The sequence below is a fragment of the Xenopus laevis genome, chromosome 9_10L (assembly GCF_017654675.1).
Source record: "Xenopus laevis strain J_2021 chromosome 9_10L, Xenopus_laevis_v10.1, whole genome shotgun sequence".
Taxonomy (NCBI): Eukaryota; Metazoa; Chordata; class Amphibia; order Anura; family Pipidae; genus Xenopus; species Xenopus laevis.
In genome coordinates this window covers 115,311,728-115,455,106 of record NC_054387.1, presented here as the reverse complement: position 1 = coordinate 115,455,106, position 143,379 = coordinate 115,311,728, and the positions used below count along the sequence as shown (strand labels likewise).

General features: G+C 40.9%; 7 protein-coding genes across 15 annotated transcripts; 3 read left to right on the top strand and 4 right to left on the bottom strand.

Annotated features, from left to right (window-relative positions):
- The first annotated feature begins 10,813 nt into the window (after nt 1-10,813).
- Nucleotides 10,814-18,176, top strand: mettl26.L (methyltransferase like 26 L homeolog). Its single transcript, NM_001096028.1, is given in 6 exon segments — nt 10,814-11,112; nt 13,064-13,223; nt 14,245-14,304; nt 16,467-16,534; nt 16,623-16,701; nt 17,931-18,176. Coding segments are annotated over 6 exon segments (612 nt in total). The 5' UTR covers nt 10,814-10,915; the 3' UTR covers nt 17,979-18,176.
- Nucleotides 18,177-20,394: 2,218 nt separating this feature from the next.
- On the bottom strand, nt 20,395-26,628 carry wfikkn1.L (WAP, follistatin/kazal, immunoglobulin, kunitz and netrin domain containing 1 L homeolog). The gene is made up of 2 exons (XM_018236494.2): nt 25,313-26,628; nt 20,395-22,986 (listed from the first exon to the last, which is right to left on the bottom strand). Exons 1-2 carry the CDS (start codon nt 25,469-25,471, stop codon nt 21,508-21,510), a joined length of 1,638 nt encoding a protein of 545 aa, XP_018091983.1. The 5' UTR covers nt 25,472-26,628; the 3' UTR covers nt 20,395-21,507.
- Nucleotides 26,629-35,196: 8,568 nt separating this feature from the next.
- LOC108701619 lies at nt 35,197-44,107 on the bottom strand. Of its 4 annotated transcripts, none has more exons than XM_018236491.2 (5): nt 44,043-44,107; nt 40,184-41,090; nt 38,654-38,799; nt 36,634-36,747; nt 35,197-35,658 (listed from the first exon to the last, which is right to left on the bottom strand). In XM_018236491.2, exons 2-5 carry the CDS (start codon nt 40,614-40,616, stop codon nt 35,338-35,340), a joined length of 1,014 nt encoding a protein of 337 aa, XP_018091980.1. In that variant the 5' UTR covers nt 40,617-41,090; nt 44,043-44,107; the 3' UTR covers nt 35,197-35,337. The 4 variants fall into 4 exon arrangements, with proteins under 4 accessions (XP_018091980.1, XP_018091981.1, XP_018091978.1 ...); XM_018236492.2 differs by having other exon boundaries at nt 40,184-41,086; nt 44,043-44,098; XM_018236489.2 differs by lacking the exon at nt 44,043-44,107 and adding an exon at nt 43,986-44,038.
- A 225-nt stretch (nt 44,108-44,332) lies between these two features.
- Nucleotides 44,333-51,787, top strand: rnps1.L (RNA binding protein S1, serine-rich domain L homeolog). 2 transcript variants are annotated; one of them, NM_001096645.1, is given in 7 exon segments: nt 44,333-44,405; nt 47,949-48,104; nt 48,423-48,614; nt 49,079-49,181; nt 49,583-49,736; nt 50,774-50,918; nt 51,054-51,221. In NM_001096645.1, coding segments are annotated over 7 exon segments (852 nt in total). In that variant the 5' UTR covers nt 44,333-44,403; the 3' UTR covers nt 51,154-51,221.
- A 5,926-nt stretch (nt 51,788-57,713) lies between these two features.
- MGC145260.L (hypothetical protein MGC145260 L homeolog) lies at nt 57,714-81,817 on the bottom strand. Its single transcript, XM_018236488.2, has 15 exons — nt 81,398-81,817; nt 74,167-74,292; nt 71,219-72,119; nt 69,878-70,091; nt 69,498-69,643; nt 68,845-68,952; nt 68,119-68,322; nt 66,048-66,592; nt 65,133-65,457; nt 64,131-64,338; nt 63,690-63,841; nt 62,469-62,582; nt 61,300-61,482; nt 60,387-60,480; nt 57,714-60,128 (listed from the first exon to the last, which is right to left on the bottom strand). Exons 3-15 carry the CDS (start codon nt 72,099-72,101, stop codon nt 60,065-60,067), a joined length of 3,240 nt encoding a protein of 1,079 aa, XP_018091977.1. The 5' UTR covers nt 72,102-72,119; nt 74,167-74,292; nt 81,398-81,817; the 3' UTR covers nt 57,714-60,064.
- Nucleotides 81,818-103,946: 22,129 nt separating this feature from the next.
- On the bottom strand, nt 103,947-118,983 carry c8orf33.L (chromosome 8 open reading frame 33 L homeolog). Of its 4 annotated transcripts, XM_018236483.2 has the most exons (8): nt 118,776-118,911; nt 117,117-117,184; nt 114,695-114,785; nt 110,397-110,534; nt 107,849-108,480; nt 107,307-107,415; nt 106,444-106,590; nt 103,947-104,488 (listed from the first exon to the last, which is right to left on the bottom strand). In XM_018236483.2, exons 2-8 carry the CDS (start codon nt 117,123-117,125, stop codon nt 104,253-104,255), a joined length of 1,362 nt encoding a protein of 453 aa, XP_018091972.1. In that variant the 5' UTR covers nt 117,126-117,184; nt 118,776-118,911; the 3' UTR covers nt 103,947-104,252. The 4 variants fall into 4 exon arrangements, with proteins under 4 accessions (XP_018091972.1, XP_018091971.1, XP_018091973.1 ...); XM_018236482.1 differs by lacking the exon at nt 117,117-117,184 and having other exon boundaries at nt 118,776-118,983; XM_018236484.2 differs by lacking the exon at nt 117,117-117,184 and having other exon boundaries at nt 107,307-107,397; nt 118,776-118,983.
- Nucleotides 118,984-119,062: 79 nt separating this feature from the next.
- On the top strand, nt 119,063-136,442 carry amdhd2.L (amidohydrolase domain containing 2 L homeolog). Of its 2 annotated transcripts, none has more exons than XM_018236487.2 (11): nt 119,063-119,314; nt 121,740-121,876; nt 121,988-122,127; nt 122,698-122,752; nt 124,213-124,425; nt 124,570-124,658; nt 125,799-125,943; nt 127,551-127,658; nt 131,446-131,514; nt 135,523-135,660; nt 135,744-136,442. In XM_018236487.2, the coding sequence occupies exons 1-10, from the start codon at nt 119,232-119,234 to the stop codon at nt 135,642-135,644; spliced, it is 1,161 nt and encodes a 386-aa protein (XP_018091976.1). In that variant the 5' UTR covers nt 119,063-119,231; the 3' UTR covers nt 135,645-135,660; nt 135,744-136,442. The 2 variants fall into 2 exon arrangements, with proteins under 2 accessions (XP_018091976.1, XP_018091975.1); XM_018236486.2 differs by having other exon boundaries at nt 119,070-119,314; nt 135,523-135,624.
- The last annotated feature ends 6,937 nt before the right edge of the window (nt 136,443-143,379 follow it).

Sequence of the window (143,379 nt, the reverse complement as noted above, 5' to 3'; positions counted from 1 at the left end):
GGCATTGGTGGACACCAGGTCTGGACTGGGAGACAAAGCAGACCCAGGCATTCCAAGTACACCGAGACCCAAGTAGCCCCCACCAGCCCAATAAATAGTGAGTGTCTATGACATCTTACAGCAGCCCCTCTGGCATTTACCAGAACCCACAGATTGCCAGTCCGGGCCTGGTGGACACAATGGCCCAATTCATGTTTGGCAAAGATGGTAGGGTTTGTGGATGCACAGGTTTTGGGTGCATAATGGGGATGGGTTTGGGTGTAATGGGCATGGCTGGTGTGGATTAGAGTTGCGGCCAGGGGTATTCTATTGGGGTGAATATTTTTTACATTGGAATCCTCTTCTACTTAATTGGAAGAGCCTATAACACAGGGAGCACATGAGGCCCACAGAGATGCCAACTTCCTAATTTAGTTCCAGAGTAATCATAGGCTGGGAAATGTGGGTGTGGCCACATTTTGGGGCTGTGGCCTACACGGAGGGCCCTTTTGACGTCACTGAATGCTCACTGACGGGCGATCCCGTACATTTTGGCGCCTGAGGCGGCCTTCATTATTCCGCCCCCACCCCTCCCCACGACACTCACCTTTCAGCACCAAGGGGGTCCACGTCGTGCCGAGGGGGTCGTGGTGGTCCGCTTGCTAGTGTAGAGCGCAATTGTGCTCTCTGCACTAGAAGAGTCGAATTTCCGAGTTGAAAAACAGAAATTCTTGCTTTTAGTTACCAGGAGCAGTATTTTAGCCACCCCTGACAACCAGGGCGCTCTGCAGCCTGAGGCGAGTGTTTCAATTCTTCTCATTGGTGGAGCGTCACTGCTCACTGCGCATGTATCCGTCATAAGCCTATGATTAAAGGAGAATTCAACCCGTAATAACCCCCCCCCGGGGAAATGCCCCTAAATTTTTACTCACCCCTTGCAGCAGATTCAGGCCTCGGAGGTCACGGCAGTCATCTTCTTCTTCTCCGGTAATCTTTGCGTATTGATGGCATTTTCAGCACATGCGCAGTTGGAAATTTCTGGTCCCAAACAAATGCACATGCGCCGAAAGTCACGAAAATTTTTGTGACTTTCGGTGTGCCGAAACTTCCGAAAAAAGAAGATGGCGCCCGTAAACTCCCGTGGCCAGAATCTGCACAGAGGGGTAAGTAAAAAATTAGGGGCATGTGCCTGGAGGGGCAGGTAGGCGGGGGGGAGGAGGGTCTACCTAGGGGTTTTTTTTTTATTACGGTTGAATTCTTTTTTTAAGTGTCTTAGGGACATGAAACGCGTAAGGCTCGAGATGATTGTTTAAAGATTTTGTCTACTTTTTAAACCAACGTCTTTTGGTCTGATCTATATGTGGCTTCCTAGAGTGCCCTAAAGCTGCTGATCCCCTGCGCAAGAGAGTGATGGATGGGGTTTGATAGTTAGAGAGTCTAGAAGGCCAGATTCCCTAATTATCACTGTGAAAACATCATTTGCTCCTCCTGGACCATGAACAAGGGGTAGGCAGACAGAAGAGGTACATGCCATACCCTTATTTCCGACTCTGGGATAAAGCAACATATGAGTATGATACATACTGTAGAACCAGATAGATACTGCTTCACTTGTATTGCTGCATTGGATAAACAGCATGACTTCATAGAATCACACCAAAGAAACCAGTGTTAGGGGCAGGGGTGTACATATCTGTATATGTTCCATAGAACTAGACAGGGCTACCATCAGCAATTACGGGGTCCCATAAAACTATGTCAACAGGGGGCTCCAATTATTATCTCGCTAATAACATGGGCTCCCTAGCTGCCTACAAGTAAAATGGGGCCCCAATTAAATAAAGAGCCCCTTGTATGCATGGCCACACTCCTGATCCACCCTGGCCACTTACCAATTTTACTAAACTGCCCACTTGCTACAAACCCTGGCCCACTTAACCTATGAATCATGCTTTCTCATCTTGGGGGGCCCCTGGCCAAAATGCAGTACCCCCTGTCTGATGGTGGCCCTTGGAGATAAATATACCAAAAAGCATATCAGTACAGACAGCTGATAAGAGAAACTGCAGCAGTGTTGCAGTGCAACTGTAAGTGTTGCATCAGATAGTCACACATTCCAGGTCAGGGATCAGCCACGGGTTCCCCTATTGGGCTCTCCTACAACCAAACGTTTTTTTAAAAAAAACTCTTAGGGGCAGATTTATTATCAAAGGTCGAGGTGAATTTTCTAATTCTAATTTCTAATTCAAGCTACAGAAGCAACAGAAGCTGTTGAGGGAGAAAGAAGAACAGACAAAAGAATCTAGGATTCCATTTATACATACTTATCATCCAAATATAAAGCAAATTTACATTTCTTTAATAAACATTGGAGGGTTTTATCACGCGCCTCTTCTCAAGTGGAAGAATTTCAACAGCCTCCTATAGCATCAAATAGGAGACCCAGAAATGTGAGGGATATGTTAGTGAACACCGATGTTGTATTTAATAAAAAGGACAGATAGATTACATTGGCACAGAGGAAGGATGGAATGTATCCATGTTTGGGATCTGACAGTGTAATAAAAGAATCCACATTTAGTCACCCACAGTCAGGTAAAATATATAGAGGATATTATACATGTTCCGCAAATTATGCAGTTGACTTTATTAAATGTGGACTAATGTACGTAGGAGGGACAATAAAAACAATTGGGGATCGTATTTCCCAGCATCGCTCCACAGTTAGGAATGAAGTCTTTAAATTGCCAGTCCCACATTATTTTAAACAAGCAGGACACAGTGGGGCTCATTTATCAATACTGGGCAAATTTGCCCACGGGCAATAACCCATGGCAACCAATCAGATTGCTGCATTCATTGTTCTACTTGCAGCTGGTTTCAAAAATCTAATCATTGATTGGTTGCTATAGGTAATTGGCCATGGGCTAATTTGCCCATTATTGATAAATGAGCCCACTGGGCTCATTTATCAATATATTTATATATATTATATATATTTGTGTCCCTGCATTGTACACAGCATGCTGCTCTATATCCTGCACATTTATGTGCCCTTTCCAACAATATGTCCAGACAAGGGTTAAATATAGTGTTAAATGTGCTGCAGCACTGGAAAGGGGACGATTGATCCCGAATATGTTGAGTCAAGGCCAAAACAGACATCAGAGCGGCAATCTGAGTTTTAAGAGATTTAAGAACTCAGCCTTGGCTCTTCAGCTCCCTCTGCTGGATGCTACAGTGTGCATTTCACTTAAAGGAACAGTAACACCAAACAATGAAAGTGTTTTAAAGTAATGAAAATATAATGCAGTGCTGCCTTGCACTGGTAAAACTGATGTGTTTGCTTCAGAAACACAATTAAAGTTTATATTAGGGATGCACCGAATCCACTTTTTTGGATTCGGCCGAACCCCCGAACCCTTTACGAAAGATTTGGCTGAATACCGAACCAAGCGCTAATTTGCATATGCAAATTAGGGTTGGGAAGGGGAAAACATTTTTTACTTCCTTGTTTTGTGACAAAAAGTCAAGTGATTTCCCTTCCCACCCCTAATTTACATATGCAAATTAGGATTCGGATTTGGTTCGGCCAGACAGAAGGATTCGGCCGAATCCGAATCCTGCTGAAAAAGGCCGAATCCTGGATTCGTTGCATCCCTAGTTTATATAAACAAGCTGCTGTTTAGCAATGGCGGAAATAGAAAAAAGTCTATATGGCACAGGTTAAATAGTGGATAACAGATAATACCATTATGTTCTACAGAGCTTATCTGCTGTGTAACCTGAGCCTTTTCTCCTTTGAATGGCTGCCCCCATTGCTACACAGCAGATTATTTATATAAACTATAGTAGTGTTTCACTGAAACAAACACACCAGTTAGACCAGTGCAGGGCAACAATGCATTATATTCGTATTACATTAAAACGCTTTAATCTTTTGATGTTACTGTTCCTTTAAAAACCCGGCCCTAAACCACGGCTCTTCAGCTCCCTCTGCTGGATGCTACAAGTGTGCATTTCACACTCACAATACACAGTCCCAGTAGAAACCTCCCAAAAAATATATATATTTTGTTATCCACAAGATGGCACTATACCTAAGGTTTCCCTTTCGAAAAAGAGGTTATTAAAGGGGAACTATCCCGAAAATCAAAATTGAATATAAGCTTCATCACACTAAAATAAGAAATGTAATAAATTTAATCGATTGAAAATAATCAAGTTAATTCTCACTCTCCCTGTTTTAAGTATCTGTCTCTCTTCATTTTCTCTCCATGCAGGAGTTGGGAGTCTGATTTTGAATGACAGTTGGGTCCAATGCAGCCTTTGGGGGGAGCTCCTTTTTCCTAGAAGATGTACTAGAGCTCACTCGGTCTAGAAATACTCCCTCTCTATGTGCAGCATTTGTGCCATAGTTATTTTATTTTATTTGTGCTGGAGTCAGTAATTTGAGTTAACTCTAACGCGTCTGCTAGAAAAGGGAGACCTCCCCCCCAAAAAAAGATATTTTGGATCTAACTGTCAATCAAAATCTGCATGAAGACAGAACAAAGAGAAACAGAAGCCGGGAGCGACAACGTGAAGATAAACTTTTATTATAAACATTACAGAATTTTTAATTGATTATATTTAGAACGTTTCATATTTCACAATCGTTCCCCTTAAATACTGATTATTAAGACAGCGACCCAATCTGACACCCCTGCAACATGTCTCCCAATCTGCAGCCAGTCGCTGATCCATGAATATCCACTTGACAAGGGGGTGTGAGGTTTCCCACAGGACAGGACAGCGAGGAGCTCAATAGGTTTATGATTTCCTCTTGTAGCAACCCCTGCCCCTCCGACACCTCCATAGTTCGAAGATCGATTACATAGTAAGTAAGGTTGAAAAAAGACACATGTCCATCGAGTTCAACCTTTTTTTTTTTTTGTTTATTAACTACCTATCTGCCAGTTGATCCAGAGGAAGGCAAAAAACCCATCTGAAGCCTCTCCAATTTGCCTTAGAGGGGGAAAAATTCCTTCCTGACTCCAAAATGGCAATCGGATTAGTCCCTGGATCAACTTGGACTATGAGCTATTTCCCATAACCCTGTATTCCCTTACTTGCTAAAAAGCCATCCAACCCCTTCTTAAAGCTATCTAATGTATCAGCCTGTACAACTGATTCAGGGAGAGAATTCCACATCTTCACAGCTCTCACTGTAAAAAACCCCTTCCGAATATTTAGGCGGAACCTCTTTTCTTCTAATCGGAATGGGTGACCTCGTGTCAGCTGGAAAGACCTACTGGTAAATAAAGCATTAGAGAGATTGTTATATGATCCCTTTATATATTTATACATAGTCATCATATCACCCCTTAAGCGCCTCTTCTCCAGCGTGAACATCCCCAATTTGGCCAGTCTTTCCTCATAGCTAAGATTTTCACTACCTTTTACCAGCTTAGTTGCTCTTCTCTGTACCCTCTCTAATACAATAATGTCCTGTTTGAGTGATGGAGACCAAAACTGTACAGCATATTCTAGATGGGGCCTTACAAGTGCTCTATACAGTGGAAGAATGACCCCCTCCTCCCGTGACTCTATGCCCCTTTTAATACAGCTCAAGACCTTATTTGCCCTTGATGCTGCTGACTGGCATTGCTTGCTACAGCCAAGTTTATCATCTACAAGGACTCCAAGGTCCTTTTCCATAATGGATTTGCCTAGTGCAGTCCCATTTAGGGTATAAGTGGCTTGGATATTTTTACATCCCAGGTGCATGACTTTACATTTATCAACATTGAATCTCATTTGCCACTTAGCTGCCCAGATTGCCAGTTTGTCAAGATCCTGTTGCAAGGATGCCACATCCTGGATGGAATTAATTGGGCTGGATAATTTTGTGTCATCTGCAAACACTGATACATTACTTACAACACCCTCCCCTAAGTCATTAATGAACAAGTTAAATAAAAGTGGACCCAATACTGAGCCCTGGGGGACCCCACTAAGAACCTTACTCCAAGTAGAGAATGTCCCATTAACAACCACCCTCTGTACCCGATCCTGTAGCCAGTTTCCTATCCATGTGCAAACGACTTCATTAAGCCCAACAGACCTTAGTTTAGAAAGCAGTCGTTTGTGGGGCACAGTATCAAACGCTTTGGCAAAATCCAAATAGATCACATCTACTGCCCCCCCACTATCCAGAATCTTACTTACCACATCATAAAATGCAATCAAATTCGTCTGACATGACCTATCCTTCATAAAGCCATGCTGATTGTTGCTCATAATGCCATTCATTAGGACAAAATTTTGTATGTGATCCCTTAACAAGCCTTCAAATAATAAACAAAGTATAATAAGGTCACAACATCAACAGCATTTCCTTTAGTCCCTCTATGGCAAATCCTGTACTGGAGATGAATATAGGAGATCCCTCACTTACAATGAAGCGTAAACTCTCCTGAAATCCTTCATCCATAACCAATTGTTCAAAATAGTTGTTCACCTTTATATTACCTTTAAGTATAATGTTGAAAGCGATAGTTTGCAATTGGTTTTCACTTTTTATTTTTTGTGGTTTTTGGGTTATTTCGTTTTTTTATTCAGCAGCACTCCAGTTTGCCGTTTCAGCAATCTGGTTGCTAGGGTCCAAATTACCCTAGCAACCATGCATTGCTTTGAATATCAGACTGGAATAAGAATAGGAGAGGCCTGAAAGATGAGTGATAAAGAGTACAAATAGCAGCACATTTGGTAGCCTTACAGAGCATTTGTTTTTTTTAGATGGGACCCCATTTGAAAACTGGAAAGCGTTAGAAATAGAAGACAAATAATTAAGAAACTATTAAAAATAAATAATGAATACCAAGTGAAAAGTTGCGTAGAATTGGCCATTCTTAACATAAAGGTGAACCACCCCTTTAAGGGAAACCGAGGTCTTGCCAACCAGCATTCCATAGTGATTGGCAGCAACTTTTCTTTACAGAATGCCAGAGCTTGTGCCTCCCTCAGCCCAGAACTCATGAGGAACCTAGGGCAGCAATATTTCACCATATCAGTTCACCACCTTAATATTTTGGAGGAGGACAATGTTAAAGGAGAAGGAAATGCTAAAACTAAGTAAGCTTTATCAGAAAGGTCTATATAAACACACCAGTAAACCCTCAAACTAATACTGCTCTGAGTCCTCTGTCAAAAGAAACACAGCATTTCTTTCCTTCTATTGTGTACACTTGGACTTCTGTATCAGACTTCCTGTTTTCAGCTTAAACCTCCAGGGCTAGGGCTTGAGCATGCTCAGTTTGCTCCTCTCTCCCTCCATTTCCCCCTCTCTGCTGTAATCTGAGCCCAGAGCTATGAGTGAGCAGGGAGAGACTCAGGCAGGAAGTGACATCACACCAAGCCAATATGGCAGCTGCTATCCTAAACAAACAGAGAGAGCTTATAGAGATGTTTACTCAGGTATGGTAAAGCATTCTGCAGACTAAATATAGTCTTATAGCTTGCACTATTGTGGCTAATCTATTGGCAATAAACTGCTTCAGTAGTTTTCATTCTCCTTTAAAATCCCATACAAGTGAATAGAGAGTTGTGTGAATACAGGGTCAGACTGGGCTGACGGGGGGCACCAGGGAAAAAAAAGTGGTCTGGTCACTGACCCAGGCCTGCTCCCTCAACTGGGAACTGCAGCTTGTCGCCCGCAATATCAGCCACAAGAGTGACGCAAGGTAAGCTGTATGCAGGGGTGGCATTTGTGGGCCCTGGACACCCCAGTGGGACACAATATGGATATGTGATAAATATGCCCCAGTTAGTGACAGGGAACACTGAGACATACCAGTGAGTACATTTGTGGGCAGGTTTTTTTCCCTTTATACATTACCTTGACTTTATCACTATGAAATCTCATCTGCCATTTAGCTTCATGGTCTTGTACTTTATCTAAATCACCCCAATCAGTGAAAACATGAATCACACTGCCCCGCACAAAGAAACTGCCCAAGGTCTGAAGCAGTGGTGTGGCTACAAGTTACCGGGCTCTTCTGCAAACTCATTTTAGGGGAATAAAACAATTTTCAGATGCCTATAAAATAGGGATGCACCGAATCCACTCATTTGGATTCAGCCGAACCCCCCGAATCCTTAGAGAAAGATTCAGCCTAATACCGAACTGAATCCTAATTTGCATATGTAGATTAGGGGTGGGAAGGGGAAAGCATTTTTTACTTCCTTGTTTTTTGACAAAAAGTCACACTATTTCCCTCCCTGCACCTAATTTGCATATTCTGCTGAAAAAAAATCCCGAAGTGCATCCCTAATATAAAACAACTCATTGATCTCTTTGAAATGATCCTGTGTAGCAACAAGTGGAATGCAAAACCCACATCAGGAGTATGAAATCTACCTTGGCTTCTGGACATATAATCATATATTAAAGTGGTAACAACCAAATTGCCTATTCTTAGAAACTTTTTAACTGGTCATCATTCTCTTTATGGTTTCTAAATTATTTGCCTTCTTCCTTTTTTCAACTTTTAAATGGGAGTAACTGACCCCCCCCCCAAAAAACTATTTCTCTTTGAGGCTACAGATGTTATAATTACTCTTTCTATTCAACGCCTCTACTGTTTATATTCCACTCTGTCATTTAATCATCTGCTTGGTAACTAGAATAAATTGCACCTAGAAACCAGATAACTGCTGAACCACAAGCTAATTAGTTAACAAGTTAATTACAAAAAAATTAAAGGAGACATATAGGATAAATGAAAAAACTCTAATTTTGTAGGCAATTATAAGTAATATGTGGTGTTGCTTTTACATGGTGCTAAAAATTTATATTATCTTAAAAAATAGTCCCTTTATTAGAGCTCCCTATAGATGTTTTCTGGTCCCTGTCTGTGTTTCAAATGAGGGGTGGGCGTGTCCTAACGGTCCCTGCACAGTAGGAGGGGGACAGCCAATCACAGCCCTGCAGTCACACAAGCACAGACAGGCTTCTGTTCCATAACAGGTCCTGCTATCTGCTAATTGTCTCAGAATGTCACTGGCTACATCATTAGTTAAATTAAAGTAGAACCACTCATTTAAAGAATTGTTAATAAGAGCATGATGAACTGTGGTAATAGGAAATTCCTGGATAAGATACATTCAGTTCTGCTTAGCAGCCAATCACAATAAAAGGATGTCACGGGTAAGTGGTTTTTAGGCTGAGGAAAGAGAATTTACAAATGTGCCCAGCAGTGCATGTTTGTGGCTGCAGATGCTTATCTGGGCTGTGGCATGATGTGGGCACCTAACTCCAAGTCGCATTTGCACTTATTTAAATGTGAATTAAAGGGTTGGTTCACCTTTACATTAACTTTTAGTATGTTATAGAATGACCAGTTCTAAGCAGCTTTTAAATTGGTCTTCATTATTTATTTTTTATAGTTTTTTTGAATTATATGCCTACTCTTTCTGAAGTTTTTCAGTTTTTAAAGGAGACATATTGTGTAAAAAATAAGAATGTACCAGTGCGTTATACTCATTTAGATATAGAAGAATTGTGCTTACAAAAGTAGTGTTTCAGGCTGTTTATTGAATATTTCTGCAAAAACCCCTAATAATCCCTCCCTTCTCTTCCACTTCCTGCTCCCTGAATTCCCAGGCTGTGCAGGGGAGCCGACGGCTCTCATCTCACTGCACTGTAGGACAGGAACCAATCAGCAGCTTGCAGGACCTGATAGGGAACTGAAGCCTGTCTGTGCTTGTGTGACTGCAGGGCTGTGATTGGCTGTCCCCTCCTACTGTGCTTCTGGCAGGACCGTTAGAACACACCCACCCCTCATTTGAAACACAGGGACCAGAGAATAACAAATTCTCTGTAAAGCTGGCCATAGATGTTGAGATTTTTAAAAGATCCGATCCTCATCGTGAGACCACGATTTTCTTGGAACTATCGTACAATCATACGAATTGACCATCAACTAAAAAGACCAAATTGCCAGGAAAACAAAGGGGAGCTGCCTGCTTGGCCCTGCAAACATAGATAGATTGCACTGGGACCGACAAAGATTTTTTGACCTGGCCAATCAATTTCCTGACAGATGTCGGCCGAAAAATCGTAAGATGTTCGATCGTTCGAATCCCACTAAGCGCACGATAATTTCGAAGGATTGGTCGGACTTCGCTAAAATCGGTCGTTCGGCAAGAAGAATCGTCGCGTCTATGGGGAGCAAGTTTATTGTTATTGCTACTTTGTATTACTATTCTTTCTTCTCAGGCCTCCCTATTCATATTTCACAATCTTATTCAAATCAGTGCATGGTTGCTCGGGTTATTTGGACCCTAGAAACCAGACTGCTTAAATTACAAACTGGAGAGCTACTGAATAAAAGATAAACAACTCAAAAACCACACATAATAAAAAATGAAAACCAATTGCAAATTGTCTCAGAATATCACTCTCTACATCATACTAAAAGTTATCTCAAAAGTGAACAACCCCTTTAAGATGAACACAAGACTAAGAAGGCACAAGAAACATTATTGCAATAAAAAGGTCATATTTAGGCTAGAATAATTCCATAAAACAAATATCCATAAAGAAGGAGGCCCTCAGAAAATAAAAGACGATTTGGTGACATATAATGACCCACGTTTCATTGGATATTCATAGTAATAGAATAATGAACGTCCCCTTTAAGTGGCACTGCTCTGGCGCTAAGTATCCTTGGGAAATGTAGTTCTGCTATAGAAGCACAGAGGGATTCTGGGAAGTGTAGTTTCTCCAGGCTACCCTGAGCGTCAGACGCCAATGCTTGGGTGTGCCTTTTCCGCGCCCCGCGGAAATCTAAGCCTCGTTATCCGTTTGCTGCAGCCTTTCCGCAGACCCGCCCTTCTCCTGCCGCCTCACCTGGCCCTCCTGTCTAGCGGCTATAGAGCAGCGAGGAACAAGATGCTGGTGGCGACTGCAGCAGATAGGAACAAGGATCCGATCCTGGAAGTGCTGCGACAGTACGTAGACCCTGCAGCCCCCAAGGTGCGGGCTTTGGAGGTGGCATCGGGTACTGGACAACACTGCGCACACTTTGCTCGGGCATTGCCGAACCTGTATCTGGTCCCCTCAGAGCTGGACCCACGCAGTCTGCAGAGGTGAAGCACGTGATAAGGCTTGCTTGGGGGAGGGGATGTCATGTGACTAGCGAAGTCATCCTTTGGATTCTGGAAAAGGGTTGGTGGTGGTCATGTGACTGATGAGGATTCTTTGATTGGCTTATCCTGACAAAAGCCCAGAAATGCAGAACTTTTCTAGCAAAGGTTTTGTGTGCTTTATTTATGGTGTCAGACCTCCCATAGTCTACTGGAAGACTTTTTTTGCATTAGGAAAATGGACTTTAAAGGTCAGGGCACACTGGCAGATTCAGGGAGAGTTGCCCGGTGACAAATCTCCTCTTCTTCGATGAACTAATCCCCCCGAACTGCCTTCCCACTGGCTAAAATGAAAGTCGCCAGCAGGATGGCACTCGGAGCGATTCGTTTACTGAAGTCGCCCGTAGTTGCCTCACGGGGAAAATGAATCGCGCCACGTGCCATCCCACTGGCCATTTACATTTTAGTCTGCGGGGAGGCAGTTCGGGAAGATTAGTCGCCCCAAAGAAGAGGAGATGTGTTGCTGAGCGACTAATCTCCCTGAATCTGCCTGTGTGCCCTGACCGTAATAAGCAGTATCATTATTTATGTAAAGGATTATCAGGTCTGTGGTCTTTCTGTCGTTGATCTACAGCTCTCATGACTCTATTCATTTGACAGCCTTTTTTGCCATTGACACTGCAATGGTTGCCCCATCTTAGTACCTTTTAACAACTCGGCAGTTAGGTCAGAGACACACGGGCAGAATCGGGGAGATTAGTCGCCCATCGACAAATCTTCACTTCATCGGGGCGACTAATCTCCCCAAACTGCCTTCCCATCGGCTAGAATGAAATCGGATCGCATCGTTTTCCAAAGTTCCCTCATGAAGCAACATCGGAAAACGAAGCGCTCCGAGTGCCATCCCGCTGGCGATTTTCATTCTACCAGGCGGGAGGCAGTTTGGGGAGATTAGTCGCCCTGAAGAAGAGGAGATTTGTCGCTGGGTGACTAATCTCCCCAATCTGACTGTGTGTCTCTGCCCTTAAGGGGCTGAGGCATAAACAGGCCACACTGGGCTCCAGTAAAAAGTATTTTGGGGGGCCCTTTGCACCAAAAGTGTGATTTATCCTTTAATCATACAGCCAAGGGAGGGTTGTGGGAATTTATAGGGCCCCTTTTCCCTCAAACCCCCAAAATTGCTTTGTCTGTAAACCATGCAGTTATGGCACCAGTCATTTACTAAATCCAGCCATTATCTATATCACATTCTCCCTGGTGCACAAATTTGGCCTCATGATAATAAGTATTATTCCATTGCAAGTCAGGAACATCATCTCTCATCACATGGCTCCCAGTCAGAAAGGGGGGTTGTATCTCTTTTTGTATAAGTCATAAAAACACAATCATACCCATTATAGGAGCATGTCAATTTCCCTATTTACAGTTGAAGGTTGGACCTGATTGTAGATTTGTACTTGACTGCCTTGCACACCAGTTGTTCACCTTTGAGTTAACTGTTCGCATGATGTAGAGAGTGATATTCTAAGACAATTTGCACTTGCCTTTCATTTTTTGAGTTATTTAGCTTTTTATTCAGCAGCTCTCCTGTTTGAAATTTCAGCAATCTGGTTGCTAGGGTCCAAATGACCCTTGCAACCATGCACTGATTTTTATAAAAGACCGGAATATAATTAGGGGAGGGTCTGAATAGCAATATGAGTAATAAAAAGTCACAATAACCAGACATTTGCAGCATTACAGGGCATTTGCTCTTTAGATGGGGTCAGTGACCCCATTTAAAAGTTGGAAAGAGTCTGAAGAAGAAGGCAAATGATTAAAAAAATCTATAAAGAAATAATGAAGACCAATTGAAAACATCCCTTTAATACAGGGTTGAATGCAAATGTAGTTATAGATTTTTGGGTATAAGATGCTGATGGTTAATCATGTGTGTTTTCCCCCCTCTGTACAGTATCTCCGCATATATCTCCCACTGGTCACTCAGTAACGTGGAGCAGCCCCGGACTCTCGATGTCTCCAAAAGCTGGGAGACTTGGGGCTTTAAACCCAATTCACTGCAACTCATTATCTGCATCAACATGATCCATATCTCTGAGCCTAGCTGCACACAGGTCTTTGTACATGGTCCCCTATTTTCCTTCTCTGCCTATATTGTGTCTCTTCTTGTGTCTTTATATGCTTCTAGTACAAGTATGGGATCCTTTATCCGGAAACCTGTTGGGCCATCTCGTATAAACCCAATTTTAAGCAAATAATCCTAATTTATAAAAACAATCTCCCTTTTTTCTGTAATAATAAACCACGACCTTGTACTTGAGGGAAATTTAGCAGCATGAATTCTTATGTGTGGCAAAACAATCCTATTGCCTTTATTTCATGGTTAAATGATCTTTAGCAGACTTAAGGTATGGTAATCAAATTTACGGAAAGATCCACTGGAATACCGTAGGTCCCAAGAATTCTGGATAATAGATCCTATACCTGTACCTTCCTGCATACAGTTGCTATCTTGTGTGTCTTCTTTATGTCCTATGCTCCTTCCCTATATGCTCATAGTACCATCTCTGCCTACAGTTGTCATATTGTTTGTCATCTTTGTTCATATTAACGTATTCTGCCTATGACTAAGTGCTGGGTAAGCATGAAACGCGTTAGGCGTTAGAGGGAATACTATACATGTTTTTTAACTACTGATGTGAATAAAATATATTTTTTTATTGAATAGCATGTTTTGGAGAAATTATTGAGATTGTGTTGTTACCTCTGTTTGGTCACTAGAGGTCTCTGACATGCTCACTAATAGCATTTACTGATTATGCTCCCAATTTGATTTAAATAGCATATTAACGTATCTGCCTACAGCTGCCATCTTGTGTGGCTTCATGTCCTATGCCCCTTTCCTATATGCTCAGATACTCTGCTAATGGCTGCCATCTTGTGTGTCTTTTTTATGTGCTTTTCTCTTATCCTATATAAACTTACAGTACCTTTTCTGCCTATGACTGTCCTCCTGTATTTTTCTGCTGTGTTTTTCTAGCCCCTGACACCTGCAGCCTTATGTATGTATATATATTTTTCTCTTTCGTTCCACAATTTTTCCTTTTTGAAACACTTTTTTTTCCCTCCCAATAGGGTCTTTTTAAAGGAGCAGGCCACCTATTGCAGCCTGGAGGTGTGCTGTTTACTTATGGGGTAAGACAGACATATTGAGTGCCATCAATTACCACCATAACAACTAATTATGTGTCAGTTTAGGAAGTGATGGTGGCATGGTTTGTACAGTAGTTCTATAGCTTTCCTTCTGCAGAACACTTCTCATTTTCTTACAGGATAAGCAAGCGCTTTATTTTAAAACCACCTAAAAAAAAACTCTAAACAGCCCCCAGAATAACATACCTTTATTATCTATTCAGTTGTATTTCGCTTTATTTAGTTTCTCTATGATAGCCTGCTTAACTGCAGCTCTATTACTTACTTCTTTTAGGGGCACATTTACTATTGGTCGAATATCGAGGGTTAATTAACCCTCGATATTCGACCCTCGAAGTTAAATCCTTCAACTTCGAATATAGAAGTCGAAGGATTTAGCGCAATTCGTTCGATCAAACGATCGAAGGAATAATCATTCGATTAAATCCTTCGAAACGAACGATTAAATCCTTTGAATGGAACGATTAAATCCTTTGAATGGAACGATTAAATCCTTTGAATGGAACGATTAAATCCTTTGAATGGAACGATTAAATCCTTTGAATGGAACGATTAAATCCTTTGAATCGAACGATTAAATCCTTTGAATCGGACGATTAAATCCTTTGAATCGGACGATTAAATCCTTTGAATCGGACGATTAAATCCTTTGAATCGGACGATTAAATCCTTTGAATCGGACGATTAAATCCTTTGAATCGAACAATTAAATCTTTTGAATCGAACGATTCGAAGGATTTTAATCCATCGATTGAACGATTTTCCTTCGATCAGAAATTGGTTAGAAAGCCTATGGGGACCTTCCCCATAGGCTAACATTGGTGCTCGGTAGGTTTTAGTTGGCGAAGTAGGGAGTCAAAGTTTTTTTTAAAGAGACAGTAATTCGACTATCGAATGGTTGAATAGTCGAGCGATTTTTAGTTTGAATCGTTCAATTCAAATTGGAAGGTCGAAGTAGCCAATTCGATGGTCGAAGTAGCCAAACAAATACTTCAAATTCTCTGCCCCTTTTCCTCTCTGGGACTGGGAAGACCTCAGAGGTGTCTACTGGGCATGCTCACTGCCTCTACTCAAATGCAGAAAATATAAAGTTTAGTGATACCTTTATTGGCTAACTGGATGCTCCAATGGAAATCAATCAGGCATGCACAATAGGCACCAATTTGAGGTCTTCACAGGAGAGAGGGAGCGCTAAGAAAGGAAAAGGGGAGGAGCTTCACACTAGAGAAGGAAGTAACTAAAAGAGCTGCAGTTGAGCTGACTGTAATATGTAAATAGAGAAACTAAATAAAACTGAATGTATGAATAAAGGTATGTTATTTTGGGGGCTGTTTAGAATAATTTTAAAGATAGAGAATAAAGGTTTAATTATTATTTAAAGGAGAACTAAAGCTTAACTAAAAAAGTAGGTTAGAAATGTTGTAAATTATGTTGCCCAAGGCAACCACAGCCCTTTAGCAGTAAAGATCTGTGTCTCCAAAGATGCCCCAGTAGCTCCCCATTCTGCTGATTCACTGCACATGCTCTGTGCTGCTGTCACTTACTGAGCTTAGGGACCCACTAAAATATACAGTACACGCAGAATACAATTGTCACAATATAAGGCTGATTAGTAATTAATACAAATAATTACTACATGGCTGCATAGAAACCAGTGCAATTAGCATCAGAATTTAATAATCAGCCCTGTAGCATCAACTTATATTACAGGCAACCTCATGTTCTGCTTAATAATTTATGACAACCCCTTTGCTTAGCTTCTCAACAGCTGCTCAGAGCCCACTGAGCATGTGAGTGTTACAGACACTTTCCAAGATGGTGGTCCCCTGTGTCAAGTTTGAAGTCCTGGATCATTGCTGCTATTGACAAGCTGAAACTTTAGGCTGGTGCAATAAGTTCAGTATAAACAATATGGCATTTTTAGCCATATTCATTTTTAGGGTTTAGTTCTCCTTTAAGCTATATAATAATTACATTGTCCAAACAAAGCTCTGAACTTGATCACCTTCCCTCCTCAATAAGAGATCAGGTATTTCTATTTGTATTGTATATAGACAGTAGATGCACGGTTCACAGTCTGTGTTTGCCTTTGTACGTAATTTATTTCCTGCAGACTTGATTCAGAAAATGTATTTGTTTTTCAGCCATACTCCGTGAACGGAATCCTAACCCCACAGAGCAATGTGGATTTTAACCTTAGTCTGAAAAGCAGGTACCTGTCACTTATATCTGTATCTTTATCTTGCTTTAGTGTATCACCTGTTGGAAACGTATCCCCCTGACTTTTCTCTGTCTTGCAGAAATCCTGCCTGGGGAGTGTGGGATACATCTGATCTCCAAAACCTAGCAACAGCCTGCGGGATGTCACTGGAGAGGATGGTAGGGAAACCTGCAACATGCACATAGTGAATCTGAAACTCACCCAAAATGGCCCTCTGCCACCCCCACTGCCTTTAAATAGAAAATAATCATTGCCTGTACTGACACATAGGAGTGTCCGTAATCACTGCCATAGCTTTAGGTTTTTCTAAGAAAATAGCGCAGGACAATTTAGATGATGGGGAAGTCTTTCAGTTCAACATCAGCTTGACAGCCTCAACAACTTGTGTCCATGTGTTTTTCTTTATACAGTGATTACTTTCTACACACGTGTCCCTTAGCACTAATGACACTTTCTCAAGTGTTTGTGGTTTTTGTACAGATTTTAACTGTTTTACCCTGCTACTACCTTGCTTCTGGCAGAACAGGGCAGAACAGCTCAGAGCAGGAAGCATCTCTGGAAGGAATTCTGAACAGTTCTTTCCCTGCTTGGCAGCTTAAATGACAAAAAAATATTGTGTTTTAAAGTAATGAAAATATCATGTACTGTTGCTCTGCACTGGTAAAACTGATGTGTTTGCTTCAGAAACACTACTATTGTTCATATAAAGAAGCTGCTGTGTAGCACTGGCGGAAATTGAAAAAAGACTATATGGCACAGGTTAAATAGTGGATAACAGATAACACCATTATGTTCTACAGAGCTTATCTGCTGTGTAACCTGAGCCTTTTCTCCTTTGAAAGTCTGCCCCCATAGCTACACAGCAGCTTATTTATATAAACAATAGTAGTGTTTCTAAAGCAAACACACCAGTTTTACCAGTGCAGGGAAACACTGCATTATGTTTTTATTACTTTAAAATGCTTTTATTTTTTTGCTGTTACTGTTCCTTTAAGTCACCCTAAACCAAAAGCTCTGTAGAATATAATGGTGCTATCTACTATTTAGCCTGTGCCATATAGCCTTTTTTCAATTTCAGCCATTGCTACACAGCAGCTTGTTTATATGAACTATAGTAGTGTTTCTGAAGCAAACAGATTCGTTTAACCAGTGCAGGGCAACACTTTTGCTTTTCGGTGTTACTGTTCCTTTAAAGTACAACAAATGTACAGTATGATGCCTACTACTAATGGAATAGTCCAGTCAGTTGTATGGTGGTGTGTTCGTCTTCTTCTAGCAAGGTTGTGGCAAAGGCAAAAAAGGCTCCTCCCACAGTCACATGCCCAATTTGACGTTCATATTGTGAAAGCCGTACCTTTGTCCTAACGAGCCTTACCTTGTGTTGCAGGTGGATTTGCCAGCCAACAATAAATGTCTGATCTTCCGAAAGAAGTGACCCCTGGCCTGCTGTGGCTCATTGTGCCTAAGTGAACATTGTTTGTGTTAGTGACTGTAGGGCTTGCGTGTATAAATCATTTATGTATGGAAACTTTGTGTGTGTGTGTGAGAAATATATATGGAGGGGTATACCTGATACTCACTGGAACGGCATGTTTTTTATTGCACGCTATAACATTAAACGTTTGGAGCTTTATTTACACTGTGTTTAGTTGCTATAGCCCCGGGTTGTTCACCTTTAATTTAACTTTTAATATGATATAGAGAAAGATATTCTGAGACAATTTGCAATTGGTTTTCATTTTGTATTATTTGTGGTTTTTGATTTATTTTTATTTTTTTTAGCTTTTTTATTCAGCGGCTCTTTCAATCTTGCCATTTCAGCAATCTGTTGCTAGTGTCCAAATTACCCTAGCAACCATGCAGTGATTTCAGTAAGAGACTGGAATATGAATAGGAGAGGGCATGAATAGATGAGTACTAAAAAGTAGCAATAACAATACATATGTAGCCTTACAGAGCATTTGTTTTTTTAGATGGGGTCAGTGACCCCCATTTGAAAGCTGAAAAGATTCAGAAGAAGAAGGCAAATCATTTAAAAAAACGACAAAAAAATGAAGGCCAATAGAAAAGTTGATTACAATTAGTCATTCTATAAGGGGCGCAGGCGCCAATTCGCTAGCGAAAGAGACTGGAGCTAGAGCTCGTTCGCACTCTATCGCCAGGCGACTTTTCGCTCTGGCCAACAGTTATTACTGCGCAAATTCACTAAAGTGCGGATTTTACTAAATGTTACCTCTTTCGCCAGAGTTGCCTTCTACACCTTAAACCAGGCGAAGTGCATTAAAGCAGCTAGATCTTCCTCAATCTTCTGTCACTTACATTATATTCTGTGAGTCGAAAATGTGTCAAAGTCCAAAAAATGCTGGCGTCTTTTTGTTTTTTCAGCCTGATTGCGTGCAAAAAACCTAACTTTTTTTGGGTAACCAGTTTTCCCCATACATTTGCAAACATATGGGACATTAATTTTACAGTGTAGGGCATTATAACAACTCTATTATCATTATAAAGGTTCCCTGGACATGTGTTTTAAAAAGTGTAATTTGTAAGTACAGTATATGCACCAACATTTAACATAAAGACGTCCATACAACTTTACATTTTCCTCCCTAATGCAAATTGACCTGAGCGATCCCTAGCGAAGTTCCGATAGGCAGAAATGAACGCTAGCGCATCTTCAATATCGAATGCTCACATTGCCGAAGTAACGTTGACGAAAAGCCGACGGCGTTCGGTGCATTTTTCGCCTGGCGAATTTTAGCGATGGGTGCGAATCGGTCACTGGCGACAATTCGCCCTTTAGTAAATCTGCCCCTATATCTCCAGCTTTGGAGAAACAGCGCGAGTGTGACTTCAGATTTTAAATTATAATCCTTTTTCCACCCAAATATTTTATCTCGTAGTTCTCGTTTTTTTTTTTTTAAAGATAAATTTTATTGCTTTAAATTTATACAAACTTGCTCCTCCCTCCACACTGGTCTTTATATCAGCAATATAGCAAACAGAAATGCGCAGAAATCTCATGGTGATATCCTTGTTGAAGTGATGCTTTAAAACAAAGCAGCTAATGTAATATTTATCGTTTATAGCCATGTTTACTGTTGTATGGGGCACTATGGAAAATAAATGATGAGGATTTGTTTTGTGGGGGGGAAGCATGGCACCATGTGGTCAGTGTTAGTAAAGGCAAATTGAATGGAAGTAGCTGTTACAAATCCAAATAAGAACTATGCAGGTAATAACTTATGCTACGGGAAGGCATATTTATCAAGGGTCGAATTTCGAATTCATGTGAGTATTTTTAACTCTAATAAATTAGATTTTCCTCGAAATTCATTTGGGGGGTTGAAATCGAATATCTTAAAGTTGGACGAATTTTGCAGACCCGAAAACTCGAAACGAATTCAAATCAAATTTTACCAAACTCAAATCGTTTTTTTTCTCCAAAAAGTGTCAGGAAGGCTACTAACATCTTCAAATTGGTCACTGGACCTCTCCCATTGACTTATACATGAATTTGGAGGGTTTTAGGTGGTGAATAGGACAGAGTTTTATAAATTTAGAAAATCTAATTCGAATTTTTTTAAAAACATTCGAATCAAGTTTGGATAATTAACTGTCAAATTTGACAGCTTTAGACCATAACAATAATAATTTTTTTTTTTTTTTAATTTTCATTTCGACCCTTAATATATCGGCCCCTTAATGTTAGTGTTAGCTTAAAGGGGTTGTTCACCTTTAAATTAACTTTTAGGGGATTATTTACTAAACTCCAAATTTATCTAATTTTTTTTTATTAAAAAAAAAAACACAACTCCCATGCTGATTCGAACTTATTTATTGATTTAAAAACTCGAATTATTCAGATCGGGAAAAAACTCAAATCATCTGTTGTTTTGGACTTTTTTTTTCCAAAATCATTATTTTTTTCCGGTTTTTGCCCCAAAACCCCAATCTTTTGGGATTTTCTAGCTAAACCCAGGGCAAACCACAATAACGTGGATAAATTGAGATTGGTGCTTCGCCCATTGACTTATGAGATGGCGGATTTTCGAATTTGGGCATTTTGCAGCATCTGGGTATAATAAATCTCGTAAAATTCTAGTTTTTTTTCCACAAGAGATTCGAGCTTTTGCCCCAAAAAATCCAGACCAGATAAATTCGAGGTTTAGTAAATAACCCCCTTAATATGATGTAGAGGTGATATTCTGAGACAATTTGCAATTGGTTTTCATTTTTTTTTATAATTTGTGATTTTTGAGTTATTAAGCTGTTTATTCAGCAGCTCTACCGTTTAGCAACCAGATAGCTGCTGACATTCCAATCTGGAGAGCGGCTGTACAACATAGCTAAATAAAACAAAAAAATAGACAATGAAAACCAATTGCACATTGTTCTACATCATACTAATTTAGAACTAGTCTGTAGCTTTCTGTTACATACAGATATTAAATACATCAACATTTCCTATTATTTTCCAAAACTGACTAACCAAACAAGAAAATGAACAGAGTCTAGAGATAACCAAAAATACATACTATATATAGATAACGGTAAGTACATTGCCAATCATATTTGAAAGCATCCATACAGAAAAAAACTATCTTTTCCTGGCCTAGTCAGCGTGTCTCTGGGGATGCTGGGAGTTGACGTTTACAACAGCTGGAGATATTGGCTTACATCTGTGTCCATTAACAAACAGCATGGTTGGCAAGGCAAGGCGGCTATTAATTCCTTCTCTGCTACTGGACAGAGCAGGTCTGCAGGACAGAAGTGCTTATTTCAAGGAGGACTATGAAGAATAGAACCGCTACTGAATGTGAGGCGTAAAAAAAGCCCCTGTGAATGTCTTTGAGCAGACCAACAGAACATTATTAACCTTCTCAGAAAATATCTGGTTTCCTTGCTGACATCCCAACAAAATGAATAGACCTGTTTCACATAATACTCATCCAGTAGCACCAATATTAATCTTGGAATTTGCTAGAAAGTTGACATGTTCCTTTCTCCAACATGTCCCTGACTTTCCTCAGCCTCTTCTCATTGGCAGGACGAATGTAGCTAGAAGGTCCTAACAAGGCCATGCCGTCCTGCACGTCTCCCATGATCAGAAGCTGCCCATCCCCTGATCCTGCCAGATTAGCACAAGGACATCCTCCTCCTTCACCAAGAGTGACCTCCAAGTATTTGGTGTGATATAAATGCAGACCCATGTAGTCATCTTTGAGCACTTCTCCCAGGACAACCCTGAGTACTCGTTCCTCACCAGAATCTTCCAGTTTGCCTACGATAACAAAGTCGCTGTGGCACAAGCTGGGTACCAGTTTTCCCCTAAGTTGACACCCTTGGCACTGCTTGACCTGAGGCTGAGGGCAACGTTCCTCACAAGCTTGCTTGCTTTCAAAGTTATTTAGGTTGCCCTGGCAGCCTCCATAAACAAAGGAGAAGCACTGGCGCATCATAGTACTGTATGCCCATCGCCACTCTGGTACCTTGCAAGTACCTCTTACGGGAGGCAAAGAGCAAAGGTCTGGGGGCCTAGCATGGCATGATAATCGGCACTCCTCATAGGTGTAGAATATGTTACCACTGCCTGGACAACCCCTGTGTACAAAAGTATGGCAGTCACCACTCTGGGAGTCATAGTACCACTGGAGAGAACGAGGACCATGGCACTCTCTGCGACCAGGAAGCTTTTGGCATTCAGAGGGATGCACTGGGCGAAGTTTAGGAGCTGTGGTAGTACTTTTCCTTAAAACAGAAAGTGGGAAAAGGGCTCGGAGGAATCCAGCAGAGTTCCGAACCAGGCAGACATAGATGCCAGCATCTTCTGGGCGAGCGTTGTATATGACTAACTGGCCTAAATTGGTGACCACCAAATTGCCATACATTTGATCTGGCCTCATGATTGGAGCAGATGGGCCATCACCCAGCTTTTCCCACAGAATTTCAGGACGGGGGCATCCACTAGATTCACACTGAAGCCCCACAGTGCCACCAATGGACACCGATTGGGAGACTGGTGCATGGAACAATGAAGGTGGCACAGGCAATTCCATTGGAGTTGCAGCCTGTGTAGGCAGGGGGGTGGTGATTGAAGGTGCTGGGCTGGTGACAGGCCAAGATGAAACAAACTTACAGGGTATCTCCACCAAACTGATTCCCCTGGCACAAGCCTCTGCATCCATATAACATTTGTTATAATAGGTGAGTCCATCAGAAGCGCAAGTGAAACCAGGCTGCTTCTCACAGCGCTCTCGGCAGCGGCACACAGGGCGTCCTTCCCATAATTCACAGTCAGATCCTTGCTGGGCACAGATAAAGCCAACACAGCTGGCAGGGTGCAAATAGCTTGAAGCAGGGAGTCCTGAATCAGGGTAACGGGCCGCCACACAGCTCTTTTGACCGCAGACATTAGTGCAGCACTTTTCAAAAGCTTCACAGCCCTAAGGAAAAAAAATACTGAGTTTATTTTCTAAGCAAAGGCTGTAAACGTTTATAGAAGCTAATAAATAAAAAATGAAAACAGTTGGGGTGCCAGGTTTCAGCTACAATACCAATATAAATATTTTTTTATATATATATATATATATATATATATATATATATATATATACACATTCACTATGTATACAGTAGTTTTATCATTATTTGTAATTGTACTCTGCTAATCCATCAATGGTTATAACTCTTGAAATATAATGTAGTGAGATCTTCTCTTCTTCTTTACATTGTTTCTTGAGTTAGAACCAGAATTAAAGAGAATATAAACAGCCAGGCAACCTCCTCTTTCAATAGCAAATACATTTAGAAATAACTTAAAAGGGCTATGGCACACAGAGCATTACACTTACAGTAGGTAAGAGACAGAAGAAAGGAAGTAATGTGATATATTGCAAGATGTTAGCACCCAAGGTGTTCAACAATGGTCAGGCAGTTAGACAAAAGCTGCTAAACCCTTTTGCTGCACCAATGAACCTTTGCTGGGAGAGTACACAAAGTCCTGAAACCATATAGGGAAAATAATCTGCATTTTTAAGTGAAAAAACTGTTGCTGTCCATATGTTCTCGAAAAGCAAATTTCATGATTGTACATATTAACCCTTGTGACACAGAGGGGCAGATTTATCAAGGGTCGAATTTGGAGGGTTAAAAAACCCTCGAATTCGACCCTCAAAGTAAAATCCTTCGAATAATGAATCGAGGGATTTTAGCGCAAAAGCTTCGATCAAAAAATCTAACGATTCGGACGATTTTAAGTGATCGATCGAAGGATTTTTATTCGACCCAAAAATAAACTTAGAAAAGTGCTGGGGAAGGTCCCCATAGGCTAACATTGGACTTTGGTAGGTTTAAAGTGGCAAACTATGAAGTCGAAGTTTTTAATAAAGATACAGTATTTCGATTATCGAATGGTCAAACAATTTTTACTTCGAATCGTTCGAATCATTCGTTTCGATCGAATTTGACCAATTCGATGGTCGAATTACCCAAAAAATTACTTCAAAACTCAAATATTTTTTCATTCAAATTATTCACTCGAGCTTAGTAAATCTTCCCCAGAAGATTCAGTGAATCCACAATCTTCACCTCATACAGACTATTTAATATATTGTACCCTCTTTACTGTGACCCCTTCATTTTTACAGCCTGTTAAATTTCTCTCTCTTTATGGCCCACCCCCTCCTTAAAATGCCAATTTTGGGACGCCGTTAGTCAGAACGGTAGGCAGAGAATGCCCAGCAGGTAACCTGAATGATGGGATCTGAGAACGAAAGCAAAAATGCTATAAATTTTGCGATTTCAGGAAATATCAATGACCTGCCAGAGGAGATACAGTGCCAGAAATACTTCAACACCAATTCTCGTAGTACAGGTATGGGATCCATTATCCAGAAACCAGTTATCCAGAAAGCTCTCCCATAGGCTCCATTATAATCAAATAATCCTTTTTTAAATGATTTCTTCTCTGTAATAATAAAACGTTGTACTTGATCCCAACTTAGATATAAATAATCCTTATTAGAGGCAAAACAATCTTATTAGGTGTATTATTTATCAGATTTTTTCAGTAGATTTAAAGCATGGGGATCCAAATTACAGAAAGATCGCTTATCTAGAAAACCCCGGGTCCCGATCATTCTGGAAATCTGCACAGTAAAGGGACTTATCTCTCATACTTTTAAATAAAATCTCCATCATTAAGTGCAGAGACACACGCTCAGGGCAGAGACACACATTGAGATTAGTCGCCCAGCGTCAAATCTCTTCTTCGGGGCGACTAATCCCCCCGAACTGCCTTCCGTCGGCTAGAATGTAAATCGCTGGTGGTATGGCAATCGGTGCGCTTTGTTTTCCGAAGTCGCCCGGAGTTGCCTCACGAGGAAACTTTGTGCGGCTTCGGAAAACGAAGCGCTCTGAGTGCCTCCCGACGGCTAGAATCTAAATCGCCGGCGGGGTGACTTTGGAAAACGAAGCGCTTTGAGTGACATCAGGCCGGGCAATTTACATTCTAGCCAGCAGGAGGCAGTTCGGGGAGATTAGTTGCCCCGAAGTAGAGGCGACTAATCTCTTAGGGCAGAGACACACACTCAGAATTGGGCGGGAGGAAGTTCGGGGAAGTTAGTCGTCCCGAAGAAGAGGAGATTTGTCGCTGGGCGACTAATCTTCCTGAATCTGAGCGTGTGTCTCTTCCCTAAGAGTAACAGTTTGGGAAAGGACACATAGCTGCTATGGAAATGTTTCGTTAGTGAAGGATAAGAGGGTGCTTACCTGGTCGGCCTGGCATTCTCTCTCGCAGGTGCTCTGGGCGTCCACCCACAAGTTGGCATTAAGCTGGTTGGGGCAAATACCAAAATGGTTTCTGATTGGACTGAGGGGGACACCTAATGCCCGCAGAGAAAACAGCACAAACAAGAGTAGGGTTGACATCTCCCTACTCAGGCACCCATATACAAGGTATGTTCTATTGTATAACTAACATATGATGTGTGTGTTATGTGTATGTGCCAAGTGGGTATTAGCACAAATGTTTAGTCCTCTCAAATGTGTGAGCACTCAGGTTGGCCAGGCTTAGATCGATGGGTGAAATAATAATGTGACTGTGTTGTAATGATACACGTGCCTAAATATTTCCTTCGTGAGTGTGAGGGATGCCTGGCCATGTCCTGCCTAGTGTGTGTGCTGCCTGTTTGTGCGCATTGTGTCCCCTCATACCCTTCAGGGGTGCCCAGTATGTCCAGGTGGCCCCATGTCAGGAATTCACTGCCCCTTGGTAGTTTAACCTTTTACACATGAAGGAGAGATAGAGGCTCGGGCATCCTGAGTGGAAAAGCTGTAGACATGTCTGTGTTGGTCAAGGTCTCTCTCTCTCTTGTCTTGTCCCCCCTCTCTCTCTCTCTCCCGCCCCCCTGACAGGATAACTTCCTAAGCAGCAGAGTCCTGTGGGACTGGGTGGGAGGGGGCAGACGTCTCTCTCAGTCTGTGTGGTGAGAGGGGGCTGTGTGAGCCATGAAGGAGAGAACTAAGTCAAGGTGCAGATGTTTATCTGGCCAGGTGAAAAGGTCTAAGTGCTTAGGCCTGAATGTGGCAGCCAGTATGGACTACATTTACCACACAACAGTACATTTCTACAGACCCCTCAGAACCACAGGGGAATCAAGGTGAAAGAAACACAAGTAACTGGTGATGACGGTGTAATGGTGTATTTTGTCTGCACACAATGTGGCAATGAGCAGGTGTGAAACATTATGGCAGTGTGTGTGTAAGAGCTGTAAGTGTGTGCAGTGAGGCTTTCATACAATGTGGGTCTGTGTGGGTGTGTGACACAGAGGTGTGCAGCAGTGTGAGGGACGGGAGGAAGAGGAGGGAGAGAGCAGCACCATGCCTTCCTGCCAAAGGAGTGTGAGTTGGGGTGTAACCTGATTCCACCTCCTGTCTCCTTTCATTCAGTCTAGAGCCCCCTCCCGCCTCTGCCGACACTAAAATGAGGGGATCAAAGGCCACTGCCATTTAACCCCTTCCCATGCATCCCCACAACTGCCATTGGCATCTCCCTGACAATCCAGCCCATCCCTTTCACTCTATTCTCCTATATTCCAGGGAATTAGCAGGGACGCCGTATACTGAGAGCACTAGAGCAGGAAATTAGCTGCAAAAAAAAAAAACATGCATTTTAAATAGACTTTAATTTAGTCCCGGAAACTTTGCCTTTAGATTTTTGTTCTCTGCATTTTTTTGCTTTTTAGATGTAATGTAATAAATTGACCTGACCTTTCCTTTAGGAAGAATCCTCAGAGAAAAATGTTAGTGTGTGCTGTGCACTACACTCCCTTGTTCTGGATTTATTATTTTTATTATCAATGTGTATTTATAAAATGCCAACATATTGTACAGCAATAGGACCTATTATCCAAAATGCTCGGGACTTGAGGTTTTCCTTAATTTGGATCACTATTCTTTAATTCTGCTAAACAATTATTTAAACATTAAATAAATTTAGTAGGATTGTTTTGCCTCCAATAAGGGATGCACCGAATACACTATTTTGTATTCGGCCGAACTCCCGAACCCTGTGCTAACGGCCGAATACCAAACTGAATCCGAACCCTAATTTGCATATGCAAATTAGGGGTGGGAAGATGAAACCATTTTTTACTTCCTTGTTTTCTGACAAAAAGTCACTCAATTTCCCTCCCTGCCCCTAATTTGCAAATGTAAATTAGGATTTGGATTCGGTTCGGCTGGGCACAAGGATTCGGCCAAATCCGAATCCTGCTGAAAAAGGCCAAATCCTGGCCTAATCCCGAACCAAGATTCGGCCTTTTTCAGCATATGCACCGAATCCAGGATTCGGTTCAGGATTTGGCCACGATTCTGCCTTTTTCAGCAGGATTCGGATTCGGCCGAATCCTTCTGCCCAGCCGAATAGACTGAAATCAGTATAATCTGTAAAATTATACTGTATATGGTACATGGACACTTGCTATATGCTATTCCAGGGACAGGACCGCCAACAGAAATCGCAGGGCCCCATACGACAAAATTCCTGGGGCCCCTGGGCTGCGGCCACCGCAAGCCCCACTTCCAGGTCTGCCCTCCCCACACAGTAAAAAAATATTGGTGGCTAGGGTTCCCACATGTTAATAAAAAATAAAAAGATATTGGTGGTCAGGGCCCCCCATAAAAAAGACATTTGTGGCCAGGGCCCCCCCATTAAAAAATATTGGTGGCTAGGACCCCACATGAGAAAAAAAATTGGTGGCCAGGGTCCCCCCTCCACACATTATAAGAAAATTAGTGGCCAGGGCCCCTTAAAGTCCATGCATTCCCAAAGTCAGCAGCTCTCAGAAAGATGGGGGGCCCGGCTAATCAAGTAAGTGTGGCGTGGCCGGGGGCCCCCCTTACCCTCGGGGCCCCCTACAACTCTCCCCCCTGTCCCCCCCTGATGGATGCCCTGTCCAGGGATCCCGGACCTTTTTCACCCGAGAGCAACATTCAGATGTAAAAAAAGAATTGTAGAGCAATACAAGCATGATAAATGTTCCTGGATAGAGCCAAATAAGGGCTGTTATTGGCTTTTTGGTAGCCCCTATGTGGACTGGCAGCCTACAGGAGGCTCTGTTTAGCAGTACATCTGTTTTTAATGACACCAAAACTTGCCTCCAAGCCAGGAATTAAAAAATAAGCTCCTGCTTTGAGGCCACTGGGAGCAACAGCCAAGGGTTTGGGGAGCAACATGTTACTCATGAGCTATTGGTTGAGGATCACTGGATCACTGCTATACAGTATGCTGGTATGGTTCAGAGGCTCAGCAACAAGGTATAGCTGGAAATTATTGTCAAATGTTAGCAGTTATGCAAGTTCACAATTTATATAGTTATACGCATGCTTTATTTAAATATACTTACAAGTACTAGAAGAAGGAAAACAAAGAACGGACCCACGTGCAGTTATTGGAAAAGATAAATGGCACCACCGGCGTGTTGAAGACAGCATTGCAGAAAATACCCAGGATGTTACTGGATTGAGAAGGGTTCCACTCCCCGGTAAATATAATCTGCCATAAACTTTCCTAAAGTGCACAAATAAAAGTATGCAACCTGTTGCGAAAAGAACACAAAAATGCTACATAGGCTAGGCTGTAAATTCTGCTATTCTGAAAAGTTTATAGGAAGATCCACTGACAGAGCAGAGGGGAATTCATGGGCAAATATTCACTTTTAGTAAGTACAAGGCCCTGGCTGGTGACTTACTGGGCAGGTGCAAATTGCAATGCTGGTGGGGTGGCAACTCTGGGTGGGTTGTATATGGGGTTTAAATATCAATATCAATCAAGAAGACTGGAGTGAAGTTTGTACTGTTCTGTGGACATATTCCTTTTTGCTTTTCCTACACAAACCTCTATTTGATCTAATTGTTGGCCCAAGAGCTAATGATCTGCCCCGTCTGGGACTGTAATGTCCACTAGGACAGGGACTGATGCGAATGATTAGACATTGTCTGTAAAAAGTCTATAAAAAGCTGCATTTATTAGAAAATAAACCCCATTCTGTATGGAAAGTTTTTTCATGGGAAAGGGTTTTTTTCTTAATTTTCTGTAATCTGATGTCAGTGGCTGATCTTTGCTTTAAAGCTGCTGTCTCTCAGATAGAAATCAGGGAGAGGGTGGGGATGAGGAGGCAGTATAATTTTTCATTGCAGAATAAAGAAATGATTTATTTCCCTTTTCTTGTATGCGAGCTGAAGAGTCCAGCATCACCCCATCTGTTCATCACACTAAAGGGCAGGCAGCTTGTCCCCTGCAGGGTTACTAAAGGAACAAAATAAAAATGAAATTTATTTCTGCTCCACAGTCTGCATTTGTCAGTCTGCACAATTACTTTATAGGCATTTAAATATCCATTAGCTGAAGTCACCACAGCTGAGCCTTTTTATAGGGGTGTTTGTGGAGGGGGGGGGTCTCTAGAGAGAACAAGATCACGATTTCCCCACTATACCCATGTGCTTGGCATATAAACGGGTCATGCAGTTGGCTTTATCTTGGGGATAAGAAATGGGGGGGTCAAATACAAAGAGCTTATGTATCATAGTATATGAGAAAAGGTACAAATGCAAAGGTGAGGGATTTAATTACATACTTACAAAGGATCTATCATATGCCAATCATGAACAAATATTTTTACCCCATCGATATTCACACGTGATTAAATATATACTAAAAAATAAACTCAATTCTCACTTTAGCACCGTTGTGTTTTTATTGTCTGCAGGTGGACCCCACTTGCTGGATTGTGTGGACGGTGCTAAAGGTAAGAGGCTAAGTAGGAGAAGAAGAAGACAGGACTAACTAGTGTAAGCCTCCGCAAAGCAACAATTTCCCTTAAAGTAACAATAACACCAAAAATAACACCAAAAAGTTAAAGTGTTTTAAAGGAATGACAATATAACGTACTGTTGCCCTGCACTGGTAAAACTGGTGTTTGCTTCAGAAACACAACTATAGTTTATATAAACAAGCTGCTGTGTAGCCAAGGGGATAGCCATTCAAGCTCAGGATACACAGTAGATAACAGATAGGGTCGAAGGATCCATTTGTATACTACAGAGCTGATCTGTTATCTGCTGTGTAACCTGTGCCTTTTCTCCTTTTTCAGCTTTGAATGGCTGCTCCTCACAGCAGCTTGTCAATATAAACTTTCTAGTTTCTGAAGCATCACACCAATTTTACCAGTGTAGTACATTATATTTTCATTACTTTAAAAGTAAAACACTTTGGTGTTACTGTTGCTTTAAACAGGAAGGCGGTATTAAACATGAAGTTCGCTCTGAATGTATCTTGCATGTGTTCTAGTTTACTATACATGAAATTGACACTGTATCTATACTAACATGTGTCTAGAGGCCATCATATATGGAATTGTTATGGCATTTTTCTTTTCATGTTCTGGGGTAGTGATGTGTGAGCCCGATACCCGTGGGTTGGGTGGTTCAGGCTGACCTTGCACTCCTCTTCGCGAGAGGCAGGCAGGTGTTCTTCTGCTGCTCTCCCCGCCTGCCACCTTCAAATGCCGGCTTCCGATTTCCGGCTTTATAGTTACACACCTGCTCGAAATGCCCCTTTAGTGACGTCATCGGCGGGTCGGGTTGGCACGCGTCTATAAAAGGAACCCAGAAGTCGGATGTAGGCAGGGGCTAAGGGAGGGCGGGTTAGGGTCTGGTGCACATCACTTTTCTGGGGTATTTTTAAGGACATGGAAGTAACACTGGGGTTTTATTAAAGGGGTAGTTTACCTTTAAACCCCTAGTTGTTTTCAGATAGTTCACCTGAAATAACAACTTTTTCTAAATACTTACTTTTTTCTATGTGTGACCGTTTTTCTAATATTCAAATGTAAAGTGTCGTGTTTCACCTTCTAAAGCAGAACTGGGAGGGGGTCACCGACCCTGTAAACTGTTCTAAATTGATACATTTAGTTCAAACATTTCTTTTCTTTGTCCCTGCTAAACAGAATCCCTTCATTAAAGGGTACTTGTTGGGTAAAAATGTTATCCCCAACCAAAGGTGCGGGCTTATAGAGACCGTATTCTGGTTGGGGATAACAGTATTTTTTTTTTTTTTAAATGCCCCTGCCAGCGATACGCTACCTGCACAACGGGAGGGAGCTTCTGGTGCGAGCAGCCATGTCCAGTCACTCGCATGCGCATAATGATGTGCTACGAATTGCTCGTTATGCGCATGCGAGTGACACAACATGGCTGTTCGCGCCGGGGGGTATAGTATTTTTCCTAAATAGCGCACATCATGTAACACCACCCACTACATTCTAACCTCAACAGAGGAAAAGACAAAGACAGTCACAACAACAGAAATATGGAAATATTTGGGTGTTTGTAGTTATAACTGGTCCTGAAAGGGCATGTAAAGTCTAAAATAGAATAAGGCTAGAAATGCTGTATTTTGTATACTAAATATAAACAAGAATTTACTGCACCACAAGCCTAATCAAACAAATAATTTATGCTTTCAAAGTTGGCTACAGGGGGTCACCATCTTGTAACTTTGTTAAACATCTTTGCTAGACTAAGACTGTGCACATGCTCAGTGTGGTCTGGGCTGCTTAGGGATCGTCATAAACAAAGCTGCTTGAGTTCTGCATGGCTGGGAAGTAAGGCGGGGGCTCCCCCTGCTGTTCATAAGTCTGATTGTTTCCCTGCAGAGCAGTTAGGGACCGTCTAAAAATTCCTATCCACAGCAATAAATGAAGGGAGAATTTCACTGCATACAGTCAGGTTTCTTATAAAAACGGTACACATTTTTTTTTTTACATTGGAGATAGGTTTCTATTTCATTAAAGAAAGTAAAAATGGGATTTAATTTTTTTGCATTTACATGCCCTTTAATGCACTTGGGCTTTAACATGACAGATTTACGGATCATGTTTTGATGAAATGGGCATTTATCTGCTTCAAAGCCTATACTGGATAAAGGACACATAGTATAAGTTTAATGCTTTCTAGTATGTTTAATGTTTTCTAAATATGAATTGGGCTTCATTAGAATTAGTGTGACAGTAAAAAGGGGAAGTGCAGACCTGCTTTTTATTTATATTTTAAAAGGATTTTATTTATACATTTGTACAGCACAAAACAAAGCGAACAATAGTGTGGCAGATAAATTCTGGCATTAAGTATGCAGAGTTATACAGTTAACATTGTAGTGGATGCACACGTTTGAGGGGCATTATAACAAGTCTAGCCAAGAACATTCCAGGTTCTTGAGAGGGCTACCAAATACAAGTGGGTTTTACCTTATCAGGTCTCTGAGTGAGTCATGACCTTGTCTTATTAGGGTTCATACATTGGGATCAGCCTCTGGGCAGATTTCCAGCCATGGAGCCTAGACTTTTGAGGGCATTGTCTAGCCATATATGTCAATTTTATTGCTGGAAGTCTATTGTTTACTAAGGTGATCCATCATTTCACTGTAGGAGGAGCAGGGTGTATCCATTTAATTGCTATTAGCTTGTTACCATGGAAAAGTAGAGTTCTTAGAAGAGTTCTCGTTTTGATGCGGGGGGCTAGGTGGTCTACCAGACCCAACAAGCAGAACTCAGGACTCTCTGTAGTAGATTTTGAGTAGTTATATATTTAGTCAGATTAGTCCGGTATTTATAGATTATGAAAAAATTTGCATCTGAGGCTTGAAACTCGGAGCAGTTAGCAGTGGGAGTCCTGCCCATGGCTTTAAGTCTTAGTGGGTGATATAAAGTCTGTGGATAATCCTGAACTGCGCCATTTTGTCTCTGGTGGAGATTATAGAATTATAGAGGTCTGATTTGACATCCTCACATAAATCTTCATCCAAGGAGGGGATGTCCATCGCCCATTTGGCCCTAGCTTTTTTTAAGGGGACTGCCCAGGATGGTTACCAGTGTTTTGTAGACCTTAAAGACAAGTTTCTTTGGGTTTTGGTCCCATAGCCTAGACCCGTAGGGTAGGGTTGTTGACCTGCTATTTAACTGCTTGTTATCTCATCATGGCAAGGACTTTGAAGTCATTCAGAAAAACATTGCCCTGAATACAAGAAGAAAGCCAAACCAGACAGGCCTTGGCACAAGAGCTCCAAATATATAGACTTCAACATTGGTGATATACAGCTTCATAAGAAGATTGTAGGGTGTACGTTATTTATTTGCTGTATAGGGGTTTGCCTCATATATTCTTGATCAACCAGTGTACTGAAATGCCACGGTGTGCTGTACCTTGTACTCAATGAATGAATTCACTGGTGCTAGGCTCACTGCTTTCTGTATACTTAGGGGCAGATTTATCAAGGGTCGAATTTGAAAAACATTGAAATTCAAATTCAAAAAGACCAACTGAAATTAAATTGAAGGTTTTTTTTGGCCGATTAGGTCCGTTTTCAATCTAATCATACATTTCGAAGTTTGTCCCAAAAACCCCTTTGATTTGTCACCAATTGACTCCAAATAGCTTCTAGGAGGTCCCCCATAGGCTAAAACAGCAATTCGGCAGGTTCTAGATGGCGAATGGGCAAAGTCGAATTTTTAAAGAGACAGCACATGATAATTTTCTAATTTTTTTCAAATTTGAATCGAAATTCGACTATTCCCTAGTTTTTTTCATTTGAATTTTCACTTTGAACTTTGATAAATCTGCCCCTTAATTTGTCATAGTAAAAAAGACCCTACGTTTTACTGAAATGATAGAAACTGTCCATTATTCTAAGCTATTTATGTAAGCATATAATTAATGTATGTACGTTAGATAATTTAGCACTAGATAAAATATATAAGAGGGATTTAACATTATATAGCCTTTTTTCATTTTCCAGCAGCCCAGTGGCGCTTGATTATTTACCCTGTGAAGTGCTGTATAAATCAGTGCTAGCTCTAACTAAAGTAAAATGCCCAATTATGTGACACTCACCAGGTAGGAGACCCAATGGGCAGTGATATAAAGTAGAGTAGTGGGGTCATTTTACAGAACTTGCCCAGTGAGCAGATAGAAACAAATAATTGATTTCTCTGTAGTGATTTCAGTTTGTATGATGCCTTCCAAGAATTACCACTAGAAGGATGACCTAAAGATTTAGATAAAGTTTGCATGTTGCAGTTCTACAAGTGGTGCCTTCCCTTCCCTTCACCACAATTCCACCAACAGTGTCTCCCATTCAATTCGCCTTCCCTCCACTGTAGTTCCACCAGCTGTGCCTCCCCTTCCCTCCACTGTAGTTCCACCAGCTGTGCCTCCCCTTCCCTCCACTGTAGTTCCACCAGCTGTGCCTCCCCTTCCAGCTTTTCAAATGTCGTGAATCTCAACTCTCAAGGATCCACCAGTTACTCCTTTCCAGACTCTACCTTTTCCAATTTTGGCTTGCAAGCACCACTGCACCAATTTGCCATTACAAATGTAATTAAATAAACATACATTTTTGTTTTGTGTGCACACATGCAGATAAACATACACACAGAAACTGCCCTGGACAATTTCATTGTTCCAATATTTAAACCTAAGCATGCATGGGTGTTATTTGATAGCCCTAAGCCCCCTGATCCCACTCAGTCAAATAAAAGTCTAATCACGGATTGGTGGCAAGTATGTTTCATTCTAAGAGTGGGATTTTCCCCCAATCCTTTGGTCTTGGCTGGAAGAATGTTGCACACTAGTCACGCGCTGTTAGGGCCATCTACAGTGAGTTCTTCCTCACTTTCACAACTGGTATCTGGTTGGCCTAATTACAGATTAGTATGCCTTAGCCCAGGGATCCCCAACCTTTTGAACCCGCGAGCAACATTCAGAAGTAAAAGGAGTTAGGGAGCAACACTAGCATAAAAATGTTCTTGGGCTGCCAAATAAGTGCTGTCATTGGCCATTTGGTAGCCCCTATGTGGATTGTCAACCTATATTGAGGCTCTGTTTGACAGTATACCTGGTTTTTATGCAACCAAAACTTCTCCTCCAGGCCTCCAAGCCTGGAACTCAAAAATAAGCACCTGCTTTGAGGCCACTGAGAGCAACATCCAAGGGGTTGGAGAGCAACATGTTACTCACAAGCTACTGGTTGGGGACCACTGCCTTAGCCTGTGCCACTTACACTTTAAGAAGAATGCAAGTAAGACGTTTCACATATATATTTTTGTAAATTTGTAAAGACAATTTTATTAGAGAAACTGCATATAACGTGTAATCTGTTCTACTCATAGTATAATCCAGTTCAGCAATGTGCTGCCAAAATCAAGGCTTGAAACCTACAGCAGTCCAGTCAGTTCACTTTACAAAAGTTCCATTTTAAACGGTCCAAAATCAGGGAGTGTTGCCTCCATTTGCTCGCCAGTCGCATAAGTGCTGCAGTTTTGCGCAGCCTTGGCTGTTAAGGTGGCTCCCAATTGCTGAATTTGCTGCAGCAGCTCCTGGTGGTTGCTCTGTTGCTGCCGGTGTTGTTCTTGTTCCCAGCGATTCTGGCGCTCCATTAGAGTGTGTACGGCCTGTGTCAGTCTGTGAATGTCGCCTCTTACACTGTCCAGTTGTTCTGCACTCACTGATGGTCTTGGTGGGGGAAAGGACAATGCAGTCTGTATGCTGGCATCTTTCACCTGCATGAGATCAAATCAAAAAGCAATAATATTAATGCAATTCAACACTTGATATCCTTTAAATTGCTACTCTGGATTACTTCTGTAACCTCCAGCCTGCTAATTAAAACATACACACAGCAAATGGAGTATTAGTCACGCTGGATTTCCCTTTTGGCCAGGTTATGGTGCTGCAAATTTGGTGTGCGACTGACCAAAAACATGCATTCATGGGTCTTTTCGTCTATGAACACACAAAAGACTAAAGTTGCATCAAGGGTAGAACGATTTTGAGAATTGGGCGGGACAATAGGTAAAATCCCAACAACTTTTAACATGATGTAGGCAGGTTAATTTGCAATTGGTCTTCATTTTTTTTGTGAGGGTTTTGGAATGATTTCCCCTACAGTTTGGAATTTCAGTAGATCTGAATAATAGACTGGCAAATGAATAAAAGAGGTCCTGGATAGAAAGAGGAGTAGGGATGCACATAATCCACTATTTTGGATTCGGCAGAACACCCAAATCCTTCACGAAAGATTCGACCAAATACCAAACTGAATTCTAATTTGCATATGCAAATTAGGGGTGGGAAGGGGAAAAAATGTTTACTTTCTTGTTTTGTGACAAAAAGTCACGCAATTTCCCTCCTCTTCCCTAATTTGCATATGCAAATTCGGATTCGGTTTGGCATGGGGGAAGGATTCGGTCGAATCCGAATCCTGCTGAAAAAGGCCGAATGCCGAATCCTGGATTCGATGCATCCCTAAAAATAAGTAGTGTGAGGGTCAATTAGAAATCTCTGCTGAAAACTTATTTGCCAATTAGTGCATTAGCATTGCTTTCGCATATCTGTAACTTGTTATTAAAGCATGAACAAATCTCAAAGGGGAACGTGAATTGAAATTCAAATAAAAAAATAAATAAATCTCTATTCTAACAGGACAGTTGCTGTAGTAACATAGAGGGATCTAAGGGGAATCTAGGTTCACTTACCTGTCTGGAAGGTACAGAGACTGCTCTTATACTGGGGGAACGACTGGCAGCAGAGGTACTGACTGGGTAATGTGTTCCATTAACAACTATTTGGGCTCCATTCTGAACATTAACCTGGTAACAAATAAAGAACAAGTAATTAACAAATTGCAATGGATTTCTTTTTCCTTTAGAGCATCTGCATTATCTGCACATTGCAGGGTGTAAGGATCATGTATAGGGATGGGCGAATTTGACCCGTTTCGGGATAAATTTGCAGCTGGAGAAATGTCGCTGACGCCCATTAAAGTCAATGGGCGTCAAAAAAATTGACGCACAATGCCATACAAGTCTATGGGCATCATTTTTGCGGCGAAACAAGGCAAAATAATTCGCCCATCCCTAATCGTGTACTAATAACCTATGTGGTTTCTTGGAGTGCCTACCCCATTTTTGGTTTGTGTAAGAAGCAGAGGCCTCAAAATTCTCTACAGTCAACAGTACCAACTGCAACCAAACCCAACAACCCTACTGTTCCCAACATTATGTGTTCCAACACCTTAGGAAAAATGAGGCTGCTAACTCAATAGATGCCAGCAGCTTAGAACGATCGGGTTAACAACACTACTAGAATTACGATCATGCTATCTGGTACTTTTAGGAAAAATTAGGTTGGCAGCCCTCCTATACACACCACTTATCATGCCACCTTAAAGAGCCCAAATACTAAAAATACCATCACCCAATCTGGTACTTTGGGACGGGGTCCCCAACTTTTTTTTTTTTTAATCTATGTGCCACATTCAAATGTAAAGAGAGTTGGGGAGCAACAGAAGCATGACATTCGTTGTAGGAGATGCCATTCTGTATTCAAGAAACCAAAACTTGCCTCCAAGTAAAAAAAACTTTAAAATAAGCACCTGCTTTGAGGCCACTGGGAACAACATCCATGGGGTTGGTGGGCAACTTATTGCTCACAAGCCACTGGTTGGGGGAATCACTGACTTAGAAGAGGTCTGCATGGCATCCATACTATATGCACCCAACATCTGATCTAGGACTTCAGGAACTTAAAGGAATATTGTCACGGGAAAACACATTAGTTATTAGTACTGTCCCAGCAGAATTCTGCACTGGAATCAGTTTCTCAAAGGAACAGATTTTTTCTATATGGGGCTAGACATATTGTCATTTTCCCAGCTGCCCCCAGTCATGTGACTTTTGCTCTGATAATCTTCAGTCACTCTTTAATGCAAGGTGGAGTGATATCACCCCTCCCTTCCCCCCCACCCCCCAGTTGCCTAACAACTAGGGATGCACCGAATCCATGATTCGGTTCGGGATTCGGTCTTTTTCAGCAGGATTCGGATTTGGCTGAATCCTTCTTCCTGGATATGCAAATTAGGGGCGGGGAGGGAAATCACGTGACTTTTTGTCACAAAACAAGGACGTCTAAGATGTTTTTCCCTTCCCACCCCTAATTTGCATATGCAAATTAGGATTCGGTTCGGTATTCGGCCGAATCTTTCGCAAAGGATTTGGGGGTTCGGCCAAATACAAAATAGTGGATTCGGTGCATCCCTACTAACAACAGGACAATGGGAAGGTAATCAGATAGCAGCTTCCTAACACACGATAACAGCTGCCTGGTAGATCTAAGAACAGCACTCACTAATAAAATCCAGGTCCCACTGAGACACATTCAGTTACATTGAGTAGGAGTAACAACAGCCTACCAGAAAGCAGTTCCATTCTAAAGAGCTGCCTCTTTCTGAAAGCACATGACCAGGCAAAATGACCTCTATATGCACCACCAAGTGATCCAGCATCTTAGGAGAACTTAGGATGGCCTACTGTACGCACCATTATTTGATTCAGCACGTCAGGATGCTCAGGATAGCAACCCAATAACAAACACCCATCAAATGATCAGCCTAGGAAAATCTTATGCTGGCAACTTTATAAGCACCCACCAAGCAATCTAGCAGATTGGGAAACTCAGGTTAGCAACCCTAATAAATGTGTCACTGTAAGTTGTTACCTTTTTCTGAAGGTGGATAGCTCGATCCACTATCTTCTTAGTTACAAGTAAGGCTGGATTCCTTGGGGCAGGGACAGGAGTTCTTGCTCTTCCATGAAGCTGTGGAGGAGCCACCGGCAGGCACTGTGTTGGTTGTGGTCTATTAACTATAAAATGCACAAATGATCAGTTGTTACCTCCATGTTTTCTTGGTCTGAATGGGTATATCTGTTCTGCACTGTGCTACCTGGGGAATGTGAAGCATAAACACCACTAGCTAAGTGGATCCCTGCAGAAGGCTTCTCATTTTAAAGTCAATGCTCTTGTGGTTTGCGTGTCATACAGGTTGGTTTTACCAAGAACTGGAAACAAAATGATTGTTTCCTCAAGTGCCAGCTGCCATATAGCTTTACTATTTCAAGTAGTCTTAAAACAAAAGACCACTAGATGGTGCTGTTCTGGCCTAAGCCATGGTAAGCACATTCCATTTTGGCAGTAGGGAGTATTCTACATGGACATTATAATGTCTTATAATATGGCCGCTAGATGTTTTCCTGTACTGTACTGTACTGTATGGATACTGCCTCATCAGGATGGCAGATCCCACTCCTAAGCATAAAACAAATATGCTCTTATAGAATACCTAGTGTAAGTGTATATCCTATAGTGAACATTTCAACTAACAATAATGCTAACCAAAAACAAATTGGCACTTAAAGGGGTTGTTCATCTTTGAAATAACTAAGTATGACGTAGAGAGTGAAATTCGAGACAATATGCAATATGTTTTCATTTTTTATTACTGAAGGTTTTTGAGTTATTTCGCTTTTTATTCAGCAGCTCTTCAATTTGCATTTTAAGCAATCTGGTAACTAGGGCCCAAATTACCTTAGCAACCACACATTGATTTGAATAAGAGACTGGAATATAAATAGGAGAGGCCTGAATAGAAGGATAAGTAATAAAAAGTAACAATAACAATAAATTTGTAGCCCTACAGAGCATTTGTTTTTTACAAGGGGACTGCGACGCTCATTTGAAAGCTGCAAAGAATCAGAAGATAAAGACTAGGGATGTACCAAATCCAGGATTCGGTTCGGCCTTTTTCATCAGGATTTGGTTTCGCCCGAATCCTTATGCTGTCTGAACCGAATCCAAATTTGCATATGCAAATTAGGGACGGGGAGGGAAATCACGTGACTTTTTGTCACAGAACAAGGAAGTAAAAAATGTTTTCCCCTTCCCACCCCTAATTTGCATATGCATATGCAAATTAGGATTCAGTATTCGGCCGAATCTCTCACGAAGGATTCAGGGGTTCGGCCGAATCCAAAATAGTGGATTCGGTGCATCTCTAAAAAAGACAAATAACTACAAAAAATAAATTATGAAAGCCAAGTGAAAAGTTGCTTTGAACTGGTCGTTCTATAACATAATAAAAGTTACCTTAAAGGTGAACCACCCCTTTAAGACATATTTGCTCACAAAATAAACCACTCAAAGCCAAAACTGAAACGGCCTCAATTGGTACTGCAGAGATATTGCACTCACGCGTTTCCGTCGGAATCTGCCCTTGGGATATCAGTCTCTGGTTGCTGGAAGTCGCCTGAAAGGCGTGGTTACTTTTGGACAGAGAGGTCACACTCACTATCTTGATTCCTTCTTCCTGGTTGACCACTTGCGTTGGCCTGTGTCCTGCACTGAGTTTATTCTCTGTAGTGATTGGCTTCTGCCCAGTCTCCTGACAGGGAGTCCAAGGCTGACGGTCCCCCCATGGCTGTACTCTGGGGGAAATGGTTTGGGGCTGGGAGGCAGGTGAAGACTTATCAGGCTCAATTTTCTTTCTTTTAAGGAACAGATAGATGGCTTGCGGCGTCACCTTAATGTTATCCAGTTCAAGAACTTTCTTTATCTTACGGAAGCTTAATCCGGCTTTCCTCAAGATCACGATCCTGTGTTTGGCTTGCTCATCCAATCGCCCCATATTTCTAGCTTTCTCCTAACTTTATGGGGCTGAAAAATACGATTTAAACTGAACCCGTCGCAAAGTTATAGGATTAATCAAAGGTCATTGAAATGACGCAGCCTCAATGCAGTGATCTTTTACTCGTTCTTTACAATATTATATATAAAATCATTGTACATGAAGAATCATTGAAAATAAAATCTTGAGTTAAAATTCACCCACAATCCAGAGTTCTAATGTGGATGGAAACTGTTGCTTTAAAAACCACGGATGTTCAGTCTAGGTTGTGTACACATTGGCGGTGCTGAATCTTTGGGCTGCAGAACCCACTTGGTCAAGTTGATTCTCTTTAATAAACTGTATTCTGATTGGTGGAAGTGGACACTGTTTTATTTCACCATGACCTTCACCTGTAACCTTGTATTCAGTTTCAGAAGTTCCGAGATATTCCAGCTGATAAACAGAAATTTTCATTTGCTCTCCTCGAACTATCTGAAGAAACAAGAAATTGTTGTTAGAAAGACTCAGGAACAAAGGTAAATATCTTTCCCCACTACATACACCAGCCAGGACATGACAGATAACTCTAACAGTGCTAAAACTTCTCAGTCCTTATTTATATGCAGTCATCAGGACTACAGATCTCTCACTCACCCACTCCTTATGCTCATATGGGAACATCCCTAACAGAAAAAGGGCACTTACCTCTCACTCACTCCTAATACACAGATAGAACCTACTTCTCACTCCACCTAATAAACAGAGGTTAGGGCATTATTTTAAGTGATACTGAAACCCATCAAACCCATGAGCCTGTGCTGGAATTGAAGTAATTCAAACTCTTGAGTAATTCCTAACCTTAGGGATGCTCCCAGTTGCCTCAAGGCAAGTGCTTATTTTTGAATGTCTAGCTTGGAGACATGTTTGGTTGCATAAAAAACAGGTTTACTTCCAAACAGAGCCTCCAGTTTGCATAAAGACTAGCAAATAGCCAATCACAGCCCTTATTTGGTACCCTCCATGAACTTTTTGCATGCTTGTGTTGCTCATGGGTAAAAAAAAAAACGGTTGGGGACCCCTGCTAGGATTGCCACTTGTTCGGTTATAACCCGAACAGTTCGGTTTTTGGAAGGCCTGTTTGGGTGTCAAATTTCTGTTCGGTTTTCAGCCTTATGAAACCTGAACAATAATCTGGCCAATACACAAAAAACATTTAAATACTAAGACACTCACCCAGCATGGCTTATTTACTATCAAGTGCAGTTAATTTCTTATTGTTACAGAAAAAAAGCAATTCAATCAAAAATAAGATTTTTATTTCTAAATTAGCATTGCTGCATTTCAGAGCTTTCTGGATAATGGATCTGGATAACAGATCTCATACCTGTAACTAAAGGATTGGCCTTAAGGTGGCCATACACAGGCCGATAAAAACTGCCATGTCGGCAGCTTATTGGCCCGTGTATGGGGCTTCACCGATCAAGATCTGGAAGAAATTCGGCCAGATCTCGATTGGACGAAAAATCCCGTCAGATCGCGGCCGCATCTATTTGTTGATGCGGTCCTGCCATCTCACCGCCCATTGCTATTTGTTAGGATCCTCAAGGTGGGCATATCGGGGAGAGATCCGCTAGTTTGGCGACAATGCCAAACAAGCGGATCTCTCAATGTATGGCCACCGTTACTCATCAGGCAGAATTGACAAAGTGTTGCCACCTGTGTGGTTTTTAACTGGGCATCAACACTTAAAAACAGTGGCATCTAAGTGATGCAATAGCATACCTCCCAACTGTCCCATTTTCCTTAAAGACCCACCTGTTTAAAGAAGCTTATTCAATGTACCTTAATTAATCAATCATTGCTGTATCAAAAATCACAAAATATTTACTAAAACCCTAATGTCTTAATTGTACCCTAACCTTTAGTTTGTAAACTCTAATTTGTATGGGCCCTCTAATCCTATTGTATTCTGTAACGCTTGTTTGTTATGCTCCATTTATTCCCTGTTTGTTATAACTAAGGTAAAGCAGTGCATATCTTGTCGGCGCTATATAAATAAATGATGATGATGAGGAGGACAGTCCCGCTTTTGAAAGCTCAACCCGCAGTCCCGCGTTTGTACTTTAAAGTCCAGACTTTCTCTGCACTGAACAACCAGAAAAATAAACAAAGTTTCTAACTTTGGCAGAGAGCCCAGAACAGCCACGAGGTGCAACTAAGACACTTTGTAACAATTTTGAGATAAGCAAATAAGTAACTGTAACAATTTAGATAAGGAGGTCCCTTGGGAAAAGGTAGACTCACAGCTTAAAGGAACAGCAACGTCAAAAAATTGTCTGTTAAAAAGTGTTTTAATGTAATGAAAATATAATGTAGTGTTGACCTGCACTGGTAAAACTGGTGTGTTTGCTTCAGAAACACTACTATAGTTTATATAAATAAGCTGCTGTGTAGCCAAGGGGGCAGCCATTCAAAGGAGAAAAGGCTCAGGTTACACAGCAGATAACAAATAAGCTCTGTCTTTCTAATGGTGTTATCTGTTATCCATCCTGTGCCATATGACTGTTTTTCAATTTACGCCATTGCTCCCCAGCATCTTGTTTATATGAATTATAGTAGTGTTTCTGAAGCAAACACATCAGTTTTACCAGTGCAGGGCAACGGCACATGATATTTTCATTACTTTAAAACACTTTCATTTTTTGGTGTTACTGTTCCTTTAAAGGGCAAAACTGTAACAACTGAAAAAAAATCACAGAAATATGTTCAAACTTTCATAACCAAATTTTGTAAAATCAACATGGTAATTAGGAGGTGTGGCCACAAAAACAGGCATGGTCAAAAATATGTCACCGCAAAGTCTTTTGTCCCTCTTTTTATTTCCAAAATGTTGGGAGGTATGCAATAGCCTCGCCCCGGTGTCATTACTCCACCAACATCATTGTGTCCAACTCTGATGTCATCATGCCCATTCTTACATCACTGCCCCACCCCCAATGTTATCTGCCACGCCCCCCGTGTTCAGGTTTAGCCATCAGTAAAGGTGGCAACCCTAGCCCCTGCCCTGAGGCTTATGGATGCCCTTGAATGCTAACATTAGGGATACCCTAGGCAAATCAAGTGAGGCTCGGGTGCCCTTGATAGCTCGTCCAAACCTTAGAGATCCCCTTGACAACTTGTGCAGCCGTGTTTATGGGGGTTCCCTGAGAACTCAAGCAAACCTTATGACTAGTTTACAAACACATGGGACCCAAACCCTTCAGGCCCCCCTTTCTCTCCCCTTCTGTGAAGCCTCTGGAGACGCTCTTCCCTACTATAAACCATGGTGGGCACTGCTTCGGCTTCGTGTAACCCTTATAGGCCCCAAAAGTAACTCAACTCTCCTACCCGGAAGCACTGCTACGCCCGCACTTCCCCTGACAATGACTCAACATGAACACTTGCCTTTATACGCCTAAAACAGTGGCACAGCCATAGCGCACTCCGTGTTTGTTTATGCAGCTAAAACCGGAACCAGCGCAGGTTTCCGGCCCGTGCTACGGACACTTATTAACCCCGAAGCTCCCAAGAATGACTATGATACGCCACTAGTAAGGTTCTTGTTGACTCAACCTGCTTCTTTAAAGGGCGGAGTCGTATCTTTGCCCCGCTATTATGCCACGCCCATTCGTCCCGATGCGTGACGTCATCTCCAAGGCGACCGGTGTCGCTGTTTTGTTGTTTCAAGATGGCGGCGACACGTCATAGCGAGCGCGACGGTCTATCTGATCTTAAGAAGGACAGGCAACAACGAAAGAGCGGCAAAATGTAAGGGGAACGCCGTAATCCTTTTCCATCCTACAGGGCGTTTATGTGTAAGAGCTGAGTAGTGACGGGATGGTAATGGGGAAGGATAGTAGGACATTTTCCCGGATGTATTGATTCGAGAAGATCCGGGCGGCGTATGGGATTGGCCCCGAGCGCAGTACCGAGGATTAATGAGTGTATAGGCCGCAGCTCATCGGATACACATATCTGTGCAGTTGTTTCTTCTGCACACGGTATCCCGCACGGTGTACAAACGATAGGACGATTTCTCCTTTATCAATAACGATTTCTTTCTGAACGTGCAGTGGTTAAATGGCTGTGTTTATGTATTAGCCACAACAAAGATGGCTGCCTCTGTGTAGCTGACCCCCTTTAGCGAAGACTTGTCTGTAAATCCCTCTGTGAGTATATATTCTGCACAAACAGGCTATTTCTCATTCATTCCTATTTGCTGTTGCCCTGGGGCTTTGCTTGTGTTCTATTGGGGCAACATTGGTTTTAGATTTAGTAGCTTATAAACAAAGTAGCTGCAAGTAACAATCTTTGGGATATTGTGTCCAGAAATGATTCTATAGCACTGACCTATACTGTAGGGCTTTATAGATATACAACATTCACATCAGTACCTGCCCCAGTGGCACTTTCATACTGAGGGACCACATTTAAACTCCATAATGCCCTGGCTGGAATTGAACCCCAGTCCAAACATGTTCTATGCCTTCTTTATTAAAGGAGCAGTTCACCTTGAAATTAACTTTTCCCAAATAACTTTGATCATATTACTATGTATGTATGCTAAAAAAAAAAATACATTGGAAATCTGTTACTGGTCCAAAGTTTGCAACCTGGGAGGCAATGATTGACAAGGCCATCCCTCTCTATAAGCTCACATACATGAGAAGAGGTTGCCCACAAAAACTTGAAAAAATATGGGCATCCTGGGTGGATCTTGAACCCTCTTAAACTGGCCATAGGTGCAAAGATCGGATTGTACGAATTGCGGATTCGTACGATTTTCATATTGTGTGTGGAGAGTCCCGACATTTTTCGTCTGGCGGAGATCGGTCGATGGGACAGGTTAAAAGATTTGTCGGCTGCGGGTATAAAATATCTCTGCGTGTATTGCCAATCGTACGATTTTCAGAGGGAGACTGTCATTAGCTTTGGTCGGACATAACTTTCATACGATTGCTGTCAGGGGCAGAACATCGGCTGATCCGTTCTTTTGTGCTTTGGTTGATATGAATGGTTAGTGGCAGGTCGGGGGATGGGGGAAGCCCGATCGTACGTTGATTCGTACGATCGGATCTTTGCGTCTGTGGCCATCTTTAGAACCCCTAACAAAATCATAAAATCAAGAGACAAACCTCCGGTATTCCCCTAGACATGTCCCCAACACAGAATGACACTAATAGCATACATACCCAGGAGCTTAATGTTAAAGGGATACTGTCATGGGAAAACATGTTTTTTCCAACACACACCTGTTACTAGTGCTGCTCCAGCAGAATTCTGCATTGAAATCCATTTCTCAAAAGAGCAAACAGATTTTTTTATATTCAATTTTGAAGTCTGACATGGGGCTAGACATTTTGTCAATTTCACAGCTGTCCCAGTCATGTGACTTGTGCCTGCACTTTAGGATGGAACTACTTTCTGGCAGGCTGTTATTTCTCCTACTTAATGTAACTGAATCAGTCTCAGTGGGACTTGGCTTTTACTATTGAGTGTTGTTTTTAGATCTTCCAGGCAGCTATTATCTTGTGTTAGGGAGATGCTATCTTGTTACCTTCTTATTGTTCTTAGCAGTCTGCTGGGGCGGGGGGGGGGAAGGGAGGGGGTGATATCACTCCAACTTGCAGTACAGCAGTAAAGAGTGATTGAAGTTTATCAGAGCACAAGTCACATGACTGGAGGCAGCTGGGAAACTGACAAAATGTCTAGCCCCATATCAGATTTCAAAATTGAATATAACAAAATCTGTTTGCTCTATTTATTTAGCTTTTTATTCAACAGCTCTCCATTTTGCAGTTTCAGCAATCTGGTTGCTAGGGTCCAAATTTCCCCTGCATCCATGCATTGAATAAGAGACTGGAATAAGAATAGGAGTGGGCCTGAATGGAAAGATAAGTAATACAATGTAAATATAACAATACATTTGGGCTTTGTGGTTGGTAAAAGCCTCCACGTCTTCACTGAGTTGTTTTATTTCCAACACCCATAACTAAAGCTGGCCGTGCACGGGCAGATTTGGACACCCCTTTGGCTCCTTCAGACCGTGTCGGAAGCTTATTGGCCATCTGACTTTATCCCTAATTTCTTGCTTAAAATCTGTTCCATATCTAAAATCAGGTTTAAGAATCATGGTTGGGCAAGGTCTAAATTGGTTCACTGATGCCATCCCCACCCAATAGCCTGGACAGGTACCTGTTATGATCTAAGGGCCAAATGATCAGATCAGCCCAATATGAGCCAGCAAATAGGTGGTCATATCAGGCAAAGATTTGGTGACCTTACCGAACAAGTGGATCTTCAGGTGTATGGTTACCTTAAGCCTCCATATGCTTATACAAGCCCAGTGCAAAGCTGCTTTAGGCTTACTAACTGGAGGTGGTTGTTTTATACAGCTTATTTTTCATCTGCCACTTATGCTTTGGTTAAATATATATATATTTTAGAAATCACAGGACCCTGTGCCACTGATATTAGAGCCCCAATAACGTGCCGTGAACTGTCTTGAGGGCTTATCAATACCCAGTTGCACTAGTACCATAGACACTTTGAAGACTAGTGAGGGAGATACATTTCAGTCATTAGTCTGAGTGCTTAAAGCTGCAAGATGAAAATGAAAAGCTCAGATATTAATCACTATACATCTTTTTTTTTTTTTAACTTTGGTATTTGTGATGTTGACACCACATTTAAAAATGAATTGCAGTAACAGTGCTAAACTGAGGAGCCATGTCCAAGGTCTGAGCTAGTTGGTACTGGCCTGAAGATGTTTGTACTTTTAGAGACCCAGTCCATTTGATGTTCTCCCATGCTTGTTTGCACTTTGTTCAAAGGTCTGCAGATTTTGGTCCAGGCGAGTAAGAATTCGGGTCATGCCAAGGTTTGTTTTTTTTAAAAAAAAAAAAAAAAATGGACTTGTGCAGGAAACTGCATAAACTTCTGTGTGATCTAACCGGCTTGATTGGGACAATATTTGGGTTGACAAATCAAGCAAAGGTCTGCTGCTTTGAAGTTACCAGACAAACAGATCTGTAACATTGCTAGTGGCCTAATGTGTGTATGATTGGCTTTGAGTTTTATCATTGGTGTTTTTATTGTGTGTACAAACCAAATGGAGCATCATTATAGGAGATGCCCAGTGATCAGTCATTTAGTTCTTGGGGAGCTAAAGAATTTGATCATGCTAATAAGCCTCCATACACAAATTAAGGTGCTAAGATTTTAAGGTGTATGCTGGCTATCACCTAGCCAAAATATTATTAAATATGTCTGTACAGTGCTTCTAAATTTGTTTTCCTTTACTTATTTCAGGGCTCCTTCACCCAGTAAGAGGAAGGAACGCTCAGAAGACAAGGCAAAAGAAAGAGGCAAAGAGAAAGCTCCAGGAAAAGAAGCCACAGATAAAGATCGTGGGCGTGACAAAGCAAAGAAGAGGCGCAGTGCTTCTAGTGGCAGTAGCAGTAGCAGGTATGTAACAAATAAGTTATCCTAATGTATGCCTCCAGTTGGCTTAGTGCGTGCCTCCAGTTGGCCTAGCGCAGGCCTCCAGTTGGCCTAGCGCAGGCCTCCAGTTGGCCTAGCGCAGGCCTCCAGTTGGCCTAGCGCAGGCCTCCAGTTGGCTTAGTGCGTGCCTCCAGTTGGCCTAGCGCAGGCCTCCAGTGTGCATGCATCCAGTGTTCTTGGATTAATATAAGGAATCACTAGGGCACCTGAATTTAAATATGTTCTTATGAGACGAGCAATTTAAACTGCAGTTGAGGTTTCTTACCATGCTTTTCTCCCCAGTCGTTCCCGCTCCAGTTCATCCTCCAGCTCCTCTTCGGGTTCCAGTTCCGGATCCAGCTCTGGTTCCAGTTCATCTGCTTCCAGTCGTTCAGGAAGTTCCAGTTCCTCTCGCAGCTCTAGTTCCAGCAGCTCCTCTGGTTCTCCAAGTCCATCTCGCCGTCGCCATGATAACAGGAGGCGATCTCGTTCAAAGTGAGTCACTGATCTTAACAAGTGACAATGTCTTGTCAGCTAGTACTGCACAAAGGGACATTGTGATGTTGCACCTGGATAAAAGTACTTGAGTATCTCCAGCACCTAAGCAGTGATGCTAGTGGCGACTTGCCTAAAGAGACGCAAGGCAGGTGAAAGTTGCACATGTGCCTCGATGCCCGTTTAATTTTTAAGGTGGTATTGCTCACAGAATTCCTTTCAAAGGCCAGTTGGGGGGATATTTAATATGAATTTTTTTTTTGTCCAGGATATTGGCTGTGATGGATCCTAACCAAATAATATCAAAGAGGGGTTTAAACCCAGAAGAGGTGAAAATCAATGCACTCGAGCTTTCAGTATTTGATTAGCTTGTGACCCTGGTGATGCTGCACAGAGGGATCAACTTGTTTTTGCGTCCTTTTTTTTTTTTTTTAATATGTATATATTTAATTTATTTCTTTAAGATCCAAACAGCCAAAGCGTGATGAAAAAGAGAGAAAACGAAGAAGCCCAAGTCCCCGACCCACAAAGGTTCACATCGGGAGGTTGACCAGAAATGTAACTAAGGTTGGTCTGACTGACACTAACCTTGTTTTGTTTCTCAATAGTTTTTGCTTTTTATGGGCAGACTTTGTATTTCTGAAAGCATAGTCCCTTGTGTAGCAAAAAATACCTATTGGTGTTTTTAAATGAACACTGTTTGGCTTGACATTGCTGTTTGAGTTGTGCAAATGATTGTTAAAATTATTATAGAAATGATGCGTGGATGATCCAGGAGGCAGTATCTCCCTGCCTTCCATGCAAACGACCTGATTTTTCTCCTGTGGAGGTTCTTTGGGTAGTAGGCATCCTTTCCCATTGTAGAATTTTGTGTAGTAATATAATATTTAGATATATTCTAAAATGTTGCTTTTTTAATACCAGTTTGAGGAAACTGAAATCTTTTGTGCCTTCCTCCATTCCTCAAGGACCATATTCTAGAGATCTTCTCCACATACGGCAAAATAAAGATGATAGATATGCCTGTTGATCGCTACCACCCGCATCTGTCCAAGGGTTATGCCTACGTTGAATTCGAAGCTCCTGAAGAAGCGGAAAAAGCCTTAAAACACATGGATGGAGGTATGAGGGGTTTCCCTAGATATGCCATTAATAATATATCATTATCATGTGACCGGTCTGATGTATTTGTTTTTGGACTAAAGCTGACCATAGATGAGCAGATTATCGGACGAACGATCGGTCGGTGCCCTTTCCTGACCTGCCACTAACCATTCAGATAAAATAAAGCAGCAAAGAGAACAAACCAGCCGGTGTCCTGCCCATCACCGCAATAGTGCGAAAGTATGCCCAACGTATTCTACTGGGAAGCTCACCGCGATATTGTCAGATTGGCAATACATGCAGAGATATCGTCAGCTGACAGAAATCTTTTAACCTGGCCGATCACCCAAACGACCGATCTCCATGGGATGAATAATGTGGGGACTCTCCACATACGTTCCGAAAAGCATACAAATCGAGGATTCGTATGATCAGATCTTTGCGTCTATGGCCAGCTTTAGGTATATAGGCTGTTTTAATTACTGATGAGTGGAGTTTGCTCTATGCTGATGACTAAGACTAAAGCTGGCCATACATGGGCCGATAAAAGCTGCCGACAGACCGAGTCGGCAGCTTATTGGCCTGTGTATGGGGCCCCACGATGGGCTTCTCCGATCGAGATCTGGCCGAAAGTCGGCCAGATCTCGATTGGATGGGACTAAAAATCCCTTCGGATTGCGGCCGCGTCTGTTCGTTGATGCGGTCCCGCGATCCGACCTCCCGTTCGTTAGGATCCGATCGTTGGGCCCTAGGGCCCACGATCGGATCAGCCCGATATTGCCCACCTCAAGGTGGGCATATCGGAGAGAGATCCGCTCATTTGGCGACATTGCCAAATGAGCGGATCTATCCGTGTACGGCCACCTTAAGACAAGCACAGGCTAGTGCCAAATAAATGTCATTGTCCCTGGTTCATTGTACATGCTTCCAGTCAAGATGTGAATATTACCTCTTTATTTCCCCATAAGTAGCTGTGGATATTCTAACTTACAGTAACAAACTGAAAAAAATGTTAAAGCTGCTTGTCAATGTTCTTCCTTTCTTCATCTTCTCAGGACAGATTGATGGGCAGGAGATCACCGCTTCAGCTGTTCTGACGCCATGGCCTATGCGTGCAATGCCCAGAAGGTTCAGTCCCCCTCGACGAATGTTGCCACCTCCCCCAATGTGGCGGCGATCTCCACCACGTATGAGGAGAAGGTAGATTATATGCTCTTTTAACAGCCTCTTGCACAAAGTAGCAGCTTGAACTTGTAATGTCTTATCTGTGGGTCTTGTCACATCCTTCTATATATTGTGTACAGATCTTGTAATCTAACATTCCTACTGCTGCAGGTCACGTTCACCTCGGAGACGCTCCCCTGTAAGACGCCGGTCACGGTCACCTGCACGTCGCCGACATCGCAGCCGTTCCAGTTCGAACTCATCGCGGTGAACCTGTCATCCTCTCGTGCCCCTTCCTTCCCACACCCGTCGCCTTGACACCATAAATCCTTCTCAGCAGAGTTGGCCAAGAGTTTTTTTTTTTTTTTTTTCATGAAACTGTTCCTGGTATAGCAGATTTCAGCTTCAGGCCCAAAAAGAGGGTGTGGAAACAATAACCTAAAGTAGACATGGGCTGCCAGGGGACCTCCAAATGTTGACTGCACCTCCCAGAATCCCATAGTCTTTGGCATACTAGCAGCCATAAACTTCTAGAGGGTTGAAATGCATCATCTCTAGTGTGGAACAGATTGATCTCTTCGTTGAAGAGAATTCCAGAATTCATGCTTTTTTTTTTTTTTTTTTTTTTTTTTTTTTCTTGTATTATAAATAAGAAACTTGATTTTCTTTCATGTGCCTTTGAAGGCTAATGGCACACACAGTGGCTTTGGAGGGTGTTTTGTTTTCGCGCCTTATCAAAAAACAAAAATAAGGCATCATTTGTTCCCAGTTGCTGCCTAATACGATTGCATAGAAATTGCCATTGTTTTCACAAGATTTCCATAATCAGCAATGGAAGGGGGTGACTAGAAAAGATTTGGCACTGCATTATTAAACAGGGAGGTCAAAACACCCCAAAAAGCTTGTGTGCAGTTGTTTGTTGGTTTTTATTTAAAAAAAAAATCCGGAAAGATATTTACTTTTAAAGACGCAGCTGTGTTTGCAAAACAGTTTATTCAAGTGACTCTCAAACATGTATGGCCACAAAGCAGCATGTGTCACCTGGTTCTGTTTTAATGGCTCATCCTAAAACCTTGTCTGCTCTTGAGTTAAAGGAATTGTTCAGTATATAAATAAAAACTAGTTAAATAGGCTGTGCAAAATAAAAAATGTATCTAATATAGTTAGTTAGCCAAAAATGTAATGTATAAACGCTGGAGTGACTGGATGTCTAACATAATAGCCAGAACACTACTTCCTGCTTTTCAGCTCGATTGGTTACCAGACGGTAACCAATCAGTGACTTGAGGGGGGGGGGCACATGGATCATAACTGTTGCTTTTGAATCTGAGCTGAATGCTGAGGATCAATTGCAAACTCACTGAACAGATGTGGCCCTCCTTAAAGTCACTGACTAACTCAGAGTTAGAGAGCTGAAAAGCAGGAAGTAGTGTTCTGGCTATTATGTTAGACATCCAGTCACTCCAGCCTTTATACATTACATTTTTGGTTAACTCTATTAGATACATTTTTTATTTTTCACAGCCTATCTATTTACCTAACTTTTATTTTTACACTGAACTGGTCCTTTAAAAGGGTTGCCACCTTTAAGTTAACATTTAATATGCTATAGAGAGTAATATTCTAAGTCAATTTGCGATTGGTTTTTATTATTTGTGGTTTTAAATTATTTAGCTTTTTATTCAGCAGCTCTCAATTTGAGCTATCCGCCAGCAACCATGCATTGTTTTGAATAAGAGACTGGGATATGAATAGGAGAGGTCTGAATAGGAAGATGAGTAATAAAAATAAATGTGTAGCTTTAGAGCGTTCATTTTTCAACAGGGTCCGTGATCCCCATTTGAAAGCTGGAAAGAGTCAGAAGAAGAATGCAAGTAATTAAAAAACTATAAGAAATAAAGAATGGAGACCAATTGAAAAGTTGCTTAAAACTGGTCATTCTATAACATACTGAAAGTTAACTTAAAGGTGAACCACCTGTTTAACAGAAAATACACACTTTAGAGCAGGACCCTCGTTTCTTATACAATCTGAGACAGGAGGCCTCTTTACAGCTGTTGGGGAACATAGCTCACTTTATATCGGTGAGTTGTAGTTTTGTAGCTGTTGAAGCTTTCCTGTCTGCTCATCCTTATTGCTGAGGCATTCAGTGCTCCGTGACCATTATTTTAAATGAGGGTGGGAAATGTAACTTGTACAGTTGATATTCTGCTGTTTTTGCTTTGTTTTTTTTTATGTTTGTTTTAGAATACCTGTTCCATATCTGTAGAATAAAATACGGAATAAATGGAAAGATTTTCTGTCTCTCCACCCTTTCCCTGCACTGCATTGGCCTATGCCCTGGCATTGTATTGCTGTCATTAATCTACTTGTTTGCACACTCAAAATCAAAACAGAAACAATGTAACGTAAGGGTGGTTTGAAAAAAATAATTTTTACTTTTTGTTCAGAAACATTTTACATGGACAACGCCTTACAACACATGGCATAATTTATACAATTAAAAAAAAATTATTAATTGTATTGCTGTCACCTAGAATTTCCATTGGTATGGAGGGGTACATGATCTGATTCTGTATTTGGTGGCAATTGAAATTATTTCTTTCAGCATATCCTTTCAGAAAGAAAGCCACCTAAGGCAGATACCCGTCTCCCGAGCACAATAAAAAACAAATTCTTTTCAGGCTCTTGAATGTGCTGCATAAAGTTGCTCATATGGAAAGCAATAAGTCTTAAAGGAAAACTATACCCCCAAGATGAACACTTAAACATCATATTAAGTGGCATATTAAAGAATCTTATCAAACTGGAATATATATTTAAGTAAATATTGTCCTTTTACATCTCTTGCCTTGAGCCACCATTTCATAAGGGTGTTGCCTCAGAGATCACCTGACCAGAAATACTGCAGCTCTAACTGTAACAGGAAGAAGTGTGGAAGCAAAAGACAACTGTCTGTTAATTGGCTCATGTGACCTAACATGTTTGGTTTGTTTGTGTGCACAGTGAATCATACGATCCCAGGGGGCGGCCTTTGTTTTTTTTTTAACAGCTGTTTTCTATTTATGATTACCCAATGGCACATACTACTAAAAATTATATTATTATGAAAATGGTTTATTTACATGAAGCAGGGTTTTACATATGAACTGTTTTATGCAATATCTTTTTATAGAGACCTACATTGTTTGGGGGGTATAGTTTTGCTGGTGACACTAAGCATTTGCCCTTTCACTTACATCTCCTGAGGACACAGGAGACAATGGGGTAAAGCTCTATCCTCCAGGAGGCAGGACACTTGATTACAAATCAAAAAGGGGCGTGCCTGGACTATCAGGGCTTTACCCCTAACACTTCCTGTTCTGATTCAGTTTTTCAAGTGTCCTGCTCACAGGAGCTTGGACCAACATAGGTCTCTAGAGAGACCCACCACAAGGAGCCTTTGGTCAGCGAATAGTGCTGACAACCGGGGCGATATTGGGCCAGGATTACTGTGCCCAACTGGGTTAACCCCCCGACGCTGGAGTAATACCCCCCTGGGGCAGAAAATAATCTTTTTTGAGGCAAGCCGCCCAGCTCTATACCTGTCTCTTCAGGGAGCGGGCTGGGACAGAACCCAATGAAACTGTGAGTACCACTGATCCCTCAGCCGGCAGGCTGTGCAAGTGCCAATTAACCCATCTAGGAGCGCGGAGTGGTGACGACATAGTGTGCACGTGACTCGGATGTGAACATCACACGAGATTTTGGTGGCCACCTTAAGTCTCCTATACCACGAGCAGGAATGCAGCTCTCTCTTGCGCGTCTTCCTCTCCTAAGTCCAGTGATGCACAGGAGCGGAGCAGCTTCTCGCCCATGCCACACAGTGAGACCAGCTGTACTGAGGTGCCAGCTCCATTCAGCAGACACCTATCACAGATGACCTTCTCTAGTGCTCCATCTGGGCACATTGCAGAAGGTAGGGCTGGTGCACTATTTCCCCGGGGAGGGAGACGTGCAACAACAGCAGCAGTGATGGCGCAGTTCACGTATTTTGCTTGCACTAAATGTCACATAAAATTCACAAGTGGACAAACCAATACTCTGCCGCTCTTGCTCCCCTGGGGTAGTAAACCACCAGCTCCCATAGATAACCTCATTACCCAGGGAAGTCGACCAATGGTTTCACCACTAGCAGGAACCTCTCAGAGTTCCACACCTAATGCTCCCGCAGCACCCTTATGGGCAGTCCAGCTGTACCAGTCGCTGGCCTTTCTACAGAGCATCCATTCCCTAGCAGACTCTATTGGGAAGGCCATTTCAAAACTAGGGGCCGAGAGCAGGTCGGGCAGCCTCCAAGGCTACCATAGCCAGATGGATTTGGGAAGCCATACGCAGAGCCTATGTGGCTATGGGTAAGTCACCACCTCATCCGATCCAGGCAAACTCCACAAGGGCAGTGGGGGCCTCTTGTGCCTGTCGCAACTGCGTCTCAGCTGAGCAGAGCGGCAACCTGGTCCAGGGTCAAACTGGCACGTTTTGGGGCATAGCATAATAATGTGCAAGCATAATAAACGACACGATATGCAAACTTTCGCCCGTCGCTTTTTTTTTTTTTTGTTTGTTTCTTCTGATCGGGGAGCCAGCCCAGACCTGCTCCATGGTAAACACACACACAATTCTACCATTTTGACACATTCACTTCAGCGACAAGTCTCCTTTGGCCACAAGGTGTTGCATGCTGTGGTGCAACCCTAGAGGCTGTGACCATGTCTGCAATCTCTGCCCTCCCTGTTACTGTTGGTGCTGCTTTGTTAAGTCCCCATTGGTCTCCTGTGGCTCCGGAGACAAGAGAAAATAGGATTTATACACTTACCGTTAAATCCCTTTCTCTGTAGTCGACAGGGGGACACAGGACTTTTCGCCTGGATTGCACAGTTCCTGTTGTTACATAGTTGAAATAGTTCCTGTTCTCTAATGTTCTTCCATGTGTCCAGAGTTTTTGTTGGTACCTACTGAATCAGAACATGAAGTGCTAGGGGTAAAGCCTATATAGTCCAGGCACAACCCTTGTTGATTTGTAATTAAGTGTCCTGCCTCCTGGAGGATGGAGCTGTACTCCATTGGTCTCCTGTGTCCCACTGTCGACTACAGAGAAAGGGATTTAACGGTAATTGTATAAATCCTATTTTAACATATTGTAGATGAATATCACAAAGGCAAAATGCACTAGAAAAGGAGAAACTGAAAGGCTTAGCCAGAGGCATCATTCCGAGCATTGAATACATCTCCTTTGGCACAGCCTGCCATGACTGCGGCTTTGATGGCATGAGGCTAGGTAATCCTAAAGCTGTGCTACGTGTCCTGCCTTTGCCCAAAATGTCCTGCCAGGTATTTTTGCAGTATCATGGAAGGCTGCACTGTCATTGGACAGATAGGTGGGCCTATACCAATCACCGCCAAGAAAAAAAAAACATGACCTAGTTTGGCACCCTTGACTGGTTATGTTTAGTCCTTTGCTACAATGCAATGATAAGTATAGTAAAAGGTACTATTGAATGGAAAGATGGACAGGCCTGAGATTTTGGGGTGATGAGTAGCACAAAGCAATTCAGTGCACAAGGTTTTTTTTGTCTGTACCCACTGGATTAGTTCTGGAGTGGCCCAATCAGCCCAACACTGACATCACCCCCCCCCCAAAAAAAAATTAACCTGTGGATGGTCCCTGGAAAGTAATGTTGCATTTGCTGGTAGCATACAGAAGGCCACAGGGACTGATGGTTTTTTATTTTTTGCTAATAGTTGATCTCTCACAGATGAGACCCATGAAAAGTTTTGATGCGTGCCATGCTGTGTGGTAACATAATGTCACAGCAGGTGGCACCCGATAAGATGAATGGGGCAACTGTACATATGGTATTATAAAGATCAAAGCTTCAAATGGACATAATGTGAATTTATATGGATAAAATAATTTCCTGCTGGTTCCTTATGCTAGGGCCAGACAATGCATACGATTGCAGATTCTCCACTGCCCTCCTTGACTTCTGAACCACGGGCATATTTTGGCGCAAAAGTCGCAAAATCCACCCAGCGTCTGCCTGCCCCGAAGTGGAGATAACGCTTCCAGGTGCAGGCAGGGCAGGAGTGGAGAAGCAGCGGTGGCAGATTCTGGGCCTGTAGAAAAACGCAGGCCAAGATCCGCAGTCATCTGGCCCTTGCCTTATTCTTGGTAAAGTGGACAGGTACATAAGTGCATATACAGGAGGTGAGTTGGCTTTGGTATCCTTGTGGGACAGTATCTGGACCTTTACAGGAACAGTAACACCAATACATGAAAGTGTTTTAAAGTAATGAACATGTAATGTACTGTTGTGCTGCACTGGTAAAACTGATGTGTTTGCTTCAGAAATACTACTATAGTTCATGTGAACAAGCTGCTGTGTAGCAATGGGGGCAGCCAATTAAAGTAGAAAAGGCTCAGGTTACACAGCAGATAACAGATAAACTCTGTAGTATACAATGGGATTCGTCTGCACTTATCTATTATCTACTGTGTATCCTGTGCTTGAATGGCTGCCCCCATGGCTACACAGCAGCTTGTTTATATAAACTATAGTAGTACTTATTTGTTATCTACTGTGTATCCTGAGCTTGAATGGCTGCCCCCATGGCTACACAGCAGCTTATTTATATAAACTATAGTTGTGTTTCGGAAACAAACACCAGTTTTGCCAGTGCATTATATTGTCCTTCCTTTAAAACATTAATTTTTTGGTGTTACGGTTCCTTTAAGGCCAACCCTGCATATATAAGTTGGTGTTAACAAACAGACAAACCACTCTTTCCATGTTCTTTATGTACAAAAGTATATTCAACTTTATTCATTTTTTTAAATTGACAATCTGCAAAACAAATTTATGAAAAATCTTTCTTAAAGGGGACTTGTCACCCAGACATAAAAATCTGTATAATAAAAGTCCTTTTTAAATTAAACATGAAACCCAAATTATTTTTGCTACTAAAATATCCATACCTGTTATAAGCTTGTTTAAATGTCTCAGCTGTCAATCATATATTGCCTGCCCCTCCTCTAGCTTTAGGCATAGGGGCGGGGCAGGTAATTACTTTCACTTTCCATTTTCAACTCCCTAGATTTAACTGCACTGCCCACATTCCCCTCCAGTGCAAGGGCAGGGGTATCCGTTCCCCCATTCTGGCACATAAACAATATTTTGGCACGATTCAAAGCTTGTTTTAATAACAGTGTCTACAAAATGGCGCCTGCCTGCTTGCTGTGATTGTGAATCCCAAAAAGATCCCTAAACAAGATTTAAATAATTTGTATACAGTTAGTAAAGTTTATTTTGTTGAATAACATTATAAAATAGGATTTATAATTTCTTAAGGTGACAGGTCCCCTTTAAATTCCATATAGAGTTCCATGCTTTTGGAACAGTTTTTAATTATTGAACAATGTATGGGTTGAAAGCTGCCTTGTCCCTGTTTGACATTAGCACATTTAGTATAATGGAAAAATTCTAAATAATACAGTTTCAAATGTTGAAAAGTTTGCTTTATACTGGCAAGAAAGTGGATCCTTGCCAACTGGGAGCACCCAGTGACTGACAGCTCTTGCCCCACCATTCAATGAGAAGTTTTGAAACTAAAATTAAAAGCCATGGCAAAGGAATCAGGCAACAACGTATAGTATGAATATGTATGTACATTATGACCATAAACCGTACAGAGCTTAAACCATCAGAACAGATAATTGTCACACCTATGAAATTGCTTATTTTGTGGGTCAATATGTGGTTTTGTAGTGGCAAAAAAAAGGGAATATTCATGCTGGTTAGGAAAGCTTCAAGAAAATAGGTTCTAAATTTTGCTTTCCGAATAGTTTAGGTATTCTTTACCCTTCTTTGCCCTTTAGTAGGTCAGAAAATTAATTTGTATTTCCGGGCAAGCAAATCAGTGCCCAATTTTGCCTCTGAAATAGTGTGCCAAATCAGGATGATTAGATTGGATTATGCAGGTCTGGGCCCTAAACCATCCTAGAATTTTCTACTCGGAATTATCGACATAAATCAATGACGGGCACTTTAAACCTATAACCAAGCCAAGAGGATACAGACTCTAAAGCAGGGGTCCCCCAATCTTTTTTACTTGTGAGCCACATTTAAATGTAAAAAGACTTGGAGAGCAACACAAGCATGAAAAGTCTATGGGGATGCCAAAAACGATCTGTGATTGGCTGTTTGGTAGCCTATATGGACTGACAGCCTACAGGAGGTTCTGTTTGGCAGTACATCTGGTTTTATGTAACCAAAATGCCTTCTAGCCAGAAATTCAAAAATAAACACCTGCTTTGAGGTCACTGGGAGCAACATTAAAGGTTGGTGAGCATCATGTTGCTACTGGTTGGGGATCACTGCTCTAGTCATTGGCTTTGCATGTGTCTAGGTAAATCTAAGTATATTTTTAAAAGTGCCTAATCACAGCACATGCCAGGGATTGGGAAGCGTCAGCTTTTAATAAACACCATTCTAAAGCTCAAGAACCATCCTCTGCCTTTGGGAAATTCACTGCACTCCAAACCAGCCAAAGCATGTATTTTTACTTTCCCCTTGAATTTCTCCCTATAGCATTTAATGCACCAAGCCATATATCTAATATAAGTAATCATTGAAGACGTTGTTTTAGTTGTTTTAGAAGTTTTTTTTAGAATTACTTGTATTAGATATACCACGACCTGAATGAAAATCCAAAACCTTATGAGACTCTGCAGGGATCTTCAAGTTAGTCGAACATTTAGCTTTAAATGTTCTTTTCTATAAGCAAAATGGAATGAATGAGTGAACATTTCTGAAGTGCACATTCATAGAAGCTTTTACTGCCACCAGTACATCTGCTTCTGTAACGACCTAGCCCCTTACATTAGCCAATGCCACCAATAGCCATTGAGACAGTCTCCTATAGTTTCCCTGCTCTCTAAGCGACACCACTTCTTCTTCTATAAACTGCTGTTAATCAGTATGCCGAGTTGTAGGTTTCAGAGTCCCAATTATAATCTGAATGAATAGTTCCCCTTTCCAGTAGCGAGTTTCACAACAAAACACAATGTAGCCATTGTCCTTGCTAGGGGATTCCATCTCAAGCAGAATCTTCTATTTCCCTCCTTTAGCCTCCTGTGGTATCTCTTAGTATTCATATGCGAGTTCTAGGTGGGGATTCATTTCAATGCTTGTGTAGTTCTGAGGGCGCCTGGGATAAAGAAAGAATAATTATGTAAGAAAATCCAAAATAAGGCAGTCAAAGAACTGTCAGCTCATGGGCAGGACACAGGCAGGGACCTCGGTCACCCAAACAGTAACAGCTGCATAACAGAAACATTCATGCAAAACCCCACAAAAATAAATACAATTATGACAAATACCATATATTCCTATGAAGCCACTTCATGGGACATGCAGAAAGTTAAATTTAAGGGTGAATTCCCTATTTAATGATACAGTGACATACCTTTTCCGCAAGAAAAGTATAAGCGCAACTGCTCCAAATAACAGCAAGACAAAGAGCACAACAAGAAGGGAAATGTGCCATGTCCTGAAGGATCCTGGATGAGAAACAAAAAACAAGTTGATTATTCTATTATTATTATTACTGTTGAACAACTCCCCTTCCCAATAGTACTCTCTGGCAGAACATTTTCTGTGTTTGCAGATTCCCCTGAGTTGGATGGCCTTGAGAATAGAAACACCCCATCAGCAGTTCTTATCTAGATGCTATTTTGTGTGTTTTAAAGCAATGTCTAACTTGTATCTCCTTTTTTACTTACTGTGTATGTCTTTTAAAGAGAAAGGTCTATAAAAAAAACAACCTGTGTTTTCTTGTTCGGAGGTTCACAGATCTTGTGTCAAATAGACTTTGTCTAACTTTCCAGAAAGTGAATTTACCAATTCTGGTGGAGAATGCGGGTAGGCTCAAGATCACAGATAATAATCTATACGAGTACATCCAGGAGCACTAATCTGCCAAGTGTTCTAGTTCCACTGCTTGCTTCCAGGTTCAGTAACAACCAATCCTATAGGGTACCACACAACCCCAACAGTCTCGGGAGCTTCACAGAGGAATCTGCATAATACATTGAGCTTGAACTCATACTATAGGTTATAGGACAAGTAAACCTTTAAAAGAGATGAATGTAAAATTGATGAGGGTGCTATTCAAAGCACTTTTGCAATGTAAATTCATTGTTTGTTTTTTAATTCCGAGACATTAAGGGATCCATGTACTGTTAACATGAATGAATTTTGTTACAGCAGCGCCAATGTACATTGCAAAAGTTCTTAGAATAGCACTCTCGTTCACTTGTTTTATAGGTTAACTTATCCTTTAATAAAGTCAGTCGGTCGGACGAATATACGTTCTTTACCTCTCATCTTCTCTGGGACTAGGCAAGTCGTAAGAGGCTCTAAGGATCTCTCTTGCAGTATGAATGGCTGTGGATGAGTGATAAAGTCCGCGTTCCAGCTCTCGATGCAGTGTTGGTCACTGTGATAAGTCAAAATGTTGCCCGAGATAGACAGTTGGTTTTGGGTGCATGTGAGCTTTAAATCTAAGAGGAAAAACATGGGTTTAGAGACGATTAAGATAAAGCAGAAAAAAAGGGCAGGTGTCTTTCAATGGAATGAATTGTAACTTGTAACTTGATTTTAGTATGCAGATTGGAATATGTATCCTGTGTTTTATAATCATTTATAAAGGGCTTCCTGGGGGTTGGTCAGGTGACTTCTGCCTGGACCTGAAAGTGCCTGGTTATGTTGGAATGGCTGCTGAGCCACTATTGGGGTCCCTCAGCTTTTGTGCTTAGTATCATTGAATCACTTTGCTTTGAAACTGACTGCACATCCATTCAGTTAATCAGTCTACAGAACCCAACATAACCCTTCTCAATGCTTCTGGCCTTCAACAGTTGAATTCAAACTCAATGTCTAATCATTTACAAGCAATGACTAAAGGCTGTGGTTTGGAAAGACCAACATTATATAAATATGAGCCCAACAGAAGTTTAGAAAATCTGCTTTATAGTAAGTATGATTTATAATTGGGGTTTGTTGCTGCAAAATAACCCTTCCTGTGCCCCAATGTATTGTAACCATAAGGAGGACATCTGATCTTTTCTTTAGGTGAGCATCCTAAAGTACAGTATATATGTGTATAGAAGGGGTAACCAAATATAGGCACTATTTTTAATAGAACTCCACCTTAGTGGTATAACTACATGTATAAAAAGGAACCTTCTTATGTTTTAAGGACTATTAAAAGAGAGCAATGGAGACCCAATTGGAAGGGAGATTTGTAGAATTTACAACCCTAGTAATTTTCCAGGATGCATTTGCCTGTGGATATGGCTCCTAGTAGAATCCCTAATATCCCTGGCAGGTTTTGGAGACTTGCTCAATAATCCAGCAACGAGTGGACATGTCCCTATTTTGTAAGCCCAATAACTTATTGCATGAAGGGTATTTTTGTTATGTGTGGCCAATTCTGCAGTTAGCCTTAATTCCACAGGCAAAAGCTGTAGGTGGGTCAGTGCTGTACCTTGTATGTAAGCTGGAGAAATGAAGCCAGAACAGTGGTGTTCCATGGACAGGCTCAGGGTGGTCTTTAGGCTGTTCATTGTCTTCTGCTCTGTTGGCTCCAACTCTGAGCAATCTGCAGAAAAATCAGCATAAGCGGTCACTGGAAATTGGAGCTCATGCTGGCACATACAATCTGCCAACTCTTTCTGTTTATATACAGAATCAGCATTTCTGCCACTGCCCTTACCCCCAAAGGACAAAAAAGTAGCTAAAACATTACAATGAATGGGGGTTAACCCTTAAACTATCCAGATGAGTTGCTGTTTGTTGATGTATGCAGGTGAATATTACTGACGGCATTAACAGACCTGTTAGTGAGGATGACCAGGTGAGGGGGGGCTTAAATCAGGGTTAGCTGACATTTAAATGTATGAGAGACAGCAGTGAGGATTTTTTAGTAATTTATGCAAAGAAAATCACTGGCACACAAGGTAATGCTGGCAGGGTGAACCCTTATTGCAGCATGCAATAGCATGCAAGCATGCTTGATAAAGGGGTTCACCCCCGAAATGTTGCATGCTGCAGGTTTCACCCTGCCAGCATTACCTTGTGTGGTGCCACCGATTTTCTTTGCATCAATTCAGAAGTGAGGTGGCCGATACCTCCATCCCTGTGCACCAGGGAGTTGCTTTTCTATGAGGGCCAGGGTGTGTGAGTGCATCCAGATACTTTTCCACAAGGTTTTAGTAATTTGTCCGCCCCATATAGCATAGCCCAAGTGGTAATTAACAGGACTAGTGGCATATTTATACGATTCTTGCTGGATGGGCCAACAATCGTTGGCTTGGCCCAATAATTAGATCAGCTTGATCTGACTAAGCATATGGGTGGCCAAATTGGGCCAAGAACTAAACACCAGGGGGCAGGCTTTGTGCTAGAGAAAATTTCATAAAAGCTTCCAGTATTAATTGCAAAATGATATTGCAGGATGTATATTGGAAGATTCTTGTGCATTAAGTAGGCAGTTAGCCCTGGAGCTCATGCTGTGTGGCCCTGGAAATGTGATGAAAGCTGTTGCATTTAAGAAAATGATCCTTGATGCTGCAAGACCATAGCTGCCAGCATGATAAAATACTGGAATATATGCTTAGATATACTGTATAGTCTAACAATATATGGGAATTTGTTCCCTTTAACAGATATATGTCCTTTTTCCCACTGAATCTCTTCCCATATTTACTTAGACTGGAGTCCTTCATGCAGAAATCCAGTTGCAAGGTGGCGATGCTGGAGGGACACAGATTCTCGGTGCCTGGGCTGGGGTGCGGAACAGGAAGCAGCAACGGTCGGTGGGAGCGTTTACCATAAGAACACCGACTGACAGAAAATAATCTGCGACAAAAAGAAAAATATCACTTTGATTGAGGAAGTCAATCAGTAAATAAATAAATAACAAAATACAAAGGTGATTGTTTACTAACATATAAACTAAACTGTACCAGTGCAGTTACAAATAGCAGCCAATCAAACAGCATTTTGTTTCACCAAACTACCTGTGACTGGTTGCTATGGACTGATAGCACTGGTACAATGCTGCATCTTTGATATACGCTGTCTATATTGTATGACTGATGAAAGACTAGTGAATGTGTATTGCAGGGCGTCACTATCTTAAACCAACCTTTGCTCCCCATGTAATATTATCCTGTCTTTGCTTAAGTCCCTCAGACTTTCAGCATCTGCCCCATCTTCCCATGAGTGCACAACTGCATCCAGAAGGTCCTTTTGGGTCACGCTGCTGCCCACCGGGAAACTCTCCAGGGTACCCCTGTATAGAGCCACAGCCTGTGTAATGGAAGGGTTGGAATGAGACAACTGGAGAAACTGATCTGTGAGTAGAAAGAAGAGATGAGAACTTCTGTTAGTTACATCCTGCACTCACTGTAGAGCATGGTAGAGCAGTAACTATCAAACTTTTTCAGTTCAAGCCTCCCTTGAAGGTCCAATTATTGACCAGGGTCCCCTTTGAAGGTACAGCTTTTATTCAAGGCGCCTTACCTCATGAAATGGGAAAATATCCCTTGCTCAGTCATATATATGCCTCCAAATCTCACTCAAATAGACCTTCAAACTGAACCTTCAGGTGTATCTAGGAGAGCAAATGACCATTCTCCCCAATTCTCATCCTAACTGATCTTCAAGACAAGCCCCTTTCTACTTCTCCAACCCCTACACACACAGTTTGAGAGAACCTTATACTCACAAGTAATGGGTTCTACAAGTTGTGTGCTTTATAAAACTTGGATACTCCCCTACCTGGAGCAGGTATTGCTAAGAGACTATTGTTCCCCAACACCAAGGAAACATTATATTATTGTGTTCTTTGGTGAAATGACCCCTGTGGGACTGTTTACTGGAGACAAAAGGTGCCTATACCCAGACTGTCATCAACTGCCAACTCAACCTCTCTAGCAAGTTGCCAACTTTTCAGCCCCTACATGTGGCAAAACAAACACCTCCCTAATTTAATATCTAATTATCAGCCAGACCTGGCAGAAAAAAATCTTAAAGAATGATAATTTTGACTTGTGGGTATGGTCAGCAGCCAAAGCTTCTGCATGGTCCCTGTTGCAACCTGATTTGGACATTTATACATTTAGAAAAAAAAACACAACCTACGTACCACTGGATGTGCTATTGGTGCCAATCACATAGATTCCGCTTATACCCAGTGTGCCTTGTAGAATAAAACGATCATATACCTTCCCATCCATGCCATACATGACTATAATATGCTCATACAGTTTGCCTTCTGGTGGCCCTTTTAGCTCAATGAAGTTGTACAGCTCTGGGCCACGGAATAAGCCGATTTCATTAATCACAATGGAAACTGGATAGATGGAAGGAAGTGGCTGAGAAGACATAGGTATGGTAGGAGTCACAGAGGGAAGGCTGGAAGGAACTGTTTTTGGACAGTCATTATCTGCTAGAGGAGTAATCATGGTGACCTTAAATAAAGCAGAACAAACATTTATCACATTTGTGTCCTTGTTGCAATGCTTTCTTAATAATAATAATAATAATAATTATAATGATAATATATATATAGGTGTAGGAAAAATCTGCACACTGTATCTTATAGTATAATAAATGAGCCCCTTGTGCAATCTGGCCACATATGTGGGTTGCCATACTGAACAGATCTACTTGTTAAACCTGCAAGGCAGAAACAATGCATGGCCCAACTGACCAGTTAAAAGCATAATGTAGCAAGGTTTTGAAGCCAGGTGAAATATCAGATTGGTCAATGGTCAGTACAACTGCCTCCCAAGTAGCACATAGTGGATAGTAAAACAGGAAGAACATTTTCTCTGTAGGGAAGGTTCTCAGAAATACACTTAGTTCTGGTTGTTTTCCTACACTTTATAAATCCAGTTTTTGCAAAACTACTCCAAACGGCTGTGGAGCACAAGTTGGCCTTGCTAATCTTATCCCAGCTACTTCAATCACCTTTATGCTGGTTGGGGTCTTGTTTACCACTCTATGATTGGCTGTTCCAGTTAATAGAGAATAGTTGTATCGTTTGGTCCTCACTTACCTGGAAGCTGGACTGGTCCTTTAAATTGAGTCCGTGGCACCGGCTCAGAGACTCATCTTGAAGAATAAACCTTTCATCCTCATGGACTGCCTCCTGTCCTGGGGCAAGGACTTTTAATAATCTCTTGGCATCATCACCCACATCCGACACATAGACAATGGCATCCACCAGTCCCTCAGCTGTCACCTCCATATTCTTCTTGTATCCTTTTGTTGGGCGGTAATACAAGGCCACTGCATCTGCTCCATTCTGAATGGTGTTGAAGGGTAACAAGATGTGAGGAACAGGTTTTAACCTACTGCTACCAACCAGGAAGTAACCATGAGTATTGGTATGATTGCCTTTAAGGTCTAGTGCAAGATACGCCAAGTTGTTCTTCCCATTGTAGAGTACCAGCCAGTAGCCATCCAGACTGAAGGAGCCTCCTCCTGGGTGATAAAGCTCAATATATTCCATATCTTCAGCTGCACCTGGTGTATTGGGGTTCACCTCACTGATTAACAATTCTGGGCCCCCCGAAGTAGTAGGTACTTCAGTTGTAGGATCTGTATAAAGCAATATCAAAAGATACTGTAATTAACCTAGAGATCTTTTATGTAGTATAATATATAATTCCTTCTTTGGACTATACGATTACATAGTCCCACTTTTTCTCCTACCCTGGGAAAAAGCGAGTGCGAAAATGGTCCATGTATGCCAAAATACTTTGCCTTTAGTTGATAGCTTTTACTTGTAAAGCATACAATGCCTTTATAAGCTCTTGAAGACTGAAGTGGTCTCAAGTTCTTATCTTACAAGAAATTCAGCAGTTCTATCTTTTTTTATCGCATGGACTGTGGAAAGGGTAAGCCTTTAACTATGGAAATATTTGGGTACCTCCAAAATATGGGGTGTTTCCTTACCCAAACTATGCAAGAGCCCCTGTGCTCCCCCCAAAAAAGGGGATGTAGAATAACATGTATCTACACATTCAAAATGTATAAACAGGAAGGCGCAAGATGTTGCAAAGGCAAAATAACCTTGTCGGTTGCTGGTTACAGCATTGTCTGAGAGATGGCATTGTTAGTGGAGGAAGAGCAGACAAACCACAGAACTTTATATTTGTGTGTGTGTAAAGAGATTTCTTTTGTTACTGAGTTTTGTATAAACCGAGGACAAGAAGATCTCTCTAAATATCTGGCTGTTTTCCTACACTATATAAATCCAGTTTTCGCAAAACTACTCCAAACGGCTGTGGAGCACAAGTTGGCCTTGCTAAGCCTTCTTATCCCAGCCACTTCAATCAGCTTTATGCTCAGTAGTTTGTTGGTGTCTTGTTTACCACTCTACAATTGGCTGTTCCAGTTAAAACCCCTGTGTAAACCTGGGTTTTGTATAAACCGAGGACAAGAAGATCTCTCTAAATATCTGGCTGTTTTCCTACACTATATACAGTAAATCCAGTTTTCGCAAAACTACTCCAAACGGCTGTGGAGCACAAGTTGGCCTTCCTAAGCCTTCTTATCCCAGCCACTTCAATCAGCTTTATGCTCAGTAGTTTGTTGGTGTCTTGTTTACCACTCTACGATTGGCTGTTCCAGTTAAAACCCCTGTGTAAACCTGGGTTTTGTATAAACCGAGGACAAGAAGATCTCTCTAAATATCTTACCAGTCCTGTCCCCTGATGTCACTGGACTATCCCCTGACATCATCAACCCAACCTAAATGTTATAATTCTACCCCCTCCCCACTTGCTGTTTAGAGGGTCCACCAATGGAGATTAGAACCCCTGTTTTTTTTCTATGAAATAGTGTTTTACATATGACCCGTTTTGTGTGGTGTATTTTTATATAGACCTGCAATTTTTGGGGTATAATTTGCCTTGAACCTTTGCCATGCCACTCGGGAAGCCAAGAAGAAAAGATTATTGTTATTAATCCTTTTGACAACAACACAGGGGAAGGGGGAATTTGAAGAGTATGTAAAGGTAATGTTCTTTTTTTCTTGCTTAGTTACCATTGTTCCTATAAAGTTATAGAAATATACATTTTGTTTAAATGCAAGTCTATTCTACTTGCTTAACTCCAGTTACCTGTAGCCGGGGGTGATGTTGAAGAGGCAATAAGAGGAAGACATGATGGCAGCACAGTGACATTTCCGTTACCAACAGTAAACATGTCTCCTAAGGTCACGAAATGTTGGTGAAGTTCTTGAAAATCCACCTTCTGGAGGGTGAGCGAGGTGTTTAGATGAGTGTGAAGAGTGAGGAAAGTGGAGTTGCAGGTAAGGCTTGCATCTGTGTATAAAGTCAAAGGGTCAGTCAGCAATGTACTTTTTTTCCAAAGGCATAACCCATAATTCCAGGAGACACTCTCCATTGTGCCTGTCCTTGCTAAAGCTCCCCATACATGGGCCGATATAAGCTGCTAAATTGGTATCTTATTGGGCAGTGTATTGGGGCCCTCCAACGGGCTCCCCCTGATCGGCCATAAATTGGCGAGATATTGATCAGCCAGGTTTAAAAATCTTGTTGGATCGTAGACTTAAGTTTGTTGATGCGGTCCTTGGCTCGACCACTGTGCCGGATTTTCATAGCTAGCACCCTTGGCACATTACCGTTCATCTATCCCCACCATCCCCTCCCCTTTATTAGTGCATATGTGTAAAAATTCATCATTGGGCCTGGAGCACTGATGATTAATGCACAGAAAATGTAAAAAAGTCTCGCATTTTCTGAAGTTCCAAACCAACGCAAAATGCCCCACACAATGTAGCTGAGCAGCAGCAGCCCAAGAGCGGCAGAGTGGATTTCTCTCACCTGTGAAGGAGCTGGCGGATAAATTACACTGGCAGAGAGATTGCAGTGACTGAGCCAACGCAGCCAGGAATTCAGAGACAACATTATCCCCCTCCCAAATGGCACAATCTGCAATGAAACAGTCACAGTTAATAAACGAGTTTCTGAAAACAGTATAGCCTAGGAATAGGTGGCAAAACCTTAGCAGGCAGGGTTATCTAAGGAATACTGGGGCCCCATACACTGGCCATGCCCAAGCCCACCACAATTTGCCCTACCCCCCTCCAAACATTCATAAAACTCCACCCTTTCATAGCAGTCTGGGTTTCTCCTACTTTGAGCCCCCTTATAGGTGTCCTGCCTGTACCCATTGTGCACATTATTCAGATACCTGCCTTGATCTGTGCATGATACCATACAGGCCAGTGTGTATAAAGGGAATGTCTCTGTTTCAAATGATGCACATAAAGTGGTAACAGGCAGACACCTCTGTGCAAAAATGCTTAAGCAAATGTTGTTGCATTGAGGTCTATGGAGCACCCTACATGGCAGCTCCCTGAACACACAAGCTACAAATAATTTAATGTATGTTTTCCTTAAAAATAATCACCTTAAAATAAAAGTTCAGGGGATAAATGCAAGATTCCCAGTCTTCTGCTTGAGTTATAAATTACCTGATGTCCTAAAACACAGCCGGACATCACCAGGGAGGCTTTCTTGTCTGCAGTCGTTGGTCTGGCCCGGAGTGCTATTTGTAAGCAGAAAGGCAGACAGTTTGCCTTCTGGCCCGTTGCAGCGGCTTGCAGAAATGCTGCTATTTCTACCCATGGAAAAAGTAAGAAAGGATGGATCAGCACAGATAAATGCTGTAGACATTCCTTCATTATCCTGAATTTCTATTATACAATTAACTGAATATGATAAAGGCATTTCATTGCCTTGCAACCTATTCCCTAGGCTGCAGTAAGTCTCTCTAACAGACAGTTCTGCTTTCATTAATAAATGGTACGAGGATACTGGGCACAATAATAGCACCCTAACATTCATTCCTTACCCACGCTGCCAGAATATGATGGGATGCCCCACATTCAGCTCTTGGAGGGGCTGAGAAACTGTATCCTCATTATCAGTATAGACCAAAGCATCAATCAGACCGCTGGTAGGAAAGGGAGTCTTGGGTAGAATCCTGCTACTCTTCCCCAGGTACAGGGCCACAGCACCAGCACCCTTAGTGATCAGGCGCACGGTACCAGGCAGTGTCTGTTGGGCTAAACAAGAAACATTCAAAACTGTCAAGGGGGTCCTAAGAGTGTCAGTTCAACCATTGATGCAAATACCTGGTGTATATACTGAGAATATTTAAGAACTGTTATAGTAAGTACATTATAGTAATAAGTACATTATTTGTACATCTACATCAATCCATCCCCATGAAGCCAGTATGATGCAGATGGCCATACCTTCCTTGCCCTACATTACAAGTGAATCTGTCTATAAATTAACTTTTAGTATGATGTAGAGAGGGACATTCTTAGACAATTTGCGATTGGTTTTCATTTTTTATTATTTGTGGTTTTTGAGGTATTTCGCTTTTTATTCAGCAGCTCTCCAGTTTGCAGCTTCAGCCATCTGGTTGCTGGGTTCCAAATTACTGGAATACGTATAGGAGAGGCCTGAATAGAAAGACGAATAATAAAAAGCAGAAATGACAATAAATGTGTAGCCTTATGGAGCATTTGTTTTTTTAGATGGGGTCAATGCTGGAAAGAGTCAGAAGAAGGCAAATAAGTAAAAAAACTATAAATAATAAATAATGAAGATCTGTTGAAAAGTTAGAATTAGCAATTATATGCTATACTAAAGGTCAATTTAAAGGTGAACCAGCCCTTTAATAGAAAAGGGGAACAAATCCTGCAGCATGGAGAGCAGATAGAAGGGGTGTGAGAACCTTTACCCCCCACCACTCTGGGTTGGTGGTGGTACAAGGCCTGTAGATGTAGACATAGCAAGTTATATTGCTTTATTATCCTGCCATGCAATATATATACTTTTTTGCTATATTTACATTTTTGTTCCGTCGCTTACCACTTTGGTTGTTATAATCACTGCCCCAAGCAACCAGGCATTTGATTCAAACAAAGTCAGAATAAGAGAGAAGAAAAACAATTCTCACCATCCAACCATCTATGAACTCACTGGACCACCCTAGAAGCAGGGTTATTCCCAAAATGGGAATAGAATGGGGCGTGGCACCAACCAAACCTACTCTTTCCCATGATTTAGGAAATCCTGGATTCAGTGCACCCCTAATAACCACTGACCATAAATAAGAGCTTTGGAGACTTGGCCGTTACTGATTATTTAGTTAGAGAAAAGAAGACAGATATTGACGTACCTCGATTGTCATGTTTTTCACCCTCAATCAAATAGAGCCCATTACTGCCTGTCAGACCTCTAATGTCGGTGGAGTAGTAAATCTCATTGGACTCTCCACTGATAAAGGCCAGTACCAAGCCAGAGAGGAGAGTGGAAGGGGGTCCCTTGATCTCTATATACAGATCCTGTGCAAAGGGAGAGGGCACCTCATTGATCATGATTTCCTGGAAGCCTTTGCAGAAGTTCGGATTCCAAGGAGACACGTGTGTCATTTTAAAAGTCCATTGACCATCCAATTCCAAGCAGCGCCCAATGGACTCATCCGAGGGGTGAAAGTTAGCGTCCTCCAGAAATGCCTCTGCTCCAGGGGTGAGAACTTTCTGCAGAACATCGGCCTGATCTGTGGCCTTGGCCTTATGTACCAGGGCATCCACTAAGCCTTCACTGGTCACTCTCATGTTCTCCTTGTAGGGCCCCTTCCCCAAATAAAGAGCAATGGCATCGGGCCCATTCTGTATTGTGCTAGAGGGCAGAATAATGACAGGCTTTGGGCTCACCCCAATCGATCCAATTAAGAAGAATCCCCTTTTGTCTGTGAATCTTCCGGACAGATTTAACACTTTATACGCCGTGTTGGTTTTACCATTGTAAAAGACTAACGTGTAGTTATCAAGAGACACATTTTGCCCACTGGTGTGATAGAGCTCCAAGAATTCGGCAGTGTCGTGCCCGGGGTTATCCGAATTAACCTCACTGATTAGTAGTTGCCCTTCCAGCTTCTGCTCTTTGGTGTTCTTTATCAGGTTCTGAGAGTCCACCATCAGGATCCATGATAGGAGTAGTGCTAGCAGTGTTCTGGCAGCTTCCATGTCTCCAGAAACGCTTCTTCTGAACCCCGGCATGCAATCAGTCCTGCGTAACTGTAACAGGCAAGAGACATGTGGTGAATTGCACACGAGATAATGACACTTTATTCAGATGTTGCTGAGCTACAAATCCTAGTAGACTTAAAAATTGTATCAGGCATTAAAGTCAGTAACGGTACAAGTAATTCCCAGGCGCAGCCCCCCCCCCCGTCCAGACGCATTTTCTGTAGCAGGCATGCGCTGGTGGGCCCTTTGGGGTGCACACCCCTGGTAGTTCCACCCCTGATTAAAGCACGCTGGGAGCTATAGTTCAGCACTATCACGGTTGTATCCATAAAGGAGATGTAAACCAAGCCATAAAACTGTTCCACAGTGACCCCTAATTTTTTATAGAAGCAGCTGAAAACCCTAATTATAAAGGCAAGAAAAATCACCAGTGAGAATTCTACTGATCAAAAACTTCATTATAAATGCAAAAGAACTGACCAATAAGTATGTTGATTTTTTTTCTTCTTCATTATATTACACTGGAATCAAACATGGGGATCAAAGACAGACTTGTTCAGTGATGGGAAATTGTGCTTAAAGGGGTTGTTCACCTTTGAGTTAACTTTTAGTATGACGTAGAGAGTATTTTTATTCTGATTTGCAACTAGTTTTAACTTTTTATTATTTGTAGTTTTTGAGTTATTTAGCTTTTTATACAGCAGCTCTCCAGTTTGCAATTTCAGCAATCTGGTTGCTAGGGTCCAAATTACCCTAGCAACCATGCATTGATTTAAATAAGAAACTGGAAAATAAATAGGAGAGTGCCTAAAGATAAATAAAAAAAACTAGCAATAACAATACATGTGTAGCCTTACAGAGCATTTTAGATGGGGTCAGTGACCCCCATTTGAAAGCTAGAAGAAGGCAAATAATAAAAAAAACAATAAGAAACAAATAATAAAGACCAATTGAAAAAGTTTCTTAGAATTGGCCATTTTATAACATACTAAAAGTTAACTTGAAGGTGAACCACCCCTTTAAAGCTTCCAACTCCACTTGCAGGAACAAAGAACAGGGAGGCAAATTGATACAGATCAGCTGGGATTCTCATTGGAGGATTTCTTTGAATTTTAAAGCAGTCGCTGGCTGTGAAGATTTTATGGAAAAAAGTTTGGGAAAAATTGTATTGTGCAATATTGTTTTAATGTAGCTGGGCTACAGCTCCCAGCATGCTTCAACTTTTATTATATGTTAAATTGTTCTGGAATTTGCAGCCCAGCAACAACGGAGTGAAGTTTGGTTGAGCAGTGCAGCAGGGTTTACTTCCCCTTTAAAGGGGTCCTTTCCTCTCTAAAGGTGGCCATAGACATAGAGATTTGATCGCGGGAATGCATAAGTGCACAGATGCGGCAGCAATCCAAAGGTATTTTTTAACCTGCCTGATCGAGATCTTTCAGCCAGTTATCGATCGGGACAGCCAGTCAGATGGCCCCACACAAGGGCCGACTCCGTCTGTCTGCAGCTTTTATTGGCCCTTGTATGGGGGCCTTAAAGGAATTGTTCAGTGCAAAAATAAAAACTGGGTAAATAAATAGGCTGTGCAAAATAAAAAATATTTCTAATATAGTTAGTTTGCCAAAAATGTAATGTATAAAGGCTGGAGTGACTGGATGTGTAACATAATAGCCAGAACACTTCTTCCTGCTTTTCAGCTCTCTTGGTTTACACTGACTGGTTACCCTGGTTACCAGGCAGTAACCAATCAGTGACTTGAGGGGGGCACATGGGTCATATCTGTTGAATCTGAGCTGAATGCTGAGGATCAATTACAAACTCACTGAACAGTTATGTCCCATGTGGCCCCCTTCAAGTTGCTGACTAACTCAGAGTTAGAGAACTGAAAAGTAGGAAGTAGTGTTCTAGTTATTATGTTAGACATCCAGTCACTCCAGCCTTTATACATTACATTTTTGGCTAACTATATTAGAAACATTTTTTATTTTGCACAGCCTATTTATTTACCCAGTTTTTATTTTCACACTGAATTGTTCCTTTAAATCAACTCTACATAGACTCATTCCAATTACATATGTTACTTTCTCTGGAAACTCACTAGTCCAGTAAGACACCCTGGGTCGTGCTCTTCTCCGTAGCTTCAGATTCTGAGACTGCTCCTATTTCTCCAGGGCTTTGGTGCTAGTGAGGAGTCGCTTCCTGACGTAGGCAGACTTGTAGGGATCTAGTGGAAATGTGTGAAAAAAAAATAAATAACATTTTGTATGCAGAAGAGGCTCAGATGACTCCATGGAGTAAGTGACTCACAGGATATTTTCTAAATGTGAGCAATATGAGCAAGTTACAGACACTTTTATTGAAGACCATGTGAAACCCAGTAGGAAGGAAGGATTATGAAAGAGGTTTGGTTAAAAGAGCAAGTTCTTCTTTTGACTAAAAACAATGTCTGCCTGACTTTAAACCAAAACGTCACTTCTTCACTCTAAGCAACATAGGATTAATCCCAATTCTTGGGACTGAAATGGTTCTATTTATAGAATGGGCACATCATCATGACAAGGTTTGAATGGGCAGACAAGTCATTTTAGAGATAACATTGCAGATATATGGAATTAATGTATAATCAAAAGTTGCAGAGACACATGGGGAGATTTAGTCGCCCAGCTACAAATCGCCTCTTCTTCGGGTGACTAATCTGCCTGCAATGCCTTCCTGCCGGCTAGAATCTAAATCGCCAGTGAGATGGCACTCGGAGCGCTTCATTTTCTGAAGTCGCCTGAAGTTGCCTCACGAGGAAACTTTGGGCACTTCGGAAAACAAAGCGGTCCGAGTGCCATCCTGCTGGCGATTTCGATTCTAGCTGGCGGGAAGGCATTGCAGGCAGATTAGTCACCCGAAGAAGAGGCGATTTGTCGCTGGGCGACTAAACTCCCCCCGACTCTCCACGTCTGCCCTTAGAATGTGCAAAAACAGCATTACTGCTCCAATTGCAGGAACTAGGAGAACATGGAGCCAGACTTTAGCTGGCCATAGATGTACCAATATTATTATTTTGGCAAGTGTATAGCTCCCCCAAGTACAACCATTACTCGTGAATTATTCATATAGGTGAAGTCCAGAGTCAGGCAGGTTGAAAAAAGAATCTGCTGTCATTATGTTCATGTAATAATACAACTAGTGATGAGCAAATTTTTCGTGGCAAAATTTCACACTTCGCCATCTGCAAATTTTAAAAAAAAAAAACTGGGAAAAAAATCCGCCGTGACAAAATTGTTGCTGAGTCAAAGAAGAAAAAACACACATTGACTTTAATGCATTTGGAGGGAAATATTGTCACAAGAATTTTTCACTGTTTCACAAATTTTTCGGTGAAGTGAAGCGAGACAGATTTGCTCATCACTAAATACAAGGCTGCCATCAAGCCCAACCAGCTGCATACCCTTCAAGGGTCCAGATTCACAGGCACTGAAATAGGCAGGGCTTGGCAGGAGTGGGAGGTGTTTGAAATAGATCGGGGTGTTTGGTTTTTTTACCTGGGGGTCCCATCTGTGGGGGCAAATGCCAGAGGGGCTGCTGTAAAATGCTACAGACCCTAATGATTTTGTTTGGTGGGGACTGTTTGGGCTGAAAATGCCTGGGCCTATTTTAATTCTCAGTGCAGACCTGCCCCATGTAGCGTTTAGATCCCCCTAGGAAGTAAAGTCTAAAATAGAATAAGGCTAGAAATGCTGTATTTTGTATACTAAATATAAACATAAACTTACTGCACCAGAAGCCTAATTAAACAAATGATTTATGCTTTCAAAGTTGGCCACAGGGGTCACCATCTTGTAACTTTGTTAAACATCTTTGCAAGACCAAGACTGTGCACATGCTCAGTGTGATCTGGGCTGCTTAGGGATGGTCATAAATTAACAAAACAGCACAAGTCAAATAATATCTGCCAGAAGCCGATACAGCAAGACTGATTAATAATCAGAATATACAGACTGCACTGGGTCCTGTGTTGTCATGTAATCTAATGTGGATTTTATAGTTTTTGTATTGTTTAATACAAACTTTCTCCAACTCTGCAGAACCAGTGGCTGCAGCAAAATAATCCTCCAAATAGAATCCCAGTTTATCTTTTTAAATCTGGCTCCATGATCTTTGTCCCTGCAGCTGGAGTTGGAAACAGTAAAGGAGATGTAAAGACAAAAATAAAATCCAATACAAATCTCTACACTGTTGCCGACTGCTCTACAGGGAAACAAACAAAGCTGCTTGAGTTCTGCACAGCTGGGAAGTAAGGCGGGAGCTCCCCCTGCTGTTCATAAGTATGATTGTTTTCTTGCAGAGCAGTTAGGGACCGTCTGACAATTCCTATCCACAGCAGTAAATGAAGGGAGAATTTCACTGCATACAGTCAGGTTTCTTATAAAAATGGTACATATTCTTTAATTAAAGTATATTGGAGATAGGTTTCTTTTTCATTAAAGAAAGTAAAATGAGATTTTATTTGTTTGCCTTTACATGCCCTTTAATCAAACTAGCAGAGCAATAAAACAGAAAACTCCATGATTTTATGGCACTAAATTATAATAATTACTAACAAATTACTAACAATGTAATACAATTAGTTACACCCAATGCATGAACACATGGCTGAACTTTCTTACATAGAGAATTTGGGGCTATTACAACACTGTCACGATTACTTGATTCACAGGAAACTCATTCAACTTGTCATCTCTACCAGGAAAATCCAATGATGTTTGTTGGCTCATTCAGCCTCAGACTCCATTACAGTTTAATGCAGGAGATACGGGTGGGCGTTTGACGACACAAATCCTGCTGTCACTCAGAGATGAGCCTTTTATGAGTGATTTCTGTTTATGGAACTTTTATAATTTATCAATTTAACACCAACATATTCTGCAGCACTATTATAGAGATTGTAAGTCATTCACATCAGCCCCTGTCCCAGTGGAGCTTACAGTCTAAGGGGCCCTCTAAAAATTTGAAATTTATTAAGTGTAAAAACTGTGGAAACAACACAAAACTTCGCCAGGTAATAGTTGTTGAGGTCCTATCGATTTAAATCAATTTGGACTTTTAGAGGTTTTTTTCCACTAGGAATTGTCTGAAAAACTAAAATTTTTTGAGTTATTAGTAGTTTTTTTTTTTTTAGTATTTTTCATCATTCAGCGTAATTTTCCTTTCATACGTTTTTATTTGGAACTTTTAATAAATGTCATGACATTTGTAGTTTTAGAGTTCTAAACCGTCGATGGCGTCAAAATTTTTCAGTCAACAGCGACAGTTTCGATGACGGCACCAAAATTTTTTTGACGCCAGCGACCGTTCCAATGCTGGCACCAATTTTGAGGCCAACGACGATAAACGGACACCCATTGACTTTAATGGGCGCCAGCGTCAACTTTGACGACGGCGAATTGTCGCAGGCGTCAAAATCACCGGTTTGCAGATTTTTGCACCAGTTTAGCGGAATTCGCAAAATTCGTGGCGAAATGGGACAAATTCGCCCATCACTAGTCATGGAGCATTTATTTTTTGCATTGTAAAAGGCAGATTTTCCCTTATCGTTTCCTAAATGGCCACCCCACTGCAGAGAGTCAGGTACCCATGGGTTACCTGCACAGTGGGGATATCAAGTGGATTCCTTCCGAGTCCTGATAGATTTGTGGGTATCCCATGGGCACCCACGGGTACCGGACATGATGTAGGACTCTACTCCACAGTCCCCAATGCATTCCCTGTGTCTCGTACTGCACCACTCCTCCATCTGTGTATTGTGCACTTGGAGGAAGTGGATATTTCAATAAATCTAAAAGTGGGGTATCCAAATGGTAAATAGTAACTCACCACATCAAGAAAGAGGCCCAGGTGCATCACTCTGAGCACTCAGCACAGGGAGCGGACAAACCGAAAATTGTTTGGAGCAGGCACTCAATAAAGGCAATCTTCCACCAGGCAGTTGAATCAAAGTGAAATGGTTTATTGTGTCCACAGCCTTACGCGTTTCGTGTTACAAACACTTAGTCATATACTATCGTTACAGAGCCATACCTCAGATATTTAAACAAGTGTGCACCAATCACAATAACACAATAATTAACCAATAAACCCTTAAACCAATCATAAGGCTATCTTCATATATCAATTACTATTCACAATTACAGCTTATGTAAATCAGGGCAACACCCAAATGATGTAAAATAGGGTAACACCCTTATCTCTTTTGGGTGCCATATTAGTACACCTTTGCTGGATCTAAAGTGAGGCCGTGCCATATTAGTATACCCATGCAATATGCATGAGAATGTTTTTAAGATAATAGCAAAAAGTTCCATTTACTTCAATTTAGATTTACAAATATATTTGGATTTACAAATATATAAAGTGCTAATAGCTAAAGGTGTAATACAGACTAAAACAGTACAAAACGTGTGGTTCAAAAAGAGATGTAAAATACATTGACAATAATATAGAGCTACCAAAAATTGTCATTGTTGAAATGTACATTTACAATATTAAGAGCTCTAAAATTCACAGAGCTCTTAATATTTTGAATGTTATATGCTCATTTTATGGCCACACCCCTAATTACAGTGTCCATTTTACAAAATTTGGCAGGTTATGGAAAGTTTGAACATGTTTCTGGGGGCTTTAGGGTCAGGTTTTACGTATTATTACAGTTTTGCTAATGATAGGGGAATTACCCTTTAAGCTGCAAGTCACAGTTTCTCCAAGAGACCTGCTTATCTTAAATTGTTTCATTGCTTATCTTAAATTGTAACTAATGTATCTAAATGCACCTGCCAAGCATTCTGGCTTCTCAGCCAAAAGCCAATTACGTTTTAGAAACTTTGTATCTTCTTCTGACTGTTCAGTGCAGGAGATCAAAGAGAAAGTCGGGACATTTCAGTAACAATCCGGGACTGTGGGCTGAATTGTCAAAATCAGGACTGTCCAGTGACAGTTGGGAGGTATGCATTGAATCTTCTCTGGGACTGTGCCAGGAACGACAGGGAACATCTGGCACCATGTGGAAACCATTTGCTGTTTATCTATACTTTCCCTTTATTTCCCACACCATTTGTTCATGCCACAGACTTTCCTATAATTGCAGTTGGGCCAAATGTTGGATCATCATCATATAAGTTACACAAACTGATTCTGACTGAAGTTGAATGCACCTCCAAAGTACAATCTCACATGCCCACTTGATTCCAAGTTGTAATATGCAGTGAAGCCTCCATTTTACGTAACCTGATTTTAAGTTTTCCCTCATTTTACACCTTTTCTTGTGGTCCCACCAAAATGAAATGCATTTCCTTGATTTTATGTTTTCTTGGATTCGACAGCATTTTTATCTGAAAAATGTAAAATGGGGATGGGGTTTCTACTGTCATTAGTTGGCAGAAATCCATCCAAACTGTATGACTTAAAGGGGTTGTTCGCCTTTAAATTTACTTTGAGTATGATGTAGGGAGTGATATTCTGAGTCAATTTGCAATTGGTTTTCATTTTTTATTATTTGTGGTTTTTGAGTAATTTAGCTTTTTATTCAGCAGCTCTCTAGTTTGCAATTTTAGCAATCTGGTTGCTAGGGTCCAAATTACCTTAGCAACCATGCATCGATTTGAATAAGAGACAGGAATATAAACAGGAGAGGGACTGAATAGAATGATGAGAAATAAAAAGTAGCAATAACAATAAATTTGTAGCCTTACAGAGCATTTGTTTTTTAGAAAGCAGGAAAGCATTTGAAAGCTGGAAAGAGTCAGAAGAAGAAGGCAAATGATTCAAAAACTATATAAAAAAAATAATGAAAGCCAATTGAAAAGTTACTTAGAATTGGCAGTTTTATGACATAGTAAAAGTTAACTTAAAAAGAGACCCCCGTTTAGGCCAATAGCTGGCAATGCAGGTGAGGGAGTTTGGCTGATTTTCATGACCCTCAGGGCCTGAATGGCACTTTGGCAAAGGAAGTCAGTTTTACCAGACTGCCCAATAGCATCAGAGAATAGTGAGTCCGAACTTGTCCCCATGCCTGACTGATCCTCACTGGATCCTCTTTGGTCTGTCCAAAGACTCATTTCCTGTGTGATGTTCCTTCTCAGTGGGTGGGCCTCAGCAGTTAAAAACACTTCCTCACTTCCTGTCACATGTAGGCAGAGGAGGCCCATGCCTTGAGCTCAGTTGATTGGGGGTTCAACTTGTAAAACAAGTGGTGACGGCGATGGGGTTCAGTGTGCTGGTTTGGGTGTATGGGGACATAATTGTGAGGGATGCTTTTTGGCCCAGCTCCAGGCCTGGATTTCGGGCTTGGGAACCAGGCCTGGACTGAGAGTCAAAATAGGCCCTGGCATTTCAGGTACACAGAGGCCCAATCAGCCCAATAAATAGTGCCTTTCTATGGCACCTTATAGCAGCCACTCTGGCATTTGCCAGAACCCACAGTCCGGGCCTGTTGGGAACCCCTAGACCCTTTGGTCCTAGTGCCCGGCGGCATCACAAGCACATCCCCCCACGCTCAAGCACTCACATGCACTGGAGCGCTGAGGATTATGTGTATAGGAGTACGTGTCCCCAGTGCTCCCTTGTTTGCGGCTGGGCAGCATGCCGCCCCTAAGATCTTGCTGCACTAGGCCTGGGTCAATGTGGCCTTTCCACAAATGTGGGCCTGCCCAGCTCTGCAGATTCAATCCTTGTGGCTATAGGAGTGCTACTGGACCATTCACATGGAATTATTGTAAAAAAATGTATCCCTAACCCGTAGCATTATCATTATTTTTGTACTGTGCATTTTAATAAACAACCGTTGGGGATCTGACGGCCAATATAAACTGAGGGCATGTCTATGTCTCAATACTTTCTGGGGTAACTATGGCATTGTGGGTAAAGGCTAGGGTTGCCACCTTTTCTATATTCTTGCCATTTTTTCCTCTTAATAACATTTTACCGGCCAGAGTGGTAAAGCGGTACCACTCCCCCTTTCCACAGAACATGAATAAAAAAAACACATATACAGATGCACCAGAATTTACCACTGAGGATTCCGTACAACCGCTGGACTACAGCTCCCAGCATGCCTTAATCCTTGATAATATGTAAAAGTGTGCTGGGATTTGTAGCCTAGCAACAGTTGAACAGTGCAGCAGTGTCTATACAGGGGGCTTGTATCAGAGCAGAGCACACGGCCCCTACACCCTTCAGGTTTCCCTTTCATGAAAGAAGATATTCACCCAAACTTTACAAGAAGCAGCAAACTAATGTCACTGTGGGTATAAAAATGTAGTGAAGCCAAAGCCTTTCACACTTACCGGTGCCTCTCACTATCTGGCCGCTCTCAGCAGAGCACATTGCTTGCAGGTATATTCAGTGCCTGGGTTTTATACATGTAAAAGATCCATCCTGTGAGCTCCAGCGCATGTCTGCCCCAATCCCTGCTCCTGCAAGTCACTTCCCAGTTCCTTCTTCTCCTCCCTCTCTCACTGCTTTTCCCAGAAATCTGGGATTTACTAAAAAAAAAAGTGTACTCCTCTGTGAAATCTGAAACCTCTTTAATGTACAAGGAGCTCTGATTCCCTGGGATCTTTTTTAGGAGCAGCACCAACTGAGGAAGGGGGGGGGGAGGATTTGATTAGTTCCAGATGCTTCTCATGCAGATGGGAGATTCATCCACACAATGCCAGATGCACCTTCATAGACATCAGCATTTAAAATAGACCCAGGAATCCAGAACCAGTCCCGAGTATAAATGCAGCGGATACAAAAAAAAAATGTGGGACTTGTGGAGCAATGCATTTCTGGGTGGTGCAATACGACCTGGGGCGGTTTCAACAAAGTGTCGTAATATGTTCCTTTATGCCGGAAAATTATTAAATGACAAATTCTTTATTGTTGCTGCCCTGGGCAAAAATGTCATTTTAAAAGTCCTGTGATTTTGCTGGTTTAACTGCATCTTTTTGCCATCTTAATGCCAGCAACATGTTGCTAATAATGCTAACAAACATATGGCAACTTCATACTGTTGTAATTTTATTCCAGATTTGCTTGGGATTTGGTACTCTGAATTCATTAAAGTGGCTTTCCAGAATGACGATTTAAAGGAGAACTAAATAACAAAGTAGGCTAGAAATGTTGGACATTATGCTTTGGGCTTCTGTACCAGCCCAAGGCAACCACAGCCCTTTAGCAGTAAAGATCTGTGTCTCCAAAGATGCCCCAGTAGCTCCCCATCTTCTTTTCTGCTGATTCACTGCACATGCTCTGTGCTGCTGTTACTTACTGAGCTTAGGGACCCACTCACAATATACAGCACACATAGAGTATAAATGCCACAATATAAGGCTGATTAGTAATTAATACAGATAATTACTACATGGCAGCACAGAAACCAGTGCAATTAGCATCAGAATTTAATAATCAGCCCGGTAGCATCAGCTTATATTACAGCCACACCTCATTTTCTGCTTGATAATTAGTGACGGCCCCTAAGCTTAGCTTCTCAACAGCTGCTCAGAGCCCACTGAGCATGTGAGTGTCACAGACATTTTCCAAGATGGTGACCCCCTGTGATAAGTTTGAAGTCCGGGATCATTGCTGCTATTGACAAGCCGAAACTTTAGGCTGGTGTAATAAGTCTAGTATATAAAATATTACATTTTTAGCCATATTCATTTTTAGGGTTTCGTTTTCTTTAAGGGGGAAGTATGAAAAATGCCATCTTAAAATGGAATCTGATGTTCCTTTAATGACAATTTTAATCCAATAACATTTCTTACTTCAATGTCAGTTTTCTCACTTTTTTATGGCACTGTACCCAATCAAAGCATTAAAATGTACTAAAATTTACATTTTACTTTTGCAATAAAAATGAGAGAATGTTTACGTGAAATTTGAGGTGTATATACATATTAGTTTCTAGACATTATTTCCTCCCTTATCATCCGGTTATAGTAAAAGCTTAATATTACTAGAATATAGGTAGAAATGATGTATCTTATACACTGGCCTCATCAGCTGTATCAGTCCTATAACAGCAATAATGCAGGATGTTACGATTGTTCACATGAGCTCCCCATCTTGGATCTACTTTTGAGTGTCAGTGGCACTGCACATGCTCAGTGAGATCTGTTGCTCAGTTGAGAAGCTGAGCTTAGTGGTCATTGGAAATCATCATGCAGAAAACAAAGTGCTTTAGAGAGTCATACATGTAAATTGATCTGTTTATCTTCCTGTGTAAGAACTAAACCCATGGTATTATAAAAAGATGATCTGTTATCTGCCGTTTAACCTGTGCCTTGAATGGCTGCCGATGTGGCTACATAGCAGCTTATTTATATAAACTATGGGAGTGTTTCTGCATCAAATACACACATTTTACCAGTGCAAGGTAACAACAATAAGTTTACAATTGCTATTTTTGAATTTTAATTTACAACAGTGTATTGTATCCCTGTGTGTTTCTTTTGTATTCATGCGTTATTCCCCTTTCGGGGAGTCTAGAAGATATTATTGGGCACGTTTATTTAATTAAAGGGACAATATTAAGCAGAAATATTTCACATCACAGATTTAGAGGTCATGAACACCCCATACAGATTCACCTCTGGCTTGCAATCCATTAACTCCACCGCTCCATGAGGTGATGTACCATAAATAGTGAAAGGAGTTGTTCATCTTTAATGAACTTTTAGTATGATTGTAGACAGTGATAATCTGAGACAATTTGCAATTGGTTTTCATTTTTTTTATTATTTGAGGTTTGCGTTATATAGCTTTTTATTCAACAGCTCTCCCGTTTTCAATTTCAGCAATCTGGTTGCTAGGATTCATATTACCCTAGCAACCATGCATTGATTTGAATGAGAGACTGGTATATGAATAGGAGAGGCCTGAACAGAATGATGAGTAATAAAAAGTAGCAATATCAATACATTTGTAGCCTTACAGAGCATTTGTTTTTTAGATGGGGTCAGTGACCCCCATTTTAAAGGGGGGGGAGCAGGCGGGTAGGCATTGCTGTGTGTCAAACTAGTTACGCTACTGACGTTATGTACATTCCTCTGCTCCCAAAGATTCCCTTTCTTAGAACCAGAGGAGCGCACAGAAGAAGCAGAGTAAGTAAAGGCAGCTACATGTTTGGCACTGGTCCTACAATGGCAACATTTTGCGGTTAAGTGTTGGGTGCAGGTTAAAGTATTGCAGGTTAGTTTTGGGTGCAGGTTAAGGTATTGCAGGTTAGTGTTGGGTACAGGTTAAAGTATTGCAGGTTAGTTTTGGGTGCAGGTTAAGGTATTGCAGGTTAGTGTTGGGTGCAGGTTAAGGTATTGCACGTTAGTATTGGGTGCAGGTTAAGGTATTGCAGGTTAGTGTTGGGTGCAGGTTAAGGTATTGTGCGTTAGTGTTGGGTGCAGGTTAAGGTATTGCAGGTTAGTGTTGGGTGCAGGCTAAGGTATTGTGCGTTAGTGTTGGGTGCAGGTTAAGGTATTGCTGGTTAGTGTTGGGTGCAGGTTAAGGTATTGCAGGTTAGCAGGGCAGCCATCAGGGGGGGACAGGGGGTAGAGTTGTAGGGGCCCCGAGGGTAAGGGGGGCCCAGCCATGCCACACTTACTTGATTAGCCAGGCCCCCCATCTTTCTGAGAGCTGCTGACTTCCGGAAGGCATGGACGTTTAAGGGGCCCTGGCCACCAATTTTCTTATAATGTGGGGGGAGGGCCTGGCCACCAATTTTGGCCACCAATTTTTTTTTCTCATGTGGGGTCCTAGCCACCAATATTTTTTAATGGGGGGCCCTGGCCACAAATGTTTTTATGGGGGGCCCTGACCACCAATATCTTTTTTTTTTTTTTTAACATGTGGGAACCCTAGCCACCAATATTTTTTTTTGTTTTTTTACTGTGAGGTGGGGGCCGGACCTGTGGGGTGGGGAGGGCGGACCTGTAGGTGGGGCTTGTGGTGGGCGCAGCTCAGGGGGCCCAGGAAATGTTGTCGTATGGGGCCCTGTTATTTCTGATGGCAGTCCTGCGGGTTAGTGTTGGGTGAAGGTTAAGGTATTGCACGTTAGTATTGAGTGCAGGTTAAGGTATTGCAGGTTAGTGTTGGGTGCAGGTTAAGGTATTGCTGGTTAGTGTTGGGTGCAGGTTAAGGTATTGCAGGTTAGTGTTGGGTGCAGGTTAAGGTATTGCAGGTTAGTGTTGGGTGCAGGTTAAGGTATTGCACGTTAGTATTGAGTGCAGGTTAAGGTATTGCTGGTTAGTGTTGGGTGCAGGTTAAGGTATTGCAGGTTAGTGTTGGGTGCAGGTTAAGGTATTGCAGGTTAGGTTTGGGTGTATGTTAAGTTATTGTGTGTGTTGAGTTATTGTGGGTTAGGGTCAGGTGCATGTTAAGGTATTGTGGGTTAGGGTCGGATAGAGGTTGAGTTTTTCCTGACCCGCACATCACCATATCCCTTTTCCCTGTAATGTTAATATTTACTACTACTAACACTTGCCATGGGGATTGTTCTGAAGGAATAAATAAAATATTCTCTGCTTATGTATGGCTTTTCGGCACTGGATTCCTCAGAAGCTTGGCATAAATCTTTTTCCAAGAAGGATTGGCATAGTTAATCTGCTGAGTCAGACTTCATGGCCAGTGCTCCCTGCACCCCACATACTGATTTCCTGAGTCCTGATTATATAACTTGCGCTGATTGAAGGCAAAGACAAACAGTGTTTTTGTATAAAGATAGAAAATAAAATCCTAAGCAACCTTCCAGTATCACAACATATTCATTGGTTTTAATGTTATTTGTAAATGTAATTGCAGTATTTGTTTATCCTTTCTATTCTCTGCTTCTGGCTCTTAAAACAATGTAGCAGATGTCAGTTCCCTTCAAGGTCTATAGATCAGCTGGCTTTCGCAACATTGTTTCAGGAGTCAGAACCAGCAGTGCAGATAGTATAAACTTCCAGACAGATACTGAATTCAATTGCAGTATTTATATTACTATAATTTACAATTTAAAATAGTTTAAAGACCATTAAAAATGTGTAATCAATGTACACTGGAAAGTTGCTTATAATGTTTATTATTCATGTATATTATGATAATAATGCCGTTGGAAGGAGTTCCCTTTTTGACTCAGACTTCACACCCCAAAATGTATATATAATAAATGGATACACTGAATAAATGGTGTTTGCAGTTATATTGAGAAAGTATAATGGTTTAGAAAGAATTCAAGAAATTCAATCAGTGTACACTGGGGTCTTTAATCCATATTATGGTCACAGTCGCAAGGCGAGAAAGACCCACGTCATTGGAGTAGGTTTCATTTATCAAGGAGGCCTGGTGGGATCATTCACACAATTGATCGAAGGATTTCGATTGGCTGTTGCCACCAGTTGAGCACCATGATGTGTCTGTCTATGAGAATAAAGATAGAAAGGGAAGACCTGATTACCAAGTATATGTTACTTAGATATTTCTTCCAAAGTTAAAACTTAAAAAATTAAACATAAGAAGGGGTGTTAAAAGGGACTCTTCCCCCACCCTAGCTCTAGGTAAGCATCATAATGTTATAGAAACTTTCCAATTGGCCTTCATTTTTTATAGTTTTTGAATGATTCTTCTTCTTCTTTTAACTCTTTCCAACTCTCAAATGAGGGGTCACTGACCCCATCTAAAAAAACAACAAATGCTCCATAAGGCTACAAATGCATTGTTATTGCTACTTTTTATAACTTGCCCCTCTCCTATCCATATTCCGGTCTCTTATTGAAATCAATGCATGGTTGCTAGGGTAACTTGGACCCTAGCAACCAGACTGCTGAAATTGCAAACTGGAGAGCTGCTGAATAAAAAGCTAAATAACTAAAAAAAACACAGGTGATAAAAAATGAAAACCAATTGCAAACGGTCTCAGAATATCACTCTTTACAACATACTAAAAGTTAATTTAAAGGTGAACAACCCCTTTAATAGAAAAGAAAAGGGAATGTTAACCTAATTTATTGTACCTATACTAGTTCCATAAGAGATACATATGTTTAAGGTCATTTAACTAAAAGGAAACAGGAATAGCATTCAGCAGTGTTGCAGTATTTTTTAATTTAAACTCACCCAAACCATGGACCTTCTCACATGCTGTCTGTTTCAGTTCTGCCAGTCAGCTCAGACCTGCCAAGAACAATTACATTAATACAGAGCTTTCTGGATATTTATTTTATTCTTTATTTGGCAGGGGTGTAATTATAGAAGAAGCAGACACTATGATTGCTGGGGGGGAGGGGGTGCAGGGTGTATAGGGGTCTGAGGTGGGCACATATTATATAGTGCTGCGAAATATGCTGATGCTATATAAATAAATGATAATAATTATAATAAGCAGTTTCAAAATAAATTTATAAAAATTGCATGTTCCCAAAAGTGACGTAGCTAGTGCTCTTGGGCTATGGTGCAAAATATGCACATGGGATTCATCTTGCACCACTCGCCCATTCACCTTACCAACAGGTAATACCTGCAAGCCCGGGCGACTTCGGAAATCGAAAGAACCGCGAGTGCATTGGCGCTGGCGTTTTGTCATAATAGCAGGCGGCAGGCACGGGGAAGCTAGTTCGGGGAGATTGTCGCCCCGCAGAAGAGGTGATTAGTCACCGGGTGACTAAATCTCCCCGAATCTGCTTGAACCCTTAAAGTGATACTGACACTAAAAAATGAATTTTAGCATATGAATGTACATTAAATGAATGTTACCTATAGGTCATGTTGATCATTTTTTGCTGAGAGGTTTGTTTTTGTATATAATTGTTAGTTGAAGTTCCTAAGCCTGACTCTCTGACTCTGCCAACCTGACTGTCCCATCTCAGCCTGTTAGTTACAGTTTCTAATGCTAACGGACTCCTGCTGCACAAATATGGCAGCCCCCTCATACAGGAACATGGGGGATCAGACAGGTAATGTAAAAGCATTGTGCAAATACTTTATGGCAAAGTTAGAAGTAGCTTGCAAAGCCAATATTATAATAGATGTAAAAAAAAAGTTTAATTTCAGGTGTCATTATCTCTTTAAGAGTTTAGTGTTAAATATCAAGAGGATGGAGGTTCCTGCCCCAAAGAGCTTATTCCCAAATGACCCATTGTAAGAGGGACAAATGAATGTGAGTAGAAAAGGGCATCTCCAAAACTACAAGTTCCTTTTAGATGACATGTTATCATATTCTCCAAAATGAACACTGATTCAAAGGGGTGTTCATATGTTCACAGTATGATCACGGTTGAGGGGAGTACCATGTTTTGGGCAGCATTTTGTTCACTGACAGCTGCTTTTATAGAACTTTAAGCAATGAATAGTCTAGGTCTTGCATCGAAGTCTCCAACACTAGCCATTCCTTCCTGTCCCAGTTCCTTGCCTAGCCTGCTTCTCCCCTGCTGCCCCCAACTAATTGCTTGCTCGCCTGCTACCTCACTATACCACTGCCTTTAGAAATGGGCCCCCCAACTGTGCCTTAGTCACATGTCCTGCTCCCCACCTTGTGCCTACAGCAGGAGGACAGGTACCTGTGAAGGGGAATGAGGAGTAGATTAGCCTGACACTGCCCTGAGTAAGATGCAGCTAATGCAATTCTTTATTAAGATAAATGAGACAACATATATAAACGCACCACTGCCTTCCACGAGAGCCAGCTTGGTGCTGCCGGCGCCTGGTATAGTAGTCTGGCTCCACCGTCTCTTGCACGGCTTGCTCTAACAAAGGAAAATAGCAAATAATAATGTCAGTTCCCAAAGCAAAAAAACGTCTTCTTATTAACAGGGATGTAGATATTATTCACCACCCAGGGGTGCTTTAATATAATAATATATGCATAAAGGGATAAAAATCCTATTTTTACTTGCTTTAATGAAAAAGAAATCTCCAATATTCTTTCATTAAAAAATGTGTACCGTTTTTATAAGAAACCTGACTGTATGCAGTGAAATTCTCCCTTCATTTACTGCTGTGGATAGGAATTGTCAGACGGTCCCTAACTGCTCTGCAGGGAAGCAATCATACTTATGGACAGCAGGGGGAGCCCCCACCTTACTTCCCAGCGGTGCAGAACTGAAGCAGCTTTGTTTGTTTCCCTGTAGAGCAGTCGGCGACTGTCTAGAGATTTGTATTGGATTTTATTTTTGCCTCTACATCCCCTTTACGGTTTCCAACTCCAGTTGCAGGGACAAAGATCATGGAGCCAGATTTAAATAGATAAACTGAGATTATATTTGGAGGTTTATTTTGCTGCAGCCACTGGTTCTGCGAGTTGGAGAAAGTTTGTATTAAACAATACAAAACCTATAAAATCCACAACACAACACAACACAGGACCCAGTGCAGTGTGTATATTCTGATTATTAATCAGTCTTGCTGTATCGGCTTCTGGCAAATATTATTTGACGATCCCTAAGCAGCCCAGACCACACTGAGCATGTGCACAGTCATGGTCTTGCAAAGATGTATAACAAAGTTACAAGATGGTGACCCCCTGTGGACAACTCTGAAAGCATAAATCATTTGTTTAATTAGGCTTGTGGTGCAGTAAGTTCATGTTTATATTTAGTATACAAAATACAGCATTTCTAGCCTTATTCTATTTTAGACTTTACTTCCCCTTGCAGCCACTAGCTTTGCTTGGGTGATGTTCCAAATATAATTACAGATGCAAGAGGGTGCTCCAATGCAACGTCAGCTTCCCGGTTATATTTAACATAGGGAGATTTAGCTTACTAATATTACACTGTAATCAGACATCATGAAGATAGATATAGTGCTGGTTAGATATTCAGTGTTGCCTAACTAGGATCATATAGACAGGGAGGCCACCGTATAAGGCTCCATTGTCTTTGTACTACATATCCCAGAATGCTTTTATTCATGATACGAATACACATGGATGGACCTACCATGCAGAATCACAACCACATTTACCTTTTAGTCTAAATACAGTATATATACCAATATAGGTGACTGATCCTTCTAAATAAGGGATACTTCCATTTTTAAGATGTCTGAAAAAATCCCTGTGTAATTTCTGGCCCATAAATACTCACCAATCTCATCCATGATATTCCCAACCCCGGCAGCTGGGGCCGATCTCTCCTAGAAAAATAAAAATATATATATGTATTATGTATGTACATGCTGTATGTATGTTTATATATTTACAAAATGATGCTGTAGAGCACAAGCTTTCATGATGGTTTCAGTCAAATGTAAGCAGAAGATATTAATGTGAGACTGTTAGTAATAATCACATTAAGAGGACGATTAAACCACATGAATATCAATTTATAATAATAGAGGCAACCACTCTGTGGCTAGTCATCTTTCCTGTTTCCTGCACTTTCCACCAGACTGCAATCTGCTATGAGAAGCTATGAGCAAGCAACCGGTGACGGCGCAGGGGGTGACTGGGCACTTTGCCTTGGGCAACAATACAACTGCAGGCCAGTGCAACCTTCTGTTTTATGAAAAAGTCTGCAAAATATTTGTAAACTGGCTAAACCATACTGGCGTGACAGTAGAACAAAGGCAGAACCCATAATGGAATTACAGCACAAAGAATGCAGAGCCCATACTGGTGTGTCAACAGAACAAGGGCAGTGTCTCCCAGCATCAGTGGCGTAACTACCGGGGGAGCAGGGGGTGCGATTGGGCCAGGGCCCGCACCCCCTCAGGGCCCCCGGCAGTTCGTGTGCCGCTTATTCTGGCCAGCTCTAGGCGTACGGAGGGGGGGCGAGGGGCCCGGCTGCGCATCCTGCCCAGGGCCCGCCTCCCTCTAGTTACGTTGCTGCCCAGCATTATATGGTACTGTGACTCCCAGCATTATATGGTACTGTGACTTCCAGCATTTTATGGTACAGTGTCTCCCAGCATTTTATGGTACAGTGTCAACCAGGATTAAATGGTACAGTGACTCCCAGCATTATCTGGTACAGTGTCTCCCTCCCAGCATTATATGGTACAGTGTCTCCCAACTTTATATGGTACAGTGACTCCCATCATTATATGGGTCTGTGACTCCCACCATTATATGGTACAGTGTCTCCCAGCATTATATGGTACAGTGTCTCCCAGCATTATATGGTACTGTGACTCCCAGCATTAAATGGTACAGTGTCTCCCAACATTATATGGTACAGTGACTCCCATCATTATAGGGGTCTGTGACTCCCACCATTATATGGTACTGTGACTCCCAGCATTATATGGTACAGTGACTCCCAGCATTATATGGTTCAGTGACTCCCACCATTATATGGTACAGTGTCTACCAGCATTATATGGTACAGTGACTCCCACCATTATATGGTACAGTGTCTACCAGCATTATATGTTACAGTGACTCCCACCATTATATGGTACAGTGACTCCCAGCATTATATGGTTCAGTGACTCCCACCATTATATGGTACAGTGTCTACCAGCATTATATGGTACAGTGACTCCCACCATTATATGGTACAGTGTCTACCAGCATTATATGTTACAGTGACTCCCACCATTATATGGTACAGTGACTCCCAGCATTATATGGTTCAGTGACTCCCACCATTATATGGTACAGTGTCTCCCAGCATTATATGTTACAGTAACTCCCAGCATTATATGGTTCAGTGATTCCCAGCATTTCCATTGACTTTCAACAATAAAAGAGAACTAAAGCTTAACAGAGAATTAGTCTAGACATTACACCATATGTTTTGGGCTTCTATCCACCCCAAAGCTACCACATCTCTTTATGATGCACAACTTTGATTTTATTCAGATAACATCAAATGGCAGGATAGAAAGCACTACATTCTGTATCAGAATTAATAGCTATACCTGTATCACCAGTTTCTATAACAGAGGAACAGATGTAATCTAATTTTCACCTACTATTTTTGTTGACTGCTGAGGTTAAAGTCCTAAACAGCAGCCCCAAGCACACTGGGTATGTGTAGCACCACTGGCAGCCCAAAGATAGACTAACAAGCTCAAAGATCACAAACTGCTGGGGATAGATTTGAAAGGACATTATTATTATAGGCCTACTGACCCTCTGGGATGGTACAGTAAATCCAGTATTTTAAATACATTTCTAGGAATAATATTTTTTAGGCCTCAAATAAATGGTATAATGACTCATACTTCATCCTTGTTTGTGTCCCTGTGGTTCTGCTTCGTTTTTCCCCTCTGTTTTGCTGCTTTTTGACCCTTTACCTGTCTATGCACCTTTCACCCCATGTTCCGCTAATTTGCTTACCCAATGCTCCAACTATTCTTTTTTGATAACACAAGGACTCACTGGTTTTGGAGCCCACCAGGATATTCCCTGGTATTCAAGCAGGCCAATCCAAGTTTGTACCCCTTCAAGTGATTCATACCAGTTTGTGCCCTGCTGGAATTTCCTTAATCCCTCTCTTCTCCATATAATCTTTTTATAATCAATATCATATTGGAAAGCTTCCCCCGTTCCCGTGAAGACACATAACGCATATAATGAGCTTTTTTGGGTTCTAAAGCATTTGAGGAAACTGTATTATGAAGATAACTAAAAATGAGGAGTGTAACTGATCTCCATGACATTATGATTGTCTGTGTGAGCTCCATGGCTCAGTTAAATATGAATATTTCATTGGATGACAGCAGGGTATGCAGGAATTCCTACAAGGGCCTGTCTGTAACTGAATCCAGACAGCACAGGCTTGGGTTACAGTACCAATATGGTCACTTCTCCACAAACACATTGGATCAACAACTAGTCATCAGAATGATTTACAATATGCCAAATGCAACACTAGAGATAGGAAAGCTCCCCAATGGCGGCAACACAATGGGTGAGGGTCAGCTGCGATGCTCAGTGGGATATGTACAGTAAATGGGTGTATGAAACACAACCAATTCATAGGGGTTATTTATCAAAGGTCGAATTTTACAGTTTTTTTGTTATACCTCAAATGAACTCACAACTGGAAAGGTTTCTAATTTAAAAAAAAACTCGATTCAGCATGTCCGAGTTGCGATCGCTGAAAACTAGAATTAATCGAATTTTTGGCAAAAAAAAAACCTTGAATCTATCAAATTTATCGAGTTTTTGGGCAAAACTCTAACACCATAAACATCTTCAACTGTCTCAAGGGACCTCTGCCATTGACTCCTACATGACCTTTACAGGTTTTAGATGGTGTATTTTCGGATTCAGTTATTTTCGGGGTATAATACATTTTGAACATTTTTTGTTTTGTTTTTTGAAAGAAAAATAACCTCAAAAATTCGAATTTTTATGGAAAACACATCTCGATCCTTAATAAATCTGCCCCATAAAGTAAAGAGGGCGGGGGAAAAAAATAGCTAATAGTGTAAAAGCACCGAACATATAGACAAATAAGGGGGTAATTACATTCATAAGCTTTACAGAAGAAAATACTGATACTTGTCACTGCTACAATGTGAATTAGGAGCATCTTTCATTTTACTTAGTTTTTGTAAAACCGTATTTTGGTTGGCAGTGTCTCTAAAAGGGCATGTAAACCCATAAAATAAAAATATTAAAACATAATTTAATTCTAAGCACATTTCCCATGTAAATGTAAAAGAAATCAGCCAGGACCACCAGGGTAGAGAATAGAAAGTATACAGTAAATGCATTATTACATGTACAAATAACCTTAAAACCAATGAATGTTTTATACATGTATAATCATTGCTTAGGATTAATTTTCTTTGATTAGGCAACATTTTATATCCTTTAAAATTGAATTTCTGAAAATTGCTGGGGGGATTTGCTTCCATTCAGCCACAAGTGAAGGTTGGGCACTGATGTTGGAAGTCCAGTTTATCCCACAGGGGTTCAGTTGGTTGAAACCAGAGCTCTGTACAGGCCAGTCCGGTTCTTCCACTCCCATTTCAGCAAACCCATTCTGTATGGATCTGGCTTTGTACATGGGGCATTATTGTGCTGGAACAGGACATAATCATCCCATTGCTGCACAAAGTAGAAAGTACAAAATTGTCAGAAATGCCATTGTATGTTGCAGCCTTAAAGGAGAAGGAAAGCTACCGAAGCAGTTTATCGCCAATAGATTAGCCACAATAGTGCAAGCTATGTTTATTCTGCAGAATGCTTTACCAGACCTGAGTAAACAGCTCTAAAAGCTCTCTCTGTTTGTTTAGGATAGCAACTGCCATTTTAGCTTGATGTGACATCACTTCCCTGAGTCTCTCCCTGCTCACTCATAACTCTGGACTCAGATTACAGCAGGGAGGGGAAAAAGGGAGGTGGGGAGAGGAGCAAACTGAGCATGCTCAAGCTTTAGCCCTGGAGGTTTAAGCTGAAAACAGGAAGATTGATACAGAAGCCCATGAGTACACAATAGAAGGAAAGAAAAGTTGTGTTTCTTTTGACAGAGGACTTTGAGCATTACTTTGAGGGTTTACTGGTGTATTTATATAGACCTTTCTGATAAAGCTTACTTAATTTTAGCCTTTCCTTCTCCTTTAAGATTTGCTTTCAATGGCTCCAGGGGCCCAAATCATGGAAATCAGCCCCTGAAGTTTATCTTCCCTCCAACAAACGGTACCGTCGCCATTATGCACCCAGGTAATGTTCTCCTGCCATCTGCCAAACCAAGACCTTTACATTAGACTAGGAGGTGAAAAGCAATTTAGCACTCCATAGCATAATGGTGATGACCTTTACACCACTGCAACTGACACTTGGCTTTGCACATGATGATATCAGGTGTGTTTGCCTCTGATCTCCTATAAAAACCCTTGTATTCCCTACGTATAGTCCTTGTGCTGACATTGCTTCTGGAGACAGCATGGAAACTAGCTGTGGGCATTTCAAATGAGGACTTCATTACAGATGGAGTGTTGAACGCTTATATATTTCAGACCCCAAATATATGTGAAACTCAGGTAGGAGGTTCCTCTGCACTACCACTTGATTTATGTGATTTACAATATTGCTGTAATATTATTTCGTTACATAGTTCCACATTGCCAAACAATATTAGATTCTATATTTAGGCCCAGCCAAGCTCTCCTGAAAGGCCAAGCATGGAATATCAGGTATAGGACAAAAGGGAGAGAGAACATTTTAATTATAGAAACATACTAAATATAGAATCTGGGTGTTACAGCATGTCCCTGCCACAAACCATTCATTATCAGACTCTGGTTTCATTTTGACTGCTAAGACAAAGTTGCACATATAAAGGTACAGTATATAAATATATAGGGGTAAGCAGCAGATGCACATACCTAGGGTGTACATACATCTGCTGGGTCTCTAATTCCAGCCCTGTGCATCCACCTCTGTGCATCCTGGAGCAGCTGAAATACGTGGGAGTGATTGAGGGCGAGAGGGGGCAGTGCAGGGAAGGGTTGATGACCATGGACTTGTATTGGGTGCCCTTAGCTTTTGGGGCCTACTACATTGGGAAGCTCTAGCACTAAAAATAGGGAACAACACAATGTAATTTTTAATGGTTATATCGCTTGGGGTTGGCACAGGCATCATTTTATTATTGGTCATATTGGTAATTACAGCAATAGTAGATGAGCTACTATAGCAACGATATACTAGGGTAGCTTTTTTAAAGAGAGTATGCATAAGCACTTCCTGCACCATGGGAGCATACAATTGAACTGTACACACATGCACACTAAGGTCAGTTGAAAGATAAGCAAATTCATCAGCAAGTTTTAATTTGGAGTTTGGAAGGAAACCAGAGCACCCAGAGGAAACCCACCTGAACACAGAAAGAACATACAAACTCCATGCAGATCATGCACTGGTCAGTATCAAGGTCAGGGCCCCATCTCTTAAAGGCACCAATGCTACCACTGTGTCACCTCCTGTTCTGTGTTTGGGAATATTGTAGCACATCCCTCTCTCTCCCTGGGTGGAAAATTGGATAATTTTGGGCCCATATGTTGAAAACATTATAAGGTTGCTGTTATGAGCGGAGTCCCAAACCCAGAACTAGTGCCAAGGTTCCAGTGGCGGCTCATTCTTCCACCTATAACAACCACCTTTTGCTTCGGGAGGAGCCCCACGCTACTCGGGTGCCGCTAGGTCTTAACGTGAGAGGACCAGAGAGAGAGTGAGTTCTGGGCAGGCAAGGGAACCAAATGTAACTGGAAGGAAGAACAAGAAGCGTGGTCAAGAAATAGGTGGAGTTGATACCAATCAGGAGAATCGGTACAGATTCAAGAGACGCGAGAGTAGTCGAGGTCACAGGCTGAGTCAGACACACCAATATCACAGTACAAGGCAGGATCCAAGAGAGTAGTCAGTACACAGGCAAAGGTTAGGGCAGGCAACGGACTGGACAAGGTCAGGGACAGGCAGGGTCGGGAACAGATCAGAAACACAAGAAATTGTACCCAGGAACTATTGTAAATAGACCTTACGTTGGGCAGCATGTTAGCAAGCGCAAGCCCTTTAAATATTTGAATTTTGTGCCAATGCGCGATGACATCATATGCGCTCCAAATAAGGACAAAAATTCCCGGATGAAGAAGGCGGCAGGCGTCCCCACTGCACCACTAAACCACCAGGTACTTTAGGCTAATAGCACATGGGCTCCATTTGAGAGCAGTGATTTTGTAGCAAATGACTGGCTTTCACTTTCCAGTGTTGTCAAGAGAAATTATTCTTCTTAAGAGCCATGTTATTACTCTCTCTACAAAGTGGTCTCTTATTAGTGTAATTCCCTGACTGATAAGCCAAATGCTTTCCTTTTAGTACTTGATGAGCAGAAGCTCTGCTGGAGAAATTTAGTCGTTATTTAATACCGGACAATAAATGCATATCCTATAGGATTAATATATATAAGTATAAGGGCATTTTTAGAGCTCACTTTAGACATGCCATTGCTGGGAGCTCTACTTACGCTGTGAAGGCCCAGTTATCTTAAAGCACATTTTGCTTTCACATTCCTATGTGTTCTGACATTTCATTGGAGAGAGTTTCCACACTTGTGACTATATTTCCAGCTTTCTGATAGATTGGCATGTGACTGACAGGTCCTATATTGTATGTGAGGCCAACTTGAAAAAAAGTTGGGCTGCTGAGGGTGACTTGAAACAATTTCCAACCAGTGAATGTAGTCTAAAACAGCAATGTCATTACCGCTCAGAAAGTGAGCCTGCACAGCTTGGTAGATAAGAATCCATGCACTGATATGGTTAAGGCGAGCCCTTGCATTGCAGGTATTAAAAAAATAAACAGATGAGCCTTTTTTATTACTTAGACAAGTAGGAAAAAATGGTGACAGCCCCTTTCACTATGACCTCACACCAGTGTCATTCATTTGTCTGAGCAAAGAGCCATTTGGGCAATTAGTGATAGTAAGAGCATCCAGGCCAGCATTTCAGATCACACATGGGGGAGGTGGGATGTTTTTGTTGTTTCTTCCCTCCTGCTGTGTGAAGGATGGGAATCATTAGTCAATAAAATGTGGCTCCAACTCGGTTCTATTTCCTGCCCTCCAGCAGGTTTTTCTAGTGCCCTTGTGCTTGGCTGCAGCTCCAGGATGAGAAAGAGCATAATACCGGGAGAGAAAATACATCAACATCACACCCCGCGATAGTGGGATAGTGGTTAGAGGGGAGAGATCTCCTGCCTCAATTACTTTGGAGGAAGTGGAACAAAGTGCAGCAAAAACAATCTTCCAACTGGAATCTAGCCCTAAAGCAATTCTATGAGCCAATCAGAGATCATGCAGTCAACATCCAATCAGACAGCATGACTGTAACGAGATACCTAATAAAACAAGGATGGAAATGAAGGTATAGAATTCCCCTTCGCCCTTTATTGCGCCTGTTTTGTAAGCAGAATTCCATTATGCAGGGGAATTATCCACGTTTTGGGAATCAAATTATCTACCTCACAAAGGACCAAACATAGAGCAGCTTCTATCTCCCTGGTTGCCCAGTTTTAGCCCAAAAAATAACAAAAACCTTTTTTATTTCACAATAGGCAAAAAAAAAATATATCCAGCTCAAGCGCTTATTCACTGCAATCAGGCTGAACTAGTGGGTCTACTGACCCTTTAAATATGAAGCTGAAATAGAGCTTGCCACATGATGGAAATTGCGCCACTCTCTATTCAATCGTATGGGATTTTGTAGGAGCACATTTATCTCTTACTTACCCCTTTGATAAATAAGTCTCTCACTAGCCCATACAAGTGAAAAAAAGAGAAGAGGACTTTCCACCTGGCGACTTGTGGTGAGCCCTATTTTTATGAAAAATAAACCTCATTGCCGTCTGTGTATTACAATTGTTACCGATTATCTATTTAAATATTCTCGTTTTTAGATTCATTGCACCACTCTTTGTGTTTTTACTTTATAAAGCTACTATATAAATATATACATGCAATACAATACAGCTCCACCTAATCCTGGTTGGCCGAGAACCCTACGCACAAGACAATAGAAATTAATAGCAACTTAACAGGCCTGAAACATTACACTGATTCATTAAAGGGGTTGTTTCACCTTTGAATTAACTTTTAGTATGATGTAGAGAGTGATATTCTGAGACAATTTGTTATTGGTTTTAATTTGTTTTATTATTTGCGGTTTTTGAGTTTAGTTTTTCTTATTCTGCACCTCTCCAGTTTGCAGCAATCTGGTTGCTAGGGTCCACATTCCCCTAGCAACCATTCATTGATTTGAACAAGGGACTGGAATATAAAGATAAATAATAAAAAGTAATAATAACAATACATCTGTAGCCTTACAGAGCATTTTTTTCCCAGATGGGGTCAGTGACCCCCATTTGAAAGCTGGAAGGAGTCAGAAGAAGGAGGCAAATCACTCAACATCTATAATTGAAATTTTAACTTAAAGGTGAACCTCCCCTTTAATGGCATGAATAAATAAATAAATAAATCCTCAATGTATTACTGCATGACAGTAGTTATAACAGCTTGGCATGTAAACGGATGCCCTTAATATTCTATGTGCCGATGAGGACCTACATTGTGCTATAGTTTGATCACAAATATGGCATACACAGGTATGGGATCTGTTATCCAGAATGCTCGGGACCTGGTGCTTTCCCGGATAACAGATCTTTCTGTAATTTGGATCTTTATACCTGAAGTCTACTAGAAAATCATGTAAACATTAAATAAACCCAATAGGCTGGTTTTGCTTCCAATAAGGATAAATTATATCTTAGTTTGGATCAACAAGATACTGTTATATTATAACAGAGAAAATTCCGCAATTCCGAGCATTTAACGGGTCCCATACCTGTATTCAGTTCAGGATTTGGCCTTTTTCAGCAGGATTCAGCCGAATCCTTCAGTCCGGCCAAACCGAATCCGCATATGCAAACTAGGGGTGGGGAGCGGAATCATGTGACTTTTTGTCACAAAACAAGGAAGTACATTCGGCTATGATTACATCCGGTCAATTTGTATACAAAATATCAGTACATACAATATCAGATTTGTATATATATATATATATATATATATATATATATATATATATATATATATATATATATATTTATATTTTTTTTTTTATTTAATTTTCCCCATAAATCATGAGCTGCTAAATCTAGTTTCCATTTCTGGGCTGCTGCTGACTGTGCCCTATTGGTGTTCCTTGTCCCGTACCTGAACCCGGTGGTGGCTCAGCTGAGAGGCAGGCTGGGTATGCCCTGGCTGTTTGCCCAATGACTCTTGAGTTTCATTAGTATTTTCAGCATCCATTCTGTGCGAGGTTCTCTCTTCTGCCCTTTCCTGAGGGGCAGCTTTCCTCTTCTCCTGAGCAACTTCTTTTTTCCCAACATCGGGCTCGAACAACAAATGCGTCAGCCGTTCCATCATCTTCTCCACCTCTTCTTCGCTGCACGCCAGCTGTTTCCCCCCATAGCTAAAACTTGCTGAGGGAGTGGGCACTTTGCTGATGCTCTCAGGTGCTGGTTCTGCTTTGGACTTCCAAGACAGGATAAAAATAAAAAAGGCAAAAACAGTGAGACAGAGAGAAAGTATCCAAACTTCATCCATTCTTCCTAATGAGGTTGAAGCGAATCAGGAGGTAAGATGGCTCGTCAAGAGCTTAAAACAGATAATAAGTTGAGAGTAGAAATCTCAAATAAATATATTGTATGAAAAAATATTTAAAACATAAAAATATTAGAAGATGGAAGCTATGTCCAAAGTTGCAAGTTTTCCCAGATAAATACTTTTTTTGGAATATAAAAAATCTGAAATAATAAAGTCTTTTCTTTCTTCTTCAACTGGTTATTAATAGGGTTCTTTGGGGTCCCCACATAGACTGTTCATTTACCCCAGGCACCTCCTGACAGACTGGAGTCCAAATGGTTGCACACAGTAGCTTTAGACAGAAATCTCGCTGACACAAGTTAGTGATGTGCCAAAATCCATCAGCCAATCACAAAACGTCGTAAGAAAATCTTGGCCTTTAACACTCTCTGCTCCTTTGCTCTCTGGTTTCGAGTCCCAGTTTGCCAAGGCAGTGACCCAGCAGGTAAACACCACCCTGTGACTTCATAGAGAAAATACATTTTACATAGTGTTTATATAATTTTATATAGTGTTTACATAGTGTTTGCCTGGCAGCTGTTCTATAGTGTTTGCCTGGCAGCTGTTATGCAAATCTCCTATTAGTTGCAACACCCCCCCTTGAAAGTGATAATGAACATTTCTATTATTGATTGGAATTGTGTAAATGATAAATCTCTGTTCCAGCAATAGTGACCCTTCTGAGAACCCTCATTGTGCAGTGGCTGACCATCTTCTTTTTTCAATGGAGACCATACAATTTTTTTTTTTTTCATGGGCTGAGTGACAATGCAGGCTGAATTATAAATTTATGTGAGAGATGTAAATTGCATAATGGGTTTCTTGGTGACATTGCAGACTATACAAGGTACTAGGGCAATATTGTAACATAGTAAGTCAGGTTGAAAAAAAGACACACGTCCATCAAGTGCAACATTTAAGTCAGTCTCTCTCTCTCTCTCTCTCTCTCTCTCTCTCTCTGAAGCCTCTCCAATTTGCCTCAGAGGGGGAAAAAATTCCTTCCCGACTCCAAAATGGCAATCGGACCAGTCCCTGGATCAACTTATACTATGAGCTATCTCCCATAACCCTGTATTCCCTCACTTGCTAAAAAGCCATCCAACCCCTTCCTAAAGCTATCTAATGTATCAGCCTGTACCACTGATTCAGGGAGACAATTCCACATCTTCACAGCTCTCACTGTAAAAAAACCCTTCCGAATATTTAGGCGGAACCTCTTTTCTTCTAATCGGAATGGGTGACCTTGTGTCAGCTGGAAAGACCTACTGGTAAATAAAGCATTAGAGAGATTATTATATGATCCCCTTATATATTTATACATAGTTATCATATCACCCCTTAAGCGCCTCTTCTCCAGTGTGAACATCCCCAATTTGGCCAGTCTTTAGCTAAGATTTTCAATACCTTTTACCAGCTTAGTTGCCCTTCTCTGTACCCTCTCTAATACAATAATGTCCTGTTTGAGTGATGGAGACCAAAACTGTACGGCATATTCTAGATGGGGCCTTACCAGTGCTCTGTACATATGAACTACACTATCACTTCCAGATGCCATGGGGCTATAAAATTAACTTTTAAGGGACCTGTGTTTTGTGCGTTTGGCCTAGAGGTTAAAGATCAACCTTTAATGAGGGCTCTCATGCTAGAGAACTTGGATTGACCCTGGACAAGTCATTTCATCTCCTGGTGTCCTGGCATATGGGAGGCCCATTTATAAAAGGTTGAATTTTTATGGTATTGGAGCGGTTTGAAACCATGAATAAACTCTATTTCTCTAAAATCACAAATGCCATAAAAGTTATTAAAAGATCCAATTCTAAAAAGTACAAACTAAAAGAAAAAAGAAAGCTGAACGATGCCCTAAACAGTACGAATTCGAGTATGGGATCCGTTATCCAGAAGCCAGTTATCCAGAATGCTACGTATTACGGAGAGGCTGTCTCTCATAGACTTAATTTTATCATATAATCCAGTTTTATAAAAAATAATTTCCTTTTTCTCTATAATAATAAAACAGTACTTTGTACTTGATCCACAAAATTAATCCTTATTGGAAGCAAAACCAATTGGGTTTATTTAATGTTTACATGATTTTCTAACAGGTATGAAGATCCAAATTATGGAAAGATCTGTTATCCGGAAAACCAGGTCCCGAGCATTTTGGATAACAGGTTCCATACCTGTATCTCTAAAATGTGTTTTTCTTATAATTCAATTCAGATAATAAAAATCGGAAAAACTTTAAAAGTCTAATTGGTCAGTAAAAACGTCAAATAGGATCAGCGCATCTCCTACTGACTTCTATAGGACCTCGACTACTTTTACTTGGAGAAGTTTAGCAAGAAGAATATTTTTCGTAGATTTTACACTTAATAGATCTTGAGTTTTAGAGAAATAAAAGATACACAAAAAAGAGGAAAAAACGAAGATTCGTGAAAAAAATAGGAATCACATCCTCTTCACTTTTTAAACTTAACTAAATTTCAGTTTAAAAATCTGATGATTCTCACAAACAATGTTACACCATGCATCCAATACGAGGAATCTATAAGTTTTTCTATAAGCTCTATCTGTTCAGTTCATCACACATTTCCCGTGTTTTCAGTTAGCTCACCGTTCTAATGTAGTGGTTCGGGTGCAATATGCCCCGAACCCTGCTCTTATTGGTGCCCCAAACAAAAGGGGAGAAAAAGACCTTATGTCCACAATATTTCTTGCATGTAAAGTTATACAGATAGGCTTACCCTTTCGGTAATGTGACCCGGGTGCTGCCGCCCCGAGTCCGTCGCTAAGGAAACAATCAGCCGTGTAGAATCCCAAAGTATGGGAGTGCACTTGCAGGGTCACAGATTGGTCGCTTCAACTTTTCAATAAAAAATTACTTTTATTTAAACATTGGTTAAAAAAGAATTACATCAGTTTATGGTCTGACGCGTTTCGTATAGACATACTTCATCGGAGTATGTCGTCTCCGATGAAGTATGTCTATACGAAACGCGTCAGACCATAAACTGATGTAATTCTTTTTTTAACCAATGTTTAAATAAAAGTAATTTTTTACTGAAAAGTTGAAGCGACCAATCTGTGACCCTGGAAGTGCGCTCCCATACTTTGGGATTCTAAAAATCTGATGATGACATTAAAGGAGAGGGTGACCTTCCAGGAAACTCTTCAATTTCTTCTAAGTGTTCCTAATGTAATAATTGCTGGAAGAGGAATCTCTAATGAGAATGCTGCTTTTCAAAAAGAAAAAAAAAATTAAAAATGGAATATATATAAATATATATATACTGACCCAAGTTGCAAGTTTTCCCAAATAAATACTTTTTGGAATATAAAAAATGTTTGAAATAATAAAGTCTCTTCTTTCTTCTTCAACTGGTTATTAAAACCGTCCTTTGGGGTCCCCACATAGACAGTTCATTTACCCCAGGCAACTCCTGACAGACTGGAGTCCAAATGATTGGCACACACTCACATCAGTGTATGTTTACTTATGTCTATATCATGCTGTAAAATGGATGGATAAAATGTTTCCTGGTCCATGGTTAGGCCTAACTCCAACCAAGGTATAAGTCTGGCAGCAGTCCAGTTTCCAATCTGTACTTATATTATGTATTCTGATAACCAGAAGATGAATAATTTCACCCAAAACTGGATTCTGGATTTTAAACTGGATTTGATAATGTAACCCAAGCCCTTTAGGAGATATGGCATTACAGTAGGCAATAGACAACCGTTACAAAATACGAGAACCAGAGGAAAAGAAGTAAAACATGGGTAATAGAGCAAAGTATTTATTTTACAGTCTACATGTCATCCTGGTCTTATCACCTGCAAACTCCTTAACACAAATCATTCATGAACAAAAAAAATCACAGTTGGAACCTTTACCAACCCACTGGGTTTAAACATGTGGCACTTTGGCATAGCCAATTTGGCTTTAGTTGAGCACTGGGAGCTACCAGTGACTTATTTCTTAATAATGAAATGAAGGTAATGAAATCATAGCGGGCATTGAAGTCTGCTTAATAATTTAGGAGCTGAAGTGCATAGAGTCCATTATGGACATTTCTTTATCTTACGCTTAGAGGAAGTTAAAGCGGAAAGGCTCCTCAGATGACCTGAAAACAAACTGCTCTTGAGGGGAGGTACCGTTAGATGTCCCAGCAGTTGCATCATCCTGGAGCGAAGTTGGAGAGGACGAAGAGCTAGAGCGTATTTGTGGGTTTCTACTGGAGTTCTGTAGGCATTGGCGGAATACTTTACTGCGGTTCTGTCTGGTTACTGTGGCCACTTCATTGATCTGTGCAGATTTAGCAACTGAAGAGAATAAATAACAACTGAGTGTAGAAGTAACAGACAAAACAGAGCAACAGATTTATTGGCAACAAAATAACAATAGGTTCATAATAGATCCATAATATATTGCTCTTTCATCCTAATAATAACCGGCTCGTCTGACCGTGTAACGGCAATACCCCAAGCTCTTATTTTTTGGGTGCACAAAAAAATCATTTGCAGCAATTAAATACCCACAGGCTTTGGAGTAAAGAGTTACCAGCTCTGCACACTTTCTGGAAATATAAGAATAACATTTTAGTGTCAGAGTTGCTATTTAGTAAATTGGGAGAACTGTCAGGGGTCTGAATATTTTGGCAAGGCAGTGTATGCGGGAAGAAATGTAGGTTTTTAAATCTATACAGTAGGGATATTAAATGCTGATCGAGATTGCAACAAGAGGGCATCTTAACCATCATCCTAAAAAAGGTTTTCCAGGAGTAATGGATATTGTATCAACAAAGGAAAGAGCAGGCTCAGGCTCAGGTGGGGTTTGGGTGCAGGTTTTTAACAGGCAGGTATAAAATGTTTTTTTTTTTTTTTTTTTTTTTTTTTTTAAAGGACATGGGTCAGAATATTTAAGATTCCATGTATGCCATTCCTTCTTATCCCAAGACATGCTTAGATTTTATTTCTCTATTTAGGGCAGAGACACACGCTGTGATTCGGGGAGGTTAGTCGCCCGGCGACAAATCGACTCTTCTTCGGGGCGACTAATCTCCCTGAACTGCCTCCCTGCCGGCTAGAATGTAAATTGCTAGTGGGATGGTGCTCAAGAGTGCTTCGTTTTGCCTCACGAGGAAACTTCAGGCGACTTCAGAAAACGAACCGCTCCAATTGCCATCCTGCCGGCAATTTACAAGGCAGCTCAGGGAGATTAGTCGTCCCGAAGAAGAGGAGATTTGTCGCTGGGCGACTAATCTCCTGAATAGCAGCGTGTGTCTCTGCCCTTAGACAGCCTATCTAGCCTTGGGGCAGAAATAGGGAGACACTTTGCACCAAACATTAGGGGGTGGAGTTTCATTTCCTGATTCCTTTCTTTCTGTCCATCTTTTATCACAAGAATAAAGCATTAAATAAGCTAAAGCATCAGTTATGCACAAAATATAACCAACCTACCCATGTCCTACTAAATAAGCCCCTAACGCAGATAGACAGCTAAACCCTTTAGCTTTAGCTCCTTTATGGCAGGCACCACTCTGGAGCAAGCTAGATAACTGAAGAAAGGTAATGGGTGCGAGAGGCGGGCACCATACCCAAGTGTGAAACCGACATGGTACCAGTCTTGTAAGAGACTAACATTTAGGACAATGGAATATGGGATGATTTTGAGCATTTTGATAATTGGGAATTTTGCTGCTCACTAAAATGAGGTTGAGTTTTTTCCCCTGCCAACAACATAACAATACAGCGTGGGAGACCAAGCACCTAAGATCGCCTCGTGTGCCATTGCCCTTACAGACTATCAAGGCAGGAGGGCGTAGCATAACTAAAATAGGTGCTAACAAGATTACCAACAATGCATGTGTGCCCATCAAAACAAAAGAAAATTACAAGAGGAAGATCCTACATCACGAGGCACAACCCTGTGTAGGAATTTCCCACAAGATTTAATTTGCCAGCAATCGAGGATATTTACAGGTAGAAAATGTGCTTAATTGTTAGTGTGTGATATGTCTTAGCACCGCAGCAATAACAGAAAAAGCTTCTTAACAATCCTCAAATCTGTAGAGGTGACTAAGTGTGGTTCATTCGAGGCTGTTAATCCTGGTGGACACCCCCGCCACAGGTGTATCAAATTCAAAGCTCCAACGGTTCACTCAGGAAATCAGCCAATTAGCAGAACTTGCTGCAAAGTGTTTTATTCACGACATGTTTTGGGCTAAACAGCCCTTTATCAAGTGTTGTAAAGTTCTTAACAATCCTCATTGACCTACCAGTTTGCATCAGCTTGAGTTGTTTCTGTCTCTCCTCTTCCATCTTCCGTCTGTAGTCGCCAAACATTGTGCGCATCACCTGGCGCTTTTTCACCAACGCCGTTTTCTCACTGCGCAAGATTTTGATAGCCCGGGATGCTTCTTCGACTACAGGAAGGACAGCAAATAATAAGCAGGAGTACATAAACTACAACTAAAATCCTCTGACAAGAGTTTGTTGTTAGAAGTGTTATAAAGGGGGGGTATATTCTGATTTATACAGTATTGTTTGTTGACCTTGTGATTTGTCTCAGACTAGCCACTACACTTAATTACAGCCACTACACTTAATTACAAATCTTTGATACTACTTTTTCATTTGAAGGATTTGGGGTTGCAAATTTGGTACTCACAACATATACGGTATATATATTTAGACCACATACTCTTAAAGGGGACATACACCAAGATTTTTACATGAATTGCTGATATCATGAAGAAAAAAAATGTAGGTAAGTTGCAAAAGTGTTCAGAAGAGCAGAGAGCAATTTTACATAACGACACCTTAAAACTACTGAAAATCTTTTAAAAATTTAATTAAACCAATAGGATTGTTTTGCCTGCATGCAGCTCAGTTACCCTGAAGTACAAGGTATTATTATTACAGACAAAAAAAGGACAAAGTATTTGCATAAAATTGAACCTTCCCATATTTTGGAGCTTTCTGGATAACAGGTGTCTAAATAAGGGATCCCATGCCTGTACAAACACATATAATAATAATAATAATATAATACTTTGTTCATAAATTTGATATAAAATCAATCTAACCCTACAAGCAATGGCCAAAGCTGATGCCGCAGATCATTGTCCCCAACCCTTACTCTGCTTTGGTGTAGATTTCTGTCTCTGAAGTCCCATCTCTAACTGTTCCACACACCAATCAAGCTCTCGGCGTAGGTCATCTTCACCAGTCTGGAACACAGAACAAACCTACTCTGATCAGTACCTTCTCTGAATGCATTCTTAAAGATATATATATGGTTATCATATAATAATTCCTTTAAAAATAACCTCATTAATTAAATATCCAATGGTCGTGCATTATCACGGTTGTACTTATCATAGCTAAATAAGACATAACATGCTGTATTGTAGTGCATAAATGAGCCTTTTAGATAAATTACTTGGGTTAATCATCTATCTATTGGCTATGGAGAAAGCTATGTGTAACAAGAACATGATCTCTCTATATTCTAGCAGTTTATACAAGAAGAAGCTGCGATATTGTTGGGCAAAACTTACAATTAGCTCAGATAAATATAAATGAAACCCAACATGGTCACAGGGATTATCCCCCACTTTAGATGTTATAGGTACAAGGAATAAAATAACCTATATGGTTCAAATATTCCTAGCTTCTTACCTTTGGCTCTTCTGTAGGACACACACATTTCTCTGCATTTTTATCTTTGTTTCCGGTTTGAACGGCCTCTGTGGGTTTCTTCCCATGAGACCCTTTTTTCTTTTTCTTCCTTGGCGAGTCTCCTGAATTTTTTCCTGACAACTCAGGCTTGGCACTATTACTTAAGGTTGTATCTATTTTTGTGATGTCCTTTGTTGTGTCCACATTAATGTGGCTTTGGGATTCTTCCATTTTGGTTACATTCTTGAGCTCTGGGGATGGTGGCCTAATGCTTTTGTTACATGCCTCCTGAGCAGAACCTTGATCTTGGCTTTGTGAACATTCTGCATCCTTCTCTGTGATCTGGAAATTGAAGGCAAACTCTGAACCACTGGGCAAAATGCTGCATTGGCCACAGTCTTTATTGTCACCTGTCCTGGGGATTTCTAGTTGTTCTTTGGCAACATCCTCAGACTCAACCTGCTCATTGTGGTCCAGCTCCTCAGAGCTGAAGCCGAAATGGAAGTTGTTGTTGGAGAGAGTGAACCAATGACCAGAGCTTCCTGATGCTTCCTTTGAACATTTCCTATAGGCCACACTCCCTGAATCCTGAGTCGCACCTTCCTGAATGTGTGCATGACTGCTGTCGTTAGCTTCAAGAAATTGAACATGAAATGTTAGGGTGTATTACATTTATTCATATCGCCCATGTACTTATATAGTGCACATGCACCAATACAACTATGATATTAATCACTAATCAATCATTCTGACTGTTACATAGCCATTCGTTCGAATACATCGGAAAAAAAACCCACTAAGACATATTAAACTTTCAAATTGCAAAGTCTTTATTAATAAATAACTTACCGAAACTCTGCTTGTGCTCCTTTAAAGGGGGGGTTCACTTTTAAGTGAAATTTTGGTATGTTAGAATAGCTAATTTTAAGCAACTTTTCAATTGGCCTTAATTATTTATTTTTTATAGTTTTCTAATTATTTGCTTTCTTCTTCTGACTCTTTTCAGCTTTCAAATGACCCCATCTAAAAACAAATACTCTGTAAGGCAGGGGTGCCCAAAAGTTATATCGGGATCTACCAGTAGATAGAAATATACATTTACTCATTAATCAATATATTTAAGTAATATTTCCAATAGAACAGAATGCTAACAATGGTTTTATGAATGTAGATCATAATGGGACATCATCACAAAAAGTAGACTCCACATTAGTAAAGTATGGGCACTCCTGCTGTAAGGCTACAAATTTATTGTTGTTTATTACTAATCTTTCTATTCAGACCATCCCCAATTCATATTCCAGTTTGATGACACGATTAATAATCAGAATATGCAGACTGCACTGGGTCTACAGATACAAATCTTTGCACAGTCGCCGGCTGCTTTATAGGGAAACAAACAAAGCTGCTCAAGTTCTGGGGAGAAATGTGGGGGGGCTCCCCCCTTTCCGTTTGAAAGTATTATTGTTTCCCTGCAGAGCAGTTAGGGACCGTCTGAAGTTTCCTATCTGCAGCAGTCAGAGCAAGTAAAACGAAGGGGGAATTTCACTGCATACAGTCAGGGTTCTTATAAAAATGGTACACATTTTTTAATTAAAGTATATTGGAGATAGGTTTCTTTTTTATTAAAGAAAGTAAAAATGGGATTTTATTTTTTGCCTTTACATCCCCTTTAAGTTAAAGTTAAGTTATAGAATTCTTCTGCTCTTTCCAGCTTTCAAATGGGGGATCACTGACCCCATCTAAGAAACAAATGCTCTGTAAGGCTACAAATGTATTGTTATTGCTACTTTTTATTAATCATTTCTATTCAGACTCTCTCCTATTCATATTCCAGTCTTTAAATTAAATCAATGCATGGTTACTAAGGTAATTTGGACCCCAGCAACCACATTGCTGAAATTGCAAACTGGAGAGCTGCAGAATAAAAAGCTAAATAACTCAAAAACCACAAATAATAAAAAGTGAAAATCAATTGCAAATTGTCTCAGAATATCACTTTCTACATCATACTAAAAGTGAACTCAAAGGTGAACAAGCCCTTTTTTTTTTTAATGTTTAACTAATGATTTTGAATTAAGTAACAGGTCAAGTGGGAATGAAGTATAATAAGCTGGGCAGTCATGAAATGATATACATATTTGCAGGGCTGCCAGAAAAGGAGATATTTGCTTGATAGGATCACTCTTATAATGAGCAAAATCAGGCTGATTTTATTTATTGGCCATCAAGCCCTCCTGCTCCTTGAATGTTAGGGGGCGTTCTAGAGGTTGTCAGCTTGCTGCTCACCACCTGTCCTGTCTAAACTGTTTCAGTTTTATACAAGGACCAATTAGCTACTAACTTGGCTGGCAACTAATATTGTCTCATGTAAGGTACACACATTTCTCCCACTTACTCCTACTTGAAAAATTCTAGTTTATTTGCTCTACTGAGACGGACTATAGGAAGATTCTGCGCAACTAATTTGCTGACATAGTTACAGGTCACCCACCAATGAGACGCTGTCTTTCATCATTACTTTCTAGATCAAGGTGAAGATACTCACCAGCGCTCTCTAGAGCCTTTCTTTCCTCTGCCATTTTAAGACGGTAATTGCCAAAAACTTGGTTCATCACCTGTCTTTTCTTTACGAAAGGGGCTTTCCGTGAGCGCAGAACTCGTATGATCCTCTGAGTGTCCGATGCTGAAAACAAAAACACAGCTTCAGACATTTGCACAAGGTTTTAGCCGCAGATGATAAAAAAATATCCCTGGTTATATTTTATAGGCTTTTCTTGGCAAAAGGATACATAACCACTGATATGGTGTTATAGCCTGAGCCCACACTTGGCTATTGAATATTCTATAAACAGAAACATCCCCAAGACCAACAAATATTACTTAAGGCATAAGGCTACAATGAAAGGGTTAGTAACGGGATGGTACAGCCAATTGTAAGCATTGCCTAACTTACTGCAGAATAACTATAAAACACAAACATACACAGTTGTTTAAAAATACCACTCCATCTGCTAGATATTATGCCTCTTTCAACACCAAGAACAAATTCATCAATATACTGTTGCCTTCGGTAGGTGCCAGAACTAAACTACTGCAATACAAAAACAAATTTCATTGGATTTACAGACAAACAAAGTAATTAATTGCACCAATGTAATTACCAATTGTAACCAATCAGATATGAGCTTTTAATTCCTAACTTACTGCATTTGGTTACTACTTTTTCTATCAGATGGTGTGTTTGATTACGGGGCCTCTAAATGTAAGAGCACATAAGAATGAGAAACCTGCATGCCTCTATTAATTGTGGCCTGCAGTAGGCAGCATGTTGGGATTTGCTACAGGAAGCCACATATGCCATGTCTTCGCTAATATCATAGCTATCCCATAGTACAAGGCCAAGAAGCGATTAGGCTCTACGTGCGTATCATTTTATAGCTTTGCTCTTTATAAGTTAGCCGAGGGCTGGCCTCTCAGGTTTCTATCCAGTTGTCAGTTTCCATTTCCTGCTTAATGTCTTGCCCCTGATCTTTGCATATAAATAACTTATTTGCTGCTAGGCTGACTGGCAATGTTCATACTTGCTTTTCACTCCCAGGCCTTTTACAAAGGGTTTAATATTAATTCACCAGCTCAGGGGTGGTCTAAATCTTAGGAGTCTGCCTAGTAAGGGTAAGGACATGTTTTAAAAAAGTAAATCGCGGCGACAAGACGATCGTCTTTTTTGAACAGGCGATTCACAGCGACTATTGGCACAGAGCGATTTGTATCCCATTACTCTGTGCGGTACATGCTCCACCCAAACCGGAAACGGTTTGTGCTTCCCGCTGTAACCTGGCGTCTTTACGTTCTTGCGTCATTGCGTTCGCATTGTAATTTGAATACAATTGCTGCTACTTATCTGTATGTGTGTGCGTGTCTAGGAGATTTCAGTGCTTTTCTAAGTACATGCTATTTCTGATAAATCGCTCGGAAAAGGGTCTCAGTGCGTTTTGGAGCTACAGGCGATTCACAAACGCGCTGTGGGCACAGGAGCTGGCGTCTTTCATTTGGTTTTGTTCAGAGACAAAACGATCGATATGTCGCCGCGATTTGCTTTTTAAAAACGTTGGCGACAAATCGTCCAGTGTGTCCTTACCCTAAAGGGCAACAATGCTTAGATGCACATTGCAGCATGATTTATGTTCAAACATTTCTTGCTGTATTGCAGGTTTAGCCAAGGAACAAAAGCAGCTTTGCCACCCACCCATATTGCATGTGTTTTAGTCTAGATCAGGGTCAGATCAGATTTAAATGGAACAGCCTAATACTATTAATTAGCGCCTTCAAAAATTCATGTTAGCCATTGGATTATCACACATGCAGAAACTATGTAGCTGCACTGTGGAATATGTAATATGGAATGTAAGACTTCTCTGTGCATCTCACTTTTGCCCAGCTATTTTCACAGATCTGTGGATTCCCTGACTGTTGGGCAGGTCCCCCTCTGGTGGTCTGGATCAGGGGCAGAGGCTACTAAGGGGGAGATTTTAGGAATGCCAATTTACTCTCCTAGATACACCTGAAAACTCAGCTTGAAGGTAATTTAAGATGAGATTTAGGCAGAACATTTATTTGTACATTATTGTAGTAACAACTTATTGACTGATTGGCTGATAAAGAAATGTTTTCCTACATGTTTTCCTTCATTGTCATGAACTGTTCAAAGATGAGTTTGAACCAGAAAAATCTGACAACTACTGTCATAGATCATATTAGAGGGGCAAGAGATTCTAAAAGGAGAATTATGGGAAATGGAGTCTTGAAATGATCTCTATGCATGCAACTAAGGAACGTGGGAATATGGGGGGGAAGCATAAGGACAATATTATAGCCACGATCTTAAGTCAAGGAAGTAAGCTTAAAAATCACCTTTAAATGAACATTCAGTAAGATTTAGAGAGTTATGTTCTGAGATCATCTGCAGTTGGTTTTCAATTTTTATTATTTATGGTTTTTGAGTTATTTATCTTTTAATTCAGCAGCTCTCCAGCAAGCAATCTGGTTGCTAGGGTCCAAATTACACCAGCAAACATGCATTAATTTGAATAAGAGACTGGAATATGAATAGGAGAGGCTTGAATAGAAATATCAGTAATAAAAGTAGCAATAACAAAAAAATGTGTAGCCTTACAGAGCATTTGTTTTTATAGATGGGGTCAGTGACCCCCGTTTGAAAGCGGGAAAGAATCAGAAGAAGGCAGCAAATAATAAAAAACTATAAAAATAAATAATGGAGACCAACTGAAACGTTGCTTAGAATTGGCCATTCTATAACATACTAAAAGTTAACTTAAAGGTGAACCACCCCTTTAATAAGTTGTGAATATATCCACAACTTTTGTGAAAAAAGCCAACCTAGTCCTGAACAACAGTTTAGGTGGGGCAGAAATAAAGGTATATATATATGCAGGGGTAAAAGTTCTACCAGAGGCAAAATGCATTATTGAGGGTAATCAGGTTTCTGGTACTGTGTTTGCTGATCCAGGAAGGTCCTTATACCATACTTGAATAAATATGCTTAAATTAGCATTTTTAATGGGTATGGTCAAAACCACTTAAATGATTTGATTAACTGTTATAATCACTATATACTATTAATGGCTTGGAATATATTTATATATTTATTAGGTATTTGCTGTGAATTATGAAATTTGAATATCAAGTTGTGGGTAATTACGTCACAGTAAATATACATGGGTCAGTGTGCAACAGGGAGAAAGTAGCACGGACATGATTAACAAGTCCCTTGACCCCTGATGAAGGGGTCAAGGGAGCCTGCGAAACGGGTAGGATATTGGAGCATTTGGATTTAATCACTGATCACAGAATAAACAGGAGAAGCCTTCCTGGTCCCACAGAATTCCGGACTTTTATTTCACTTTGGGTACTATGTGCTTTATGATCTGGCTATCCTTGTGAGTAGAAAATCAGTTGTTTTGTGATGGTTTTTTAACATTTATTAAAGCAATATTGTACTATATTTTGCTTTATATCTTTGTTATACTACTTGGTGGATGACTGGAGGGAAGTTATAAGGCGAAGGATCAACATTATTATATGCATCAGAAATCCAAAAAAATCTTTTGAGTATATACCCAAAAGGGGGAATCTTGAGGAATATCACAGTGGTGGATCTTCTGCAATATAGCTCTCCAGGCACTATTTTAAACACTCTGTGGCTCTATGGGCTTCATTACTTATCTTAATTAAGACAATACTACCCTATTTGTGCGCTTCCATTCTATTTTAGATTTCCTAGGTCCTTATACCAGTTTGTCTTGTTGTGGCGTCTGTTTACTGTAGGAATCTCTCCAGAAACTTAAAAAGTTTATATTGCATAGAAGAGCACATAAAGCTATTCTGCTTTGCTGACCCTGGCATAGTGCTGCATTTAAGATGATTTATACACGAGGCACATTTCAGGCAATGACATGCTATAAGGACATACTCTTATTTTTATGTACAAGTATGGGATTCGTTATCCAGAAACCCGTTATCCAGAAAGATCTCCATTTTATTTGAATTTTTAAAAATGATTTCCTATTTCTCTGTAATAATAAAAGAGTAGCTTGTATTTGATCCCAACTAATTAATACTTACTAGAGGCAAACCAGCCTATTGGGTTTATATAATGTTTAAATTATTTTCTAGAAGACTTGAGGTATGAAGATTCAAATTAAGGAAAGATCTATTATCCGGAAATAACCAGGTCCCGAGCGTTCTGGATAAATGGTCCTATACCTGTACTAAAAACTCTGCACTGTATAATGTAGGAAATAATCCATGTTGTGCTCTACACACCTTGTCTTGCAGTGGGACTAAGGTGCAGAAGCCCCTTCTCCATCTGAGAAATGCACCATTCCAGTTCATCTTCAAACGTTCCTTTTGGAGCCTGTGGATTAACAATATGTGAACTGTAGAAAACTTTTTCAACTTTCAAATGGTGGGACACTGATCCCATCTAAAAAAACAAATGCTCTGTAAGGCTATACATCAATCAAATCCAGTTTATTGTCATCTCTACTGCACTTGAAAAGAAATCATACCCTGCAAGACGTAATTACAATGTTACACTTATTTTCCCTTCCTGCCCTAGCCATACACCACTCAATACATATAGGCCCACAAGAATATAAACATAAACTGCAATAATCATATTGCCGTAAACACTGCATGTATTATTGTTGCTATTTTTTATTATTCATCGTTGTATTAAGACCTCTTCTATTCATATTCCAGTCTCTTATTCCAATCAATGTATGGCTGCTGAAACTGAAAACTAGAGAGCTGTTGAATAAAAAGCTAAATAACTCAATAAACACAAATAATAAAAAATGAAAACCAATTGCAAATTGTCTCAGAATTTCACTCTCTACATCATACTCAAAGTTAACTCAAATGTGAACAACTCCTTTAAAATGAGAATGGATATCATCATGATTTATTTCTATAGCGCCAGCAAGTTAAGCAGGGCTTTACATTAGATAACGAACAGGGAGCAAACAATCAATAACAAAAAAGGCTTTACAGAGTACAATAGGATTAGAGGACCCTAATCACAAGAGCAAATCTTTCCCTTATATGCCCACTAATGATTTAAAAAGAATGGGTGCCGACAGGTGATAGGATTGCATCAACTAGCTGATGCGGTCCTCAATCGCAGGAAACATCAAACCTGCCCGATCCATATCAGGCCGATTTTTGTCCTGATATAGATTGGGGAGACCCGTCGGAAGCCCCAACACACGGGCAGAATCAGTCTAAAGGACCGATATTTGCAGCTTTAATCTGCACCTTAAAGGTTTAGGGTACAATTGAGACATAGGGATTTTAGAAACAAATTTGTGAGTTATAACATGACTGATTAATTAATTAATTGAACAAGCGTTCCTAAACAGGTGGGTGTTTAGGGAGCGTTTGGAAGGAAGGAGAGAGTTTGACAGTTTGAGACAGAGAGTTGCATATAAAAGCAGAAGCCTGAGATAAGTCTTGTAGACAAAAATGGGTGAAGAGAGGAGAAGAGAGGCGAAGGTCAGAAGCAGAGTGAAGGTTGCATGAAGGAGTGTATTTTGAGACCAGAGATGAAATATAGGGAGGGGCTTCACTGTTCTGGGCCTTGAATGTGAGTGTTAGTAATTTGAATTTGTTTGGATGTGTGGTAAAAAAAAAAAAAAGACAGATGAGAGTGCCTGTGTGGTTGAGTGAAAGGTGATGTTGTTAACTGTGAGTGAGATCTGAGGGGCAGGGGGAGATCTTGGAGGAAATATTTAGAAGTTCTGATTTAGAAATATTCAGTTTCAGGTGTCGCCGTGACATCGAGGAGGAGACAGCAGAAGGGCAGTCTGTAACTTGGGAAAGGACAGAAGGAGAGAGGTCAGGAGTAAATAAGTAGAGTATGGATAAGCAACTAGATGTAACTTATATTAGGTCTGACAATATTTGGCCCATGTGGCTGGTTGTTGGGGGCAAATAAAAAGTCAGGAATATCATCCTAAAGAAATAAGAACAATTTATTTCTCTAAAAAGGGTTAAAAGGGGAACTTCACCCAAAAACTATTTTATGTACAGTGAAAGAAATCATAACTCTGAGCCACTTTCCAATATACATTACTTACAAATATGTTTAAAGCGGTTTGTAAATGCAGTTGCAATTGCAAGTAGTATAAATATGGGACCTGCTATCCAGAATACTCGGGACCTGGGGGTTGCCGGATAATTGATCTTTCTGCAGTTTGGATCTTCATACCTTAAGTCTACTAGAAAATCATGTAAACAGTAAATAAATCCAAATAGGCTGGTTTTGCTTCCAATAAGGATTCATTATATCTTAGTTTGGATCAAATTCAAGCTACTGTTTTATTGTTACAGAGACAAAGGAAATAATTTTTAAACATTTTAATTATTTTCTTATAGAGTCTATGGTAGATGGCCTTTCCTTAATTTGAAGCTTTTATTTTTGGATAATGGGTTTCAAGATAATGGATAGCTGTATCTGGCAGTTTATATTCTCTGCACTCCTTGTTCTGATTCTGGAAACAGTTTTGCAAAGCAGCGGATTCACAGAGCAGAAGGAGTTCTGACTACTGCTACAGTTTTACGAATTTGACCCATAGAACAGTAGAGATAAACAAATGCATTTTTTTTTATAAATGAGAAAAAAGTATAGTTTTTGTGTGGAGAAACAGAACATAAAGAAATAAACAACAGGAGATCCCATACTCACTTCCTCCATCGGTGGAGTAGCCTCTCTGTTCACTATCCTGCGATTTGTTGAATACAAAATTCTCCAGCCTATATTGAAAGAAAAATATGTACCTTGTTCCAGACAGCTATAGCAGTCAAACTGAAATATTATTCATATTCACAGGCCCAGGCTGGCAACCTGTGGATTCTGGCAAATGCCATAGGGGCTGCTTTAAGATGCCATAAACTGTATATTTATTGGGCTGGTCAGGGGCTGTTTGGAGCTTTGTGTATGTGAAATGCCAGGGCCTGTTTTACATCCCAAACATACTATTTTTTTTGTATTCAGGGAAACTCCTTAATAATAACTAACCAAAACTGGGTAGCTGCCTGTCCCTTTCTATTCTCTGCCATGGTGGTTCTGACTATTGAAAAAATGCAGCAGAAGCCAGTTGATAACAAACCTGTAAAGATGGATTGAAAGCTGACTTCTGCTACATTGTGGGGCAGATTTACATATGGTCGAACATCGAGAGTTAATTAACCCTCGATATTCGACTGCCGAATGTAAATCCTTCGACTTCGAATATCGAAGTTGAAGGATTTACCGCAAATAGTTCGATCAAACGAAAAATCGTTTGATCGAATGATTAAATCCTTCGAATCGCTCGATTCGAAGGATTTTAATCCATCGATCGAGCGATTTTTCTTCTACCAAAAAATTGTTATAAAGCCTATGGGGACCTTCCCCATAGGCTAACATTGCACCTCGTTAGGTTTTAGGTGGCAAAGTAGGGGGTCAACGTTTTTTTTTAAAGAGACAGTACTTCGACTATCGAATGGTCGAATATTCGAACGATTTTTAGTTCGAATCGTTCAATTCGAAGTCGTAGTCGAAGGTCGAAGTAGCCAATTCGATGGTCAAGTAGCCAAAAAAAAACATTCTAAATTCAAAGTTTTTTTATTCAATTCCTTCACTCGAGCAAAGTAAATGTGCCCCTGGGTTTGTAGACATTATCAGCAGTGCAGACAGGGACAGCTACTGCTTCAGTTGCAATTACAGGTATGGGATCTATTATCCAGAATGATTACACTATAGTTTGTGAGCAGCTGCTATTGCTCTGTCCTTGTCACAGCCTCTGTGCCATTTGATCTGGTTTCAGGGAATTGAACAAAGGAGGGAGCGAGCAGGGGAACTGTGCAAAATTCAGACGGCAGAAAGAAAAACTCACAGGGAGGGTGAAAAAAAATTAAATAAAAAAAGAGGCACAGTGCCCCCCCCCAAATCAGTGAGTCCTGGGCAGATGCCCCATTTGCCCTGTTGTTAAAGCAGCTTATATCTGTACATTTATATAGAACATTAATATCATTAAACAGTTTAAAGGATGTATAATAAAACATTGCTTTCAAATAAAATTGGGACCCTAGCTTTTCTGCTTGGACAGGGACCACTCCATAACTCTTCCCATGGGCCCCTGTGATGGCTGGGAGCCCTCTATCAGCCCTTTGAGCCCTAAAGCTGAAACAGGGAGCTGTAGTTGTGCAGAGCCAGAGTGGCAAATGTTCCTATGGCCCCTAGCATTCCTCATCAACTCCCCAAATACCAACAGCTCCACACCAGCAACTATTAAATTATCAGTCACAACCCCCTTCCCTTCCCTTCATTTAATTTCAGTCAGCACAAAATACAAAATTTCACCTGGTCTCCTGAGCACATGTACAAAGTTGTCAGTAAACAGGAAGTGCTGCCCTCCCCTCTGTTTAACTTCCGGCTAGGTCTGTCTTTGGGGACTGTCTCGCTCGGCCGGGATTCCAAAACAGAAAGCCAGAGGGAGGGAGATCAGCGGGCACTTTGCTTGTGCTATTGAATAAATGAAAGAGAGGCTTTGACTCGGTGTAAAGTGGGCAGTTTGCGACCTTCTCAAGATGGCGTCGTAAAATGGTCACGTCACATGAGGGAGCGAAGGTTACCCAGTCATGTGATGCGGTAAAGGATGTCCTGTCAGCTGAGTGGAGTTCATGTGACCGGCTGACAGTACAAAGTGTTAAGGAATTGAGTGAAAAGAGAGGATGGAGGGACACTGAGTGCAGTGGGAAAGAACACGACAAGCGGTACGAGCTGGGACCAAGTGGCGCCATATGATTCATACTGACGATGCCTTCCAACAAGTCTGTGTCTGACGCCCCCATCGCCCAGTTTAGGAACTGCAGGATCCTCAGGGACCACACGCTGCACAGGTGATTGGTCTGTAAAGGGTCGAACATTCTGTAGGGAACCCTAACATTGGGACACAGGTGCTATCATTAAAGAAAACACAACAATATGATTGATCAATTAAGCTGCCCAGGATTCGGTTTGTAGACCCCACACTTCCCTGTTATTGTGTCAGTCCCAGCCAACAGCAGCTCCACTTGCTTCCCACTGCCTTCTGCCCTCTTTTTACACTCACACACACAAGGGTTAAAGGGGTTGTTCATTTATAATCCAATGTAGGTAGTGATATTCTGAGACAATTTGCAATTGGTTTTCATTTTTTATTATGTGTGGATTTTGAGTTATTTAGCTTTTTATTCAGCAGCTCTTCCAGTATGCAATTTCAGCAGTCTGGTTGCTAGGGTCCAATTTACCCTAGCAACCTTGCACTGATTTGAATAAGAGACTGGAATATGAATAGGAGAGCAGTGGCGTAACTAGATGTTACTGGGCCCCACAGCAAAATAATTTTAGGGCTCCCAAATATCCAGTGGTAGCCCTGTATTAACAATATATATTAAAATTCCAAATTAATTAGAGCCTTATGGGGCCCCCTATGCCTCTTGGGCCCCCCTGCAGCCGCAGGGTCTGCTTCCTCTGTAGTTTCCCCCTGTAGGAGAGGGTCTGAATAGTAAGATGAATAATAAAAAGCAGCAATGGCAATACAAATGTAGCCCTACAGAGCATTTGTTTCTTAGATGGGGTCAGTGATCCCCCATTTGAAAGTAGGGTTGCCGATATTTGATGGTTGATCCCAATGTTATTAATAGGGAAAAAAAGATAAATATATAGGAAGGCCGGTATTTTTTTTCCAGAAAAGGTGGCAACCCTTATATATAGAGCCAGACAAATTCTATAACTTAACTTTGACCCATCCATTTAAATGCCCTTGTAAGAACCTACAGGCTGCATTCAGGGGGTATTTAGAGCTGTATTCTAATGACAATTGGCACCAATTCTTGATTTTAGTGGGCTCAAAGGTCACTAATACTCACCTTTAAGCAGGAGCTCATAGGTTTCTGCCTTGGCACCACATTCCCATATTTCTTGGCTGGCAATCAATATTATGTTGATAGTTATACCATGACATGAGGCGGTTGAACTGTTGCTGAAGCCATGCAGTGGAAGTCAGGTTGTTGCTAGTGTTCCCAGGCTGTGGGGCTGGCTGGAGCTTTGGGTTTGCTTGTCTAGATACACCCAAATGCCCATCTTAAAGATAGTTAAAGGGGTTGTTCACCTTTGAGTTAACTGTTAGTATGATGTAGGGAGGGATATTTTGAGACAATTTGTAATTGGTTTTCATTTTGTATTATTTGTGGTTTTTAAGTTATTTAGCTTTTTATTCAGAAGCTCTCCAGTTTGCAGTGTCAGCAATCTGGTTGCATTGATTTGAATGAGAATATGGAGTATTAATAGGGGATGGTTCGGAACAGAAAGATAAGCAATAACAAAATAAATGTGTTGCTTTAGAGAGGATTTGTTTTTAGAGGGGGTCATTGACCCCCCTCATTTGAAAGCTAGAAAGAGTCAGGAGAAGAAGTCCAATAATTCATAAAATATAAAAAAAAAAATAATGAAGACCAATTGAAAAGTTGCTTAGAATTGGCCATTCTGTAACATACTGAAGGTGAACCACCCCTTTAAGATGAAAATATATTTACTTTCCTAGATATCCTAGGAACTGTTGCTGATACATTAATATTTGCCTATTTCTGTTCCCCTATGCTAAGGGGGTGGTCCTGAACAAAGGTTGGACCTTCAGTTAATGAATAGTTGCTGGAGCTGAGCAAAAGAGTTATAATGATAACAACTGTTGGGGGGTCGCCATGCAAGGCTGCCAGAATAGCCCCACATTAAAGAAAAGGCTTTGTGCACTTGTGGGTGCCAAATGTTAGGCACCCCCAAGTGATTGTATTGACTTACCTGAAACCCCGGGCCGGTGCTCCTATCAGCAGAAAACTGCACTGGCCCGAGGTTATACCAGTGAGCACCACGGAGCGATCCTCTTACTGCTTCTTCTTTCCTCTAATTTCCCTGGGCAAACGAATGCGCAGTAGAAATAAATAGGTCACTTTTTAGTTAAAATTCAGCATTTCATTCTACTGCATATGTGCAGCCGTGCAAAGCCGGAAAAGGATCACTCCGTGGTGCTCACTGGTATAACCCCAGGCCGGTGCAGTTTTCTGCTGATAGGAGCACCAGCTCGGGGTTTCAGGTAAGTCAATACAATCACTTGGGGGTGCCCATTCGGCACCCCCAAGTGCATGAAGCCTTTTTTTCTCCTTTAACTGCTGAGCTTGCCTCACACTGCGGTGGAGAAATTGTCTAAGAGACAAGAGTCTAATTCATTTACTGATAAATTGGACTGGCCATTGCATACTCTAATTCACCCATTGCTTGCTTCTACAGGGAGGATCTGTGGGTGCGACAGGGAAAGGTCCTGAACCCTGAAAAACTGTTCTTTGATGAAAAGGGATCTGCTGACCTACAGGTGGATTGCCATGGGCTCATAATTGCGCCTGGATTCATCGACACCCAATTAAATGGTAATGTTTTTGCTATTTACATTCCTTCCCTAAACCATCTGTGTAACTGGAAGAACATTGGATTATGTAACTGATTTGCATATATTTCCCCTTCTTTGGTTTCTAACTCAGGTGGGTTCGGGGTGGATTTTTCTCTTGAATCCAGCGATGTTAAAAGGGGCGTCTTATTGGTCAGCAAAAATATACTGTCGCACGGAGTGACCTCTTTCTGCCCGACGCTTGTGACGTCGCCCTCGTCTGTCTATCACAAGGTAGGAAACTGAAAAAATGGATCCTTTATTGTAACGTAAGGAGTTGTTCACCTTTGTATTAACTTTTAGTATGATGTAGGGAGTGATATTCTGAGACAATTTGCAATTGGTTTTCATTTTATATTATTTGTGGTTTTTGAGTTATTTAGCTTTTTTATTCAGCAGGTCTCCAGTTTGAAATTTCAGGAATCTGGTTGCTAGAGTACACATTACCTTAGCAACCATGCACTGATTTGAATAAGAGACTGGAATATGAATAGGAGATGACCTGAATAGAAAGAAATGTAATAAAAAGTAGCAAAAACAATATATTTGTAGCCTTACAGAGCATTTGTTTTTAGATGGGGTCAGTGACCCCCATTTGAAAGCTGGAAAGAGTCAGAAGAAGAAGGCAAATAACTAAACAAAACTATAAAATATATAAAATGGATTCCAGTTGAAAAATTGCTTAGAATTGGCCATTCTATAACAACATATAAAAACTTAACTTAAAGGTGAACCACCCCTTTAAACAGAATCAAGTTTTCATCTTTTATTCTTATATCTCTAAAATATGACTTTCTGTGGCAGGTTCTTCCTCAGATCTCTGTAAGGGATGGCGGTCCAGAAGGGGCAGGAGTGCTTGGTAATAAAGCTTTAGTTTGACATTCTCTCTCTCTCTCACTCTCTCACACTCTCACCACACAGTACAGGTATGAGATCTGTTATCCAGAACCCCATTATCCAGAAAGCTCCAAATTACAGGATTCTCCCATAGAATTCATTTTAACCAAATAATTCAAATGTTTTAAAATGATTTCCCTTTTCTCTGTAATAATAAGACAGTAGCTTGTAGTTGATGCAATTAATCCTTATTGGATTCAATATCAGCCTATTGGGTTTATTTAATGTTTAAATTATTTTCTAGTAGATTTAAGGTATGAAGATCTAAATTTATGGAAAGATCTGTTATCTGAAAAACCACTGGTCCCAAACATTCTGGATAACAGGTACCATACCTGTACATCAGTAATTTTAATACCACCTGCTTTAAGAACAGTAGGATAAAACATGAATGAGGCTGGATCTCTGGGCTTGAGGCTGTGTTCTTATGTTATACACTTAAGTTTCACCTATAAGCATATACAGGTATGGGACCTGTTATCCAGAATGCTCGGGACCTGAGGCTTTACGGATGTCGGATCTTTCCATATTTTTGACTAGAAAATCATCATAACATTTAATAAACCCAATAGGCTGGTTCTGCTTCCAATAAGAAAATTGTTTTTAGAAGTTTGGATTATTTAGATGAAATGGAGTCTATGGGGAGACAGCCTTTCCGTAATTCTGAGCTTTCTGGATAATGAGTTTCCGGATAATGGATCCTATACTTGTACAAATATTCTTATACCAGTGGCTGTCAAACTGCGGGGTCAGCCCACAGCTTGACAGCCCAGATTGAAGGTCAGTTAGAATGATAGTTGGGGTGAAAATATATTTATTGTCTTAAGGCCCCATAGACGCGACGATTCTTCTTGCCAAACGACCGATTTTAGGGAAGTCCGACCAATCCTTCGAAATTATCGTGCGGTTAGTGGTATTCGAACGATCGTACATCTTACGATTTTTCGGCCGACATCTGTCGGGAAATTGATCGGCCAGGTCAAAAAATCTTTGTCGGCCCCAGTGCAATCTCTCTATGTTTGCAGGGCCAAGCAGGCAGCTCCCCTTTGTTTTCCTGCCAAATTGGTCTTTTTAGTTGATGGTAAATTCGTACGATCGTACGATCGTTCTGAGAAGATATTGGTCTCACGATCAGGATCTCATCTTTTAAAAATCTCAACATCTATGGCCAGCTTTAGATGTTTAGGTGAGTGTCAGATTTCTTTATAGAAGGTTTCTGTTTCCCCAGATGCACAGGCAGAAGGCTATTGGGTTCTGTTTCATCATTTCTCCATCCTTAGCTCAGTTAGAAGTTCTCTTGCAAAGATTTTTTTTCATTTTATTTTATTAGACCCTACCAGGCATCCATCGAGTTCCTTCTCTATAGATGTGTAGATAGCTGTTCACAGTAAGCCTTCTTCTTCAGCTTGTGACTATTGACAGGTGTCCATCTGGAGGGGCCATACATAAGCCGGGAGAAGAAGGGTGCCCATCCGGAACGATGCCTGCGGTCTTTCAGTGAAAGGGGGTTTCCAGATCTCCTGGACACATATGGGACGTTGGAGAATGTCAGCATCGTGACATTGGCTCCTGAGATGGAGAGGAGTAAGGAGGTGATCAAAGAGTTGGTTCAGCGTGGGATCTGTGTGTCCCTTGGTAAGAGAACTGAACATCTTCTCAAACCTAATACAGAATATGGTCTCATGATGAAAATGAATCTGGAGCATCACCTTCGTACTATAGCTAAACTGAGATTACAACGGCATTCCCTACTTACTAATGCCCACCCTCTATTGGTAGGTCACTCAGTCGCTAATTTGTCTCAGGCTGAGGATGCAGTGACTCACGGAGCCTCTTTTATCACTCACCTCTTCAATGCCATGTTGCCTGTAAGTGTCTTTGTCTTTTATAAGTACTGTTGGAAATACTTGATTTGTCTAACCAACTGTTCCACTTACACATGTTATTCCATTAAAGGGGTTGTTCGCCTTTGAGTTCACTTTTAGTATGATGTAGAGTGGGATATTCTGAGACCATTTGCAATTGGTTTTGTGTTTTTTTTTTATTTGTTTTTTTTTCGAGTTACAGTAGAACCCTATTTTTTAGGGGACCAGAAAAAAAATGGTGTAAAATCCAGGAAATTGTAAAAATCAGGCAAATGTATTATGCATAATATATAGGTGGGACCACAAAACATCAATGTAAAATGAGGGAAAACTTAAAATCAGGGGATGTAAAAATTGATTTAGCTTTTTATTCTGCAGCTTTCCAGTTTTTCAGTTTCGGCAAACTGGAATAGGAACAGGGGATGGTCTGAATAGAAAGATGATTGATAAAAAGTAGCAGCAACAATACATTTGTAGCCCTGCAGAGTAATTGTTTTTTTAGATGGGGTCAGTGACCCCATTTTTTTTTCTTTTTTGAAAGCTGCTGTCATTAAAGAAACCATAACAATATGCTTGTTGCCCAGGATTCTGTTTGTAGACCCCAAACTTCCCTGTTATTGCATTAGTCCCAGCACCACTTGCTTCCCACAGCCTTCTGTTCTCTTTTTAAACTGAGCCAACAAGGGGTTAAAGGGGTTGTTCATTTATAGTCTGATGTAAGGAGTGATATTCTGAGACAATTTGCAATTGGTTTTCATTTTTTATTATTTGTGGTTTCGGAGTTATTTCGTTTTTTATTCAGCAGCTCTCCAGTTTGCAATTGCAGAAATCTGGTTGCTAGGGTCTTCATTACCCGAGCAACCATGCACTGACTGAAATATGAATAGAAGAGGGCCTGACTAGAAAGACGAGTAATAAAAAGTAGCAAAAAAAGCCTCATAGAGTATTTGTTTTTTTTTTTTATATGGGGTCAGTGACCCCCATTTGAAACCGAAAAGAGTCAGAACAAGAAGGCAAATAATTAAAAAAACAATAGAAAATACATAACGAAGACCTGAAACGTTGCTTAGAAGTAACCATTCTACAATTTATTAAAAGTTAGATGAACCCCCCCTTGAATATGTGCTTCTCTATTCCCCATAGTTTCATCACCGTGACCCGGGCATTGTGGGCTTACTAACCAGCGATCAGATTCCAAAGGGAAAGACTGTATATTATGGGATGATTGCAGATGGAATCCACACAAACCCAGCGGCTCTGAGAATTGCTCACCGGGCACACCCCAAGGGTGAGGGTCCTGTATAATAAACAGTAATGGAATTCAATAGGAAACCACACACAGGGGCCACTTCCATACATTGTATAAGCACTTTCAGCCTTACTCTTCGCCTCACATGATGCCATTTCTGTGTTTATGCCATGTTTCTAGGCAGGTGGTGGGTAGCAGGTCTAGTTAATTGTAATATCGCCTCCAAACATATATGCTTTCAAATGGGAAAATAAATCATGTATAGGCTTTAAATCTATTGTAGGCAAAATCCTTAGTTGCCTCCTTTTCTGGATACATGGATAGGGCTAAAAGTCTCGTGCTCACATTAAACAACCGCCATGTTGCTTGTCTCGGTAATGACATATTCAAAATATTTTTTATTCAGAGGGCACAGATAGTTACCGAGTAATGACATACTCAAAATATTTTTAATTCGAAGGCACAGATAGTTACCAAAATGTGCTGAATCAGTTACAGGAAAACTATATGTAGGTCTCTAAAAAAGATATTGCACAAAACAGCTCATATGTAAAACCCTGTAAATAAACCATTTTCATAATAATATACTTTTTAGTAGTATGTGCCATTGGGTAGTCATAAATAGAAAACTGCCATTTTAAGAAATAAGGGCCACCCCCTAGGATCGTAGGATTCACGGTGCACACAAACCAACCATACTTGTTAAGTCGCATGAGCCAATTAACAGACAGAGTTGTGTCTTTTGCTTCCACACTTCTTCCTGTTACAGTTAGAGCTGCAGTATTTCTGGTCAGGTGATCTCTGAGGCAGCACACAGACTATCACTAAATGGTGGCTCAAGGCAAGAGATGTAAAAGGGCAATAGTTACTTAAATATATATTCCAGTTTGGTAAGATTCTTTAATATGCCACTTAATTTGATATAAAGTATATTGGTTGCTTACAGTAGGGGGCCCATTTACTTAGCTCGAGTGAAGGAATAGGATAAAAAAAAACGTAGAATTTCAAATGTTTTTTTGGCTACTTTGACTTCGACTTTGAATCGAACGATTCAAACTAAAAATCGTTCGACTATTCGACCATTCGATAGTCGAAGTACTGTCTCTTTAAAAAAAAAAACTTCGACCCCCTACTTCGCCACCTAAAACCTACCGAAGTGCAATGTTACCCTATGGGGAAGGTCCCCATAGGCTTTCTAATGTTTTTTTGGTAGAAGAAAAATCGTTCGATTGATGGATTAAAAACCATTTGCGGTAAATCCTTCGACTTCGATATTCGAAGTTGAAGGATTTACATTCGGCAGTCAATAACGAGGGTTAATTAACCCTCGATAATATTCGACCCTATGTAAATCTGCCCCTAAGTATTCATTTTGGGGTATAGTTTTCCTTTAAGATATCCTCCTAAAATGCTGTGCTCTGGGAATTCTTTTAATGTCAGAACATCCTCTTAAGGATTCATTGTAATGGTACCCATCATGCCATTGTAGCGTTGCCATCCAATATGACAGAAATACATGCAAAAAAGGAAACTCTGCCCACCCAGTAAGCCGTGCCCTCATTCTCCACTGTCTAATGAATGCAGAATCTGTGCAGCTTGATAAGGTGGTATGAGAGATGTTTTCTTACTTGGTATCTTATTCCCAGGTCTAGTTTTGGTGACAGACGCCATCACAGCCATGGGCCTCGGCCCTGGAAAACACACCCTGGGCCAACAGGAGATACTGATTGAAGGGCTCAATGCTTATGTGGCAGGTAAGTAAACCAACCATTTCAACTGCATTTTATTGCTGCATTTGACAGGAGAAGCAAAGGCTAAAATTAAGTAAGCTTTATCAGGTCTATATAAATACACCAATAATCCCTCAAAGTAACACTGATCTGAGTCATCTGTCAAAAGAAACACAGCATTTCTTTCCTTCTATTGTGTACACATGGGCTTCTGTATCAGACTTCCTGTTTTCAGCTTAAACCTCCAGGGCTAGAGCTTGAGCATGCTCAGTTTGCTCCTCTACCCCCCCCCCCCCCCCGTGGTAATCTGAGCTATAAGTGAAAAGGGAGAGACTCAGGCAGGAAGTGATGTCACGCCAAGCTAAAATGGCAGCTGCTATCCTAAACAAAGAGAGAGCTTCTAGAGCTGTTTAATCCGCTAAAAGAATAAATATAGTCTTGTAGCTTGCACTATTGTGGATAATCTATTCGGCATAAACTGCTTCGGTAGCTTTCCTTCTCCTTTAAAATAGAATACATGCAACATCTAGTCACTTCCCAGAACACACAGTCACTCGTTCCACCAGGATAATTGAGGTTGCTCTTGCACCCGAAGTCATAGCATTGGAAATGTTATTTGTTATTCTTCTTACTGCAAATGAATCAGAATAGTGTGTCCCTACCCTATATTGGTTTAATTTGCAGGTTTTGATTTTAAGGACCCTGAAAAGTATGAGGATACTTGATGACTAATAAATGACTAATAGTGCATTATGTACAGATTTTACATGCCACTAGCTCAGTGGTTTTCAAACTTTTGGGTTGGGGTTTAGCCCCCTCCTTAAAGGAGAAGTAAAGTCTAAAATAGAATAATGCTAGAAATGCTGTATTTTGTATACTAAACATGAACTCACTGCACCAGAAGCCTAATCAAACAAATGATTTATGTTTCAAAGTTGTCCACAGGGGGCTGTCATATTGTAACTTTGTTATACATCTCTGCAAGACCAAGACTACGCGCATGCTCAGTGTGGTCTGGGCTTCAGTTGGTAGTTTAACGTAGGGATTGTCATAGATTATCAAAGCAGCACAAGTCAAATAATATCTTCCATAAAAGCCGATACAGCAAGACTGATTAATAATATACAGACTGCACTGGGTCTGCAGATACAAATCTCTACACAGTCGCCGACTGCTTTAGAGACAAACAAAGCTGCTCGAGCTAGGTGGGGGGGGGGCTCCCCCTGCTGTTGAAAGTATGATTGTTTCCCTGCAGAGCAGTTAGGGACCGTCTGAAGTTTCCTATTAACAGCAGTCAGAGCAAGTAAAACAAAGGGAGAATTTCACTGCATACAGTCAGGTTTATTATAAAAACAGTAGACATTTTTCAATTAAAGTATATTGGAGATAGGTTTCTTTTTCATTTAAAGAAAGTAAAAATGTGATTTTATTTTTTTGCCTTTACATCCCCTTTAAGGCATAATATGGTAACATAATTAGAAAAACATTGTCATATCACTCATGTTGCTGTTGTTGGAGGAGGGGAGTATTCAGTGTAGAAAATATGTTTGGACTATAGATCTCTCCCTAACTGGCTTTAGGACTAGGCTTGCAAGAATATCTTGGAGAGGATATAAACACTCATTCCAAATCTCCTATAGACTGTGCCCCTCTCATAGTAACATAGTAAGTAAGGTTGAAAAAAGACACACGTCCATCAAGTTAAATCTTTTAGGTTTTTTTTTAACCTGCCTAACTGCCACTTGATCCAGAGGAAGGCAAAAAAAACCATCTGAAGCCTCTCCAATTTGCCTCAGAGGGGGAAAAAATCCTTCCTGACTCCAAAATGGCAATCGGACTAGTCCCTGGATCAACTTGGACTATGAGCTATCTCCCATAACCCTGTATTCCCTCACTTGCTAAACACCTTCCAACCCCTTCTTAAAGCTATCTAATGTATCAGCCTGTACCACTGATTCAGGGAGACAATTCCACATCTTCACAGCTCTCACTGTAAAAAACCCCTTCTGAATATTTAGGCCTGTCCTCTTTTCTTCTAATCGGAATGGGTGACCTTGTGTCAGTTGGAAAGACCTATTGGTAAATAAAGCTTTAGAGAGATTATTATATGATCCCCTTATATATTTATACATAGTCATCATATCACCCCTTAAGCGCCTCTTCTCCAGCGTGAACATCCCAATTTGGCCAGTCTTTCCTCATAGCTAAGATTTTCAATACCTTTTTACCAGCTTAGTTGCCCTTCTCTGTACCCTCTCTAATACAATAATGTCCTGTTTGAGTGATGGAGACCAAAACTGTACGGCATATTCTAGATGGAGCCTTACAAGTGCTCTATACAGTGGAAGACTCTATGCCCCTTTTAATACAGCTCAAGACCTTATTTGCCCTTGATGCTGCTGAGGACTCCAAGGACTCCAAGTTCCTTTTCCATAATGGATTTGCCTAGTGCAGTCCCATTAAGGGTATAAGTGGATATTTTTACATCCCAGGTGCATGACTTTACATTTATCAACATTGAATCTCATCTGCCACTTAGCTGCCCAGATTGCCAGTTTATCTTGTTGCAAGGATGTCGTATCCTGGATGAAATTAATTGGGCTGGATAGTTTTGTGTCATCTGCAGACACTGATACATTACTTACAATACCTTTCTTTATTGGTTTTCTCTAAGGGAGCCAGACCCACACCATTTTCAGGAACTGTGCCATAAAAACAAAGATTATGGGGCAGATTTACAAAATTCGAGTGAAGAATTCGAATGTAAAAAACTTCGAATTTCGAAGTATTTTTTGGGTACTCTGACCATCGAATTGGTTAAATTCGAACGATTCGAAGTAAAAATCGTTCGACTATTCGACCATTCGATAATCGAAGTACTGTCTCTTTAAAAAATACTTCCACCACCTACTTCGGTAGATAAAACCTACCGAAGTCAATGTTAGCCTATGGGGAAGGTCCCCATAGGCTTGCCTGTGATTTTTTGTTCGAAGGATTTTCCTTCGATCGTTGGATTCAAATCCTTCGAATCGTTCGATTCGAAGGATTTAATCGTTCGATCGAACGAAAAATCCTTCGATCGATCGCAGGATTTGCGCAAAATCGTTCGACTTCGATATTCGAAGTCGAACGATTTTAGTTCCCAGTCGAATATCGAGGGTTAATTAACCCTCGATATTCGACTATTGATGAATCGGCCCCTATATGTCTGCCATGATTATGAACAAGTAGTCCAAACTCCACAACTGTCTCTCCGCACTGTAACATGCAGTACTTTTGGGTAATAACCCCAGAACTGCATGTTATTCAGCATGGTGGAACATTGCTTGGGGATTCTTGCTAAAGTATTTAAGGGGTTGTTCATCTTTGAGATAACGTTTAGTAGGCTGTAGAGAGTGATATTCTGAGACAATTTGCAATTGGTTTTCATTTTTTATTATTTGTCCTTGTAGCTTCATAGTCAGCAGCTCTCCAGTTTGCAACTTTACCTATACGGTTGCTAGGGTCCAAATTACCCTAGCAACCATGCATTGATTTGAATATGAATAGAGGATCTGAAAAGAAACATGAGTAATAAAAAGTAGCAATAACCATACATTTGTAGCTTTACAGAGCATTTGTTTTTATTTGAAAGTTGGAAAGAGTCGGAAGAAGGTAAATCATTAACAAAACTATAAGAAAATGAAGACCAATTGAAAAATTGCTTAGAAATGGTCATTCTATAACATACAAAAAGTTAACTTAAAACCGCCTTTGATAATAAGGGTTTGAATATGGAGTGCAAGTGTTATTATGTTTCTTCTTGCTTTAGGAACACATACGCTGGCTGGCAGCATTGCTACTATGGATATGTGTGTCAGGCACTTTCGTGAAGCTACAGGTAAAATGTACTTGTTATTATTATGGGATTCTACCTATAATCCTTAGTGCATTGTTCTCTTTGTCTGTAATTAGCCAAATCTATTGTTAGCTAATTTTTCCGTCACTTGCTATCGTTTATGCTGGTGTTCTCCATTTCCCATCAAAACACACACACACACACACACACACACACACACACACACACACACACACACACACACACACACACACACACACACACACACACACACACACACACACACACACACACACACACACACACACACACACACACACACACACACACACACACACACACACACGTGAAAAACTATTTGCCCCCTTCCTGATTTCTTATTCTTTTGCATGTTTGTCACACAAAATGTTTCTGATCATCAAACACATTTAACTATTAGTCAAAGATAACACAAGTAAACACAAAATGCAGTTTTTAAATGAGGGTTTTTTTTATTTAGGGAGAAAAGAAATCCAAACCTGTGTTAAAAAGTAATTGCCCCCTGAACCTAATAACTGGTTGGGCCACCCTTAGCAGCAATAACTGCAATCAAGGAGGAATTTTGGCCCACTCATCTTTGCAGAATTGTTGTAATTCAGCTTTATTTGAGGGTTTTCTAGCATGAACCGCCTTTTTAAGGTCATGCCACAACATCTCAATAGGATTCAGGTCAGGACTTTGACTAGGCCACTCCAAAGTCTTCATTTTGTTTTTCTTCAGCCATTCAGAGGTGGATTTGCTGGTGTGTTTTGGGTCATTGTCCTGCTGCAGCTTCAGCTTGAGTTGACGAACAGATGGCCGGACATTCTCCTTCAGGATTTTTTGGTAGACAGTAGAATTCATGGTTCCATCTATCACAGCAAGTCTTCCAGGTCCTGAAGCAGCAAAACAACCCCAGACCATCACACTACCACCACCATATTTTACTGTTGGTATGATGTTCTTTTTCTGAAATGCTGTGTTACTTTTACGCCAGATGTAACGGGACGCGCACCTTCCAAAAAGTTCAACTTTTGTCTCGTCGGTCCACAAGGTATTTTCCCAAAAGTCTTTGCAATCATTGAGATGTTTTTTAGCAAAATTGAGATGAGCCTTAATGTTCTTTTTGCTTAAAAGTGGTTTGTGCCTTGGAAATCTGCCATGCAGGCCGTTTTTGCCCAGTCTCTTTCTTATGGTGGAGTCGTGAACACTGACCTTAATTGAGGCAAGTGAGGCCTGCAGTTCTTTAGATGTTGTCCTGGGGTCTTTTGTGGCCTCTCAGATGAGTTGTCTCTGCGCTCTTGGGGTAATTTTGGTCGGCCGGCCACTCCTGGGAAGGTTCACCACTGTTCCATGTTTTTGCCATTTGTGGATAATGGCTCTCACTGTGGTTCGCTGGAGTCCCAAAGCTTTAGAAATGGCTTTATAACCTTTACCAGACTGATAGATCTCAATTACTTTTACTAGTTTATTTTTTAACAAGGGGGCAATCACTTTTTCACACAGGCCCATGTAGATTTGGAGTTTTTTTTTCTCCCTTAATAACGTAAACCTTCATTTAAAAACTGCATTTTGTGTTCAATTATGTTATCTTTGACTAATAGTTAACGGTTTTTGATGAGCAGAAACATTTAAGTGTGACAAACATGCAAAAGAATAAGAAATCAGGAAGGGGGCAAATAGTTTTTCATCTCTCTCTCTCTCTCTCTCTCTCTCTCTCTCTCTCTCTCTCTCTCTCTCTATATCTATATCTATATCTATATCTATATCTATATATATATATAATCTCTCTTCAAAATGGATCTGCACTCCAAACGATTAAATCATAGTGGATATTATTAAATCATCACTCACGTGTCCAACGTTTCGGCCCACATTTAATAAAATTCACTTTGATTGAATCATTTGGAGTGCGGATCCATTTAATAGTTTGTATGTCATTAACTTGAGCCAGCACCCACCACAAACCAGAAGGTACTTTCTGAACATATATACCATTATATATCATATCAAGTTGTAATACAGGTATATTACAAATTGATAATGATCATATATATATCTATATATATATATATATGCGGCCTCGTGCTTTTATATGGTCACATAACTCCTCGGTGACTTATAATATCATTATAAATTACAGTATAGGTACATTATGCACTATATATTTACTTACTAAAGGTTGCAGCAACAATGCTGCTATATTGATGGTGCTATTGTAGTGTGCATATTTGCCCAGCAGAGGCCATCACACTGCTATCTGCCACTGAAAACCACCAAAAATTCCAACAAACAAGCTCCACTTCCTTCTGTGCTACGTGGAAGAAAGTAACTCATGAGTAATATAAAAGCCCTGGGTATCAGTGAGTAAGTGCTCGTGTCAGCTTAAAGGGGTTGTTCACCTTTGAGATAACTTTTAGTATGATGTAGAGAGTGACATTCTGAGACAATGTGCAATTGGTTTTCATTTTTTATTATTTGTATTTTTTTTTTGTTACATAGCTTTTTATTCAGCAGCTCTCCAGTTTGCAATTATAGCAATCCGATTGCTAGGGTCCAAATTACCCTAGCAACCATGTATTGATTTGCGTAAGAGACTGGAATATGAATAGGAGAGGCCTGAATAGAAATATGAGGAATGCTAAGTAGCTATAACAATACATTTTTAGCCTTACAGAGCATTTGCTTTTTATAGGTGGTCAGCAACGCTTATTTGAAACCTGCAATGAGTCCGAAGAAAAAGGAAAATAACTATAAAGCTATAAAAAATAAATAACAAAAACCAATTGAAAAGTTGCTTACAATTAGCCATTCTATAACATACTAAAAGTTAACTGAAAGGTGAACCACCCATTTAAATGATCCGCTCAAACTCTACTTACCCTTTAGGTGCCATGATTATACCCACGAGGCGTTAACACAGGAGCCATGTCCTGGAAATGGTATAAACCAATAATGTGATCATTCCTTCGTTCTGCCCTTGTGTATTCAATAAACAAACTCCACCCTGTTGCTACTGTATTTATTTGTGAATAACACTGGGAAATTCCTGGATGTCGGAAACATCAAGACACTAATGTACAGTGTTTATTATTTGATTTTCCGAGCTCATTTTAAAGGGGTGGTTCACCTTTCAGTTAACGTTTAGTATGTTCTAGAATGGCTAATTCTAAGCAACTTTTCAACTGGTCTTCATTATTTTATTTTTAATATTTTTTTTTTTTTTTCATATCCTTCTGACTTTTTCCAGCTTACAAACGGGGGTTGCTGACCCCATCTAAAAACACATGCTCTGTAATAGTGATGTGCGGGCTGGCCCGATGCCCGCGGGTCAGGCGGGTTCGGGCAGAAGCTTGCACAAAATCGTCGGGTTGCGGGCGGGTCTGGATCGAGATCTTCTCCTGCTCTCCCCGCCTGCGACCTAGCACTTCCGGCGCCAAAGACTTGCGCCCGCCCTGCCCCTTTTGTGACATCACTGTTGGGCGGGTGCGGATTGGGAGGGGGACTAGTCTGTAAGGCTACACATGAATTGTTATTGCTACTTTTTATTACTCGTCTTTCTATTCAGGCCTCTCCTATTCAACTTCTGGTCTTGTTATGTTTTGGGTAGCCGAGTATGAGGAAAGTATAACAGTGCTTTATTAGCAGACTCATGCAGCCATTACACAACAGTAAGCAACTCTAACACCACAGGCTGTATAGAAAGTATGCACGGTATAAGTCTGAGCACAATGACACAGGCCATTTGTATAAACAACACAGGTCTCTTGTTCAAATCAGTGCATGGTTGCTAGGCTAATTTGAACCCTAGCAACCAGTGGAATAAAAAGCTAAATAACTCAAAAACCACAAACAATAAAAAATGAAAACCAATTACAAATGATCTCAGAATATCACTTTCTACATCATACTAAAGATTAACTCAAAGGTGAACAACCCCTTTAAGCTCCTTCAGTGGTGATATAACGTTAGCTGGCATATGTGCATTCTACCTGTTCATTCTTCTAGAGCTGTGTGTGTGTCTCTTTGCAGGTTGTACAGTAGAGGAAGCTCTGGAAGCTGCATCCTTACATCCAGCCCAGGTCCTGGGTATTGAGGATCACAAAGGGACTCTGGATTTTGGGGCAGATGCAGGTACAGCAACGAAAGCCTAACCGGTATCAGCACAAGGTTTGCTGCATTGAAGCATATTTTTTACCCTTTCTCATTGGCTCGTTTTTTTACGATCACCTTTATTTTCTGTATTTTCTTAGATTTTGTTTTACTGGACGACTCTCTGAATGTTAAAGCCACCTACATCGCTGGAAAGCTGGTATGGGAAGCGTCGGCTCGGAATTAAAGGAGATGCGCAAGAAAGCCTGCCAGTACTTCTATGTAGAACGGGAGCTGGAAGGCACAGGGGTAGCCTAGTAATGATACAACATCACAATGCAACTGTGAGGATCAGCCATTTTTCACTACTGCAGCCTGCCAACTGAATTGTAGGACAGATAAGGGCACTTTACTGCACCCAGAAGAAGGGGGTATAAGAGCGCAGTGATATAGTTTTGGAGTTCGATATAATCCTTGTGCTGTTGCTGATTTCTGTACAGCTGCCGGCCAGTGTCCATCCCCATGGGGACATCAGGAATATTTAGCAGAACCAGATAGAGGGGCGGTGGCATTTCCATCGGGACATCAGGAATATTAAGAAAAACTGGATAGAGGGGCAGTACTTCATTTGTTTTAGCTGCTGTTACACATCATGATGGTATTATGTCGCATCAATGGCAGTTCTATATAAAAACACCAACATGTTCCTTCTCAATGAAGCAAGAATTGCTACAGTCCCCTGCAAATCTTAATAAGCTAATACTTGGCAGTATCATTAATCCACAGCAATCATAGGCTTGGACTGTAATGTACTCTGTATTCTCTTTACTGTAGCTCTCTAATGTTATGCTTTAAACAGAGGGCTGCTGCTTGCACTGAAATAGCCAAAGCTTCCATTTCCAAGGCAGGTTCTAGGGCCCTGCATCCCAAACTGTGGAGTTGTAGCCCAGCCTGAAGGACAGTTAGGGGGTGATTTAGGGGTAAGACCTATTTACTCTTTATTTCAATAAAAGCCTAGTTTGGAAGATAGCCAGGGTGTGATCTGATATGAATACAGGTATGGGACCTGGTATCCAGAATGCTCAGGGCCTGTTGCTTTCTGGATAATGGAGTTTTGGATCTTCATACCTTAAGTCAACTAGAAAATCATGTAAACATTAAACAAACCCAATAGGCTGGTTTTGCTTCTAATAAGGATTGATTATATCTTAAGGTGGCCATAGACGCAAAGATCTGCTAGTTTGGCAACATTGCCAAACAAGCTGATCTTTCCCTGATATGCCACTAATATATCGGGGATAATCTAAACATTCGACCCTATGGCCAAACGATCGGATTACGATGAGAGCGCATTGGGCTTCGGCGGGACGGTCGGGACAAAATCAAACCTGTCCGATTGACCAAACGACCGATCTCCGCTGGACGAAAAAGGGCGGGACTCTCCACACACGGTCCTAAAATCGTACGAACCCTCGATTCGTACGGTAGGATCTTTGCGTCTATGGCCACCTTTAGTTTGGATCAAGTACAAGGTACTGTTTTATTATTACAGATACAAGGGAAATCATTTTTAAACATATAATATCTTTTAAAGTATTCTTACAGTTATTATAGAAAACTTGATATAGAAATATTTTCTGTAAACTTATTATGAATGGGGGGGGGGAAGCTGACCAAATGTTAAAAAGTGGGACGTGAAGTCTGAAAAACTGTGGGCTGCTTCTGATGGCGGCCTGGGACAGTAATTAAGAGACTCGCTTGAAGGCTTGTTGGCCTTGGAAGTCAAATAAAATGGGATTTGCAGGTGAACACTTAGTGTTTGCTTAGATATTGTTAAAACTGTGGCTGATAACTGTATTCATATAGGTACGGGATGTGTTATCCAGAAAGCTCCAAATTTTGGGAAGGCCATCTCCTACAGACTCCATTTTAATAAGTTAATTATAATTTTTAAAAATGATTTCCTTTTTCTCTGTAGTATTAAACAAGTATGTTGAACAAGGTCTAGGATATAATGAATGCTTACTGGATGTAAAAATAGTACTATTGGGTTTATTTAAAGGGGAACCATCACTAAAATGAGAATTTAATAGAAGCTTCCTCATACTGAAGTAAGAAACTGAGAACTGAGAAAATGCTGCATTGTTTCTGAAATAATCAAGTTTATCTTCACTATTCCTCTCTCAGCATCTGTTTCTCTTCGTTCTCTCTTAGTGCAGGAGTTGGGTGTCAGATGAATGATCCAATATATCTTATAGGGGGGCTTCCTTTCCTAGCAGATGTATTAGAGCTCATACAAATAACTGATTCCAGTATGAACAAAATCTAACAAAATAACTGCCTTTTGCACAAATCCTGCATGTAGAGAGACATGATATAGGAGCTCCGCAATAAGATATATTGGATCATTCATCTGACACCCAACTGCTGCATGAAGACAGAATAAAGAGAAACAGACGCTGAGAGAGGAATAGTGAATATAAACTTGATTATTTCAGAAACAATACAGAATTTTTAATTGACTGTATTTAGAAAGTTTCTTATTTCAGTATGATGAAGCTTATGTTTGATTTTCATTTTCGCGATAGTTCCCCTTTAAGGTTTACCTTATTATTTAGTAGACATAAAGTATGGAGATCCAGAAATCCAGGTCCCAAGAATTCTGCATAACAGGACACATATCTGGTACCCCTTGAATTTTTTACATCCTCTTAGGGGGGCTTGAACCAAAACAGTCCCACATCCTCTATTCTAGAGAATAACTGATTGAGATCAAGACCTCTGTGGTATGATAAGATACAAGTGTTTTCATCATAAAGTCGGGTTCAGCTTTGTACATGGCCTGGTTTTGTTAGGGTTTTATTGATCTTTAAATAGCCAATAGTCTCCCTTCACTGGGATGCAATAAAGGAGTCCTCCTCTTTCATTGTTTAATGAAAGAACCTGTAATTCTAAGCAACATTCCAATATACATTTGTTAAAACAAATATACTGGTTTATAAGCTATGCATAAATATACCTGCAGCTGAAAGCAGCGTTTGTCTGTCCCTTTCATTTCCTAAATATGTATTAGTTACATTAATCCTTGCACAGTTCTGATCAGGGGCGTAACTATAGAGGAAGCAGACCCTGCGGCTGCAGGGGGGCCCGGGAGGTATAGGGGCCCCATGAGGCCCTAATTCATATACAATTTCAATAAATATTGGAGAAACAAGTCAACCTCTAAACATTTTGGGGCCCTGAAAAATTATTTGCTTTGGGGCCTAGTAATATCTAGTTACGCCACTGGTTCTGATCCAAAATATATAAACAGCCCATGTTTCAATTCGTATGGAATTCTGACAATAATCACAGCTACATGTGTCTGTCATTGGATAAAATGCATATGACTGTGAATTTGGGGCATTTTCAAAATAGCCTAAATATGGCATGATCCATACAGCATTCGACAAGATGCTGGAAATAATACATTCATTGCAATTTCTGAATATGTCCTATTTGCACTTGCGGGAAGGCACAGGTCTGTATTTCAAGATTGAATTAGGGATGCACCGAATCCACTATTTTGGATTCGGCCGAACGCCCGAATCCTTTGCGAAAGATTTGGCCGAATACCGAACCGAACCCTATGCATAGGCAAATTAGGATTTGGTTCGGCCAGGCAGAAGGATTCGGCCGAATCCGAATCCTGCTGAATCCCGAACCGAATCCTGGATTTGGTGCATCCCTAGATTGAATACAAAAGTAGAGGAATAATTAGGGGAAATGAGTGTTCAGCTAGTGGGATGGTTGTGTAATGTGTTCTGTGAAGGGGCAAGTAACAAAATGTAACCAAATTCCTGCATCTCAGAATAAAAGGCAATAAAATGACATATCCATCTGTCTGCCATTGGTTCAGTGCCTCTATAACCTTTATACTGTGTCAATTTAGTAAAGGAAAGGAAATTTCTCTAAAGGGGAAATTTACCCTAAATATTTACATTTAGGGGGTTATTTACTAATAAAGGCAGAGTTTGTGCTACTGCCACATTGGAGAAAAATGTAAATAGTACCACTCAAAAAATAATTACTAAATGAAAAAAATCACATTATTAAGTTAGTGACGGAGGGTTCACTCACAGTTCACCTCAGTCCCAAGGTGCAAAGTCCAAAACACTGTATCCAAAGAGAATGTGAGGACCTCCAATAATAAGGAAACAAATGTCTAAAAAGTAGAAAAATTTATTAGGACATAAAACCTAACGTGTTTCGTGCCTATTGGGGCACTTACTCATGTTATTTACTATACTTTGAATTTTTCTGATTGAGCTTTTTGGCCAAAATCTCACATTTTTCATGGGAAAAAAAGGGAATTTATTATACCCCGATGCTGCAAAAAGCCCGAATCCAAAATTCCGCCATCTCTTGATCTGTCGAGGTTTTGTATAAGTCAGTGAGAGAGGCACCTATCCCAAATTGAAGTTATAGTGGTTTGCCCTGGGTTTAGCCCAAAAATCAGACTTTTTCAGGGTTTCTTGCTTTTCGGGAGAAAAGCCCGAAAAAAATCAAATGATTTGGGGTTTCAAACAAGTTTTCTGAGTTTTTTTTACCAATCTTATTAAATCGAGTTAATTTATTAATATATAAGGCAAAATTGGGCATAGGTGTTTGATCAAGCTTTTTTTATTGGGACAATGAAATAAATTTGGATTTTAGTAAATAACAACCTTAGTGAATAGGTGGCAGGACAAATTGGACTGATCTGATTGATTGGCCCCCAAGGCCAGCGACAGGATCATAATAGGGCAGCCACATTCAAATGTAAAAAGAGCTAGGGGAGCAACACAAGCATGGGGGGGGCAAATAAGGGCTGTGATTGGCTATTGGTAGCCCCTATGAGGACTGGCAGCCTACAGGAGGCTCTGTTACCAGTACATCTGGTTTTAATGCAACTAAAACCTGCCTCCAAGCCTGGAATTCAAAAATAAGCTCCTGCTTTTGGGCCACTGGGAGCAACATTCAAGGGGTTGGTGAGAAACGTTGCTCAGGAGCCACTGGTTGGGGATGACAGTAATAGGGGTCTATCCAGACCTTTCAGGAGATGACTGCATTAATGACCTGATGTATTGCTCAATAGATATGTATGTGTCCAGTCTAGGGTTGCCACCTGGCCGGTATTTTACCGGTCTTGCCGGTAAAAATTATGACTGATCTCAATGTTATGAATAGGGAAAATAGATAAATATATAGGAAGGCCGGTATTTTTTGCCAGAAAAGGTGGCAACCCTAGTCCAGTCCCCAGGCAGATATTGGTCATGGCAGCCACACATGAACCAATAATGTCCCTATACAAGTCTGGAGTGGAGTGTTAGCAAGCTTTGCAGCTTTTATTACATGATCCAACTAGAGTACATAGTGCTACATGGTCCACAATAGAGGTCCTTTACTTATGGATCCGCAACGTGCCAAGTGTGATTTCGGATGTAATCTCTGTTTTGGTTTTTTTTTACCCACAGTGAAAGCCTTCCTGCGATGAGCTCATATAAGCAAATGATCATTATCCCCATACTCTCAGTATATATCAGCACTGTTTGTAGGTTTATTAGTCTTTCCTCATTTAAATTATTAAAAAATACATCTGAGCTTGGGAACAGGGGTAAGCGTGGGCCCACTCCTTCTATATCCAGAGGCACCATATTATTTGGGTGAATTGGGCAGAGTGTATAGGAACATGTACTGAGTGCATTTTGTATTACGGAATTTAAGTTTAATGTAAGCTTTCTCTGTACATTGCAACCACAGGATCAGTTTCACCCCATTCACTTCCAAATACATAACACACAACATAACAGGGGCGTTCCTGAGTCATTTCTTCGTAACACACTAGGGGGCAGCACTTAAGGCTTGTTCTATTTTCACGTTGGCTACATTTTAGGCGTTCCATGTTTTGTGCACATTTAAGCTCCCTGGTGCATCATACATACTAGCTGCTGCTCTGTCTATACACACACACTTTTATAGGTGCAATATTGCTCCCAGTTTTGTACTTGCATCACAGGGAAGCTTAATGAATGTGGCCTATAATTCTGGGTAGCATTTGTCCCCACGTATTTTCTTTACAATATACAATATAGTATGTCTTTTTCATAGCACTTTGCTCTTATTGTATTATTCCTGTATATGTCATCTATCTTGGCCTTTGGTGCGACATTCAGAGAGATATGACGTAGGGACCAGGGTTAATATCTGTATCAGGCAGGGCCTGGGTGACTGCTATATATATACTATATACTATATATTGCATATCTGGACTAACAGAATCGGTCTTGGCATTTCAAGTACACAATGACCCAAAGGGTTCCATGTAGGGATGCACTGAATCCAGGATTCGGTTTGGTATTCAGCCTTTTTCAGCAGGATTCGGCCGAATCCTTGTGCCTGGCCGAATCGAAAGGGGAACTCCACAAAAACATAACTTAAGCTTTTTGAAAAGTAAACATAATTTCAAGCAACTTTGCAATATACATCAATTAAAAAATATGCAGACTTTTCATGATTTGTAATGGTTTCTGACAGTTCCCTAAGCCTAGCCCCCTGCTCTTCTGCTGATCTGTCTGACTACTTTGCTGAGCTGGCTGACTACTGTTACTTTGTATCGACAGCCAGTTGTCCTCAGTCTGCATCCTCCAACCCCTGCGCATGTGATTTCAATAAGGAACGGAACATCCCAGTGCAATGCATTGTGGGTTATGTAGTTCCTGCATGCTGTCTGTAAGATGTGGAGAAGTTGTTCCAATTTGTAACATCAGTGTTTACTCCCTCCTTCCCTGCCAGGATTTCAAATGATGCAGAAAGAGAAGAACTGTTACACAGCTGGATTAAGCATAGAAAATGGCATTTATTCATACTTTTAGAAGAAACGGGTAATTGTGTTGGGTATATTAGGGGTTTACGTGTTATGTTGGCCTCTGTATCAAATTTTTGTTTGGAAGCCGGAATTCCCCTTTAAAATGAAGTAAAAAAGGAAAGTAAAAAAATGTTTAGCCCCACTCTGTGCGGGTCTCTTTTTCCCTCCCCTTCACTGATTTGCGTATGCAAATTAGAGTTCACATTTGGTTTGGCCGAATCTTTCACAAAGGATTCAGGGGTTCGGCTGAATCCAAAATAGTGGATTTGGTGCATCCCTAGTTCCATGTAACTAGTCTATGGTCTATGGCAGGGTACAGCAGCCCCTCTGATAGGCCAGAGTTTCCAGTGACTTCCCGTTTTTCTTGCAGTAATGTAACTTAACCCCTACGGACCCATGTGCAAAATGTGCCCTGGTGCTATCACACTCCCACTCCTACTGGCCCAGACCCAAAACCCGCTGGTACTCCCCAAGGATCTTCCTTACCTGGCATGCTGAAGGTATGTTTAATTTACTCATGCTCAGGGAAGGGCGGGTAGCCCCTGTAGGAGGGTGTGGGGGCCCTTGGGGCAGCAGCCCCGGTGGCCTCTGCCAGTCCCACTGTTAGTTCCAGCTCATTATCCCTGTATAATACACAAAAGCCATGAATATCCTGTAAATTATATCCTTATAAACGGTGAGTTCTGATGTCATCAGTTATAAACGGTGAGTTGTGATGTCATTTCTGTCACATGACTCGCTGAAATTTGTGTATTATAATAAAGTACCCCCAGTTGCAAAATATGAGGATATTAGAAGTTACCTCGGAGTTCCATGACCTGTATAAAAACACGAGGCCGAATCATGAAACTCCTCAGTAACTTATAATATCCTTATATTTTACAAGAGGGGGTACTTTATTCACTATATAA

Coding starts and splice junctions, on each gene's coding strand:
- c8orf33.L (XM_018236482.1), bottom strand. Junction 108,481..110,396: donor AAAGGCTCTAGAGAGCGCTG/GTGAGTATCTTC, acceptor AATTTCTTGAAG/CTAACGACAGCAGTCATGCA. Junction 107,416..107,848: donor GTCCTACAGAAGAGCCAAAG/GTAAGAAGCTAG, acceptor TGATCAGAGTAG/GTTTGTTCTGTGTTCCAGAC.
- rnps1.L (XM_018234634.2), top strand. Junction 48,105..48,422: donor AGTGGCAGTAGCAGTAGCAG/GTATGTAACAAA, acceptor TTTTCTCCCCAG/TCGTTCCCGCTCCAGTTCAT. Junction 49,737..50,773: donor CTTAAAACACATGGATGGAG/GTATGAGGGGTT, acceptor TCATCTTCTCAG/GACAGATTGATGGGCAGGAG.
- wfikkn1.L (XM_018236494.2), bottom strand. CDS start 25,471: ATGTCAACCCTACTCTTGTTTGTGCTGTTTTCTCTGCGGGCATTAGGT. Junction 22,987..25,312: donor GAGAATGCCAGGCCGACCAG/GTAAGCACCCTC, acceptor TTTTTTCCTTAG/GGCTGTGAAGCTTTTGAAAA.
- LOC108701619 (XM_018236491.2), bottom strand. CDS start 40,616: ATGGGGCGATTGGATGAGCAAGCCAAACACAGGATCGTGATCTTGAGG. Junction 38,800..40,183: donor GCAGATTCCGACGGAAACGC/GTGAGTGCAATA, acceptor TGCATTTTATAG/TTAATAGACCACAACCAACA. Junction 35,659..36,633: donor TCTCTGTACCTTCCAGACAG/GTAAGTGAACCT, acceptor GATCTCATGCAG/GTGAAAGATGCCAGCATACA.
- amdhd2.L (XM_018236486.2), top strand. CDS start 119,232: ATGCCTTCCAACAAGTCTGTGTCTGACGCCCCCATCGCCCAGTTTAGG. Junction 121,877..121,987: donor CATCGACACCCAATTAAATG/GTAATGTTTTTG, acceptor TTTCTAACTCAG/GTGGGTTCGGGGTGGATTTT. Junction 124,426..124,569: donor TGGGATCTGTGTGTCCCTTG/GTAAGAGAACTG, acceptor CTCTATTGGTAG/GTCACTCAGTCGCTAATTTG.
- MGC145260.L (XM_018236488.2), bottom strand. CDS start 72,101: ATGCCGGGGTTCAGAAGAAGCGTTTCTGGAGACATGGAAGCTGCCAGA. Junction 65,458..66,047: donor AGGACCAGTCCAGCTTCCAG/GTAAGTGAGGAC, acceptor GCTTTATTTAAG/GTCACCATGATTACTCCTCT. Junction 64,339..65,132: donor CACCAATAGCACATCCAGTG/GTACGTAGGTTG, acceptor TTCTACTCACAG/ATCAGTTTCTCCAGTTGTCT.